The sequence below is a fragment of the Podarcis gaigeae genome (assembly GCF_964106915.1).
Source record: "Podarcis gaigeae genome assembly, chromosome: 2".
NCBI lineage: Eukaryota > Metazoa > Chordata > Lepidosauria > Squamata > Lacertidae > Podarcis > Podarcis gaigeae.
Window position 1 is genome coordinate 96,950,716 of NC_139679.1, and position 144,179 is coordinate 97,094,894.

The following is a 144,179-nucleotide window of genomic DNA, read 5'->3' on the forward strand; positions in this document are numbered from 1 at the left end:
GAGCCAATGTAGGTCTTTCAAGACCGGTGTTATGTGGTCTCGGCGGCTGCCCCCAGTCACCAGTCTGGCTGCCGCATTCTGGATTAGTTGTAGTTTCCGAGTCACCTTCAAAGGTAGCCCCACGTAGAGCGCATTGCAGTAGTCCAAGCGGGAGATAACTAGAGCATGCACCACTCTGGCGAGACAGTCCGCGGGCAGGTAGGGTCTCAGCCTGCGTACCAGGTGGAGTTGGTAGACAGCTGCCCTGGATACAGAATTGACCTGCGCCTCCATGGACAGCTGTGAGTCCAAAATGACTCCCAGGCTGCGCACCTGGTCCTTCAGGGGCACAGTTACCCTATTCAGGACCAGGGAGTCCTCCACACCAGCCCGCCCCCTGTCCCCCAAAAACAGTACTTCTGTCTTGTCAGGATTCAACCTCAATCCATTAGCCGCCATCCATCCTCCAACCGCCTCCAGGCACTCACACAGGACCTTCACCGCCTTCACTGGTTCTGATTTGAAAGAGAGGTAGAGCTGGGTATCATCTGCATATTGATGGACACCCAGTCCAAACCCCCTGATGATCTCTCCCAGCGGCTTCATATAGATGTTAAAAAGCATGGGGGAGAGGACGGAACCCTGAGGCACCCCACAAGTGAGGGCCCAGGGGTCTGAACACTCATCCCCCACCACCACTTTCTGAACACGGTCCAGGAGGAAGGAGCGAAACCACTGTATAACAGTGTCCCCAGCTCCCAGCCCCTCTAGACGCTGACTAGCTCCATCCCTTTTTTCATCAATAAGAGGAGACTGCTAGCTTCCAGCCAGAAAAGATTACGGGGAAGAGAGTGTTATAAGGATAGGTTTCTGACCACTTGGATTTACAACCAGGTATTAGCACTCCATTGTATAGGTAACAGACTTTGTGTCATTCTCTTTTGTGTGTGCATGTACAGACATACACACAAGAACAATAAATGCATAATGATTTAATAAAGATGGTGGGACCTTTGCCACAGGACTTTCTAAACCTCCAAGCTTTATTTATGTGAATCCATTTATAGATTCGGATATGGTTCCAGGCAGTCATCCCAATAGCTTCCTTAATTTTGATTTGCCCACAGTTCAAACTCATTTGAACTCTCCTCGGAGGCCTGTCGTGGCTTGCCAGACACCAACCAGATGACAAACACAATGTTGTCATAGCACCAAATCTCTGCGCTTGTGTCCGTTGTTGAGGAAGCAACGCGATTCAGAAAAGGCTACTGGCTTTGGAGAACCAAGAGCAGAATATTTGCACAATGAATGTGATACACAATTCTGGATGATTTATGGCACCAGTGGGAACTCTCACTGGTATGCAGCTGAGTTCTGCATGCTGGCTGTCTTGACAAGGCATCAACATCTCTCTCAAGCCAGGAACCAATCCTTTTGCAAGTGGCTATTTATAAGGATGTGTAAATGTTTTATGAAGGGTACTTTTCAGAGCTGCTGGTTTTTTGTTTTGTTTTTAATCTCATTCTTAAGAGTTGCCCATCCACATTAAATCACTCCTCCAGAACACTCATTGGTGGCTGCAGGTAAAATTAAAGGTGCGGCTTCTTATTTTCATGCCTCTAATTTGAAGCTTTTTTCCTTTGACTTTTCAGCTGTCTTTGTAAGCTCATCTATTTGTATGTGGAAGAGGGATGGATCAAGTAATGCACGCAGGTTTTCCTGAAGCAATGGGCAAAATAACTTACAGCAGGTGCAGCTTTTGCGTTGAATTTGACGTAGCACTTAGAAGCTCTGTCCATCAGCGCATTTTTTTCTTGCCTGATGGAGCAATCTGCCCTCTTCTCCCCCCCGATGCATTATTCTGGGGTTCTTCCAAACCCCACCCCCTCAAGAATAGGTGATGCAAAGGGTCTTCCTCTGCTGGTACAACTTGAGTTGTGTCTTCAAAGGGAAAAAAAACCTTCTTTAGATGATCATATATCCTTGGAACATCAGATGATTGACAGGTGGCCAGCCCCATCTACCTGTCAATACCTCCCACAGGCACACTGGCTGGATCCTGTTCCCTGGTCACTGAAGCTTTCCCTGGCTCTTAATTTCTAGATCACACTGCTTGATGTTTTGCTTTAATGTTTTGTTCCAATACCTTATTGGATTTTTATTGCGTTTTGATATTGCATGTTCATCTAGCTTTCCGCTCCCAATTGTAATTTGTGTGAACCGCATGGAGCTTTCTACACTAAGTGGTGTTTAAGTTACAGATGGTACTGCACCAAATTTTATGCCAACTAGACCCACTGAAATTAATGGACATGACTAAGTTAGGTCTACTGATTCCAGTGAGTCTACTCTGAGTAAAGTTGACTACTACCCTCCAGCTAAAAAATGAAATCTGTAAGTAGCATCTAGCAGAGAAGCAGAAACTGCATGGTATCCATGTGGAACCAGGATTGTTCAAGTAGAATTTCCCACCCTCCGCCTTGTTCATTCATGGGGTCGTGCCAGGAGGCAGCTCCCACTGTGAGAGCTTTTGAGGCAAGAGAATAGGACTGGGTAGCTGGAACTTCTCTTCAGCCTGTGTCAGCCTTTGCTGGCAGTTGGCACCTGCACAGATCAGTTGTACATTGTGTGTTAATCAATCTGTATGTTTGCTATAAACCTGCTATGGTGAATTTTATCATATGATGCAACCTTGTACTTGTGTAAAAGTTGTTTACAGCACACTATTGCTTTGAAATCAGCCTTGAGTTTTCTATTCCTATTTTCCCCCCACCCCCACCTCATCCTTCTCAAAACAAAGAACACGAGAAAAGTTACATCACCCTATCTTTATTGAATTATCTGAAATTCAGGCAAAGACACTAAGACCATTTATCCAAATCATTAAACGCACCGGGCCATAATAAAATGCTTTGCTTTGGCTTAAAATATACTGTGCAACGTTCTTCTATTTCACATGCATCAGCCTCATCACCTGTGCTAAGATAGCTCTCAGAATTCATCACACTGGTTTACATGTCCAAGAAATTCATCAGAGGCTGATGTGAGCTGAGAGCCAAGAACCCCTGATGATATCAAGTGCTCTTGAATAATTGATCCAGCTCTTTTTCATTTTGGAGTAATGTGAACAAACGGAGAGTTCTTCTTTCAGGCTGTATGTACAATATACATATAAAGTACATTCCCAGACAAAAAGAACACACATAGAGAGCTAAAATTCCCAGCAACCGTGATAAACTACAGTTCCCAGGATTCTTTTTTGGGGTGTTTGTGCTTTGAATGTGCTATACATGTATGGTGTGTATTTAGCCTCTGATGGACGGAAGTCTGGGTCTTTCCCAACCTTCTCACAACTAAAGCACTTTTTTCTGAAATAAAATGGAAAGTACACTTCATTTACACCTGAAAAGGTAAGACGTAGAGGAGAGGTAAGACTTCTCAGAGGAGAAACATCCTAGGTTTTTCCACATGGTATATATGTGATTAAAGGGACGCAGGTGGCGCTGTGGGTTAAACCACAGAGCCTAGGACTTGCCGATCAGAAGGTTGGCGGTTTGAATCCCCGCAATGACGGGGTGAGCTCCCGTTGCTCAGTCCCTGCTCCTGCCAACCTAGCAGTTCGAAAGCATGTCACAAAGTGCAAGTAGATAAATAGGTACCACTCTGGTGGGAAGGTAAATGGCGTTTCCGTGTGCTGCTGGTTTGCCAGAAGCAGCTTAGTCCTGCTGGCCACGTGACCCGGAAGCTGTACGCCAGTTCCCTCGGCCAATAAAGCGAGATGAGCACCGCAACCCCAGAGTCGGCCACGACTGGACCTAATGGTCAGGGGTCCCTTTACCTTTACTTATATATGTGATTTGGTCCAATAAGATAAGTCTGTTTGGCAAGGTCAAGCAACAAGCTACTTTGATGGAAGTACCAAGCCTGAAGCAAGTTACAAAGAGACAACCAGGCCCTTGTTGGTTCCTCAAGTCATCTGCCCTGGTTGAGCTGCCGAGCTGCAGCACTTTCTCTGGCTGTTGCTTGCATGGAGCTGCAGTAAAGCCAAGATCAGCCCAAGAGATGCTCTGGTGGTGGCACAGAGGGTAAGGTGCTAGAGTCCTGGTGCCGGAGGGCCCAGCTCAATTCCTCTGGTGCCTCATATGACATAAGGCAAAAGCAGTGAAACATATAAAGCCATAGAGTTAAACCACAGAGCCTAGGACTTGCCGATCAGAAGGTCAGCGGTTCGAATCCCCACGACGGGGTGAGCTTCCATTGCTCGGTCCCTGCTCCTGCCAACCTAGCAGTTCAAAAGCACGTCAAAGTGCAAGTAGATAAATAGGTACCGCTCCGGCGAGAAGGTAAACGGCGTTTCCGTACGCTGCTCTGGTTCGCCAAAAGCGGCTTAGTCATGCTGGCCACATGACCCAGAAGCTGTACGCTGGCTCCCTCGGCCAGTAAAGCGAAATGAGCACTGCAACCCCAGAGTCGGCCACGACTGGACCTAATGGTCAGGGGTCCCTTTACCTTTACCTTTAAGCAGCCACCTCCATGAGCAGGTTCCTTGAATCCGTGTATTATGTTTGATGCAACGGCAGTTCTTGCACGGCACTTTGGCACATCTTGCCTCACGTCTTGGGAATTACTGGCCTAGGGTCCTGTGAGGGACCCAAGGTAGATATCCTCACCTGAGCATTCATGCGAGGATCAATCATTTCAAGCCTTTACCTCTGCTACCCCAAAGTGTCAGACACTGGGGATTCGCTGGATCGGTTAAGCAAGAGAGATGCAATGCGTGGGCAGGTACTTCAGATGTTGAACACAGAGATGACTTTTAAAAAATTATTTGTATACACACTCGACACCCTTTGTCATTAGGGTAACCCTTTTTGACATTGGAACAACATCATTAAAAATGAACTTGCCTTTTGCCACGTTCGGTTAAACGACCAATTTCCCTCATATTAACCTCAAATGAGCCCATTAGAGGATTTCTTTCCCCCACCCCCAAAAGTGCCGCTCATTACACTATAATTTTAAGTAATTAAATCAGAATAAATGGCTGTATGAAGATATTTTAATGTAATGTCTAATTATATCTGACCTAGACGCTGAACTATAATCATTAACTACATGAACTGTGTAATGATCCGAAGACTCTTTAATAATTTATATGCCATGGATTTTGCTGCAAGCCAGAGTTTCTGGATAGGATGCACCTGCTATCGCTCCGATATCAAACAACATGGGCTACCTGTCACATTGCTTTGCAACACGCCGGCTCTGATTTCTTAATGTAGTACTTGAGACTGTCTTCTCTTTCTTTCAGCACTGATTTCTTTTTAATTAGGAGCCACTGTTATTTGCTAATATCCAAACAGAAACTCCAATAGACAAATAAAAGCTCTGAACCAAAGGAAAGGCCTGGGGACTGCAATGACACGGCAGCTGAAACTAACATAATATGTATTTTTATCATTACGAGTCTAATATAGAAGACAATTGCCTCTACCGTCTTCATCAAACAATGACGGTTCCCCAGACACTTGGTTCATTATTTTTTTCCAAATTGTTGCACATGGGGCTGGAAACTGTCAGGCTTATTAGTATGAAAAATAAAACAACTCCTTTCTGCAAAAAGGTGTCTTGCTTTACTTGTCCCTTGATGACATGGATTCGACTGCAAGGTTTCCCACAATGAGAATTCCCCCAAATTCACTGTACCAGTGATATTGCACTACCGTAGTTATGATCGCAAGTCTGGTCTCCCTCATGAATCTAATCAGGTCCTTAAACACTACATTCCCCCTTCTAAGTCCAATGGTGGAAGACCATTCATTCTGTCTCTCTTCATTTAGCAGTAAATTGTGTGGTCTTTTTCAGTCTTTGACCAGTTTTAGGTTCTTTGGCAGGGCCTCCACCTGAATCTGGAACCATTTGCTACATGGCCAGCTTCAGCATGATGAACTTTGTTTACCTCTGCTCTCTTTTAAAGGTACATGATTGAATAGGCTAGGTTGAATAGGTTACCCTGCCAGGGGTAGAAGAGGAGAAGAGGAAATCACATGACCATACAGGTTTTCCTACATGGCCTGTAGGAAAGCAGGACTGGAGAACCTGTGGCTCTCCAGCTATTGCTAAACTGAACTCCCATCATCCCTCACCATTGGCCATTCTGGTCGGGGCTGATGGGAGTTGTAGTCCAGGGACATCTAAGAGATCATAGCTTCCCCAACTTTGTGGTAACACACTGTATCCTTACATCATCGCATTCTTAGCTTACAACTCAACCCATGTTTTTACCATGACACCCCAAAGCTGGTTTAGCATTGCTGTGGTAGATATGGATGGAGTTGCAAACTGGGCACAGTGGAACATCCAGGAGTGAAAATGCACAGAATAGTAGCCTGACTCAGGTAACAATGTTGAATGAAGATTGTGCTAATATATGCACCCCAGTCATTTAATGCACCACAGTCTAGCATACTCAACATTTTAAAGCAAAACATCATTATAAGCTTCTGAGTTATTGTTTACTCATTTATATACTAATGTGTTGAAAGTAAAGTATGTAGTCCTTAAGCATTTTAGTTTATAGAGAGAAGCTGGGGGTACGTTTATATAAATCCATCTTTAAAAAACAATAATCTTCTGCTGGTTTTGGGCAATGGATGGAAACGATACAAATGCACGACCTAAGAGCAAAATGTGAAAATTGCTAGTGCCACCTATTGGTGCAAAACTGTAGACTATGGAGTGATTAATAAATTATATGCATAATTGTTCCCCAATTGATAACAAGAGTTGGTAGACCAGAATTTATTATTCATTTTAATTGTTTTAAGTTACATTCCGATCAGTATTTGGGGTTTTTTTTAAAAAAATGTCTGTTTGGTTTTCCTCCCCCTTTTAATATTCTGGGCTTGGTTAGCAAGCATGGGCCTGCAGCCAAATGATCATATACCACTTGGATTTGTGCCTTTGTAAGCGATATCAGCATGCAGGTCTAGATCAATGTGAAGCAGAGTGTGTCTACGCAGAAGCAAGGAATATGTAACAATCAGATTGCTTTTAATAACTCCCTATATCATAAAAACACCCCCCAAAGTGTAAATCTGTACAGAGAGAGAGTGCCAGAACTTCAATAGTTGGTTGTTGCTCTTATTGGCTAGTGGCCAACATCCAAAGATAGGAAGGAGATAAATAGGTAAGAAAGAATCACACTGGAACCTTACTTTGTTTCCTCATCACATTATTTTCTGCTGTGAAAGAGACAAGCTGTTTTAAAACTTAAAAGCATATTGTCTCTTGAGCAGTGGAAACTCTGCTGAAAAGAAAGAAAGCTCTACCTGCACACAATTCCCTCTCAGGCGTACATACACCTTCTTTGGATTCTGGCCCTAGTTTTTAACTAAGGCCATGCCAGTTGACCAACACTTGCAAAGGCTAGAATTTGGGAACTTTTGCCTTCTTCTGTTCACTTCCCTTTGCAGTAGTCTCTCCAGTGTGTACAGAATAGAGTGAATCTGTATAAAAGGAGGGAATGCTATAGCCCACCGTGATAAGGAAGAAGTTCAGGGGTGTCTGCTTGCAGCAGAGTACAATTTAGGAGAAAACGTTCTTCCAGTGCACAGTATGTGCAAGCAGTGTGGAATGGGATTTATTCCCCAACTTTATTAAAAATATTTTTGGGGGAGGGTGGACGGACTGATTTTCTTTGCAGCAAGTACCGTAGATTGATTTACATCGGTCTGCAACCCTGTCACATGATGGCGTCAGTTAAGTGGCAAGTTAGCAAAGGGACATGACGTTTAGAATGCTGTACCTCTGGTACTCAAACCAGGGGTGGATTTGACCCTGCACCCTTCAGAGGCCACAATGAAGGGCACTTGATCTGGGCAATGTGCCCGGCCATGTGATTGTGTCTGGCCAGCCACTTGGGGCTTATAAGGCAGCTCCATACCATGAACAACCTTTTTCCAGGAAGTGCAGAGACCCATTCACTAATAATAATAATAGTAATAATTTATTTATACCCCACCCATCTGGCTGAGTTTCCCTAGCCACTCTGGGTGGCTCCCAATCGAGTGTTAAAAACAATACAGCATTAAATATTAAAAACAGGGCTGCCTTCAGATGTCTTTTAAAGATAGGATAGCTGCTTATTTCCTTCACGTCTGAAGGGAGGGTGTTTCACAGGGTGGGCGCCACCACTGAGAAGTCCCTCTGTCTGGTTCCCTGTAACCTCACTTCTTGCAATGAGGGAACTGCCAGAAGGCCCTTGGCGCTGGATCTCAGTGTCTGGGCTGAACGATGGGGGTGGAGACACTCCTTCAGGTATACTGGGCCGAGGCCGTTTAGGGCTTTAACTTATCCCTTTGTTAATGCTATGGGATAAGCCGGTTGCTCTTTGGAGGACTGAATAAGAATCTGTTTACAGTGGTACCTCAGGTTAAGAACTTAATTCGTTCTGGAGGTCTGTTCTCAACCTGAAACTGTTCTTAACCTGAAACACCACTTTAGCTAATGGGGCCTCCCGCTGCTGCCACGCCACCGGTGCATGATTTCTGTTCTCATCCTGAAGCAAAGTTCTTAACCCAAGGTACTATTTCTGGGTTAGCGGAGTCTGTAACCTGAAGCGTCTGTAACCTGAAGCATCTGTAACCCGAGGTACCACTGTACTTATTGGTGTTTCTCTGATTGGCCATGGAGGATGTCTTTCTTTCACCCAATCTGTCGTACGTTTGGGTTCAATAGGCAACCATGATAGAATCCATACTGCAGAATCAGTTCTGGTGTGGGAGGGAGTTTTGAGATTTGGCTAATTGGCATCTGGTCACAGCGGCAGGAAAAGCAGGCATGGGATGTGTAAATTAAGACCCTGGTCCTGCAGCACCTTCTTGATGAAGTGACAGCTTCCCAACCTACTTCTCATTGCTGGCCTGCTCAAAGGGATTGGGAGGGAGCTGCCTTGGGGCTCTCTTGAAACCAAACATTGGCCAGTAGTGGAGCTAACAGGTGTCCCCTCTGCATGCATTTAGCATGTGGTGATAGCCACAGACCAGTGAGTTCATGGATCCAGCGCCAGAGTGGATTTGCCCTACAAAGAGGAAGCATTCCCCATTGCGGTGGATTTCTTCAATAAACACACCACACGGTGATGTTTGAAGCAGCTTCACTTGGTGAGAACAGTAGCCTATAAATTACACAGGCTTATACGGAGGCATTCCCTCGCCTTAGCTTTATACGGTAGTACCTCAGGTTACATATGCTTCAGGTTACATATGCTTCAGGTTACATACTCCGCTAACCCAGAAATAGTGCTTCAGGCTAAGAACTTTGCTTCAAGATGAGAACAGAAATCAGGCTCCGGCGGCGTGGCAGCAGCAAGAGGCCCCATTAGCTAAAGTGGTGCTTCAGGTTAAGAACAGTTTCAGGTTAAGTACGTACCTCCGGAACAAATTAAGTACTTAACCCGAGGTACCACTGTTTATGCGTAGAAACTAAGTCACGTTCTCTGAGGGAAGGCATGCCTGCATTATCAGATGCCTGATTCAGCTAGAAGTACAGAGTGCCTACTCTCTATCAAACTGGCTCAAGGCTGAGGTTTGCCTGTGAAAACATTCTTGACACATTCTTAGTACATTTCGAGTATGCATATTCTCCAAACAATATCCTTTCACACACTGTTTTTTTTTTTAAAAAAATAGAAAAATCTTTTCACGTGTAGGCTATCTATGAAGGAATATACTGTATTTCCTACTGCCACATCCATCTTTATTCTGATTGCTGGCACTCTGTATAATCCCAAAAATTCAATAAAGACACCACTTTCCCATTTCTTCTTCATGCCACAAGTCCGCTTGCCCTGTGTCTTGTCTGAATTGTGCACTGCGCAGCAGTTGGCCCAACGACTAAACATTTCTGAATTCACAACACACACACAAACACACACACACACACACACACACACACAAATATCATTTCTGCTAGAGATGGAAGTAACTTGTGAGTGAGAGCTGGGCTGGGAAAGCTTGTCCACAGGCGCCCGACAAGCCTGTGGCAGAATCCAAAACTGAGCTCTAGTCCAGTGTTTCCCAACCTTGTGCCTCCAGATGTTTTTGGCCTACAACTCCCATCATCCCTAGCTAGCAAGACCAGTGGTCAGGGATGATGGGAGTTGTAGGCCAAAAACATCTGGAGGCACAAGGTTGGGAAACACTGCTCTAGTCAACTGTTCTTCATTACAGTCACTTGGCTACATAGCCCCACTATAATAATTTCAGCTACAATCCATCAGAAAGCAGCACAGGACTCATGCTGGCATCGTGCCTGATGCTCTGAAAGAGTTTTATAGCCTGTATCATGGAGCAGGCCTATTATTAGCATTAGGTGTAATTCTCCCAAGAATCGTGCAGATGCCTGTTTTGACGCTATAGACGAAAAGCCTTGGGAGGTTTGTTCGCCTGGGGCTGCAATCCCATACCCAGTTTCCAGGGAGTAAGATCCATTGAACAGAGTGGGACTTACTTTTGAGTAGGCATGTCTATACACTCTGTTGTACACCGCATTTGTTGCAGAGACATGGGGAAGCAAACAAGCCAATAAAGGAAAGGCTCTAGCTCAGTTGACTTGCATGCAGGAGTTCCTTCGTTCAAACCCCGATGTCCTGGTAGGGCTAAGAATGATATCTGCCTGGAATCCTGGAGAGGCACTGCTGCTGCCTGTCAGTGTAGACAATACTAAACTAGATGGACCCTCAGTATGAGGCAGTTCCCTGCATTCCTAACAAAACATAATCCAGAACATAGAATTTACCGTATTTTTCACTCTATAAGACGCACCAGACCACAAGACCACAAGTTTTTGGAGGAGGAAAACAAGAAAAAATATATTCTGCATCTCAGAAGCCAGAACAGGAAGAGGGATCGCTGCGCAGTGAAAGCAGCAATCCCTCTTGCTGTTCTGGCTTCTGGAATAGTTGCACAGCCTGCATTCACTCCATAAGACGCACACACATTTCCCCTTACTTTTTAGGAGGGAAAAAGTGAGTCTTATAGAGCAAAAAATATGGTATTTTCTGTTTTGTGCCTGTTCCTCAAAAATTCCTTATACCAGAGCATCTTTAAAACTGATTGAGATTTTATTTGTAATAAATAAATTCCAGAACATAGAATTTATTTTCTGTTTTGTGTTGTTGTTGTTGCTGCTGTTGTTGTTTCTCAACAATTCCTTCCAGCTGAGCATCTTTCAAGCTGAAATGGGGATGACAGGGCTCTCCAACCATCACTCTTGCACAAGAGAGAGCCTGCCTGCCTGCCTTTGAACCTGCTCCTTTTCTTGGCTTTCTGGTAGTGGGGACATAGGAGCCAACTGTGAGGAGCTGAGATCCCTTCTGTACCCCAATAAAGTATTTGAGGGAGACACATACAGAATCCAAGTTGATGGGCATTGCCATTGAAATTGTATATGTGCACGGCAACATGTGATCAATTATGTGGGGTGGAGTTTACCTGGGCCACCCCATATTTTACTCAAGTTGGCACAGCAGTGAGAAGCACAGCAGAAGAAAGAGTAAGTAAAGTTCCAGCTGTGCATCTGTGCTGTCTCCTGTCTGCACATATCACTTCTTCGTATTGAATATCCAAGGAGTCCTATCCCAGGACTGGCGTCTTTAATGAAACCAGAGATTGCAGCCTTGCGGCTTAGCGGGATTTAGTTTGCAGTTAGGAAACCTGTAGTATTTACAACACTTCTGTTTGGCAAGAAAGAAATGAACATGTTCTAAAAGACACCTTGAAAGGAAAAAAGAGATGAAGAAAGCTTGGTTTATAGCTGACAAGCGGAATGGCAAATATAAAGTACTTGTTATATTTTTAAACATCTTACTAAACTTCAGTGCTGGCACTGATACTCAATGCACATAGATCCCCTCCCAGGCCCTTCTGAATTCAGCACTGTGACACTTTAAAACAAACTCCAAAGTCAAACCTGTATACAGAAGCGCTCAGTTTGAGTGACACAGAAATTACTGAGCAATCGCAGGCTCTGCTGAGACAAATGCACAGTGCTTGATTTTCAATCAACAGCATAAGAGGAATAACCTCACTCTTACATAAGCAAATATTTTTGAGACATTAGAGATTTGGCTTTGTGGCTCCATTAGGCTACTGGCAGTTCAATTCTATACATGTCAACTAAGCCTCACTGAATTTAACTGGACTTTCTCCCAGGTAAGTGTGCATGGCATATCCTCCAACATTCCTCAGATGAAAATAGGGACATTTCACACTCCCCGCAACTGACCCTCCTTGACCCCCATTTTTTGTCATCACCTCACCCCCCACAAAACATTTCCTACCAGAAGAAGGATAAATGCCCCCACCACTAGGACTCCACTGTCCTGAGAAAATCCCTTACTCCCTATTTTATTTTATTTTATTTTATTTTATTTTATTTTATTCTTTAGTAGATTTACAAAAAGAAAAGCACACACCAATAAATAACTTTGTGCACATGTTCAAGCATATTCTATTTATTTTGTGCCCATGTGCACAGATTTTGTACATGTGTGTGCCATGTAAATTCGGAAAGTCATATGTGTCTAAACATTCCTGGCCGGTCCAGGTTCCTTTCATCAATAGGTAATGCAGAAGTCCTTGAAGAGTGACAGATGGCAGGTAAACAGGCTGATAGTATTAGTGTCAGGAATTTCTGATTTCACAAGAATTCCTTTTCAGTGGGTTACACGCCCTGCCATGCTCTTAATTTATGGCTCCCAATGGCAAGCCTTTCAAACCCTGGCAAGTAAATGATGCCTGAATACCTCCAGCACATGTCACATCACTATAGTCTTTGCTTATTATTTGCAGATTATTTCCTTCCAACCATCTGGCAGAAAATTGTACGGCTGCACTGTATGCTTGAGATTTTGCTGGTTGTTCCCAGATAAGGATATGAAATTCAGGCCCCTAGCACCTAATTTAGTGGGCCTGATTACTGCCATAAGCTAAATCAGAGGGACACACGTGAGGAAGCTGAACTCTGTTCAGGCTGCTGCTGCCAGCTCCAAAAATATGTTCATATTTCAGTTCTTATCAATATGCTTTCATAAAGGATGTCCCCATGTTCTGATTCCTATGTTACTGTACCCCTGGAAGTGCAGAAAGATGTATTTGAGGAGGAAAAGTAGACTTGCAGTGGCGTTTCCCATGCAGCTCCCATGTCTGGGATGCCTCTGCTGTGCAAATGGGAAGTGGGAGAGGCTGTGCTTTGATCCTGTGTGACTAGTGCACATCACACGGATAAAGAAACACATGCAATCCCTATGCAGAGCATTGCACCCCTGAAAACAACTTGGTCAGTGGACGTTCCAAGCTACCAAGGTGGTTAACAACTTAAGAAGAGCCCTGAGGATTAGGTCAATGATCCACCTAGGTCGGCATCCTATTTCCCAACAGTTACCAATTAGATGCTCCTGAAAAGCTGAAATCCAGGGCAGGTGGACGATAGCCTTCTCCCACTGTTCTTTCTCAGCAGCTGATTTACAGAAGTGTGGTGCCTCTGGATTTGGAAGTGCTACCTAGCTATGATAGCAAATTTCCTTTGATAGACCTTACATCCATCCATTCTTCTGGTCTTCTTAAAGCCTCCAGAGCTGGTGGATGCCCAGCTTGCCATTCTAAATGCTGTAAGCTGAAAACGAGTAGAAGAAAAATCCCTTTCTGCATGCCACCTCTGTGCAGTTAAGGATTTGATCATGCATCTTCTTATTTGTCTTTTCTCCAAAACAACACATAGACGCAAGTACACAAAAGAGGTCTCCGCCCTTTTCTCTCCAAAGAAGACCAGAGATCTGCAGAAACACATGGAATGATAGGCCAAGAAAATCAAGCCACCTTTCCAGTTTAGTTGTTCCCTTTTGATTGGTCGTTGTCCCGCTCGGTAACAGTTTAGCACAGAGTAGCTAAGAAACTTGTTCTGGGACTCTGGAACCAGGTGTATCAGACAAACTAGCAGCTCTGTGCTGAATTTTCATGAGGTTTGTTTTTCATCAAGAAGGCTGCCATTTAGGGAACATGAAAATATTTGTAGGCGGGGGCTATCTTTCACTCTTTTGCTGTTTTTCTTGCCTGTTCACAGCCATTGTTCTTTTGCTTGTTCAGGGGGACGGGAGGAACATGCTTGTTGCCTGGGTGACTGTGGCCCAGGCAGTTCTTCCTGTTCTGCTGCAGTGGCAGCAATTCCATTGTTTGCCAGCCCTGCACCACAACATGCCCATGTTCATCCTGATTCAGTTCTCGTTGTGCATAGTTGCACATGGCTCCATGTTACAGGATGTGGGTGTGCATATTCGGTGCATTATGGATTGGTGGCACAGCACCCATATATGCCCCTAGGGATGGATGAATCTGTCAGCTTTGGTTTCTCTCTCTTTCTCATTTTTCCAGTCTTTAGTTCAGTTTGCCACCTTTGCCACCTTTCCACATCAGCTTACAATTTTGCAAAAAGAGAAGATCCTTCAAAAAAAAAAATTCTACATTTTTGTGCACTTTCCTTCAATTAAACACATTTTTGCATGCAATTTTCTTTTTTGTGTATTTTTTTTTGTATGGCATTTTCACTAATATTTGCATCTTTATGTACCCTTTCTCCAGCTCTAACATATGTATTCTTGTTATATATGTAATATATGTATTCTTGAAACTGTGTTCTGGCTGGAGAACAGCATTGCAAAATTCAGAGAAGCATGCATTTTGAGAGATAGCTGTGTGCTTTGGTACATGGATTGCTCTGAGAAGTGCAAATTCAGTCTGTCCCCCCATCCCTACATGCCCCAGAATATTATTGTCACCCATCTGTACTTCCAATGTGATGTACGTTTGAATGCACATTTTCATTCACATTCTGCTCCAGTCAATCAAACTGGCACAGCTACATTACAGGAAGGGAGGATCAGCTCACTTGGTTTGGTAAGAGGACCATGTTTCATTTTTCTTTGCAAACAACTTTGCATCCTTTTGAAAAGGAGTATTATAAAAGGTAAAGGAACCCTGGACAGTTAAGTCCAGTCAAAGGTGACTATGGGGTTGCGGCGCTCATCTCGCTTTCAGGCTGAGGGAGCTGGCGTTTGTCCACAGGCAGTTTTCCAAGACATGTGGCCAGCCTGACTAAACTGCTTCTGGTGCAATGGAACACCACAGTGGAAACCAGAATGCAGAGAAATGCCGTTTACCTTCCCGCCACATTTATCTACTTGCACTGGTGTGCTTTTGGACAGCTAGGTTGGCAGGAGCTGGGACAGAGCAACAGGAGCTCACTCCGTCACAGGGATTCAGACCACCGACCTTCTGATCGGCAAGCCCAAGAGGCTCAGTGGTTTAGGCCACAGCATGTTTCATCAGAGGCTGGATATAGCCGTGAAGATTTCCATGTTCTAACTCTAGAAGTCTATGATCCTATGTCCCCAATTTAGCTGAAAAGCCATTGTGGTCACAGCTGAATGTTAGAAGATTTGGAACAGACAGAAGAAAGCACTTTTTCACTCAGTGCACAGCTCAACTAGGGAATTGGTTCCCACAAGAGGCACAGGTGGTCACCAACTTGGTAAGAGTAGACAAACTCACAGATGGCAAGGCTATCAATGGCTACTAACCCGGATGGCTATGCTCTACCTCCAACTGTTGGAGGCATGATGTTTCTGAAGACTGGTTGCTGGAACTGTAGCAGGGGAGAGTGCTGGTGTGCTCAGGTCCTGCTTGCTGTCCTCCTGCAGGCATCTGGTTGGCCACTGTGAGAACAAGATGGTGGACTAGACAGGCCATTGGCCTGATCCAGTAAGCTCTTCTTACGTTCTTACTTGCGCATGACACCAAAGGTTTAGGAGACAGACTGTCCTTGCCATTGGGTGAAGTGAGTTGACTGGGCAGCAAACTGGTGTGTGTTTTATTACTGTTGCATTTTGTTGCTGGGAAGAGGGAGACGTCCTGTTTTGGATCAAAAGCCAAAAATAACTTGGCTAGCCTTGATTACTAGGGACTTTGACTTGGGGGGGGGGTGTAAGAGAGAGAGAGATTTGCCACTCGACCTGTGGCAGCAAATGGGCCAGGCCTCTGGAGGAAGTCCCCAGATAACCCAAATACTGTATAGCCAAATTTATATGTACAAATGTGGACCTACTGTACATATTCCAGCCATTTTCAAAAGGTTCCAAAGAATGTGAATTTTGGCAAAGGTTTCTACAAGTATCTCCAGACCTCTCCTGTCATCCAGTCACTGGCATTATAGAGGGTTCAGTTCATTTATTCTGCAGCCTGAGTATTCTTGGGAGAGCAATTCTTCGAAATGTGCTTTCTATTTGTATTTAAAGGGTGTAAATGCTTTAGGAATGGGTGATGACCCAGCAATGAATTCAAATGATCTCAAATGCCAAGATTATTATTATTTTCTTTAAAAAAAAAACCCTCTCCAGCCACTAAGAAGCCATTTAGTGCAGAAAATGAAGGTTTTAGGATCCATAAATAAGTGGTTCTCCTCCTCCTCCTAATAACGGCACTAAGGATAACTGGGAGAAATACCGAACTGGTCATTCAGTCATAAACAAACATCCTTCATCTTAAAATCTCCAGCTTATGCAGTTTAGTTGATTCATTGCCTCTTACAATATACCACTTATCCCTGACCACAGAAGATTTCATAGAGCAGGTACAACCGTGTGTCAATGTCTTGTTAACATTTCAGGGAGTGGGGAGGGCAGCTTATAGCTCTCTGACCTTTTGAGAGTCTTGGGTTGTTGTCGGGTGCTTTTCTGAAGTGTTGTATAATGCCACCCTCAGTAAGCAGCACAGCAAATAACTCCTTTCTGTGATATTTATAAAACACACATATTCACATGGCTGCAGGGGAAGGCAACGCACTGGTGCTGGCTATTCATCAGCTTATTGTGAAAGCTTTTTACCTAGAATGATCCCCCACTTCACCTGGCAACCTCGAAATGTAATTCAGAATGGAGAAGCAGCAGCATTGTCAGCCTTGTCTGCTGGAATTAAGACAGAGGGCACGTCTGCATCATAGACCACTGGTTTAATAGAAAGCAAAGGAAGCCATAGTTCCAAAATCCATGGTTGGGCAATACTTTTACAATGCCTGTTACAAATGCCCTGTTTAACTTCTGTCCTCCACTTGAAAAGAACCAGTGTGCATTTCACTTCCAACTAGAGACCGGGAAACTGCTGGATTTTTTTCAAAAACGGTGGATCAGACAGTGTGTGTGGACATGTGTGTGTGGACATGTGTGCTTTGTCCCAGCAATCTCAGGTGCAACCTGAAACTTGTAGCTGATCTAGTTGATCCTCACTTAATCCTCATGTTTTCAACAACCCAATGAGGTAGATCAGGCTGCGAGGCAGTGAACTTCACAGGCATTGAGAATTTGAACCCTGGTCTCCCAGGCCCTAGTCCAACACTCTAACCACCACATCACACTGTCTCTCACCAGTATTGGAGTATAGATCTTTCAGGCGGCAATCCTATATATACACACTTACCCTGGCAGTGTGTCCCACTGAAATGAGTGTAAGGCTTGCTTCTGAGTAGACACATGCAGGATTGCACCATAAAAGAAACTTCTCAGAACCCTCACCAAACAGCAAGTTTCAGGATTCTTTGGTAGTAACCTCAAGAAGCTGGTATAATATTGATAAATCTGTGTACTGCAGATCAGCCCTATTCCTTTTTGGGGAGTGCAGAGAAGTTGAAATTGCATTCCCAGCCAGGTTTCTTCCAAATGCTGCTTACTGAGGGTAAGAAGTTTGCATGTCACTTTCTCTATCGTGGAAGTCAGTCCGGGATTACTGGGAAACTTGTCTTCTTCTGAATAATTCCATGCTTTAAACCTCATGCTCTGTGGATTTAAATCCTGGCTATATCAGCAATCTCATCTACCTTTGTTGCCCTCCACATTCCATTCCTGCTTTCAGCCCCCTTTCTTTCCTTCTTAAACGTGCAACTTCCATTCATGTAATTCATGGCTTCACCAGGATTTAAGGAGGAGAGATATTGCTGGGTGTCATCAGATTATTGGTGACATCAATATTTTATTTCATACCACTTGTCATTTGTCCAGCTACCTTTATTTCTTCCTTTTAATCCTTCTCAAAAATCCTGGACAGTGATAGCTTCACCTTTTCTGCATCATCTTCTACCGGCTCATCTCCTCATCTACCTGAGCTAAAAAACTAAACCTACACTCCCTTCAAAAGTCAGCCCCATTGTGTTCACGGGAATTTAATCCTTAGAGCAGCGTCCCCCAGCCTGGTGTCCTCTGTTATGTACTGAGTTGAATAGGATCCAAAATGCAGCAGTCTGATTGGTCCTAGAACAATAGGATCCAAAATGCAGCAGTCTGATTGGTCCTAGAACAATGGGATTCAGAATGCAGCAGTCTAATTGGTCCTAGAACATTTGGATTCAGAATGCAGCAGTCTGACTGGTCCTAGAACAATGCAGCAGTATGATTGGTCCACAGGAGCCACCCAATCCAGCTCCAGATGGAAGTGAATCCACAACCTGATTGGCCTACAGGAAAATTCCAGAATTAGCCAATCACGTGTGGCCCATTGTGTAAATAATGTATATTAAAGCAGATATTTTGGGGGAACATTCATTCCTCACTACTATGAGCTGAATAAAGAGCATGAAATCCACACTGAACTCTGAGTATATTTCATCCTCCAAATGTTTTGGACTACAACTCCCATCAGCCCCAGACAGCACATTCCCTAAACTGGGAAAGGGTGGGTGTAGCCTGGCTCTGAAAATTCTCTCTGGCCCAGATTGAGACAGCTCAGCATTTTGTGCAACACCTAGTACATAGCTGGCACTAAATCAATCACCATCTCGCTTTGCATTGGCACACAGACATTTTGAGAGAGAGAGAGAGAGAGAGAGAGAGAGAGAGAGAGAGAGAGAGAGGTGGACATTGGAGGCAAGGTTCCCTGTGGAACCTGCTACCCGAGGCAACTGCTTTACAGCATGATGAGTCAAGTGTTTACACAATCACAGAGCAAGTTTCTGGAACTTTGGCGCTGGCTGCATCGGAGGCAAGTTTCACAAAGTGTGAAACCGTCAAAGAAGAAAAGAAACAGAAGCACCTAGATTTGGACAGAGCAATGCAAAGGTATGTGTGTGTGCTAACCAGAAGAGATACGATGCTGTAAACTTAACAGGACCACACGTGGCAGCCACAGAGTGCTGGCAGGGGGTCCCATGCTGATGCTGGTTTTGAGCCATACTTTTATTTTTCCTTATTCCTAACCCCGCACGTCCAAGCAATTTCAGGCAACTTGATCTGCCCAGCTGTTGAATTTCCCACAGTGCCCCTGTCTGTCACTCTGGGGCAGGGATGGAAAACCCAGGTGTGGTCCTCCAAGCCCCCACCCCCCAGGAGACTCCACAGCTACACTGTCTCACCCCAGGCCACAATTTTCTCCGATCTTGCTTCATTCTCTCACTGAGTGCTTTGCCTGTGTCCTTGAACCCTGATAATGCCTCTTGCTTGCTGGACACAGGATGGAGGGAGAAGGTGGGTGGGTGCAGAAACTATTCTACTAGGTCCGGCTCCGAGGGCCTTCTGGCGGTTTCCTCCCTACAAGAAGTGAAGTTACAGAGAACCAGGCAGAGGGCCTTCTCGGTAGAGGCACCTGCCCTGTGAAATGCCCTCAAGGAAATAAACAGCTATCTGACTTTTAGAAGGCATCTGAAGGCAACCCTGTTTAGGGGAGTTTTTAATGTTTGATGTTTTATTGTGTTTTTAATACTCTGTTGGGAGACACCCAGAGTGGCTGGGGAAACCCAGCCAGATGGGCAGGATATAAATAAATAAATTGTTGTTATTATTATTATTATTACTGTACAAAGGTAAGCTTCACAGTTGTTGCTCCACCCACTTTCCTATCCTTGCCATGTGACACTCGGAAGACTGCCCAGAAGGGAATGCCACGCTTGGGCTGAAAAAGGTTCCTCAAGCCAGCTCTGGGGCATGATGGGAAATTCAAAGGGTGCGACCAAGGCAGCCAGTTTCTGCTTGGAGCAATAGCCACCACAGCCAGGGATGCTGACCACTAGCATCCACTATTGTGATAGCATGATTTGGAGAGACATACACAAGCGCCTTAATGGTACTCTGCCTGCTGATAAGTACTTCTTTTGAAGCAGGTTACGTCTGAGATACACCAAAGTTAAGTAGCCTCAGAAAAGGCTCTCTTGGTTTCTTGTCCACCAGATGAAGCAATAAAAGTCAACAAAAACAATGGAACTATCCTAAGCATCTGAGGACCATCCACCAATATAAATATTTGTTTGGCTGCCATAAAAATGAAGAAGCCCGCACTATAAAAGGTTAGGAAGTAAAGGGGTGGGTCATTTGCCATTCCTGTCCATGAATGGAAACAAAGCACAGGTAGCTTACAGGTTATCTGGAACATAGTGAGCTCTGTTTCTGGAAGGAAACTGAGCTCAATCACATGAAAAACTGCAGGTGGCTTGCTTGGCAGTCTCTTCTCTCTCTCTCTCTCTCTCTCTCTCTCTCTCTCTCTCTCTCTCCCTCTCTGCCAGTCCTTGCTTTCCTTGGCTTCACAGTACATAAATATTAGCTAACACACTGAGCAGTTTCTTTCAAATGTACTTTCAGGCATTGCAAAAACTGTCCCAGGCCAGCTATCACTTTTGTCAAACTTCGAGCTGTTCTGAGCAGATTTCATGACTCGGTTTTTCCAGTGGGAGTGGAGTTGCTGAGAGACCACAGGGGTGAAACAGAGTGTATTGTTCATTTAGATTCATGGTCCATCACCTTCCTGGCTCAGAATATGGGACTGGCAATGTGGGTATTGTGACATGGGAAGCTGCCTTATTCCAGACCAAGTCATTTCTGTTTCATTCCAGTTATATGTGGGGAGGAATAAGCCACTTGCCTCTTGAAAACCTAAAAACATCAGAAGAGCCAAACATTTAGGGAACAAGCACTCACCTAACCCTTTATCCTCTTCACTCAGCAGCCAACTACAGGTGCTTATGGGGAAGCTGGAAGCAGAACCTGAGTGCCAGCTTGCTATGGCAAAGTCTGATAACTTTGTGTAGGTTTTAAGGTTAAGGTTCAAACGGCTAAGTTGCTCAGCCCTTCATTGAACTGCTACCACCTGTGGAAGGATTAGGAAGCCATGCTGCAAGATCTGGACTCCATCCAAACACAGGTGTAAAGATGCTACTAAATCATATTTCTTAAAGCCATGACAGCCTCCGCTGCATCTTCAATTCTTCACCAGTGTGGTGTAATGGTTAAGAGCGGTAGACTCGTAATCTGGTGAACCGGGTTCGATTCCCCACTCCTCCACATGCAGCTGCTGGGTGACCTTGGGCTAGTCACGCTTCTCTGAAGTCTCTCAGCCCTACTCACCTCACAGAGCGTTTGTTGTGGGGGAGGAAGGCAAAGGAGATTGCTAGCGGGATATCAAATCCCAACTCTTCTTCTTCAAAAGAACACAGACCTTGGGAGAGTGTCTGGAACCCCCCTGGAATATTGCTACTGCTCAGCAAAGAGTGAGGGGTGGCACCCAACTTTTGTAACAATATGATGATACCCTAACTAGGATTCTGTGAACCTAATGGTCCCTTTCCTTCACAGTTTTCAATCCAACAGAGCTTTCCTCCAGCAGAAGGGGAGGAGCCCATTTTTGCTGGTAACCCTTCCCAGTGTACCTCCTGAGTCACCCAACATGCCCCCAAACTTCTGGAGAAGATTTCGGGAGGGGCAAGGGAGGAGGGCTGCGGTGAGAAGGGCAAACTGGCAAGAATAATCTCCACCACTGGTAGGAGCAGCCCATGAAGGAAACACAGCGTTCCAGCCATAGTCACCGCCTGATCTCTCAATGTGCCCTAATCGATGTAAACTTGCAATATGTTTTAATCCAGCAAGATGGCCACCGGCATGACACAGCTTGTCCACAAGGGCTGGGAATTTGAAATGCAAATAGGAGATTGGGCAGAGGAAGATTACTGGTGCCCTGGCTTCTGAAGTCACCAGGGTTCCTGAGTGGTGGGAGACAAGGACAATATTCTTCCCATTGCTGTTGTTCTTGGGGGGATGAGGCGTTTGTCAGGGTTTCAATTTCCCGAAGGACAGCAGATTACCTTTCCCTCCCAGAGGGGACTGGGCAAATGCTTTCACAGACATCTGGATCATTACTGTAATGTAGGGACCGCTGTCAAACTATGGTGCTCTCTCAATTTATTTCACATTGTGTTCCTGTTCATTCCAGTATGCACCACATAGCATTTGTGCCTCTGTTGCTACTTAACAATGCCTTTCTTCCTGCTTGCTCAATATTCTTCCCAGTACATTCTTTCCTTGCAAGTTAACTTTTCAGCATTAGAGTCAGCCTTTATCACATGGCACCTCGTGTGTTTTTTCCTTTTCCTTTTCATTTAATCCATGCCTTATGAATCTGTTTTTGATCATTCTCTGTTCCAGCCTCCCTCTGCATCACAGAACTGAGCTATTTAAATTCATGCACTCTGTTCCTCACCTTCAGACTGTTTGTGTCCTCATCAGGAGCCTTATATTTAGGTTGCAGCATCTTCCGTCCATTTTATCCTCTACAATTTCTAAAGTCCTTCAGCCCCAACCCCTTTTATAACCTAGCACACCATTCAAATTTTATGGCTATAAATAACACATTCTTCCTTTGGATACTTGCAGTTATAATAAGATTTAGCATTAACATTTTATACTATTTCCGTAATCCTTAAAACGATTTTGTTAGCCAGTGTTTTTATCCCCATATTACAGATGAGCAGCTGAGGGCAAAAGAACAGTAGCTTGCCTAAGGTGAATTCATATCAGGGATGAGATCTGAGCCAGGGATTTCCTGATTCACAGCTCAGGGAGCAATTCTAAATATGAGAAGCCAATGGAATTTATGCTGGTTTAAGTTAAGACGGCATAAAGTATGCCAGATCTAATCTCCATTCAGGAACGGGGCTCCTGCTAGTTGAGCTGCCACGTCTGGCAGAAGGAGAGCAAGCCTTTAGAGTTTGACCCTTTTTGGCAACGTAAATTTTGCCAGGTCACCAGGTCACGTGACCAAGCTGTGTTAGTATCCAGCATAGATCCTTCACTCTCAGCTCATCCAGTTTAGCCTCAGTTCAGCGGGAAGAGGGAGTTACACTAGCATATCTCTGGCTGAGCAGGGGTGATGACATTATGTTTGCGTAGCCCAGCTGTGCCCTGAATTGGCTGGTTGAACTGGACACCTGCTGAATCCAAACTTGTTTATCCCCACAGATGTTAGCCATTACATGACACTTGCCCTCACATCCCCTGTTGACATGATAGCAATGGCCCATGTTTCTAACGGAAGCCTACTGGTCCTGCCAGGCAGTTCGGATTTCTTGTAGCTCATCAAATCAGCTATTTTGGAACAGCAAAATTCTCAACCTGACTGGAATTTCCACCAGGTAAATGGGCAGGCAGGAGAGAGGGCAACCTGGGATACTATTCCACCCTTGAGACAAATGGTTAAACTACATGGTTCTCCACTTCTCCAAGTTATCCTCACAACAACCCTGTTAGGCTGAGAGTCGGTGGCTGGCTCAAGGTCATGCAGCAAGATTCATAGCTGAGTGAGCCTCCCAGGGCCTGATCAGGCACGCAAACCACTTCTCTGAATAATCTGAATACTGCGATAAACATGGGACATCTATTCAACTGGCCTCAGGAAGTTGCACAGTATTTTCCCCACAGCTCGGATCACAGATTTATCAGTATTATGCCAGCTTCTTGAGGTTACTACCAAAGAATCCTGAAACTTGCTGTTTGGTGAGGGTTCTGAGAAGTTTCTTTTACGGTGCAATCCTACATGTGTCTACTCAGAAGCAAGCCTTACACTCATTTCAGTGGGACACACCACCAGGGTAAGTGTGTATATAGGATTGCCGCCTGAAAGATCTATACCCCAATACTGGTGAGAGATAGTGTGATGTGGTGGTTAGAGTGTGGGACTAGGGCTTGGTAGATCAGGGTTCAAATCCCCACTCACCTATGAAGCTCACTGCCTTTCAGCTCTTGTATAATCAGCCGTCTATTTAGCACAAAGGGACATCTGAAAGTACATGCAATTTGTTGTGCATCAACAAATGAGTGATAGGTTTGTTATAAAGACCTAACATTTCTTTTAAACTGAAATGCGTACACCAGCAAAAACACATAAATGCTGGAGTCCCGAGGTTAACACACTGACCCTAACTGACTCAGAGAAGAAGCAGGAAGGAAAGGAAGAATACTGTAGGCAGCCTTTCGGTCTGTCCCTCCCCTCACTCAGTTCAGGCAACTTTCTGCTTTACTCCCACAGTAGAATGGTGGCCTTTTCAGATTTGCTCCTCCACATCCTCAGTAAATATGTGGAGTTGGAACAAAGAAGTGTCCACATTGGGCCCACCTGCGTTGTCCATGGCCACACTCACACCGTGGATATCAAGCACAATGATACCACTTTGAACAGTCATGGCTTCCCCCAGAGGATTCTGGGAGCTGTCGTTTGTTAAGGGTGCTGAGAGTCATTAGGAGGCCCCTATTCTCCTCACAGAGCTGCAGTTCCAAAGTTCCTAGGGAAGAGGGACTGGCTGCTAAGCCACTCTGGGAATTCTAACTCTCGGAGCGGGAGGGAGTTTATTTAATCCAGTCCCCATCTCATTACAGCACATTCAGAAACTCTGCAAAATCTGAGCACCTGAACAGCTTGAATTCATAGACATTCAAAGTCCACTCACAAGATCACACAGCTTTTAGGTCCAGGTGAGGGGTTTGCCTTGCTTCTCTTCTTGCAGAGAATGCAAGATCCCCATTCAAAAGACTAGGGCCCCACTGAACAATGAAAATGAAATATTTTAAATAATAATGAAATATAGAGTGTGTTTTCTGGCATGCAGGGAGAGGTGCATGCAGTGCAAGTTCTGGGACTTACTCTGCTTTTTAAGCACATATGGGTTTAATCAGGTCTGTCAGCAAGCTTTTCCTCTTTATTAATCTGCATGGAAACTGCATTCTCTAAAACCCAAGTGGTAGAAGAGGATATGTCTCCAAACTGATAATGCTTCACATCACACAATAAATTAGTTTTGGCTTCAGAGGCTGATCAGCCAGCTGGCCCCATGTGCCAAGCTATTTTCAGATACTTCAAAATTGCTTATTGGTGTTCCCATTCTTAAAAAAAGCCTCACCCTCTAAACCTGTCTTCCCCAACCAGGAGCCCTCCTGATAATTTTTAACTACAGTTCCCATCAACCCTAGCCAGCATGGCCAATGGTCAGGCATGTTGGGAGCTGTAGTCCTACAGCATCTGGAGGACACTGGGTTGGGGAGGGCTGCTTCAATAAAAGGGTCTAACACTCATAGGCTGTTATGCTTTGCCCCTTTTTATAGACCCACAGGACCAAATAAATCCAGTAGACTCTATTTACTGATAGAGTATTTGCAGTTTGTTGCCTGCAGTGTTCTGCAAGCCAAACTACACTTTGCAAGGAACACTTTATTGCACATCTGTTATGATATGTCTGAATCAGGTCCTCTAGTTGGAGGATGCCATTGAAACCCAGTTCAATCCATACCATCTTGTTGCTTCGCACGTTTTCACAGGATGTTTGCCCACAGTCTGTTTTGTTCTGCAGCAGGAGAGTACACCTGTGCTGGCATTCATCTGTCTCGGGAGGCAGTGGGGGAGTGTGCCTTGGGCGTGAGGTCAAGCTATTGGAAGGTTGCAGCGTCTGCTGTGGCTGTAGAGACTGACACAGGAGAAACATGTTTTGTTGCAGGTGGGGCAGATGAAGGCGTCCAGTTGTGCTGCTGCAGATGCACCATGGCATTTCTTCTCTCTGCGCTCCTCCCAGCATTCATCTCTCCTCCAGTCACTGCTATGGATGACTTCAGGCACTGCGGATTTCTGCATGAAATACTCTTGGAATTTACAGCAATACAAGCACACCAACAATGACATCATTGATATGTACATAGCGCAGAATCATCTGCAAATACCATCCTTCATCCAAAGATCATAGGGTGGCTTACAGAATAACAACACAAAGATACACAACACAATAACAAATAAAATAATACCTGCCCCACAGCTTAAAAGGTCATAGGTTAAAGAGGAATATTTTCACTGGACACCTAAAGATATGTAATGAAAGCACCAGGCAAGCCTCCCTGGGGAGAGCATTTCACTGTATAGCCTAGCAGCCATGCCAGGCTCCAATTTTGGAACCCAAGATGGCCAGCCTAGAAGCCAATGGATTGCAGAAATCAATCCAGTGGTTCAGCAGAATTTGCTTACTGGTGTTCCTACCAAAAAAATATTCCAACCAATCGCTTCTCCTCATGTTTCTTGTCTCCCACCCAGCACCAGAACTATAGGGTAGGCCTTCCTGTCCTCTCCTACCTACTTAAATTTTCTGGTGCTAGCTGACTACAAGCACGCTCAGAGTAACTACCGTCAAGTGTTGATTTGAACAGGTTACGTGGAATCAGCCTGTCTCTGCAGTGGTGAACAATGATGGCAAAGTTGATAATGAGGAGAAGTGGTGTGCTAAAAATACTGAATGCCATACAAAAATAAAATGAAGAGAGGTTCCCTTCTTGCAAGCTCACAACTTCAGCACAGTGGGTTGCATCCAAAGAAGTTATTGCATCCAGTGAAGGATCTTCACTGGCTCCCAGTACGTTTCCGAGCACAATTCAAAGTCTTTGTGCTGACTTTTAAAGCCCTAAATGGCCTTGGCCCAGGATACCTGAAGGAGCGTCTCCACACCCATCACTCAGCCTCCTCCGAGGGTCTTCTGCTGGTTCCCTCACTGCAACAAGCGAAGTTACATTGAACCAGGCAGAGGGACTTCTCGGTAATGGCCCCTACCCTGTGGAATGCCCTCCCTTCAGATGTCAATGAGATAAAGAATTACACAACTTTTAGAAGATATCTGAAGGCTGTCCTGTATCAGAAGGTTTTTAACGCTTGGTGCTTTTGGATAAGCTGTAAAATGCCCAGATGGGCGCAGTATAACAACAACAACAACAATCCTGCTCCAACAAAGCCTTTCACTTGCACAATGGAAATTCCCCTCCCTGTCCTACCCCATTCACAACCTCCAAATCTATTCTATGGTTTCCTTCAACCCTCTGGAGCAGATCTGGGGGGCACAGGGGGAGAAGAGAGGGAGGGGAAATTATGCTGCAGAAGCGTAAGTCCTCACACAAGGGGGATGACTTTGTCAGATACAGCCCAGTGCATTGTGTAGAGCATTCTGTACTTGTGAGAATGTTTCATCCCAGCCTTAAACAAAAAGCAAAAAACAAAGACTGCAACTGGTTATTTATAACCTCTGAAATGAGATTATTTTAATTCGGAGAAGGCCATCAGTTGTGGAGAAGACTGTCAGCTTTTAACAACTACAAGATGTAGAGCTCAGAAACTGGTCACTCTCCTTGTTCAGGGGCTCAGAATCAATTCCTGAGGTGAATTCCCCACCCCATCACTCAAGGGCACTGGTGCCTAGGCCATGTATAATGGTTATTAACTTACAAGTCTTTTTCTGAGTGAGAGCTTACTTACACAATGAGCTGGTTTACTGTATAAGCTCACTGAAGTTGACCTAACCAACCTTCAGCATTAACACTGAAAACATTTGAAAATCGTTGTAGGCCTCTATTGAAGTTGTGCTTGAATGGCTTGTGCTGGACATTTTTGAAAAGGAACAAATGTTCTTCCTAGAAAACGTAAGACAATGAAATCTGTAAATGCATAACTTCCAAGTGTCCCAATTTTCCAGGGACAGTCCCGGAATTCCGAAACCACCCCAGCTTCAGATTTGATCATGGAATGTCCCTATTTCCACAGCCGGTGCTGTTGCCTCTGAGCTCAGGGAGGAGAGTGAGCCTGCACTTGTCCCAAGCAGCAGTGATGAGGGATTATCCCATTGCCTTTTCCGTGGTCTCTTCATGGCCACTGCTGCTGGCCTCCTCCCTGGGGCAGCTTATAGCAGCTGCAGGAAGGCGAGTGAGGAGAAACAGAGGCTGCCACTGCCGAGGCCCAGCCCTGTGTGACACACTGGATCTGAGGGGACATGAGGAACAAAGGAGGGGATAAAGTTCTACATTGAGGTCGGCTGCCCCTGCGGATCCTGCCACCTGAGGCGGTCACCTCACCTTGCCTTATGCATGGGCCAGCTTTGACCAGTGGCCTGAATAACTGCAAATAATAGCTCAAAAACATTCACAAAGGACCCAGCTGTGAATATAATGTTTTGAGTACATTTTAAGTGCAGTATACAAATGTAACGGTGGGACGCAGGTGGCGCTGTGGGTTAAAGCCTCAGCGCCTAGGACTTGCCGATTGAAAGGTCGGCGGTTTGAATCCCTGCGGCGGGGTGCGCTCCCGCTACTCGGTTCCAGCGCCTGCCAACCTAGCAGTTCGAAAGCACCTCCGGGTGCAAGTAGATAAATAGGGACCGCTTACCAGCGGGAAGGTAAACGGTGTTTCCGTGTGCGGCTCTGGCTCGCCAGATGCAGCTTTGTCACGCTGGCCACGTGACCCGGAAGTGTCTCCGGACAGCGCTGGCCCCTGGCCTCTTAAGTGAGATGGGCGCACAACCCCAGAATCTGTCAAGACTGGCCCGTACGGGCAGGGGTACCTTTACCTTTACCTTTATACAAATGTAACACTAGATGGTGCTGATGAGCTAATGGCAAATTCCATATATATTTTACAACGTGGTGTTTTTTGTTTTTAAAAAAGCATTTTCTCAGCATTTTTTTATACCTGTGTAGATTCAGCCAAAAGAGTGTAGCTAGCTTGCCCCTTCTTCTAGAAAAACACAGACAAACAAAACAAAAGCCTATGGTTACTTCTTTAAGTCAGAATAGTCTGTCGCTGTACAAAACTTTGCTTATTTCTAGGGCAAATTAGATATGACAGAAGGTGGCATCTCTGTTAAAACTGGGCCGTCACCAACATTCTATAAAGAAGGGGCAGCCAGCATGGTGCATTCCAAATGTGGAATGTGGACTGCATTTCCCATCATTCCTGACCATTGGCTATGGTAGCTGGAGCTCATGAGTGTTGGAGCATGTAATGTCCGCAGAACACCAGCCCTGCTATAAAGCTGACGACAGGGGCAACCCAGTCAGAAGGGCAGGGTACAAACAAAAAAGTTGTTGTTGTTGCAGTTTAAATAATAGCATGGGCAGTGTGTGTGTGTGTGTGTGTGTGTGTGTGTGTGTGTGTGTGTGACCCCCTCTCCCTTACCCACGCTGAAACTCCTTCTCCTAAGTCATTTCCCCCCTGAAGTTTAAATTGCCCTCCACAAACACAGATACAGTGGTACCTCGGGTTAAGAACTAAATTCGTTCCAGAGGTCCGTTCTTAACCTGAAACTGTTCTTAACCTGAGGTATCACTTTAGCTAATGGGGCCCCTCGCTGCCGCCCTGCCACCGGAGCACGATTTCTGTTCTCATCCTGAAGCAAAGTTCTTAACCCAAGGTACTAGTTCTGGGTTAGCGGAGTCTGTAACTTAAAGTGTCTGTAACCTGAAGCGTCTGTAACCCAAGGTACCACTGTACTAGAGGAACCTAGCAAGACCCACATTCTGATACATGATCTCATCCCCTGTTAGCATCTGTTAGGAAACTACAAAGAGGTACAGACAAAAATCAGGCATAAAGGCAGCGAAAACCCTGTGAGGCAGCCAAGGGCTGAAGACGCAGCGTAGAAAGCCACAGAGAAAGCCCACCACGCAGCAGATACAACTTCCCGATCGAAAACTAAGTAGGGAAAACAAGACACCCTGTTGCAACAATGAGGCCCCAGCTCGTAAGCAGGCCTAGAATGAATGCGTTCACTATGTAGGAAATCGTCTTGAATGAGACCATGCTAAGATCTGGTTCCCAGCCAAGATTTCGGTCTGGTAACTTTATGTGGGTGTTTCAGACAAGAGCTCACTCTCTCTTCCTTTCAAAGCGAGGTTTTTATACAAGCATTGCAGGAAGGAAATGTGCTTGGAGGGTTCGATCAGATCCATATGAAGGCATTCAAGGCAAGCGCTTCGCTACCCCCAGAAATGTTGCTATTCATCATGATCTGAGTTCCAGTTAGATTTTTAAAAAGAAAAAAGAAAACAAGAGCAATATGTGAAATGAACAGAAGAGGAGGAGAAGGAAGAGAAATGTGAATTTTGCCACTAATGAACACAAGATTTCAGCTTTTGGAAGGTATTCTCCTGAGCTCGAAATCTGTCAAAATAACAGGATTGAGATAAATGTGAGAAATCAGCTAGTTATGCATTACTTACAAGCCTTTGTGAAAGGAGGAGGAGAAAGTCATAGGGAGTACAATTGCAACTATTCAGCAGAAAGGGGAGCAGAAGGGAATGAACTGGGTAACACTAATTTTCAATCCTAATCGTCACCACATGGAGAAAATAGGCTGATGCGTCACTGAAATGTTTAGGATTGTATTGCAGTGCAATTCATTGTGTGGGCAATTGTCATTCAGAGCTGATGGAAACTACTACCTTCCTAAAAAAGCCAGGTCAACTGTTTACCAGGGTGATTTGCTTCTCCCTCTGTTGGAAGAACACACAAGTGGAAACCAGAAGTCTCTTGTTACAGTTGTTTACAGATTTGCTCTGAAAGGTTCCCCCCCCCCCCCCACAGCAGCTCAACTTTTACAACATGGTGCCAAGCCTCTGCTAAGGGCTCTTTGGTCTGCGGCAGGCCACCATAGTCATAACACCATGGACCCTCAACTTTCATTTTTCTTGGTCATACTTGTTTGCTCTGGATAAATGTAACAGCACTGTGTTGGGAGTGCAATTTATCCACCAGTCATAATTGGGCATTCAGTAGGTTCATAATAAACTGTGTTAATTAAATGTGTCCAGATCTGTCTCTGGAATTTGTATGGATATCTATCTATCATCTATCTATCTATCTATCCATCCATTTATCTATCTATTAATTCCTTCTATGAATTCTGGCCTGTTCTCTTGGTTAAACATTTTAAAACTTGGGCAGAATTTGTGCATTGCCAGACATATACCGCCTACTCTGTTGAAGGGGGGAAATAAGGATAGGCATTTGAAATATCATAAGAAAAAACAAACTAAGTTGCAAAGTAGCCCATTTGTGACTACTGGTAAACAGATGGAGATGTACACACAGCGGCGGAGGAAGACAATTGGGTGCCTCAGGCTCCGCCACAGGGCGGGGCCAGCTGGGGCAGGATGCTCCATGGGGCCTCCAAGGAGTCTGCCTGCCTCCTCCCACTCAGCCGCTCTACAGCTGGGGGGGAGGCAACGGGTGGACCGTTTGGGGGCAGCACAGAGCCTGTGGGTGCTCAAGCCACTGTGTCACTCCCAGGAGAGACATGTGGCTCGGGCGTACTGCAGGCCCCACAGTTAGTGCTGTCCAGCATTTTGTCACCCCCCTCAGTGGTGACACCCAGGGCAGCCTGCCCCCACCACACACCCCTTCCTCCGCCCCTGTGCACACAGTGGAATTAAGAAAACCTTTTTAAAACTATGATAAATTCTAATAAAGATGTAGAAAGGACTAGATGTATGAATGAAAGGAATGTGAAACTTGTTGTCATAAAGGGCCAAGTTGTTTTTTGACTGAAAAACTCAGATAGAAAGCACAGGGTGCGACAAGAGACAGTGATCTCAGATCTGCACACTACCACCCTTCCCTGCCATTCACTGGTTATGGCTGGGAGGAGAAGATCTGAAGCTTTCACTTCTGCTTCTGACTAACCACAGTTTAGCAATATGTCTGAACCCTAAACCGTGGTTAATCTGATCTATCATTTGTTGAAACAAGCCAGCTTCAAAACCCAAAGGCTGAAGTTGCCTTGTTCCAAACAAACCATAGTTAAAAAATTAACCACATTTTGTTCGCAGTTCATCCAGATGAAATGACAAGCTGCTGTTAATCAAAAGTGAAAGCAAGCACTTCCTGTTTCCTCCTTGCATGCAGCCACACCAGCAGATGAGAGGGAAGAAGAAGCATGTGACCCCAGGCCCTCTGAAGCTCTTCCTCCTATTGAAACCGGTGGTTTATCATCACATCTGAATGCAGCTGGCATTAGGAGCAAGCTGCACAAGCCAGGAGCTATACATTCTGGAACAAATTCTGATGTGAAAACAGCCTCTGAAGAAATTTATTATCATTATCATTATTTTGCTAAGCCAACTAGTTGATCTGTACTAGTCTCACGGTCTCACCCTGGTAGCTGCATTGCTTTCAAAGATGTTCTTTTCCTGTACTGCTGTGGTGCTTATGAGCTGTTCTTGAGTCTTAAATGGATATTAATGGAGCAGAAAGCAAACTGAATTACCCAGTGGATAAAAAAAAAGAGGGAGAGAGAGAGAGAGAGAGAGAGAGAGAGAGAGAGAGATCTCATTATCCAACTTGGGAAGCCCATAGGATGTTCAAACGCCATTTCTTCTGCTTAAAATAGCAGAACCTAATCTGCAATCCTCCTGTTTGCCAAAATATAATCTCATCCCCTCCACCCCCAGCCTCAGAACGCCTTGATAAGAAAAGCCGGAACAGACAATTGCCAGGATTCTTCAAGGCTGGCTGATTCGGCTAATATGCTTAAAGCCAGAGTAAACAAGTGTGTTGATCTGCCTGCCGGTCACAATTAAAAGGAGAACACCCAGCAGGCTTTGAAGTCTGCTGTTCAAGGGGCACCTGCTGAGACAGCCTTTGCATCCTAAAAGCCTCCACCATTAGCCCGTGTAGTTTTCATCTTTTGCCCCCATCCCAGCCCATGAGTAAATGGGATGGAATTCTACCACAGCCAGTGACACCATTTCTCTCGCTAACTCAAAAGAGAGAGAACTGCACTAGCTGGCTATTAATATGCCTCATGCGCTGTTCATTATTTTAACAGAGAGTACCTTTTAGCACACTTGTCAAGCTGTCACAGATCTCCTTATTAACATGTCCTCCGTATGGTAGGTGTAACAGTGTTCACCTACTTAAATCTCTCACAGGTTGTTGTGGGTTGTTGTTTTTTTTTAAAGAATATATAGATGATGAATAGAATGCTGTCAGCGCTCCATCTGTAGCCGCTACCTTTTCCCCTCTGATTTTTTTTTAATTTCAAAATTTGCTTATATGGCCTACACCTGTGGTTTGCTGGCCACACAGTTTTATTCTCTCTGTTCTCCTTTTTTTGAGAGTTGCTTCTAAGTAGGGTTGATTGAAGGAGAGGGACAGGGGAATGTGGCATCTGGTTTGGTTTTCTAAACAGTTCCTGAGGATGGGGAGCTTCTGCCCTCCAGATGTTGTTGGACCCTGTAAGCTGCTGTAAACAAAATCTGCCCTTTTCCCCTTATGGGGTACCCAAGAGCCCGTATAGAGTCCTTATGTGGGTTCCCTATTGGTAGGAGAAAATAACAGAAGCCAACCAGAGAATATTGAGAAGCAAAGCAGCTAGTAAGCCTGATCTTTATTAAAGCTGTTGCAACAGGGTGCTCCCCCTCACATGCAGGAGGACAGAGGAGGACCCAAAACAAAGGTGTGCCTTCCCTTACATAGACATTTTTAATTCCCTGCCCTGGAGCTCAAGACCACCCCTCCATACATCATACATACATCACAGAAGGGGTGTAACCCAAGAGCACCCCCCACAAACATCATACCTACATCACAGAAAAGGTGGTCTACAACAGAAATTTGAATGTTGTTGTTTTTCCTGTCTGCCAGGTTATCTGATAATGCCTTATCTGATTGCCTTTCCTGGTGGTCTGCCCATTCCTTTGAAATGGTGATTACCCAATTCCTGAGACAATGGGAAGGTTCCCTCACCCCCTCCCTCTTTGCAGAGAAAACATTTGGTCAGTTTGGGAGTCAAAATGGTTTCAGGACAGTCTTCCTGTGCTGCTCCAGAAATGTGGTCCACATATCTATGTTTGTGCTTGGTTGGTACATGTATGAACATTTATTATATATCTATAAGACCTTCAATTTTTTATTACAAAGCCCCAGCCAGCATTATCAATGGTGGGGGATGATCACAGTAACATCTGGGGGGGTCACTGGCTCCCTAATATTGTCTATGGAAAACTATGCACTACGGTGGTACCGCTGGTTACAAACTTAATTCGTTCCAGAGGTCCGTTCTTAACCTGAAACCATTCTTAACCTGAGGTACCACTTCAGCTAATGGGGCCTCCCGCTGCCACCGCACGATTTCTGTTCTCATCCTGGGCAAAGTTCTTAACCCGAGGTACTACTTCCGAGTTAGCGGAGTCTGTAACCCAAAGTGTTTGTAACCTGAAGTGTTTGTAACCCGAGGTACCACTGTATTGTTTTTACTTCCAATTGAATAAATGAATACCTGGAAATACAGACAATTTAGCTCAGTGAGATACCATCACAGTAGTTCATCAGTTAATGAGTATGAAGGATTCATATTAAAACATGGCGATTCAAAAAGATGAAATTCCGGGCAGCCATTTGGACACCTATAGTTCTTCATATAAAAAGCTCATCTGTATCAGAATGAACATGGGCATTTGCAAAGCGCATTTAAACACGTACACTAACAGAAATATAATCAGGGAGGAGGTGTGGGGAGGGGAGAGGGGTGGTAATTATACCCAGCAAAATCCATATTTCTTTATCTACGACCAACATCCAAGCAGTGAACTCTAGAAGAGGCTGGAACTTGGCCATCATCCGTCCACGTCTGATCTCTTTGGTAAATATTACAGCTGCCAAGAATGAAGCAAGCGAAAAGCACTTACAGATTAGAGAGGAACACATGGCATTCACTGACCTGTTCAAATCATAAAATACATCATGGAGCAAGAACAGAAAGGAAGCCAATCATTCTCCCAGGGACAGCCCATCTGCTCTCATAAAGCCTCAGTCATTACTGCAAATAAATACATTCGGGCCAGTAACGTCTGGGATTAATTTTTGTGGCTCCTTTTCTTTCTTTCTTTCTTTCTTTCTTTCTTTCTTTCTTTCTTTCTTTCTTTCGATCATTTCTGGAACTCTTTGGAAGCTTTCCTATATAAACATGATATCAACAACCTAAAATAGATAACTTATCAGTCTCACATGCTCAAATAGCGTACTAAGGGGAGCAATTTTTTATAGTCTCTTTCAGCAAGGTTTTTTAAAGAGCAGAATGACCCTACTTCTGCAACTTGGGGAACTAAGTGCAGTATGTAAACCCTGCAATTTGAAGGAAATGGTTATTAAATAGTAGGTGTGCTATAAAGAACAGTTTTTTAAAAAATGCATCTGAAAGAAATCCTTAAAGCCTGGAGTTTGCATCCCATCTCAGGCAGATAACTTGGCTGGATTTGAGGGTATCCTTTTGTCATCTCTTTTATTTATTTGTTAAATGTATACCACAGTTTCCCATGTAAAATACCCATGGTGGGAACTTCAGATTTCCAGGCTACATTTCCCAATAGCCTGTGTCATGTGAACTTGACCTAGGGAGAAAAGATGTCTTCCTGGGGAAAAGCAGGAAGAAAAAAGACTGAGAAAGCACTACAGCAGGAAGGGGGACCTGTTGTTTTCCAGACATTACTGGACTCCAGCTCCCATCAACCCCAACCAACTTGGCTGATGGTCAAGGATGATGGGAGTTGTAATTCAATGACACAGGGCTTTTCTTTATTTGTAGCGGTATAGCTGCTGGTTTATTCCTGGATTTTTTTGGCATTCTATTACCATTTAGCTAGTATTCTCAAATAATGTATTAATATAATACTTTTCCCTTCTAATGGAAGAGATCTGACTATTGCGAAAGAGCCAGAATGGATCCTCAGTGATTTAATTTGTGCTGCTTGTGTACTGGCATCATCTCAGTACCCAAGTGGAGAGTTTTGTAGGTGTGTTTTGGGAGGCATCTGTCTCGTGCCAGTTCCCTCTGACCGGTTGCAAGTTGTCAGTTTGCAAGCTCAGTTCCAAGGAGAGATATGGCAGATAGAGACAGCAGTACTGCCAATGACAGTAGTCATTAGCTGCTGACAGAATTTCGTCACAATGACCAGGTTCACCATAGATCAGGCAGCAGACATGCAGTTCCTTTTCCAATCTCTTGTACTCCAACAAGATTAGAACTCATTAAACAAAGAGAGACGCAGAAGCCATGAAAGCGATATCGCTGTACATATGCTCATAACTCTTGGGTTGGGGCAATCCTTCTTCTGAGGACCTCAAAAGTGGTATACAGTGGTACCTCTGGTTAAGAACTTAATTCGTTCTGGAGGTCCATTCTTAAGCTGAAACTGTTCTTAACCTGAGGTACCACTTTAGCTAATGGGGTCTCCCGCTGCTGCCGCGCCGCTGGAGCACAATTTCTGTTCTCATCCTGAGGTAAAGTTCTTAACCCAAGGTACTACTTCCAGGTTAGTCTGTAACCTATAAGTGTTTGTAACCCGAGGTACCACTGTACATGTTTCCCTCTGTGCGCACCTCCTTCTCCCTCCTTGAGAAATAGTGACTGGACCAAGGGCACCTAGTGAGCTTCATTTCTTGGTGAGGATTTGAACTCGGGTCTCCACAGCCTTAGTCCGCAACTCTGACCACTACCCTATGCTGCCTCTCTTATTTTTAAAAGGAGAGGTTTTCTTTAAGGGCCAGGTCTTTGGATGCAAAGTTGTTGACCATGTTTATGAACCCTTTTCTCCTGTCTGTTTCTCATTTTGACAGTTGTTGTCCCCGATTTTAAAACTCCAGGCCTGAGAGTTACAACCAAAGGAGGAAGCCACTTTCTTTGTCTTCTGGCACCCCTCACACTCAAGTTAATACTTCATATATCAATAAGCATATTGACTGCTTAGTGTGCTTGGTAAGAAAGCGGGACAGAATAAAAGAGAGGGAGGGAGAAAGAGATCCTCCTAAGCATTTATTAGTGTTTATTATTTTCCCAGGATTTATGAGCTTTCTAGGTAGCTTATGATTGCTTTCAGGGGTAGTTTGTGTGTGTTTCTTCCACAGATCCCACTTGAAGTTTCATAATAAATCTATTTTTCCCTCTCCAAAATAAATCAATCATTCCCTCACCTCTCTTCTTTTTCATTCTGAAAAGACTGGCAAAGTTAACGCTTAGATTTCTCCATGCTCAGCAGAATGTCTTAGTAATACTTGTTCCTTTTTTAAAAAACACACCCTAAAAGCTTGCATTTTTATCGGACATTCTGGTCATTAGTAGCCTCAGCCATCATCTTCTTAAGAAAATTTTATTCATTTTCAATCCAGTTAAACAACCTTTCCTGTTACAGTAAGCATGAGCAGTACAGGCTGAGCAAATGCAATGGATTTTACTACTTTCCTGCTATTTATTTGTGAGTAGCGGCATCTACAGAGACCTGCTCTCAAGTCACAAAGGCTGCATACAGATGTCGGGGGCCGGGGGGGACAGGGGCGACACATCCTGGTTTGCCACTTGAGGTGAAAGATGAACAAGCTGCCTGAAATATACTCAGATTTGCATAAGTGATTTCTTGCTCTTTATTGCAGCTCACAAAACAGTGAATGAATTTCCCCCCAAACCTCAGGCTTTATATGCATTCTTCTTCTTCTTTGGCGATCACTCATAGCCGAGTAAGATTGTCTTCCATAAACATGATTTAAACAATGAGTCCGTAAGTGACTGTGGAGGCCAATTCTGGATCCACACGTCCTTCCACAGTGGAGTCATTGGTTTCCGGGTGGGAGTTGATCATGGTGAGGATTTGCCAAGTGTGCCTTCCTCTTTGCACGTTTCTCCTTTGCACAATGAGTCCTGTCTGATTGGTTGATTATGTTTCCCTCTTGGAGCCTGATTGGGCTGCTGCTGCAGGCCAATCATATTGTTGCATTCTAGGATCCTACCTGCCTATTGTTCTAGGATCCAAGCTTAGTACATAACACTGCCTCTCTCTCTCTCTCTCTCTCTCTCTCTCTTTCTCTCTCTCTCTCTCTCTCTCTCTCTCTCTCTCTCACACACACACACACACACGGCTGCCACCTCTTGTGGCTGCCCCACTACCACACCCCTCTTACCTGCATTGTGTGGTGGTGACCACAAAGTGCCAGCAGCAGTGCTGGCTTCTGATGAAATCTTGCGGGATCTTGATGGCTTTGGCTTTCTCACCCTCCTTCTGTTCTGTACTGGCATAAGTACCACCCTCCCAATCAAAAGTTGTCAGTCACTTTCCCTTTGGGTCTGATTGAGATTAAGCCATCCAGAGTTAATGTTGGAAACAGAAAAGCTGGCTGTGCAGATAGAGCAGCATACGCTGGCATCCTTCTGTCTCGGGAGGCAGCGGAGGAGTGGGCTTTGGGGGTGAAGTCAAACTGTCAGGAGGGTACAGCACTCTCTGATACGGGAAGACATGTTTTGTTTAAGCTGAGGCAGATGAAGGCATCTGGTTGTGCTGCTGCAGATGCACCGTGGGGTTTCTTCTCTCTGAGCTCCTCCTAGCATTCATTTCTCCACCGGTCACTGCTATGGATGCACGACCTGACTGACTGTCTCCAGGAACTGTGGTCATCTGCCACACTTGCAGGCATCTTTGTAACACAGAGTCACTTTGCCATCAGGCCTGGTCCCTGAAGCCAGCTCCCCATAGAACATGTCTTTGGAGATCCTGCCACCATGAAGGGTTGAGAGATTGCGAGTTCTTGGAATGAACTAGTTTGGTTTAATGAAGTTCCCTGAATTAGTTCAAATAACTCTGAACTGCACCTGAAAGTAGCTCCCATAACTGCTGAGTAAACCGGACATGGATTTTGTTCATTCTGAGTACATCGTTTCCAGTGTGATTAAGTTGGTTTCTGGTTTCCTGCCTTGAGGAGTGGGGTTGTCCCTTTCCCCACAATCTATCAGCTGGTGCTGATAAAGGTTTGGGGGGATGTGTTTAATCACTCAGAACTGCAACAGAACATCTCATGTTCAATCCCCAGCATCTCCAGGGGGAAAAATCCCGCCTGACAGCCTGGAGAGATGCTGCCAGTCAGTGTAGACAATACCAGCTAGATGGACAAATGGTATGAGGCATCTTCCTATGTTATTATGCTCCAATGTTGATTTCAGTGAAATCCTGTCCTAAATTATACTTGCCAAACTGCACTGAGCTGTGAAAATATGAGGGGAAACAGGTGTGAGCTACAGAATAATTCTACCTGCCTTATTTTAAAGAGGAAATTGCAGAAGGGTGTCTGAATGTAGGTTGCACCGATAGCAGGGTAGATATTTCCGGTGTGCCTTACAGAAAGTTCACGATTAACAGCCAGAGCTCTCCGAACATACTTCGAAGAATATTAAAAGGCAGGTTACAGACTTACAGCATAGAGTCTGCAGAGCTCGAAAAGGCTTAGCGCCATACTCTTGACCCTGGAAGGCAATTAAGTTGTTTTGAGGCTAGTGGGTGGTTCTTCTGTCTTCCAGGATGAATGAATGTTCAGTCACACAGTATGAAGGCTGGAAACGTGATTAGCTGGGTACTGTGATGGACAATGTGCTGTTCACCAGCTGGACAGCCCCACAATCTCTGGAATGCTGTGCTCAACCAATCAGACTCTCAAGCTGAGTAATAGAACTAAAGTATGCAAATGAGGCATGGTTACATGCTCCATGCAGCTGCATCATTTGGTTTTGGAGGGATGGGCAAAACAGAAAGCAGGAGGAAGAAGCCTGCAAGGGTGAGGAAATGGATCTCTCATGGCTTGACTGGGCACAGTTTAACTGCCTCTTCTGTCTCAATCACAGTTCATGCTGCCTTCGGTGCAAATTTGTTTCATCAACACTGTCAAAAATATCTACATCGTATTAAAAAAATTAATCTGGATGGGGTTTTAAAATATGTATATCTTAGGTCTGCCTACCTTCATTCAGAGATTGCAAATAACAAGTCTGTCTACATCTATGCGGATGCGGGTGGCGATGTAGGTTAAAGCACAGAGCCTAGGACTTGCCGATCAGAAGGTTGGTGGTTCAAACCCCCGCAACGGCGTGAGATCCCGTTGCTCGGTCCCTGCTCCTGCCAACCTAGCAGTTCAAAAGCATGTCAAAGTGCAAGTAGATAAATAGGTACCGCTCCGGCAGGAAGGTAAACAGCGTTCCCGTGTGCTTCTCTGGTTCACCAGAAGTGGCTTAGTCATGCTGGCCACATGACCCGGAAGCTGTACGCCGGCTCCCTCAGCCAATAAAGCGAGATGAGCGCCGCAACCCCAGAGTCGTTCACAACTGGACCTACCGGTCAGGGGTCCCTTTACCTTATTACATCTGTGCAGAACCTATCATCTGCTATATCTATGTGGTGAAGCATGCAAGGATCTGAAAGTTGACTTAATTCCTAGCAACTGGAGAGAGCTGCTACCCTTTCCCCTGTCAGCACGAATGCTTCCAATTCACGTAACTGACAATAAACCCTAACAAACATTTCAAGTGGCCTTCTTTACAGCCACCTAATTTTTTGGGAGGAGGGAGGAGGGTAATAAGTCCCTGCCCAGGATTTCTCTGTTGGGGGACAAATTTGTACTCAGCCCAAAGCCCAATCCAAACCGAGTTAACGGCTTTCCCCAGCGACAGCCCTACCAGTCTAATTATCACTGGAGAAGATAGCTGACGTTGTACATCTCACACGGCTGTTATAAAGTTGGATGGTGTCAGGGTCCGTTTGCAATTTATGGGCTATTAAAAGTACTTACTCCCATAAAATAGGCAGAAACAAAGTACCGAGAGCATGTTAAAGGGAGAGCGTGTTAAAAGGAACAGGTCCCTCAGTCATAATTAGCGGCTGCTAAAGGCAAGGCAGCAGCTGTGGAAATGTAAAGCTCATTTTACAAGTTATTCCCTCGAAGAAGCCAAATGGAGCGCAGAAAAGCTGCTGTAGGTCTATGGCGCTGAGTGAAAGGGGTATGGGAGTCAGATTGCCAACAGCTTCCCAACACCTTCCCTCTCCCTCTCTCTCACACACAGAGTTATTGGAAAGCCAGGCCGGGCTGCCCGAACCCTCGGCTCCATGCTCCTGGCTGTGGAGGAATGCAGCCTCCTCTACTGACCTTTATTTTCAAGTGGCTCAAATTAGTTCCAAATATTATAGGCATTCGATGACATAAAAGGCCAGTTGTGCTTTTCTACTTAATGGCAGGAAAGTATAACCAAACTAGTCAATCAGAACGACAGCTGGAGACAGAAACAATGGGTCTATTCCTAAGATATACCATTAGGCCCTAGCTGTGTAATAGGGGTTTAAAGGGGTTATAAACTGCTTGGCATTTTCTTTAAAACATCTGGTTTAAAAAGGCATTCTCTCCCACCCCCACCTGCACCCTGCCTTATACGGTGGAAAGGAACCTTGAGGTAACAGTTAAGACCATGAAGACTCAAGTTCAAATGTTGAGGGAGAATCCAGGGAGCTACGTTTGGGTGGCATTCAATCATATACCAGCAAATTCAAGTCATGCAATGGTAGCTGGTTGGGAGGTCCAGCAGAACAAACCCACTTTCCCAGATGATCGGTCTTTTTGCAATAAGGGAAGCAATGAGGAAACACACTTGGGAAAAGTGTGGGATGATACTTGCTTTGTCACAATGTCATCCAAACTCTCCTAAAACAATTCAGAATGAATGCCCAGTGCAGTTGGAGTCTCTAGCCAGTGTGGTGTGGTGTAGTGGTTAAGAGCGGTAGTCTCGTAATCTGGAGAACCGGGTTCGAGTCTCCGCTCCTCCACATGCAGCTGCTGGGTGACCTTGGGCTAGTCACACTTCTCTGAAGTCTCTCAGCCCCACTCACCTCACAGAGTGTTTGTTGTGGGGAGGAAGGGAAAGGAGACTGTTAGCCACTTTGAGACTCCTGAAGGGGAGTGATAAAGCGGGATATCAAATCCAGACTACTACTACTACTACTACTACTACTACTACTCTTCTTCTTCTTCTTCTTCTTCTTCTTCTTCTTCTTCTTCTTCTTCTTCTTCCAGGCCTGTAGTTCCCAAAGTGGGTGGTACTGCCCTCATGGGTGGGTGGGATTACCTAGGGTGGGATTACCCAAAGTGGGCAGCAGGGGGGCAGTGGAGGTGTAAAAGAGTATCATACTTTGAACAGCTAGTATCACTGGATCAAGTTCATCAGTTTTTTGAATTAATTGAAATAGTTTTAATTGCATTTTGAAAGTGTGCACAATTGTTGCTGTTTTGATTTTTATTGTTTTATTATTTTCCTAAGTCAGCTATACAAACTGCCTTTTATAGGGTAGGGGACACTGGGGATGAGCTATGAATCAAAATGTGCAACCTGACCGGAGATAATATTGGGGGAGATTTGCAGTAAAACATAACTGTGCATGATTTTTCTAGTTCGTTTATGAAGGGGTTAATGACCACAGAGTTTTAAATTGTTAGAGTAGGCTCAGTTAGGTCATGCCCCCTCACTCCCTGGGCGAGGGAGGAAGTAATGCATTTCTTAGCTTCCTTTCCTCATCCTCTTTCTTCAGGATGTAGCTATGGAAGGAGAACATGCCTCTCAATAGCTCCTAGCTTCAGACACATGTCTGAAGCAATCTTGTTGTATCTCTGCTACTAATATTTTACCTGCATTTCTTATTGTTACATAAGACTATGTATTATTGTGACCTCAAGTAAGTAAAGTATCTTTAAACTTACTTCACAGTGTGATCTATTTCATTGCATGAGGGAAAAAAGGGGGTCAGCTGCTTCACACAGCTGAATGGAATAAATAAGATTTAGTAGCCTATTACTATGCTTCACTAATCTGCCTAAGGCTGAGAATTGAATTCTGCTAAGGGGCTTTATCCCACCACAGAGTCTTCTAAAGCCTCACATTTTAAAATGCAGACTTGCTGCCATTTTCACTTTGTTGCTAACCCACACATGTGGGTTTCTAGAGAACTGATTACTTATTTCATACATTTCTTTTGGGAGGAAGCCCCTATTTTGGAAACGGCACCAGGGCCCCCAGCCACCTTAATCCAGCCTTGAACATGGGCCCATATTACATAATCCAAAATTGAAAGGTAGAATCTGAGTGCCAGATCTTGCATTTTTCTGAATATCTATGTACTGTTTTAATTACTATGTGCTGTTTTTAATCTCTGCTTAGATAGCATATTTCCACACCAACTGAGTGGTCTCAGAAAATACAAGGTGCCGTTTTATAGCCCGCTGGACTCCAGCTTTAGGTCAGGTCATGCAGCCAAGCCCTGATAGAGCTGATCAATTCCTAGGCTGCCAGAATCGCGTGTACAGTTGATCTGCCCAGCCGGGTTCATTAGGAGGCTTGCAGGCCAGTTGCCAGAGTCAGGCTAACAGAGGCACCAAACTACCCTTCTGTGGGGAAAAACACCTAACTTCTTGGCAACTCCAGCTAACTGAATTTCCAGATTTTAATCTCGTTTAACCCCTTCATTATCTGTAACCCAAATGGTAATTGCATACTTACCTTGCCTTACAAGTAAACAGGATTATTCTTCCTCCACAAATTCCCTTTATATCTATCTATATATCTGCTCATTATTGTGCCGCCAGCTGCTGTGAGTGGAGTGCCTATGCCAGAATGCAGATTGTGCCATTCATTTGCATAGAGAATTCTGTCAGAATGTGGTTTCCTTGCCAGCCTCTTTCTCCCTGGCAGAAGCAGTCTTAAGTGCTAAACCTGAGCACATTCAGAGAGGTAGCTGTATTAACTCTGCAGCAACAAGCAAGGGGGGGGGGGACTTATGCAACCTTCCCCTCTGCTTTTATATGCATATGAACATGTCTGCCCTGTTTCAACATGATGTATCCATGTGTGGGGGCTGATAAAGATATGCATTATGATTTCCTTTTATTTAAAATAAAATATATTTTTTGTTTTTTAGTAACATCAAACAACATAACATAGTTTTCCCTGCCGTCCCTCAAAACGTCCACTTAGCCCATTGATACATAAAAGAAAAGATGGAGGTCTCTTTTAAATGGCATGGAAAATAACATCATTCCACAGATTCCCATGAGTTTTCGGTAAGCATGTTCCCTTTTTGTTTTTTTTAAGCATATGAAATAAAATGGAACCAGGTATTGTGAAAAACAATATTATGGTTTTCATCTGCTCTCCAGTGAACTTTATGGATCTGTTGAATGCACATCGCAAGCCAGAGCCACTATCTGCATTCACATGGCTGTGTGCTGTTTAGAGCAGTGCATTGCAGATTATTTTGTGATCTAGTATGGCCGCAGAATATAAATCAACTTGTTTATATAAGCATCTTGTTTATATAAATCATCTTGATCACGCAAAGTCATGAATCGGGTCCATTCGCAGCTGTGACCGAGGCTATGCATCAAAAGGCATCATTTCCCCGATTCTGTATTTCGGAACAGCAGGCAAATGAGCTGTGCCGGACCTCTGCATGCCTCAGCTGCAGCCAAGAGAAATGCATTTTGCATCTGAGAGCAAAGCAGAAAGCTCCTGCGTAACTGAAGCGATGGATATGCCAGCTTCGGAATTGAGAGGCAATAGCATGGCAGGGAAGCAAAGTGTTAGGTTTTGATATCTGGGAGAAAGCAAAAAATGTGCAACCTGTTATTTTAGTGGATACAGCTTGATAACATGACTGCATGATTACAGCAGGGGCAATGCCATGGTGGTGGTGACATTAAACAACCCTGGAATTGTAAAAGGATGATGATTTACCAGGGCAGAAGTGACCCTGGATTGAAACAGCAATATTACTTAAAAAGAAGTTCATTCAATTTATTGGTGACCAGCTGTTTCCTCCAGCAGGAAGCCCAAAGCAACTAACAGCAGCATTAAAAACAACATACAAATGTAATATTGGGTGAGCTACAGTTTTGCCGTAAATATCTACACATATACTCACTCCACTAGTCAGTATACTAGACCAAGGGTGGGCAGAAGGTCGCCTTGGCTTGCAGAAGGCCCCAGATTCAATCCCCAACATCTCCAGGTGGGGCTGGGAAAAGGGTCCCTGCCTGGAACCCTGGAGAGTTGCTGCCAGTCTGTGTAGACAATACTGACCTAGAAGTCAGCAAATGTGTCCTCTTTTTTGCTCTTAAAACATGGCAACCCTTAGCAGTACGTAAATTTGACTTCTGCAAAGTCACATGTGCAATCCTATTGTTATAAGAATTTTAAGGTCTCAAATATAGAATAAATATTCATAAATGCACATATATCTAAATATATAAACCATGTGTCTGAAATAGTACGGAAGAGCAATCCTGAAGCCATTTTGACTCTACCAATGACCTCAGATATTTCTCTGCAGAGAAGGGGACGACAGAGGACGAGATGGTTGGATAGTGTTCTCGAAGCTACCAGCATGAGTCTGACCAAACTGCGGGAGGCAGTGGAAGACAGGAGTGCCTGGCGTGCTCTGGTCCATGGGGTCACGAAGAGTCGGACACGACTAAACGACTAAACAACAACAAAAACAACAACAAGGGAGGCAAATGGGGAAAGCCTTCCCATTGTCTTTTTGCTTACAAATCCTGTCTTAAGGGCGTATTTGTGTATGAATAGTGTGAGCCTGTGAGCTCGATTCAGGAACTAACATATTAGCCATCACAAAAGAATGGCCAAGCTGCCCAGGTAATGCAATCAGTGACTATTATCATGTATCCTAGCAGACAGGATTTCTGCTGTAGACCACCTCCTATGGTGTATGTATGATTATTTTGGGGTGGTCTTTGGCTAAGAGGGTTGGGCAATGTCAAAAGTCTTTAAAGGTTCCTGCACACTTTTGTTCGGGGTCTCTCCCTTCTGGGAAGGTGGGGAGGGAACTCTGTTGAAACAGAAAAATAAGTACCTGCTTTGCTTTCCACTGGATCCTGCCTCCATCCATTCTTCTCTGATAGATCATGGACTTAAGGGACTCAGGGTCCCATGGGGAGTTAGGCAACAATTTTTACATCACTATGCACAAGTATCTGGGAGTAAGCCCACTGGACACAATAGGCCTTACTTCCGTGACAGCATGCATAGGAATAGGTAGTCAACATCTCAGCAGATGGACATTTCCCTGTCTGCGTCTTCTGCATGAAAGGCTTATCTGGAAACAGAAGTGCAGTGGTGAAAGGCAGTCTGTAGACAGCAAGTGAGAAACAAAAGCACATTTTGCTGCACAATGACCTAATTGTGTGGAAAGACCTAGAATGTTTTCTGTCTAATTTTCACCCAAATGTAAAGTGATTGCAGAATGCAGTCATGTGGTAGAGGCTTGTGTTTTGTATTGTTGAAGCAATTTTCAGCAAATTAAAATCGTTTGAAGGCTGAAGCAGTTGCGTGCGGTTTTTGTACTTGCTACAGCCTGTTGGGCTGCTATCCAAATCACCCTAGAAAGTTTCTTCAAGCACCTCATTCACTTCTCTTTACCGCCCCCCCCCCTCAAAATCCACCCTTAAACATAGCAACCAGTTGCTATTAATGTGGAACTCGGGTGAAGTTTTACTTCTGCTAGCTTTCATATGCCTCTCTTTTGTGTAGGCTGAATTAGACTTTTAGGATTTGGGCATATAAATGAGGCAGGAAAAATAACAGAAAATGGATTCAGTTTGATGGACAATTGATCATTCTCCCCGCCCCTAGACCCTTTAAGACTAATCATACAAACTGTTTAAGACAAAAGCTTCGGGTCCCCAGCCATTTTGGCAAAGCCTTATTGACGTCAGCGGAACTGCTCTGGAGTGAGCAGTTTGAGATTTGATGTCCAGATGTTGATGATTTGGGCATGTCATTAACACTCCAAAAGCTCTTCTTTGGCATAGCATCAGTCTTGAAATTTTTATTGTTATATTATCTCATAGCACGTTGTTACTACAGCAGGACTATCTCATAATAAAACATGCAGCTGACTAAAAATATACATTTCCCCTTATCTGATAATAAAAAGAACTTCGGTTGCAGGAGGGGGAGTTGTACATTGCTTCCTTAAAATAGTCAGGCTCAAATCTTCCTGAGGGAGAGAGTTACGTGATCTGCAAACCACTGCTGAAAATTAGGGCCACATGGATGTAATCAGTGAGGGAAATTTTTAATAAAGGGGAATGCTCACTTTAAAAAAAGACTATTTAGATTTTAACTTGCTCAGAAATGATCTAGAGTTAGTGGTGAGCAGTGAGGTTGCCAAGTTGGCTGATGATACAAAGTGGTTCAGGGTGATTAAAACTAACAGGGACTGGGAAAAGCTCCAAAAGGCCTTCTCCAAACTGAGTGAGCGGGTAGGAAACTGATAGGTGCAATTCAATGTATAGAAGTATAAAGTGCTGCACATTGGGACAAAGGAACTAAATTTCACCACTCATGAGGTCTGAATTGGCAGTGATGGACTGGGAACAAGACCTTGGAGTCATGGTGGATAGCACAGTGAAGATGTTGAGTTCACAGTGGCTGCTGTGAAAAAGCCAGATTCCATGTTAGGGATCATTAGGAAATGGGTCATCAATAAAACTGCCAATATCATAATATTGGTGTGATCCCACTTGTAAGTACTGAGCCTCAGGAACACGAATATGGAATCTAGGAGATACAGGAGATCCCAAGGAACGGACTGCCTTCCCATCAGGGCCTCCACTCCTCATCATAAGTGTCGGCAGTCAGCCAGGAGGGACATGATAGAAAGAAGATGGGCTGAGAGGCCCCAGGCTAGGAATCTGGACTCTTTTGCTCAGCACTCTCCAAGGATAAGTAGCGTAAAAGACCTCCAAGCTTAGGCTGTGTTCAAATTAGCGGCTTGAAATGCTGCAAGTTCATTTCCTGCCGCTGCATTTTTAAGTTGCTTTCTCCCGCCCCTGGAAGTGGGGGTGTCTAGCCTGATCATTTCTTTCCTAGTGCCAAACTCCAAGTCAGTGACGTTTTCAACTGCACACACACAGAAGCTGAGTCTTCACACCATGGTGGAACTGTGGCTTCCGTTTTCAAATCCAATGGATGCTGGTCTGAGAAAAAGTGCATCAAAGAGCAACATATTTCGAAAAGTGAAAGGATAAGGATGGGTTGTGGCTAATGTCAGCCTAGCAAACCAGTGGTGAGAGTGCAAATGAGCCGCAGTCAACAGCAATGCGAACACACCCCTACATGGTGCAGGTGTCTCACTCGGAGCTCTCCAAGGTCCTACAACTGCAGCCTGCTTTGTTCTAACATGCCCCCATGCGGCTGGAGGGCAGAGCTAGATAGGGCCCTAGTATTGTTCTGTTTCTTTCCAGCAGGGGCCAGCAATACTTCTTGGTTAGATCACTGCCATATTGTGTGAACACTGTCTCTTTAAGGAAGCCATTCTCTCTAATCTAATAACTGCATGATTAATTAATACTAGATCCATGCTGTATACTGTAGGCAACAGTATTCTCCAAAGAAAACATAGATCACAGAATGTTTTCTGCCATCATTTATTATTAAAGTCATGTGGTCATGCCTTTTTGTTGATGTTTTTCTCTACAGTCGCTACAGTATTCCCAATCACAAGTATCTCGTTAGAGCTGCTACTTAATTGGCATCCAAGTACTAGTAGAGGTATTGCTTTAAAACAAAAAACCACCACAGAAATCCTGGGCTCATTTGATTTGCCTAAAAATGTTAAACATATATGTTTTCTTATCGGGAAATCAGAAAACCAAAAGTATGTCAATGGATATTCAGATCCTAGCAGGGATCTGTGATGGGGGTAAAGAATAGGCTCATGGAAGCTGATAAAATAATCTCCATCTTTAGAGTAAGGAAAGCCAGGTAGCTTTTTATTGCATTTATTCTAGCTTTGTGTATATACACCCTTCAATAAATTCCCTGGGTGACCTACAAAAAGTAAAAATTACAATAAAATGAATCAAAACAGAAACACTGAAACATCACACTACAGTATATAAGAGCAACATTAAAGCAGTCAGCAGCAAAAACAAAGCAAAGCAACATTATAACAATTTATTTATTGTATTAATTTATTTATACAATTTATATAGCACTCACAGTAGTCTCTGAGCAGTATACAAGTGTATACAATATAATAGAAATCAGTGTTCAGCTGAAGTGCCTGCCGGAATAATGAAACGTATTGAGTGGGTGCCAGAAGATTCAGAAAACCCTGGGTGCCCAAATGACTTCAACATAAGCACCAGGTGAGTCTCCCTAGGAAGACCATTTGACAGCCAGGGCACCACTTCTGAATAGGCCCTTTAGCTTGTAGACATCTGCTGTGCTTCAGATGGCTAACATTGTCACTCAGGAATACATCTACTGTGGATCAGTTTCTTGAAGACTTGCCTTATGTGCAGTTCCACCCTAGATTTGCCTGGAAATGAGGCCGTGTGCTTCTGAATACCCGTTTCTGAGGATTACAGGTGAGGAGGGTGCTGTTGTGCTCAGATTCTCTTGCAGGCTTCGCATGGGCATCTGCTTGGCTACTATGAGAACTGAATGCTGGACTAGATTAACCTTTAACCTGATTCAGCAAGGTTCTTCTTATGTTCTTAAAAATCAAAAAGCCCTTACCTGATAAAAACTCAGTTTCAGTCTGCCCTAGACCTTGCTGCTGCTGCTGCTGCTGCTGCTGCTGCTTCTTCTTCTTCTTCTTCTTCTTCTTCTTCTTCTTCTTCTTCTTCTTCTTCTTCTTCTCCTTCTCCTTCTCCTTCTTCTTCTTCTATGCAAGCATAGCCTTGTATTCTCTTCCCAGTACAGTGGTACCTCAGGTTACAAACTTAATTCCTTCCAGAGGTCCGTTCTTAACCTGAAACTGCTCTTAACCTGAGGTACCACTTTAGCTAATGGGGCCTCCTGCTGCCACAAGCCGCCACCGCACAATTTCTGTTCTCATCCTGAAGCAAAGTTCTTAACCCGAGGTACTATTTCTGGGTTAGCGGAGTCTGTAACCTGAAGTGTCTGTAACCTGAAGAGTCTGTAACCTGAGGTCCCACTGTAGTGTGAAACTCAGTCACCCTGCCTATTTCTACTCTGTGGTGACACTGTGGTCAAGGAAGTCCTCAAAGAAAGGGATGTTCATAGGGAATAGAGATGGGTGAGAAAGCTGTTTTCGGTTTTGCATTTTAATATAAACGTATCCAATTCACACTTGCTGGAAACCGTATGTGAACCAAGACTCAACCACCTTTTGAAATTTGCCTTTCTCCAAATTTTGTAATGTATTTCTCAGATCGAAAACTGTGGGCAAAGATTCATAAAAATGCATATGATACTGAAAAAAAAACATTCTATCTGACAAAAGTGCACGCAGAAATGTGCATATCAAGAAAAATGCCTAGTAAAATGCTGACAAATTTTCATGAGGACTTTTAAAAACAAAAATCACAACTCCTGCTTTCAAGCACTAAAATACAGAGGGTTGGGGGTTTTGATATCTCACTACCAGAGGACACCAGTAAACTGCCTTCTTGCAATAGACATTGAAGTGTGAGGTGCTCTAGCCTTCCCCAATAATCACTTCAGCATTTATTGTGGTGTATCCTACCCCTTAAACATGCACACACAATTGACATTACCATGTGGTATATTTTGTTATTTACACTTTACATTCATCCCTATCGCACTCCCTAAGGGGGAAAGCGGTTAGGGTTTCCTCTCATTAGACAAATGCAGAATATATGGCTTTACTACAAAGCCAGTCCCCCACCCCATCCCCACTCCACATTGCATCTAGCCTGATTAAGAGTTCTGGGGAGCTCAAAAGCTTTCTTACACTTTTGTCCTTCATTTACTTGGTTGGCTCTCATAATGGAATTTTCCTACTGTGGATTTTGATATTTTTTTTTCTTATGAGCCAACGTAAGCTACCTTTCGTTTTCAAGCACCAAGCTGGTTTCTGTGTTGCCTGGGAATTTAAAGACATACAAACAGGAACAGCCTGTACTTTTTTCATGTTTGTAATGTCACAGTGGCTGTGATGGGGAAAAGTAGAAAGTCCATAATAAAAAATATATCCCCATTGCACAAAGAAAAACCACACAGCTCTCCATCTCTCCGCATTTCTCCATACACCACCTTTTTAATAATTCTGGCATGATTTCCTTTGTGTATATTATCTTTGTGATTCTTTTTTTCCCCTTCCAGAGAACACTATAATATTGTTAACAATGAAGGTTCAGAGAATGGCTTTGTAAGGCATATTTTTCATAAATAAGAAATGGGGTTTAAAAGTACAAAGGAATTTTAATCAAAAGCCTCCAGGAAATCAGCTGCCAGTAATACTTCAGCTTTCCTTGCTGAGAATATGGATCTGCAGTGATTCAGGTAAGTTTGTGGGACACACAGTAAAGTTTAATAAAAAAAGGAACACTGCATAGACCTGCATATTTCCCAAGCACATTTTTCTTTGCGTCCTTTGTAGTAGCCATAAAGGCAAATGAGACTGCTGGTTCACCAAAGTGGACTGACTTCTTCACTCTCCCTGAGGATTTTAGACTATAAAAACTCACAGAACCTTTCTAGATTTTGATTTTGCTTTTTACAGGGTACGTGCATAGGACAAGTTGTTCCTCAGTTGCTTTGGGCAATCCAAGTCATATTTGCTGAATAAATTGTTTCAATTGCGGGACAATTTTATTTCCCCAGCACTTACAATGCCATACTTTTGTTGCAGGGAAAACATGAAGTTCCTCCCAAGCTTCCAAGTTCATTACTATTTGCAGTGCTGTGGCTTCACAGCTGTTACAGGAACCTACTGGTCAGGGCCAGTTCCATCACTGCTAACATTAGTCCACAGTCCCCTACCTCCATACTTGTGCTACTTTTAGCTTTTTCAAGTATTTAAGCCCTTGGCACCTCCAGCATCACCACAGTACAGGAGAACTCAGTCCTGCTAGATGTAAAAAAAGAAAGAAAGAAAGAAAAAGAGTTTTCCATCATCAAAATCGACAGCAGCACTACTGCCCACCCCCTCAGATGCCCTGCAGTTTCATGAATCTGGGTGAAACCATGGACATAGCCCGGGGGGGGAGCTGCCCCACCTAGATCAAGTAAACCAATAGAAATACTTAACTATCTGACCAATCACGTCAGTTCTACACCCCCCAACAAAAGTCCTGCCCCCCCAAAAAAAAATCCAGCCTACCCAGACAAAAATCCTGGCTACGCCCATGGGTGAAATTGATGAAGACAAAGGAAAGCTTTCAGGAGATAAATCTCCCCCTCATGAGGAAAAGTGGATTGGCCCACACCACAAGGAAAAAAACCCAGAAACAGTAGTATTCCATCACATTCCTGAAAAAGAATGTCTATGTGAATCCTGGACAGGTGACAGGCATCTAAGCCATGGGTAGGCAACCTAAGGCCCATGGGCCACAAGTGCCCCATGGGGATCATTTAACTGGCCCACAAGCCGCCCCCGAACCGAGCTGCCCACTAGGTGAGTCTCCATATGCTGCGCAAAACCAGCACAGCACTGTTGGTTTCTGCTTCCTTCACTGAGCAGCGAAGTGCTTGTCACAAGACAATGTTTACATTCCACAGTCAAGTGCTGTTGGGTTTTCTCACGGGAAAGGAGACTGGATGTGACGTACACTGGTTTCCTGTTTTCACTGTTCTTTGCAGTTCAGTGTTGTTCTCTCCGTGCTTTAGAGGAGAGAAGATGCTTTTCTCTGCTCCGGCAGAGGCAAGATGTTTTTCTGTAATCTACCAGCTTTGAAGTGTAAATAAAGCAATATTGAGTATGTGGCACGTACTCCTCATCCTTCCGCTGTGCACGGGACACTGCATATCACTAACATAAATGGTTATGGGCTCCAGAAGTCGAATCGGAGTGCCGGCAAAAGGATCGGAATGCAGAGGGACGGATCGGACGGTATCTGCTCTGCGAGTCAAGATGATTGATGAGGTATGTGCTACTGCTCCGGGCAGCCTGCCAGCTTCTATTTAATGGCTTTATGGCTGGACTTTGAACTTTTAAGGCCGTTTTGCCGGGCTCAGGCAAAGGCTAAAAGGAACAAGTTCCTATGCTGGGGAAATCGAAAGTAACTTTTAAAAGTGCTTTTGGAATAAAGCAGCTGCAGCAGTGACGCAGCATGAATTTAAGGCAGCAGAGAGAAAGCACTTTTGAACTTGCCTTTGGAATGAGGTTTGAAGCAGCTGCAATTAAGCAGAGTGGCACAGGCTCACAGGCAGAGGCTGTTTTGAACTTGCTTTTGGAATGAAGCAGCTGTACACAGACACAGCTTGTATAAAGCAGCCTGATTTAAAGCAGCAGAGATGATGCAGAAGGCTAATGCCAGAGTCATGATGGCTAGCTGCAGAAGGCTGGCTGAAGCAAGTGGGGAATCTGTTACCACTGATCAGCCAAATGCTCAGCTGACCGTGGACTATGTTACTGCCGTGATTCTGAATGAAGCAGATTGCCGGGGTGCTAGCTGCATGGGCAAGGGGGAGACTTCACAGACGTCATCCCATAGTGCAGTGGAACCACCAGATGGCGCCAAAGCTTTGAAGGCAGTGAAATGCTACTCGTGTGGACGTCTAGGCCATATGAAGAGGGAATGCAGATATCCCAGGGCCAAGACAGAGCAGCGCAGCGAAAGCTCATCGCGTGGAAAAGGCCGAGGCAAAGGCAAAGGTCCGGTGTCCAGGACAACGCAGCACAAGGCAATGGTCTCACGCTTCACTCCAAAGGTTGCAGAGGTCCAGAAGACGTCTAGATCTTTCTTCGTTGTTGACTCAGCTGCAACGCATCACATGTGCAACGATAAGCGACTGTTCGTGTCTTTTACACCGCAGGAAGGTGCGATTCACCAGGCGGATGACCACACAATCCCCAGTAAAGGCTACGGAACTGTTGTTCTTCACAGTTTGGACTTATCGATACAGGATGTTCTTTATGTGCCAGATGCCAAACATAATCTGCTCAGCGTTGGACAGCTGAATGAGCGGAAAATTGACGTTTCCTTTAAGAACAAAAGGTGCATCATCACAAAGAAAAATGATTATGTATTCCATGCTGAATATGTTGATCGTTTGTATGTTTTGTATTTTGATGATGTTGTGCAGGATGAAACTTGTTGCATTGCAGGTACTAACAAAAGTTTGCATGCAGAATGTATTCATGATTTTCACCGAAAATGTGGTCATTTGCATTTTGAGGCAGTATCTAAAATGCCTGCCTTGGTTGAAGGTATGACTATTAAACCCTGCAAGTACCACATGAAGTGCAAGGCATGCGCAGCAAACAAGGTGAAAATGGCTGCGAAAGGTAAGGTGTCTAGTAGGCAAGCTACAGAACCATACCAGGTTGTTCATGCTGATTTGGTTGGACCACTAGCGCCCTCTTTGGGTGGAAACAGGTACTTCATGGTTCTCATTGATGCATTTTCCAGGTATATTTGTGTGTACAATCTCAAGCAGAAATCAGAGGCTTTTCCTAGGTTCAAGGAATTCTGTGCTTGGTTGGAAAATGTGCATGGTAAGAAGATAAAAATTCTTTTCACTGATCGCGGGGAAGAATTCACTTCTCAGCAGTTTGAAGCTTTTCTGACTGAGAAAGGAATTCAACACGATTTGTCTAGTCCTCGTTCGCCATGGCAGAATGGACTTTGCGATAGGGCAAATCAGACATTGCTTCAAGGGTTAAAAACCTTGCTGCATGATGCAAATCTTCCAGAGAGTTATTGGGCCGAATCTCTCTCGTGTTTTGTTTACAGTTATAATCGCAGGTTATCTTCAGCGATTGGTTGTACCCCCTATGAGAAGATGTTTGGCAAGAAGCCATACATCAAACACATGAAAATTTTTGGTTCTGACATGTGGGTTCACTCACCACAAAGCTCCAAGTTAGACAAGCGTGGATTGCATGGTATCTTTCTAGGCTATCAGAAAGGGTCTTATAGAATAATGATGACTGACTCTAAGACAATTAAGCTCACAAGAAGTGTTGAGTACAATGCCAAGTGGGGGGAGAATGTGGGAATTTTCCAATGTTATCCTGATGACAGTGATGAGACTGAGGATAGTCAAAAGCAACCACAACAACCCACACCCACTGATGAAGGTTCTGATTCTGAGTCTGAAACTGAATCGGGTGATTCAGAGGATTTCAAGAGTGCGAAAGCCTCTATGCGACCCTCTGAAAGCTCTGATCAAGAGTTGGAGGAACCATTGTTCACAATAGGTCACTTTTCTCCTAAGAAGGAAGAGGAGAGTGTTGAGGACTTAAGGCTAATTCGCAGGTCACAGAGAGCAACAAAAGGCAGACCTCCGAAGAGATTTGCTGATGAGTTTGCTAAGATAGCAGTAACAGCTGTTAAAAGCTCCAAGAAGGTATTTGAACCTTCAAGTTTCCAAGAAATCCAGGATTTGGATTCAAAGGAAGCTGAGCCATGGTTAAATGCCATGAAGGCTGAGCTTGATTCCTTGAAAAGGAACAAAACATGGGACCTAGTTCCAGTAGTTCCAGGAATGAAACTGCTTGGAAGCAAATGGGTCTTCAAAGCGAAGACTGATCAAAATGGCAAGATAGTCAGACACAAAGCCAGGTTGGTAGCCAGAGGTTTTGCACAGGTACCAGGTGAAGACTATCATGAGACCTACTCACCCACCGTGAGGTATGAGAGCATTAGGCTTATGCTCAAGCTAGCTGCAGAGGAGAATCTACACATTAGTCACCATGATGTGAATACAGCTTTTCTGTACGGATCTCTAGATGAATCACTTTATATGCTTCCACCTGATGGCGTACAGGTAAAACAGGGATATGTTTGTGCTCTGAAAAAGTCCCTTTATGGTCTCAAACAAAGTGCACGGTGTTGGCACACAAAACTCACTGAAGTATTGTTTTCTCTAGGTTTTAAGCAAGGGAAAGCTGATCCATGTGTATTTGTCAAAGAAGAGGGGCAAAAGAAACTGTATTTTTTGTTTTATGTTGATGATCTTTTATTCTTTTGGAAGGATGTCACAATGTACAATAACGCCCTAGCTCAACTGAAAGAGCACTTTGACATGAAAGATCTTGGTGAGGTAAACAACTACCTATCTCTGGAAATAGAGAGAGATCAAGATGGTAACATTCTAGTACACCAGTCACGTAAAATTACTGATGTGTTAAGCAAACTAAACCTGATGGATGCTAATCCTGTAGACACACCGATGATAACAGGTTATCAGGTAGATGACACTGAAGAAGCATTTTCTGACACTACACTGTACAGAAGTGTGCTAGGCAAGCTAAACTTCATTGCCAGATGTTCAAGACCAGACATTGCTGTTAGCTGTAATTTGCTAAGCAGACAAGTCAACAATCCTACTGTTAAGGATTGGAAGGCTCTGAAACGCATAGCGCGGTATTTGAAAGGCACTATGCATTACAGACTGAGATTTAACAATCAGAAGTCTGGTGGTCTTGAGATATTTGCAGATGCAAGTTTTGGAAGTGACACTACAGACAGGAAAAGTACGTCTGGAGTTTGCTATAAGTACAATCAGGGTCTATTTGATTGGTCATGCAAGAAGCAAACAACAGTTAGCTTAAGTACTTGTGAAGCTGAACTGAATGCACTGTCTTATTCACTTAAAGATTGTGAATGGTTGTTACAATTGTGCAAAGACATGAAAATTCCTGTCAAATGTCCAATCCAGGTTTACCAGGACAACAAAGCATGTTTGGGTTTGCTGAATTCTGAAGGTTGTAAGCAAAGCACGAAGCACTTGCAATTGAAGTTGCAACATGCTAGGGAACGTATTCAGAAGGGACTCGTAACGGTGTCCTATATGCCAGGTAATGAAATTCCTGCTGATGTATTGTCCAAGATTGTATCAAGGGATCAACACTGTACCTATGTGCAGAAGTTGGGTTTGTACTGATATTGTACGAACACGCTGCCCAGTGATGTTCACAGAAAGGGGGAGGATGTTGGTTTCTGCTTCCTTCACTGAGCAGCGAAGTGCTTGTCACAAGACAATGTTTACATTCCACAGTCAAGTGCTGTTGGGTTTTCTCACGGGAAAGGAGACTGGATGTGACGTACACTGGTTTCCTGTTTTCACTGTTCTTTGCAGTTCAGTGTTGTTCTCTCCGTGCTTTAGAGGAGAGAAGATGCTTTTCTCTGCTCCGGCAGAGGCAAGATGTTTTTCTGTAATCTACCAGCTTTGAAGTGTAAATAAAGCAATATTGAGTATGTGGCACGTACTCCTCATCCTTCCGCTGTGCACGGGACACTGCATATCACCAACAAGCACAACACGAGGACTCGCTTCTGCGGCGCTGAAAATTGCGCCTGCACAGACGCAGATGCCGGAAATTGTGGGTGATCTGGTCCACAGAGGGATCTCCACTAGAGTGAACCAACCCAGGCGAGGTAAACCTTGTTGACCCCTGATCTAAGCCTACCACAAAACCGAAAACAAAACAAACATTGGATGCCCACTTCTACCATTTCTCAATTTTGAGTTCATTAATAGCTGTTTTAATTTTTTAACCCAGAATTAGGGTTTTGTGAGAAGACATGAGTTTCCAATCCTTACTGTTTAGGATTTGCTCGCGAAGGATGAGGGATTGCTCAGTTGGTAGAGCATGAAACTCTTAATCTCAGGGTTGTGGGTTGAAGCATCAAGTTGGACAAAATATTCCTGCATTTCAGGGGGTTAGACAAGATTATCCTTGCGGTCCCTTCCAACTCTACAATTCTATGATTTCTTTAGGACCTAATTAACATTTTTAATTCTACAGTTTTGAATGCATAAGCAACTTTTCTTTTCTTTCTTTCTTTCTTTCTTTCTTTCTTTCTTTCTTTCTTTCTTTCTTTTTGCTTCAGCCCTAGAATAAACTGTGCCTGACTCTCTAAAAATAGCAGATTGGTGAATGACTGATCAACAACATTGTATTGGAACCCCGGAGAAAGCAACGTTTTTACAGCAGGGAGCCTAGATGTCAGCTTTGTATGCTTGACACAATCCACAACCCCGCATGGAATGTAAGCTAAATGCTGGAACTCTAGTTCAGTGGCAATCATGCAAATGAAATCCCGCTAACTTCATATTTTGGAGATCAGTTTCATTCAAAACTGTGCTGATTGTTAATTGAGCTATTCTAGCCTAAAGAGGAATAATGACTTCGAGTTGGGAATCCAACAATGATGCTTCTTTCAGCCAGATGTGCTGCCTCAAATCTGTCTGTGAGGGAGAACTGTTTGGCTGCTATTCTCGCACAGCATAGCTGTGGTTTGGCAGCTGGTATTATATGACCTCATGCTATCTCTGGTGCCAACAGGCAATGTTTAACCCCCTGCTAAAAAAGTAAAATAAGAAAGGTGCTAGTTCAGGAAGGTGTTTGTGTTCTGCTGCATTTAGACACAGTTGTGCATCGCAAACAGTAACAAAACATCACCAGTCTCTTTGGCGTTCATGTTGTTTAACTGTGATTTCCTGGTTACAATATGGATGCACTGCATAGCTCATTTGTTTTCAAGAGCCATATCTGAACAGGGGGTGCTAGTGTAGCACAGCTGCCAACAAACTGAGCTACACGCCAGGAAGTCCCTGGTCTGAATCTTGCTTCTGCCATAAAATCACTGGGTAGTTCTAGGCAAGCATCACTCCCCTTCCCCCGGACCATATGCAATATGACTTGTCTCATGTTGGTTGTTGCAAGGCACCCTTCTCCAAGCTGGCGGTACCCTTAAAATGCTTTGGACTATAATTCCCATCATCCCAGACCAGCATACACAATGGTCAGGGATAATGGAAGTTGTAGTTCAACAACATCCAGGGGGATGAGAAGGCTGTTGTAGGGGCTACAGTGGGCACATAAAGCTCTCTGAACACCCGAAAAGGCTACAAAAATGTTAGTTATTGCCAACAACAATGCCCAGAGCCTTGCTAGGTGTAAACTGCAACACTGGTTGTTATCCTAGACTATCCCAAAAGAGAAGGTGTAATACACAAGATGGTGCATGTTCTCCATCTGCCCCATAGATGCCCACCGCTCAGTTTACATGCACAACAATTGGCAAGCCCTAAGGTTGGCAGTTCAAATCCCCGCAACGGGGTGAGCTCCTGTTGCTCGGTCCCAGCTTCTGCCAACCCAGCAGTTTGAAAGCACGTCAAAGTGCAAGTAGATAAATAGGTACCACTCCGGTGGGAAGGTAAACTGCATTTCCATGCGCTACTCTGGTTTCTCCAGAAGTGGCTTAGTCATACTGGCCACATGACCCGGAAAAACTGTGGACAAACATTGGCTCCCTCAGCCAGTAAAGCAAGATGAGCGCTGCAACCCCAGAGTCGTTCGTGACTGGACTTAACTGTCAGGGGTCTTTTACCATTATCTTACCCATCTTCCGAGAAGTCCCTGCCTCTTCATGTACAACCAGCACATATTTACCTTACCCTTCATTGTTCCTAGGGTTTGGGGGTGGCCTGCCTGGCAAAATGGGAAACTAATGCCCACCAGGTTCATGGGATTCTGCCACCCAAAGCGGCTACCTCAGTCTGCCTCATGGGTGGGCCAGTCCTGCTAGGGTTGGCCAACTACCTTCTGCCTGCCTGATTGCCACAGTGGATTTCATGCAGGGAAGCTAAAAAAATAAATAAATCACAGGAAGCAACCCTAAGGGGAAATGGCCGTGTTAGGGCTGACATCAGTCCCAGAGCTGGCACACATGGGGTGATGATGAGTTGTGCCTTGCACCGCTGTTAGAATTTAATACGGTGTCCTATAAGTGGCACAACAGCCATGGCATTGCTCCATAAATCCAAACCCTTTGGTGCAATTCAATGAGATCCAGACTGAGGAGGAATCTTAATTGAATTGTTAATGTCAGGATATGATTGAGTGGCTGGGTGGGGAAAAGACATAAAATTAATGGTTTTGTCTGCAGGGGTTTGTCAGTGTCTTGCCACTGTGGTTCCTTTACACTCTGAAGTTTAGAGGTCAGAAATCAGACACTGCCAGAATATTGTTACAGAGACAAAGATGAGCCTTTTGACTGTGTTTTACATCAGCACAGCAAGCGTTGTTTTTCCTTTCTTCAGCAGCTCCCTAAAGTGTGACTTGTGCTTTGTGAGATAAATGGGAGTGGGGAGGAGGACAGACCAAAGACATGAAGGACTGGTTGTTTTCTGCTGCTCCAGAGAAGCGGACACGGAGCAATGGATCCAAACTACAAGAAAGAAGATTCCACCTAAACATTAGGAAGGACTTCCTGACAGTAAGAGCTGTTTGACAGTGGAATTTGCTGCCAAGGAGTGTGGTGGAGTCTCCTTCTTTGGAGGTCTTTAAGCAGAGGCTTGACAACCATATGTCAGGAGTGCTCTGATGGTGTTTCCTGCTTGGCAGGGGGTTGGACTCGATGGCCCTTGTGGTCTCTTCCAACTCTATGTTTCTATGATTCTATTCTATGGTGCCCCTTGCAAAAATAATTCATTGTGGACTTCACAATGGCATTCTTTTATGAGCACCACCTTGGCATCCATCTGCAGGAAAAGGTTACAGAAAATCAAATTTTGCATGCATTCTTCTCTGTTCTGAAATATTCTCTTTTTCAGGGGGAAATTGGTACGAATATATTTTGAGGTTTCCTTCCCGCAGCCATTCATTTGAATTATCAGGTGAGATAATGGACTGTGAGTGGGCTTTGAATAAGGCTATCAGAATTAACTAGCCATAATGCCTATGTCCTCCACTGCTAGAAGCAGCATGCCTTTGAATGCTATTTGCTAGGAATCATCAGTGGGGCATGCACTGTTGCATTCGGGTTTTTCTTGTGGGCTTCCTGTAAGGCAGGCACGTCCAACTCTCAAGAGACTGTGATCTACTCCCAGTATAAAAAAACTGGCAGTGATCTACCCATTGTCATTGGAGGACGGAGGAGTGTGCATGTGGTGAGTGGATTGCTCAGAGTTGTCGTGCCCAGAGTTGTTGAGCTTTTTTGGGGTAGGATTGCCCAGAGTTATTCAGCTTTTATTTGTTAATTTTTGATTTTTGTTGTTGTCGTTTAGTCGTTTAGTCGTGTCCGACTCTTCGTGACCCCATGGACCAGAGAGCGCCAGGCACTCCTGTCTTCCACTGCCTCCCGCAATTTGGTCAGACTCATGCTGGTAGCTTCGAGAACACTGTCCAGCCATCTCGTCCTCTGTTGTCCCCTTCTCCTTCTGCCCTCAATCTTTCCCAACATCAGGGTCTTTTCCAGGGAGTCTTCTCTTCTCATGAGGTGGCCAAAGTATTGGAGTCTCAGCTTCAGGATCTGTCCTTCCAATGAGCACCCAGGGCTGATTTCTAACTTTCAGTAAACTTTATTTAATCCCACGATCAATAAGGGTCTCCGATCTACCGAGATCAGCCAGGGATCTACCGGTAGATTGTGATCCACTGGTTGGACATGCCTGCTGTAAGGCATCTGGTTGGCCGCTATGAGGACAGCATGCTGGAGTAGATGGGTGTTTGGCCTGATCCAGGAGTCCAAATGACACTCTGAGTGACTGACTGTAGGCCACTCACAGCCCTGCCTCACAAGGTTGTTGTGAGGCAACAAAGCCCAGGAGCCCTCCCCTCACTTGCCTCTCTTAGGGCTACATTCCACAGGTAAATCTGTGCACTGTGCACTAGACAGCATCTAAGCTTCAGCATTCTCCTTCCTCAGAGAATCTCTTCAGAGCCATGTGCTGTCTGTACGGGACTGGAGTTTCATATGGTACTGTCTTCATGTATGTAAATCCTTGACTGACAAGGCTATATGGACAGCATTTCATAACATTATATCAGTTGTCTGTGAGGCATCAAAGACATTAATATTTCAGCGCTATCTCAAGCTACCCTGCCATTCCTTCTGGCACAGCAAGGCACGCAAATCTTTTGTATGGGAAATTATCCTTCTCTCTAGCTGCCGAAGTCGTTACCATGGAGATGTAAAACAGCATTTCTAACACCCCCCCTCCAATCTACCCAAATGTGGATTGGTATCCCAGAATTTCACATTTCATATTTTTTTTAACAAGAACAACAGCAAAATGCCAAGGAGACAGCATGCCAGGATAAACAAATGAGATTCGGCAGGAACTGACAGGAATTACCCCGACTCTGTTGTGATGGTTAATTTAGCAGTGCTCAGGTATAAACATGGGAAACTTCAGTGTCTAATTACACACACATACACGCACTCCAGATTCCCAAGCCTCTTTTCTCTGCGTAGCCAAAGGCTATGCTTGAATCTGCTCAGCCTTTGCACAAATATTATGTGCAGCAAGTTTCCCTACTCTCCAGTAGTTGATAACAAACGAGAGGATGGTGTGATACTTCCAGCAATGGGCAACAGCTGAGTAACTTAAGGGGAAGAACTCCAGTTTGTGTAACTCAGGTTTTTTTGTAGATCAAAAGGCACTGGACATTCTATGCTCAGCTAAAATTTAGAGCTTCCTTACCTGTACCTCTCTCAGTCAAAAGCGCCTCATGTTTGTGCATAGGCCAGTGCCCAAGTAGCCACAGTTTCACATGATTTGCCTGGACTCTCTGGGGGTCTTGCTTTACTCCGGTGCAACTGTTCTTTGCTTGTGGCAGACCAAGATCTGGATTGGTTGGAGAGGCTGACCTGTTGTGGATATTCTGGGATTACAGTGACAGCAACCTGCCTGCATAAGTTATAGCATCTCCTTCCTTGGAGTTCTTAAAGAAATCCTGACTAGCCATCTAAATGAGATGCTTCAAATCCCACAAACTCTTGCGGAAATGTGGAAAGCTGAATTTAAAATTAGAAAAATGAGAAACTGAGAGAAACCTAAATGGACAGACTCACCCATTCCTAGCTAAGAGAGAAAGTCTAAAAACAAGGATTTGGCTTGTAAGGGTGTTTTTGTTTTTGTTTTAATTTGAAGCACACTTCCCTAACACCTCATTTCTGAATTCTCCCCACTTTGGCCCTATTATAATCCAAGCCACACGTTTCTGGACTGTGTGTCACACGAATCCTAAATGCAAGCTACCCTGTTGTGTCCTTAAGGGACACCTCAGCTGTGGCCCAGACAGTGATAAGTAAATCCCAGATGCTGGGCAATTTTCTAACTACCTTCAGGAAAACACGCAAATCCACTCTGAATTACTTACTGTAGAAGAAATAATGTGACAGCTGACCTTCATATTCAGTCACTATAAGGCTATGGCTTGTATCCAGGACAACGCTGAATAACCATCCGGTCAGTGAAAGGAGTTGCACTACCAGTGTAATGGGGCTTCTCCCCTCTCACCCCAACATCTCCCAAATCTGTTCTGCACCCTCTGGAGTAGATCTGGGGAGGTCATGTGCAAGGAGAGGCGGGGAACTCCCATTGCACAGGTGTAAATCCTTTAGGCGATAGGATGGTTACCTAGCGCTATATTGGATACAAGCCTGGATTTTTGAGACACAATTGTTTCTATGACAGGAATATTGACAGGACTGTTCATTACAACCCTCAGCTCAGCTTCTGTTCATCTCATATAACTCCATATTGGATACTTGAGGGAACGACTTTCCATTGCTTTAAACAAAATGCTCCATGGGGGTAGTGTTTAAAAAGCCATATCAATTAACCAAAGGCTGCAGCTAGAGTTTGATGGTCTGATTGTAAAGTCTTTGATTTAGAAGGGAAATAATAATTATGACTTTCCTGCCTGTGGACGATCATTTGCCTAACAATCCCAAGACCTGCGGGGAGGCTCTGTGTAAGTGTGTGTTTTACTGAATCCATTCTGTTAGTTTCCCACATCAAAACTCAGAAAAGCCACAGTACCTCAGCTTATGATGATTTACTCCCCCTCTGGTTAATCAATACAAACTTGAATACTACAATTTTGATCAGGGGTGATAATGGCTGCTTCCACACTGAGCATTTGCCATGCGACAGCCACATTTTGTTCACTCACTTTTTATGGGGCACCTGCACCACATCATGAACAAAACATTCCCTGTCAGGTTTTCACTGTACAGTTTCCTTCCCACCCTCACCCCCATGCTTGGAGCGCAGAAAATCTGGCTTTATAAAAACCTCAATCTCATATAATTGCATTTCAGATTCTTGAGGGAATGGCTTGCTGGTTTCCATCATTTTAAACAAAATGCTACATTTGTGTTGTTAGGGAAAGATGTGCAATTTCCCCTAGTGTAGACAGCCTGTTGTGCTGATATCATGGCTGATTAAATTGTTCTACACACACACACACACACACACACACACACACACACACACACAGGTCTGTCTGTCTGTCTGTCTGTCTCTCTCTCTCAGTATATATATACTGTGCTCTAGCCATTTTCCTCTCTATGGTCTCGTCTCTAGGAATCGCTGCTACCCAGAAAGCATTGCATTTATATCTGTTTTTCTTCTTCCCGAGTAGCAGGTGGCCTGGTGAGGTAGAGATGCTTGCCTGACCTTTTGGCAGATGCTGTTGCACACCAGGAAGAAGGGAGGGAAGAGGTGGTAGGGAGAGCAGCACAGTGCAAATGCGCTGGCAGGAATGCCAGATTGGCTCGGCCAGTGCATTTGCACCAAGCCAGCCTCATCACTACCTTACCCATCTCCTCCCCAGTAAGCAACAGCAACTCACCTTCCATGAGGTCAGGTAAGGACCTCTACCTCACCAAGCCATCCACTATTGTTATTTCTCCTCTTAACGTACGGGGGGCAACCATTACTGGGAGAACAGTGAGGATGAGAGGAGGTATATAAACCTTTCCCTACAATGTCACAGACTTTAGAAAATGAAAAGAGTTTGTAACATCATCTCAGTATGATCACTGTCTGAACGTCTGAGGCGTCCGTTCACTTAGACTGCATGATCCTGTCTCAGATAGCAAGAACTGCAAGTCACTAGTCTTTCTTGCTCTCAAACATGTATGCAAAAGGCCCATTCCAGACTGCTGCCACCCACTATTCTGCTACACTTCCTGATTGGGAGGAAACATCAAATGAGAATTCCGGGGTCAGCAAACGTTTTCAGCAGGGGGCTAGTCCACTGTCCTTCAGACCATGTGGGGGCCGCACTATATTTTGGAAAAAAATAGTGAACGAATTCCTATGCCCCACAAATAACCCAGAGATGCATTTTAAATAAAAGAACACATTCTACTCATGTAAAAACATGCTGATTCTCGGACCATCCACAGGCTGTATTTAGAAGGTGATTGGGCCGGATCCAGCCCCCAGACCTTAGTTTGCCTACCCATGTAAGAGATGCGCGTAACCTCTTCCCAATCATCCTGAGTGTGTTCCACTTCCCTAGCTGGAGTTATAGGAGCAGGCAAGGAGTCGTGCCAGGAAGAGTAGATGGCAGACATGACACAGAGACAGTGATGGCCACCAACTTGGGTGGCTTAGACAAAGTCATGGAAGGCGAGTCTATCAGTGGCAACTAGTCATGATGGAAGCTATGCTCTGCCTCCTTGGTCAGAGGCTGTGTCATTCTGTATACCAGTTGAGAGAAACCGCAAGAAAAGAGAGTGCTCTTGTGCTCAGGTCCCGCTTGTAGGTTTCTCACAGGCATCTCCTTAGCCACTTTTCTGCTATGTTTCAAACTCCATCTTGTTTAACATGCAGTGGCCAGTCTGGGCATTATGTATCTAAGTAACTACTGAGCAGCTCTCAACAATTCCACCTACGTAGAGTTGTATCTTGCTTTTTTTCAATGACTCTAAATAGCCTGTGTGAGAAGTAAATCACCAGTTTGATTATATGTAATAATAGTTTTGTTGTGGTTTCCATGATCCATAACAAAACGAAAGTGTGAGGTCTAAACACATTCACGAGACATGTGGGCAGACTTAACCACTATTGTATTTCACAAGGAACAGCAATACGCCTGTTTGTTTTTTAACAGAAGGCCAAGAAAAATGGCCAAGAAGGCCAAGAAAAACGGGGCTCATCACTTGAGACCATTCAGGGATGGGGCAGCAACCATCTTGGGCATCATTCACTAGAAAAGTCTCTTTCCCAAGTTGCAGAAGTTTGCTTTCTCTCATCATGACAGCCATGCTGCCTTATTCTTGGGATGGGGGAGAAATTCTGTTTTGTTCGCATTTTAATGCAAAATCTGACCAATTTTCAGTTCCTGAAAAAAATATGTGAACTTAAATACAGCTATCCTTCACATTCCTACTTCTTCAAATTTTGTGATGCAGTTCTCTGACTTAAGGTCCCATCTGCATTATACATTTAAAGCAGTACCGTACCACTTTAAAATCATGGCTTCCCTCAAAGAATCATAAAATTGTAGAATTGGAAGGGATTGCCAAAGGTCATCTAGTCAAACGACACTTCCCAGTATTCTTGGGGGGGGCATGCTTTAAATGTACACAAAATGAAACATATACTAGTCGAGTAAACATACTATACAACTATGTACCAATTAGAGTTCTTAATCTTTGTTTCACTTTTCGGCTGAACAACCTAATGAATAAAATTACATCTTAGATTTTTCTGTTTGTGTATTTTGAAACTTCACTGACAAGATACTTGACAGCTCCTCTTTGATACTGTATGAAATGTGGGTTGTTCTCCGTCTTGGACCCCTCACAAACTTTTAGAAATATATAAATATAAAGTTGTCCATCCAAGAACTGTGATCACAATAATTTATAGGGTTCTTTACAGATGGAACTGGAATTGGATTGGATAGGGCATGGGCACCACGTTGTGGGGAAATCATTTAAAAAGAATCTTCTAGATCTTCAAAACAAGAGTGTGCCTGAGGAGGCTAGTGTTGCAATCCTATACAGTACTTATCCATGACTACTCAGAAGTAAGTCCCCTTATGTTCAGCTGAGCTTCCTCTCAGCACCAGGTAATTGAAGCCTAAAAGAATAATTCAAAGAGTCATGTTGGGCACCGTGTGTTAAGCACTCCAGTAAAAGAGGTCAAAGGTGAATGACACGGTTGGCCTCCCCAAAGCTTTTCCTCCCTTTGATTCTTAAAAGCCACTCAAGCTCTCTTTCTCCTCTCCAGTTAATTACATCTTCTGTTGTCTTAAACATCCATCAGATAGATATGAAGGATTACAATTTTTTCAAAGCGATCACTTAACTTCTATGAAATCTAAATGAAGTGGTATCATCGCGGCTGCTAGAGAGGAATTAATTACCAGCATTTAGCAAATTGTGCAGTTTCTCTAAAACAAAAACAAAACAAAATACGACGCCACAATTATCCGCATCTTAAAATAGCTTTAGCCTAAAGCTAGCTCTCTTCTCTTTAAAATAAAAAATACACCACATCATCTTTATTGACTTGCTATTTACTGAGCTAAGTACCCACTCATTATAATGGTTTATGAACTTTGTCAGCTTTCCGGCACAGCCATAAACATACAGTATTTTCTGATGTAGAGGGGGGAACTGGCAAAATTAATTATTTTGTCACAGGCAGAGAATATCCTCTTAAGAAACTCAGACAGGTTTTATGTTGGCCCTTTGAAGTAGCACGCAGACAGAGTTAGATTTCTTTTTTCTCCATATCATTTATCCTTTCTCTGTAAGAGCACAGCTAGAACTTGGGGCTTTTAATCGGACTTACATGTGTGTTAACTAACCCATGTTACGGCAAGGCCCCTCATGTGCATGAGAGGAAGCAGTAAAATTAGGCAGCATGATCAGAGTAACTAACATAGTAAAGTTAAAGGGACCCCTGACCGTTAGGTCCAGTCGCGGACGACTATGGGGTTGCGGCGCTCATCTCGCTTTAGTGGCCGAGGGAGCCAACGTACGGCTTCCGGGTCATGTGGCGAACATGACTAAGCCACTTCTGGCGAACCAGAGCAGCGCACGGAAATGCCATTTACCTTCCTGCCGGAGTGGTACCTATTTATCTACTTGCACTTTGACGTGCTTTCGAACTGCTGGGTTGGCAGGAGCTGGGACTGAGCAATGGGAGCTCACCCCGTCACGGAGATTCGAACCGCCAACCTTCTGATTGGCAAGTCCTAGGCTCTGTGGTTTAACCCACAGCGCCACCCACGTCCAACTAACATAGTACCAGGCAGGAATTAAAAGGTTTTTTCCCCCACAACATGTACCTATCGCATATTATCATAGGAGCAGTAGTACCAGAGAGGCACTATGGTGGAATACACAAGCTGCCGGATTTTGACCACAGAGGCCTGGTCTCAAACCTCTACTCAGCCATGAAGTTCACTGGGTAGCCCTAGGACAGCTACAGGGAGCCAATCTAACCCATCCCATATCATTTTTGTTCAGTGGGTGAAATCGGACAGCCCTTATGAATGTCGCATTTAGCTCATTGGAGGAAATGCAGGGTTCTAATCTGAATCAGCATCAAAGAACAATGCTCAATGGCCACTGGAATAATACCATGCGACGGGAGAGATCTAGTGTTGTCTAGTGGTTATAGTCTCGCTCTAGGACCAGGGAGACCCAGGTTCAAATCACCTCTCAGCCATGACTGGTTGACCTTGATGCAGTCACTTTCTGTCATCCTTATCAACTTTGCAGGGTTGTTGTGAGGCTAAAATGAGAGGAAGGCAACAACCAGAGAATGCCAACTTGAGCTACTTGGAGGAAATGTAGGGTATAATTGTATCAAACAACACTAATTACTGTATTACCTCTTCTATTTGCAGAGAAAACAATCCCATCTCAGGAAGTAGAAACAAGTCCATTTGTTCACAATAAATCACATTAAAAATACCTTGGCTTACATCCCAGCTTTTCTTTTGTGAACAGAGCAGAGTTCACAGATGAGAATGGTGTTGTCCCTCTCCTGAACTCCTCCCACCTCATCTGCCACTGGGGGTTGGGTACCCTTTGGGAATGGTGTGGAAATCGTGTGGAGAGGGGAATTGGTAGAAATCGCTCCCTCCACATACAGGAACAGAAAAGCTGCTTAGGACCCAACCCACTAAATTTAAGTACGTTAAATGTGGAAAAGAAAATGCCATCTATTGAAACTGGTCACATACATGGAACCTCAACATTTTCTTTTCAGAGTCATCCCGTCTAACTGTCTGCCTCTTCCTTTACTAGTTCTCTACACCATCAACAATTACATTAAATTCCCCAAAAAAACTTTCTGTCTGCCTGATGTTGGTCTACCTCCCCCTTCAGTTCAGTAGGCTTGTCATTTTGTGTCTCTGAGGTTCATAATTGACATACTGTACTATCCCTTACTGAGAACTGTGCTCTATCTTCTACCTAACAACTGCTGTAAGGCTAATTTCGCATCCTTGGAAAGGGAATTAATTACATGCACAATTGCTTTCCTGAACAATGATAGGCTAAGCCTCTTGATTAGTCCCATTAATTTCAAAGGGATTTGAGCTCAAGCATAAATACCCTCATGAGAGCCTGCTTAAGAGAAGACGTCCAAGGGGATGTTTCTCCTCCAGCCCATAGCAGCTTTTATGTAGGGTCCTGCAAAGTTCCATCTCAGCCTCCATACTGTTTACTTTTACTATCCGCTTGAAGCTACCGAGGGAGCTCATTTGCAGATGCAGTATAATAAACAGGGCACATTGAATATATTGTGCCAATACTGCATCGGCTTTACTGGCTCATGGGTTGCCTCCAGCCCAATTCAAAGTGCGGTTCTTGACCTTTAAATCCCCAAATGTCTTGCGGCCATAATTACTACAGGATCACATTTTCCATTATGAACCAGCATGGGCCTTCCTCTGTGTCCTTCATTGCCAGCACTAAGGAGGATGGCTCTGCAAGACTAGTTAATTCATATTCAATGGACCTAGCTTAGGAAAGTGTGGGTTATTAAGCCAGGAATGAGCACCTGGTCAAAATCTGGTAAGAGGATCGACTGTACTTTCAGATCCTGGTTAGGAAATTGACATTAAACCACAGTTCCTTGTGTTGGATAGGATGGGAAACTGTGATGGAAAGAGGGCAGGATTAAATCCTGTTTGTGGGCTTCTCAAAGGTGCCTGGGATGGGCTCAGAAGTGCAACACCTGCCTGGTATGCAGAAAATCCCAGGTTCAGTCACTGGCATCTCCAGGTATGTTTGGGAGAGACTCCCTGTCTAAAATCCAGGAGAGCCACTGCCACTCAGGGTAGACAATACTGAGCTAGATGGATCAATGGTCCAACTTGGTATAAGGCCTATGTTCCTATCTGGCTGTCCACGGCAAGAAGCAGGCTGCTAGACAACATATGTTCCTAAAGCATTGAAGTCTTTTCATGACAAGAAGAGGGCAGATGAGGGGCATGGAGGCCCAGGCCCAATGACTAATTATTTCTACCTTAATAAACTAGGTTTTATCCAGTGTTAGTCATACTCATAGTAGTCCTATTGAAACTAGCACACATGACTCACTTAGGTCCACCAATCTCAATGGGCTTGCTCTGGGTAAAATTTGGTTCGATACAATCCTATGTTATATTAAGTCATTAACATTACATCCTCTGGAACTTCCTTCCTCAATCTGACTGCCCGCCTCATGACTACAAGGGAAGTTAGCCATGGAGATAGCAGGTGGTGCAAGTTCGATGTGTTTCAATGTGGTGGACATGTGATAAAGTTAAAGTATTTTGGGAGAATTTTTAAATTGAATTTTTAAAAAAATGTTTAGATATACCTTTCAAAAAAACAACACCTGTAGCTTTTCTGTTAAGTATGACAGGAGAGGAAATTTCAAGAGGGGATCAAAAATTATTTATGTATACCATGGCAGCAAGAACTTTATTAGCCCAAAGATGGAAACAGCAAGAATTACCGACAGTGGAAGATTGGAAGACAAAGATGATGGACTATGTGGAACTGGCAAAGCTGATGGGGAAAATCCGACACCAGAGCGACCAGACGTTCCAGAGAGACTGGAGTAAATTTACTCAATATATAGTTAGTAACTGTAAACATGTAGAGACACTTGCAGGACTGTGCTGACCTATGCAGCAAATATTGGAAGAAACTTTCTACTCAGGTTTTAAATGTAAACTTTCTAATGATAAATGTAGAAACGAGATGGTATAAATGTGTGGACTTAAGATACTGTATGTGTTATAAAAAACAGGCGATGGAACGGAGGGAAGTCGATAGCTTGCGAGAGCTAAAAATTTATAAAAGGAGATATGATGTGATTATAATATAAAAAATGGAAAATGAATAAAATATTTACACACACACACACACTACATCCTCTGCAACTTCCTTCCTCAATTTGACTGCCCACCTCATGACTATGAGGGACGTAAGCCAGGGAGATAGCAGGTGGTGGAAGATTGATGTGTTTCATAGCTGAGAAGAGATTCAAACTTGGGTCTCCCTAGCATGTATTCAACTGCCTATCCACTCCACACTGCCACATTGACTTGGCTTGTGGGTGCCAACACAAGCAAAACTCCTGCCCTCACATCCTGGGGCAATGCAGAACGAAACACATGTGGCATTGGGCACGGAGTTCTGTGGCAAGGGGGGGGGGGTAACCACTATTCAAGATAGCACAAAGACCCTACAATAAACCAGCACTGTGAGAGCTTAAGCTGTGATAAGCCGCACTGTGGAAAAAAAACATGAAGATAAAATACATCTCCTAAAAGCACACTTGTACTTTTGGGATGAACCTTACCAGTATAAATAAACATCAGAAAAATAAGCTTCTGTCATTGTCTGTGGAGCACCTTGTCAATGCCCTGCTGAGAGTTATTACATCTGCAGCTGCGTCTAATTAAATGGTTCCACCTATTTACATGGAATCAATCAATAAGCCCCCGCACTGAAAAAAAATAAAAATGTCTTCGCCATTGATTAACGCTGCATTGTGACTAAATGGCATCTATTATCAATATCTCTCCTGCAGGGTTAGTTTACACATATGGGGATTAATATAATTATAATAACTGTTGTCGTCCTGCGATCTATCACGGTCTCAGTTACTACCTAGCAGAAAAGTGAATTTGCTTGGTATGTTGCTAGTTGCCACAACTGTTACAGCTTACAAAGCTTCCAGGTTCTTTGTGGCTCTGTAACAGAAAATAACAAAGGCTTTAATCTTGTGCAAGGAGGTTTGCCTAGATCAGCCCTCCACTCTAAGACGCTACAATGGACCAGGGAAGAAAGCTGAGGTAAAAATGTGCAACTAGAGGGTTTACATCAGAGATACTGGGATGGGGTTGAGGCTAAAATAAATAAAAGAAAAAACTATTGAGAACAAAAACAGGTCATGTATAGAAATTGCAGCAACTACACTCTTTCTCTCTGTTTGTCTCCCCCATAGCTCCACCAAGCAAGATGGCGGCCTGCTCACCTTAACCTGTAGTCCTGCTCTCTCCCTCAATTGTTCTGTAGCCCTGGTGTGAACAGCTAATAATAATAATAATAATAATAATAATAATAATAATAATAATAATAATTTTATTTATACCCCGCCCTCCCCAGCCAAGACCAGACTCAGGGCGGCTAACACCAAATATAAAATAAATTGATTCAAATACAACTTAAAAACAAGATTAAAATACAACATTAAAATATTAAAATGCAGCCTCATTTCAGCAGAAACTCAAAAACTTTTGGGGTATGAAAACGTCAAGTCTTCACCAAGGCTAACTATCCAGACTGGTCCTACATGGGCCAGAAAAAAGCCAGGGAAGTCCCCAAGTAGGAGTTCCGTCACAGAAGGAAAAAGGGGAAAAGAGGGGGGGGGGAGGATCAAGTTAATTCCAGGCCAAAAGCCAGGCGGAACAACTCTGTCTTACAGGCCCTGCAGAAAGAAATCAGATCCTGCAGGGCCCTGGTCTCATGAGGCAGAGTGTTCCACCAGGCTGGAGCCAGTGTTGAAAAGGCCCTGGCTCTGGTTGAGGCTAATCTGACCTCCTTAGGGCCCAGGAACTCTAGGGTGTTGCTATTTGTGGACCTTAAGATACTCCATGGGGCATACCGGAAGAGGCAGTTCCAATGCAACTTATTTCACTTTCTGAGGAACAGAAGTTTGTGCACCACTTCTCAGACATAGAAGTCAACTGGGCTGGCAGCTGAATTTCACAGCATCCTCCACTGCACCTTAAGGCAGCAAGGCAAGCGGCGTGGCACACACAGTTTTATTAGAATTATTATTAGAATTGTAGAGTTGGAAGGGACCTGAAAGACCATCTAGTCCGACCCCTTACAATGCAGGAATCATAGCTAAAGAATCCCTGACAGATGGTCACCCATCCTCTGTCTAAAAATCACCAATGAAGGAAAATCTGCCATCTTCCGAGATAGTCTGCTCCATGGTCACCGTTCTACATTTTGCCATCAAAAAGTTCTTCCTAATCTTTCCCATCATCTGCTCCCTGATCCTTTTAACTCAAGGGTGGGAAATGTGAGGCCCTCCATGTGTTATTGTGCTAGAACTCACAGCATCCCAGTCCACTGGTCCTGCTGGCTGGGGATGATAAGAGTTGGAAGTCTTACAACAGGGCCACGGGTCCCCAAGCGCCATTTTAACTGGTCATGCCAGGAATGCAAAGCACACACTATTGCCAAGCACACACCCTATCACTCACAATGAGAAATTAAGCATGGAATGAGTCTGTGTGTAAGGGGTGTGACTTGCTCTACACATGTGACCTTCCAGACCATTAGACTGAAGGGGTTGTTACTAGCCACAACAGCAAAAGAATCAGTGGCAGTCCACCATAATGTAGAAAGCAGTTTCTGGTAGAAGAACTAGAGCAAACAGTAATTCAGCAATCAAGAAAGAACACTTTAAATAGTTTGAATCCAGTGGGGAAGGTATCTTGAGTGCTATGCCCTGCAACATATACTGTCTGAGACAGCTACCTCACTCTGGCTGGATCTAGACACATCAAAAAAAGTGTTTCAGGAAAACGTGTTGCGCACCTCAAAGTGGGAAATCATGTTGGCGAAAGATGGGACTCCACAGCGCCATCTGGTGTCACAGCGTTATAACGCATATTAAATGCCTTTTCTTTACTAATGTAGCTGAGTCCTCTGTCTAATGGTATAATAGTCCACGATTATTCCTATCTCTTGCATTCATGTTTGAGGATAGTTGCTTGTACTTTTCACCGCTTGTGAAGCTAACTTAAAATCAGTGCCAGGAAGGTCCCAGCCACCTCACTCATCGTATGAAACAACAAACAGAGGGGAAAGTATCTGGAGTGCTAAGTGATGCCTGACATGTGCATTTCCTATGATGACCCTGCCACACCCTGACCTGCTATTTTGACTAACAGCCATCTGAATAGGCCTCTGCACTGCATCTTTGCCAATGAGTCTCAAAAGTGCCATACACCGAACCACTGTTGAAACAAATACCATCTGTTCTGAAGCACAGTTGTAGGCTTGTGAGCTTTGCAAAGCCACCTGGTTGGTCAATACAGGCAAAGTAGGCCTCTGGGCTGATCCAGATGGGCTCTTCTCATGCATCTTCTGGATGTGACCTTATCCTCCAATGTTTCCCAAAGTGTGATATATGTACCCCTGTGGGTACGCAAAAGGGTACACGGCAGAATTTTTAAATTTTACTTTGCCATCATTTTCTTAGCTTCAAAAAACAATCAAAAGTATCTCCAAATGATCTTCACCCGAGAAGGGGTATGCTGGTAAGATTAAACAGCCCAAAGGTGTATGCAATTGCACGGGTACCTTGGTTCTCAAATGCCTTGGTACTCCAACAACTTGGAACCCAAACACTGCAAACCCAGAAGTAAGTGTTCCGGTTTGCGAACTTTTTTCAGAAGCTGAACATGCTCCGTTTTGAGTGATACGCTTCTGATTTGAGCGCCACATTTCCATTTCAAGTGTTACATTGAGGTCTGTCTGTTTTTGCTATTTATTTTGCATTTTTGTTTTTACGGCTTTTTTCTGTTTTGTTTTGTGACGGTGTGGAACCCATTTCAGCTACTGATTGATTGTGTGACTGCAGTACATTGTTTATTGCTTTCATTTTATGGATCAATGGTCTCGTTGGATAGTAAAATTCATGTTAATTTACTGTTTTAGGGGTTGTTTTTAAAAGTCTGGAACGGATTATTCCATTTTGCATTACTTTTATGGGAAAGCACGCCTTGGTTTTGGAATGCTTTGGTTTTGGAACGGACTTCCAGAATGGATTAAGTTTGAGAACCAAGGTACCACTGTATTGTAAATTTGGGGGACACCGCTCTACTCTAATCCATAGCTCAGTGGCGGAGCATCTTCTTGGCATGCAGAAAGTCCAAGGTCCAACCCCTGGTATCTCCAGGTAGGGCAAGGAAAGACCTGCCTGGAACCCTGGAGAGGCATTGCCAGTCCATGTAGACCAGGCTTCCACAACCTCAGCCCTCCAGACATTTTAAGACTACAATTCCCATCATCCCTGATCACTGGTCCTGCTAGCTAGGGATCATGGGAGTTGTAGGCCAAAGACATCTGGAGGGCCGAGGTTGAGGAAGCCTGATGTAGACAATACAGAGCAAGGTGGACCAAGAGGCCATCTAGGTTTAATTTGGTGGGTGTTAGTCCTGCCTGTATCTTTGCAAAATACATCAGACATGGGAGCGGGGGTGGGGAGGTAGTTTGCTAAGCACATGTCAATCTAGAGCTGGTGCAAGTCTTCACATTTCACAGCAATAGGAAGGAAATAATATATGACCTAGCACCACTGATGAATATAGCATTGCTTCCTTTTGGAGATTTGCGTACAATACCTGCAGCTGAGGGTGGCCAGACCTGACTTCTTCCATGCAGGTGTGTCCCTGAGGGTTACTGGGCACCCATGAGCCCTGGTTCTCCTGAACTGGCTCTACATTTCAAAGCAACATTCAGAAGTTCCTACGATTCTGGCACAGGGCCCGTTGCAAATGCAAGCATTTTGGACTTTGGCCAAAAAAAATAGTGGCAATTGGCAGACGACGGCTGTGCTGATGACCATTTTTAAAGGGCTCTGGGATAATGGGCATGTTAATAGCTAATTGCAGGGTTTCGTTGTGTCAGCCTAGCAATGAAGTTATCTCCGCAGAGAGTATCAACTCAGTGTATACCTCCCTGATGATTAAAGTCACTCTCCCTTTCAGACCTGAGACTTGCAACATGCCCTGTGCATTCATTAGTGATCCTTTACACCCCTGCGCCTGTCCTATTGTCCAATTCAAATGCTAATGAATACCAATGGACCTTTTAAAGCATAGGTGGCAACAGATAATCTTTTAATTAAAAACCGACTCTGCACAGTGCAAGTAATGCATCCAAGGACCCCTTTTTGAAACGTCCTTCTGTCCATTGGCCCATTAACCTGCGAGGAATTTCATTTTTCCTTGCTTTACAATCACTCTCATAGACTCCCAACTTACTTAACAGGGAAACTCCCTAATTTCTGCTACCCTTCCCTAGCAAATGCTTCAAAAGGTTTTGTGGCACCTTAAAGACTTTCAGATTTATTAATTCATGAGGTTTCATGGACCAAAGTCCACTTCACCTGATACCTGAAGCATGGCGTAGTCAGAAATTTTGCTAGGGGGAGCAGGCCTTTTGTGGGGAGGGGACAGAACCTCAGTTAGCTATGCATTTTTATTGATTGGGGGGGCAGCTGCCCCCTCCCCGACCCCACCTTTCCTGGCCATGACCTGAAGCGTTCTGCTGAATTGCAGGTATGTGCTACCTTGAATTGGTTTCAATGATACAAATCATTGACACGGGTGGCGCTGTGGGTAAAACCTCAGCACCTAGGACTTGCCGATCGCATGGTCGGCGGTTCGAATCCCCGTGGCAGGGTGCGCTCCAGTCGTTCAGTCCCAGCGCCTGCCAACCTAGCAGTTCGAAAGCACCTCCGGGTGCAAGTAGATAAATAGGGACCGCTTACTAGCGGGAAGGTAAATGGTGTTTCCGTGTGCTGCGCTGGCTCACCAGAGCAGCGATGTCACGCTGGCCACGTGACCCGGAAGTGTCTCTGGACAGCGCTGGCCCCTGGCCTCTTCAGTGAGATGGGCGCACAACCCCAGAGTCTGTCAAGACTGGCCCGTACGGGCAGGGGTACCTTTACCTTTAAAGGGTGAATATTTAGCTGTGGGTGTGAGTTTGCAAGTGAAAGGTGCCCTTCTTTATTACTTGAGGGCCTAGTTTTTGCTCTGATGTGCTTCTGTAATATGGAATGAAAAGGGAAATAATACCGAAGATGACTTTTTGTACCCCTTCCTAATGGGCGGTAGATTTTCATGCACCTGTCACTTACTCAAGCAGCAAGAAGTCCAAGAAGTACTTATCCATGTGAGACAGGAATCTCAGCCAAAGCAACTCAGCTGAAGATAGAAGTTTACCAAATTCTGTTATGGCATGGAGGAAGTAGCTAGGAAAAAAGTTTTTCTCCATCTATCCTGTGAAGCTGAATATTGGAAGATTCAGGAGAAGATAAAAGTGCATAGTTAAACTGCACTTCCCACAGGAGGTAGTGATGACCACCAACTTGGATAGCTTTAAAATGGGATTAGACAAATTTGTGGAAGAGAGAGCTATCAACAGCTACTAACAAAGATGGCTAAGTTCCACCTCCACTGTCAGAGGCATTGTACATCTGAGAAATGGGGACGTGGGTGGCGCTGTGGTCTAAACCACTGAGCCTCTTGGGCTTGCCAATCAGAAGGTCAGCAGTTCAGATCCCCGCAATGGAGTGGGCTCTTGTTGCTCTGTCCCAGCTCCTGCCAACCTAGCAGTTCAAAAGCATACCAATGCAAGTAGATAAATAGGTGCAGCTATGGCGGAATGGTGGGGATGCAGGTGGCCCTGTGGTCTAAACCACTGAGCCTTGGGCTTGCTGATCAAAAGGTCGGCGGTTCGAATCCCCGCAATGGGGTGAGCTCCCATTGCTCCTGCCAACTTAGCAGTTCAAAAGCATGTCAAAGTGCAAGTAGATAAATAGGTACCACTCCAGTGGGAAGGTAAATGGCGTTTCCGTGCACTGCTCTAGTTTCACCAGAAGCGGCTTAGTTATGCTGGCTACATGACCCGGAAAAACTCTGCGGACAAAAGTCGGCTCCCTCAACCAGCAAAGCGAGATGAGCACCGCAACCGGACTTAACTGTCAGGGGTCCTTTACCTTTACCTTCTATGGCAGAAAGGTAAATGGCTTTTCCGTACACTCTGGCACTCGTCATGGTGTCCTGTTGTGCGAGAAGCGGTTTAGTCATGCTGGCCACATGACCCGGAAAGCTGTCTGACGGCAAACACCGGCTCCCTCGGCCTGAAAGCGAAATGAGTGCTGCAACCCCATAGTTGCATTTGACTGGACTTAACCATCCAGGAGTCCTTTAACTTTTACCTTATTACCTGCCTCTCAAAACCAGTGGCTGGGAACTGCAAGTGAGCAGGTCCTGTTTGCAGGCTGCCCACAGGCTCCTTTGCAGTTTGCATTGAATTCTTAATGTATCTTTGTACCATTTGCTCTATTTGCAAATATGCATAAGAGTAATGCAGCAAGGCAGAAGATTTTTGCCAGCTAACTGCAGCTAGAATCATTATCTCCCACTACCCACCCCCTCTCACACAGACACCTGTCTCCTCTCCTGGTTGGAGATCTTTCCCAAGCTCTGATGAGCATCTTCTTCAAAAGGAGAGCAATCCCCAACTATCAGCCAAGCATCCTCCTAACCATTGACTCCCATTGATAAAGTGTCAACCAACCATCCTGCGCTAATTAACTGGCAATCTGTCTTAACTCAGGAACAGTCTGCCAGAAGCTGTGACAGTATGTTACCTTAAACCTCCTTCAACATCTCAAAACAGTTCCTGCACTGAAGCTTTGGTCATGTCCAAATTAATTTAAGTTCCATGAATCAATCAATCAATCAATCAATCAATTGGTTCTGAGGCAGAGGATGGATTGATTAAAAACTCCCAGTCGATAGCTCTATAAAATAGCACGTGTGAGGAAAGGTGAGCACCTCCCCCCCCCCTCTTTAGATGGAAGTCTTTCCTAGCCATTTGCAGAAAATCATATCTCACCAGGGCAAGGAGCAGGAGCCAGACTCCGGTAAAAGTTAATTTCCCAGTCACAAGACTATTTCAGGGTCTCCTTGAACTCCTGCAGGTTAAAACGGGCTGTGTTCCACCCTGCTTCCTGGCCCTTGCACAAATTACATTATTAAAATGCATTTGTCAGTGCGTGTTACTGTTCCTTATCTAATTTTGCAACTGAGAGAGAAATGCATCTCCCGAATGAGTAGCGGGGAGAAAGAGAACTAGATTTTTTTTTCTCCTACAGTTGAATAGAACTGGGGAAATAGCTGACATTTCAGTCAGTGCATTCCACAGTGCCCTCTAGTGGCAGGAAAGTGTATCTGCAGAAGATTTTTTTTAAGGATTTGGGAAGCATAGATAGATAACTGCAGTCAAGTTTGTGGCAGGATAGGAAGCGATAGAAATGTCTGTAAGTCACAGTTTCTGAATATGGAATGTGAAAGAGGAACTGAACTGGAACCAGTTTAAATAAACGAAATGGTAAAATTGTTCTGTTTCTTTCTTTCTTTCTTTCTTTCTTTCTTTCTTTCTTAGGGCTGGTGAGCATTTTCTCTGTTATGTGCTGTGCTCTGATGCTCCCAATTCTTTGAGCCATCCATTGGGCTACTAGATCAAATTTTCAGTAATAAGAGTTACTTGGCCATTATTGTGTGGGAAATAAAAGACAGTTGTGGAAATGTAAACTACAAACATAATGTTCGCCCCCTGCTTTTCTTTCAAGGAACCAACGATTAGGCAAAAGAGGCAAGCTGGATGTTGTTCCACCTCCCTGTCATCACCACACCCCACTGATGGAGGACAGAGTCCTGTATGGCACATGGCCAGTGTTGAAGGAGGGTTCAGCTGCCAGTCAAATTAGCTGCTGTATGTGGAGTGGACACTGTCCTGTTTCCCCCCGCTTAGGCTGGCCATGCACTGTACAGAAGGTCTGCGGGGGGAAATGTGCCCACAAGTTGATTTCCCCACCATACCACTCCTATGTGCCCCACACAGGCACCATATGTGCCCCACACAGGCACCCCGCAGACCAGCAGTTCCCCATCCCTGACTTAAAAGCTTTTAATTAAACACCTCACCAAAGACTCTTCAGTAAGATTGGCTGTCATGGCATAAGAGGAGAGGTCCCTTTTTGATCAGTAGCTGATTAAGAATCAGGAACCAGAGAGTAGGAATAAATGGACTGTTCGCACCAAAAGAGATACATAGAATGCCAAGTCGGTATTGAGACCTGTGTCTTTTAACTTGTTTATACATTATCTAGGGTTGGGTGAACATTATGCTGTGAACCACCCTAGATCTACAGATATAGGGTGGTATACACATAATAATAAAACTGTAGACTTTTTAGTTTAGAGAAAAGCCTAGTAAGCTAGGAGTATTATGAGTGTCTTGGCTATTTTAAACTCACTGCTTTTAAGGTTGGAAAAGGCAGAAGAGCAGGAAGAACAATCACTAAAACATCATCAGAGAGAGAGAGAGAGAGAGGTAAGATTAACAGAGAAAACCTGAGGCTTCTTTCCACATTTTCCCCCTTCCTGTAAATGTGTAGACAGTGTCAGTTTGAATTTTTAAAAAAATGGATGATAGGGGAAGACTGCCACTGACATTGCTACCTGTCACACTTGTGTAAAGCTGTCAAACAGCAGGTGGGCAGCTAAGACAGCCTTGGAAAAGATGTCTTTATTATCTCCCCCTCCTTCCCTCCCTCCCTCCCTCCCTCAACTCCAGCAAGCTACATTTTCAGTGATGGGTTAAGCAGGCTGTTGTGGCTACAGCTGAATGTGCAGTCTGCAAGGAAAATGTATTTGACAGTCTCAAGTGTTTTATATCTCCTGACTTAGGTGTGATCATGCTCTGATCTTTCCTGGTTCCTTTGCTTGTCTGTTTGAGACTCAGCAACTGATCTTTCACGTTACCATGGCTGGGGCACTGCTTCCCACCACCCACGTACCCAGAACTTTTGCTGTCTGGTTTTGAAACCCACACTCTGTTAAAAGTTCAAGCCAGCTGCCAGCAAGCCTCTCTATCTTTCTGTGTCTCTCTGCCGTTGTAAAAGCTGGTTATCTGGCACTAACTAGGGTGAAAAGTAAGATATGTGGGCTTCTATACACCACACACAGCAAACATGAGTGCTGCAGGTACACCAGCCTTTCCCTGAATAGAGCATGAATGAAACACACATGTTTTTAAGCACTCGGCTACATAGGTTGGGAAACTTCCATTAAACCAGGGTATCCTGTGTTAATGCAACAACTATGTTTGCCACATACATAGTAGAGCTGATGGAGCTGTGATCTAAACCACTGAGCCTCTTGGGCTTGCTGCTCAGAAGTTCGGCGGTTCAAATCCCTGTGATGGGGTGAGCTCCCATTGCTCGGTCCCAGCTCCTGCCAACCTAGCAGTTCGAAAGCACACCAGTGCAAATAGATAAATAGGTACCGCTGCGGCAGGAAGGTAAACAGTGTTTCTGTGCGCTCTGGCTTCCGTCACGGTGTCCTGTTGCACCAGAAGTGGTTTAGTCATACTGGCCACATGACCCGGAAAGCTGTCTGTGGACAAATGCCGGCTCCTTCAGCCTGAAGTAAGATGAGCACCGCACCCCATAGTCAAGTTTGACTGTCCAGGGGTCCTTTACCATTTACCTGGCCAAGAGATTGCCACCAGTTCAGGTTTTCCAGCGCTGGTGGTAGAAACTATTTGCCTCAACGGATGGAGCTGTTGCCACAATGCCACAGCCAGATGACTCTGTATTTGCATTTTTGCTGATTTGTGGGGAGGGGAGGAGTGTGCATTTCTGCTTCTGGGTTAGCTGGAAAAATAGTCAATCCAATGCAAAGCGGTTTCCTGTGTGCCCATTTATTGCCAGATTGTAGGCAATGTCCTGCTTTCAAATACATGTGTTATCTTCCAATTTTATCGTTCTTTTCTCCATTCACTGAGATGAGTGGGAAGGGGAACCTAAAAACAGCTTCCATACTTGACTGCAAACCTAGGGTGGAAAAAGGGGGTTGTGGAAAGCCAACAGCAGAACACTACTAAATCTTACCAGTGCAGACATGCACACTGAGTTGTGGGTGGCCATTGGAAAATACAATTATGCACAGACAGCTCAGTGGTAACACATAGGAACATGGCAGCCTGGGTAATACCATTGGTCTATCTAGCACAGTATTGTCTACACTGACTGACAGCAGCTCTCCAGGGTTTCCCATCCCTGCCTGGAGATGCTGGGGGTTGAACCCAGGACCTTCTGCTTGCAAAGCAGATGCTCTAATGCTGAGCTATGTTCTTTCACACGCTTGCCCCTGGGAGACTTGCCTGGCACCTTCATTACATGCCTTTAGGCACCAGGCTAATACATTGCCCTTCTCCCAGGCCTTTGGCTCATGAAACAATCTACACCTTTTTAAACTGGGGGAGTGGTAGTTATTGTTTTGCTTGTTATTACCTTATGTATTTTTGTTTTTATACTGTAAACTGCCCTGTGATCCTCGGATGCTAAGCACCCGATATATAAGTTTAATAAATAATAACACAGTGGTACCTCAGGTTAAGTACTTAATTCGTTCCGGAGGTCCGTACTTAACCTGAAACTGTTCTTAACCTGAAGCACCACTTTAGCTAATGGGGCCTCCTGCTGCCGCCACGCCGCTGGAGCACGATTTCTGTTCTCATCCTGAAGCAAAGTTCTTAACCTGAAGCACTATTCCTGGGTTAGCGGAGTCTGTAACCTGAAGCGTATGTAACCTGAAGTGTCTGTAACCTGAGGTATCACTGTAATATGAAGCACCTGCTAATGTGGTTCATGTTACTTTTGTGCCATCATAAAAGAAGGGGGGTAGAAAGACAGAACAGAGCTGCAAGTGAAGCCACACGGAGGCCTTGCCACGTTGAACCTGCTTTTTCGCCCTTGCATTTGCAAGCTGCTTCCATGCCCCAGTGAATTGGCTTTATGCACCTAATGTCTTTGGATTAATGACTAACACCACTGTGTGCCCCCTGGCTACAGCAACTAAGCAAAGAAAGCAGAGGCGAGTGGGTGGGGGCAAGAGGGAAAGGGAAAGCAAGCGGGGAAGATACAGGAATGTCCCTGAACTGATGTCATCTGCCTGCTGAGGAGGCTTCTCTTGGCAGCCGCAGAAATGAGCTCTTTGTTCTGGCTAAATTGGCAGCAACGCCCAAAGAAAACAAACCACCAGCAGGAAACCTGTAACCTGCAGAGCTGCTGAAGTGTTTACAACGCCAAGAACAGCATTGAATGCAAACGGATCATAGCTTGACTGAAAGACAACTTGTTGGGGTCTTTTCTGAAGCTTGGCGCTGGAGAAGCTTGAGGCTGGCTTCTCACAACGAGACAATTTAGAGGGTTTTTTGGCAAGTGGGAGGATTCCCCGCCTGTCACAAAACCACTGTATAAACTCCTTCAAGCTAAGCAAACAAAAACCTGTGTTCTGCCCCCACTATATTTTATCCCTTCAGCCTTAACGTTTTATCCTCAATATCTTCATTTCAATGTTCCCTTCCAAATCTGCCCCACAGGACAGTATAACATGCAATGGATGGTGGTGCTTTCCTAGCCTGGCTTTAGAAACACACTGCACTTTTTATTTAAAAAATGAATATATTCTGGAAGTGTCAGGAGAGTGGAAAGAGGCAACATTGGGGAAAGCAGCCATAGTCTTACAGCTCTTGGCAAATTTTCTCCAGTCACTGTGGTGTAGTGGTTAAGAGCAGTGGACTCGTAATCTGGTGAACCGGGTTTGATTCTCCGCTCCTCCACATGCAGCTGCTGGGTGACCTTGGGCCAGTCACACTTCTCTGAAGTCTCTCAGCCTCACTCACCTCACAGAGTGTTTGTTGTGGGGGAGGAAGGGAAAGGAGATTGTTAGCCGCTTTGAGACTCCTTCGGGTAGTGATAAAGCGGGATATCAAGTCCAAACTCTTCTTCTTCTTCTTCTTCTGTACTTTTTCCAAGAGGCACCATGTTCTAGATCAGCCATACAACTGTATTTTAAAGCACTGGAGTCTTAAAGCAAGGTTGGGGAACCTCATGGTCAGGATCCAGTTATGGCCCTCCAATGGCCCCAGCCCTTGAGGCCTCTCCCCAGCCCATTCCTCCACACTACCCCTCCCTGGCAACAGCCCTTCCTGGACCCACTCCATGTATTGTTGTGAGTTAACTGCTGCTGAGAACGATGACTGTGCTTCTCTTGTATATGGTTTAGCTTTCCATGGAAATGTTGTTTACGATTGTCTATATATTTATCTCCTTCAGCTGAGGGCTTCACTTCATGCACCTGACAAAGTGGGTTGCCGTTCATGAAAGCTCCTGTTGTAGACAGTGGCGTAGCATGTAGGGGACCACAGGAGTGGTTGCCCCGGGCACAAAATTGTTAAGGGCACAAAATTCCAACACCGGGTGCTGCCTCAGTAGAGCTATGCGCTTCTGTCGGCTTTTCCATGCGAACCAGGAAGCGACCTCTCCAGACAACAGAAGGACTCTTCTTTTCTTATCTCTGCAGCTCCAATCTACAGGGTGACACGGACACCAGTAGGCCGTTGAATGCACATGTGTACTCCATCTGTTTCCATCCCTCCCACCCTCCGTGCGTCCCTGGGCACTAGCAACCCACGCTACACCATTGGTTGGAGATTCCTCTTGAAGGTGCCACAAGTTCCATGGCTATTTTTCCTGTCACAAGCTATTGCAGCTGACAGCCCCTGGACATAGTAGCCCCAATGTGGATTCAGCGTATCCTGCCGCTCAGCCCACAGTTTGGCGCACATGTGTCTTTTGTGTGTGTGGACTGAATCAACAATTTGCAATTTATAGGACATAAGAAGAGAAATTGCCTTCAATTGCAGAATCAATAAAAGGGCTGTTCATTGGATTGCTAATCAATGCTCTCAAAGGGCACTTGGAATCCCTGCTAATTTCCTTAAGCACTTGTAAATGCACTCGAGTGCTGTAAATTATCATCTTTGTGGAAGGAAAATTGGCACAAGCAATACATTGACTATCTTAAAAGTGGTTTTCTATGAAGAAATAATCTGTACGCTTCTTGGGATGTTGTAGAATTAGGCACCAGGATCGAAAGGTCTGCATGTGTACTTCATAAATGATGTTTTATTTGTCCTTCCAACGTAAAGTCAGCTCCTTTCTGACTGCGAAAACAAATCTTATCTGAATATAAAACAATAAGCTTCCTTAATATGGGGAGGCAATCTGAGTAACTAAATGAAAAGGGATTTGCAGACCAAGTTTATGCTTAAAAATACAACTCTATCTTTTGCTCTTTCCTCCGACTACGATCTCCTGGGTGATGCAGATGCCATTATGCAGTTGAATGTCCATGCATACTTCATTGTTTCCCACCTTCCTACCCACCCCATTATGCACAGCTCTGGGCACTGGCAACCCCTGCTATGCCACTGACATAAAGCAAACTTTTTTTAATTTTCTGGTCCATGGTCTCTCCTGGCTTCAGAGGCACTGATACAGCTCCTTGCCAAGGGCACAAGAAGGGAATCCAGGTATGCCTCTGCATATTGCAAAAGAGAACACGCACTCTTTCAAAGAAGGGTTGGCCATGATTCCTGCCCTTCTTATCAAATGACCTTTCTTCCAAAGAACCTCAGGTTCCCCAGAACACAGTTTGAAGCCCACTGCTTTACAGCATTAGGAGGAGGAAAGGAAAGCTTTCCCCTTCACCACCCCTCCTAACTTGCAATTTAAAACTTTTGAAGTACAGGCTGAAACCAGAAGAAGGGAGGTGAAATATACTCGGAGTCGCCACCGGCTCGCTCAGTCGTGGTTCTGGTTCCGGTGTCCTTTCGGCGTCCCGGGACCTCTCTGTATTTACTGGTTCTGCCTCTCCTGCTGGCCCCTGCTGCTCTATGGGCCTCACTGCCCCACTGTTCCCCTGGGACTCCTCTGACCTGTCCTCCTCCTCCTGGTTTTCTCCCGGGAATCGTCGCCGTATCTGGTCACAGTGGCGGCGCCAGCATTGCCCCCCATCCGTTAGCACCTCATACGACACGGGGCCAGTGACCCTGGTGACTGTGGCAGGTACCCATGCAGGGCCTGCCCCAAAATTCTTTGCGTACACTGGGTCCTGGGCCTCGAAGGTCCGGGGGTTCCCGCCTTCCCCCACCACTACCTCATCCTGAGCTCTATCGGGGTGAAGGCGGTCCAATCTGATTGCAAGGCGCCGACCCATTAGTAGTTCAGCGGGGCTCCAGCCAGTCGTTGAGCTGGGGGTGCTGTGCTGTGCTAGAAGGAATGTGGCAAGGCGGTACTCCCAATCCCCTTGCGTCATGCGGCGAAGGGTGTCCTTGGTGGTCCGCACCATGCGTTCTGCTTGGCCATTGGTGGCAGGGTGGAATGGTGCCGAACGGATGTGGCGGATGGCGTTCTGCGCTGTGAAGGTTTGGAATTCTCCTGACGTAAATGCAGTCCCGTTGTCTGAGACAAGAGTGTCAGGGAGCCCGTGGGTTGCAAACAGCCTGCGTAGTACCCGGATGGCTGCGGATGTAGAAGTGGACGGTACCAGTGCGACTTCCAGCCATTTGGTGTAGGAGTCCACCACTATGAAGAATGTTTTCCCCTGAAAGGGGCCAGCGAAGTCCACATGCAGGCGTGACCATGGTGCTCGGGCGGACTCCCAGGACTGGACTGGGGCCCTTGGGGGATCTGGGCGGGATTCTTGGCAGGCCTGGCAGTGTTTGACCCAGGCCTCTATCTCTCCGTCAATCCCCGGCCACCACACATAACTCTTGGCAAGGGCCTTCATTCTTACTACCCCTGGGTGTGTCTCGTGTAGGGCTGTGAGGACCCTTTTGCGGAGGGGCTGGGGAACAACGACCCTGCTTCCCCATAACAGGCACCCCTTGTGGGCCGACAGTTCATGTTTGCGGGTTGTGTAGCTGGCGAATTCTGGCCCGGGGCTGCTGCTGGGCCATCCCCTCCACACCCAGTCCAGGACCCGGGAGATGACCCTATCTTTCTTGGAATGGTGTGCAACTTCTTGTGCCTGAATGGGGCGGTCGGGAAGCAGCTCCAGGCTCATAACCTCTTGTGCAGGTGCCGGGTCGGGGCCTGTTTCTGGTAGTGGTAGCCTGCTGAGGGCGTCCGCATGGCCCATCGCCTTCCCCGGGCGGTGAATCAGCGCATACTGGTAGCTGGCAAGTAAAATTGACCACCTGAGGACACGAGGAGACAGCACTTGGGGGGTCTGCTTTTCGGGGGCAAACAAGCCAAGCAACGGTTTGTGGTCAGTCACCACGGTGAAGGGCCGCCCGTACAAGAAATCATGGAATTTTTTTACTCCCTTCACGATTGCCAGGCCCTCCTTGTCGATTTGTGAGTAGTTCCGCTCGGTTGCGTTGAGTGTCTGGGAAAAGTATGCCACCGGTACCTCTCTTCCATCTGGGAGTTGGTGTCCCAGGACAGCGCCAATGCCATAGGGTGTGGCGTCGCATGCTAGCACCACCGGCAGCCTCTCGTCAAAGTGTGCCAAGACCGAGTTTGAGACAAGCAAGTCCTTGACTGCCTGGAATGCGGCCTCCTGGCGCTGGCCCCACACCCAAGGGGCCCGCTTGTCCAGGAGTCTGTGTAGGGGCTCCGCTACCGCCGCCTTGTGGGGAAGGAAGGAATGGTAAAAGTTCAATAGTCCCAAGAAGGCCTGAAGTTCAGTCTTGTTTTTGGGCGCTGGGGCATCACAAATGGCCCGTACCTTGTCCCCAGTCGGGTGGACCCCTTCTGCGTCCACCATGAATCCCAGAAAGTCCACCTGGGGCACTCCTAGTAGACATTTTTCCCGCTTTACCTTGAGACCCGCTGTCTGGAAACGGTGCAGAACGGTGCGGAGGCGGTCCTCAAACTCCTCTGGTGTGGGCCCGGCAATCAACACATCATCGAAGAAGGGGGTGACGCCAGGAATCCCTTTAAGGAGAGAGTCCATTAGATTCTGGAATATGCCTGGTGCCACGCTGACACCGAATTGCAGCCGCTTTACCCTGAATGCTCCTCTGTGCGTCACAATCGTCTGTGCCTCTGCTGTTGCCTCATCTACTGGCAGCTGTTGATATGCTTGGGCCAAGTCCAGCTTGCCAAAAATTTTCGACCCAGCCAGGGTGGCAAGGACATGGCTGACCACTGGCACTGGGTATGCATGGGCCGTGAGGGCCTTGTTTATGGTACATTTGTAGTCTGCGCAGATGCGGACTGAACCATTTGGCTTGACAGGTGTGACGATTGGGGTTTCCCAGGGGGCATTAGGTACCGGTTCCAGCACTCCTTGCTCCACGAGCCGGTCCAATTCCTCGTCTATACGGGGTTTCAGAGCGAACGGGACCCGGCGGGCCTTGAGCCTGACCGGTCGTACTGCGGGGTCAAGCTGTAGAGCAATGGGGGGGCCCGTATACTGTCCCAATTTCCCATCGAAAACCCCCGGAAATTCCTTGCATATGGCGTCCACGTCCACTTGTAAGCTAGTGTGGTTCACCCCGGTGACAGCTAGCCCCAGTGGTCCAAACCATGCCAATCCCAGTAAGCTAATGTAGGGGCCCTTGACCACAAGCAAGTCTAGTTGCCGCGTCCGCCCTCGGTATTGCACCCTGAAGGTCCCCACCCCCATTGTGGGGACCTTACGTTTCTGGAAGTCCCGGAGGGTGAATGGGGCCGGCCTGAGTTTGGGACCCCCAGTAGGACACAGTTTCCTTAAGGTCCTTGCCGAGATTATGGATAGAGTTGAACCCGTGTCAAGCTCCATGCGGCATGGGGCCCCCTCTATCTGTACCTCTACATAAATTTTCTCTATGTTGGGGTGGGGCAACTGGTATACCTGGAAGTCCGTGAGCTCCGTCGAGTTGCCTTGGTGCGTTGGGCCCCGGGACCTGGGGCTCTTGGATTGGTCGTCTGATGCCTGGCGTCGGGTGGGCCGAGCCCGACACACCCGGGCGATGTGTCCCGATTTTCTGCACTGTCTGCACTCTGCATTGCGGAAACGGCAGGTCCTCCTCTCATGACTTTCTCCACAGCTTGCGCAGTTCCCTCCTTCTCGTCGAGGCAGCTGTGGTATGTGGGCTGCTTGAGTGCGCTGCTGTACTCGGTGCACCTCCTCCCTGTCAGATCCTGAGTCGTCGGTGAGGTCTTCATGGTGGACCCTCGGTTGGGACGGCTGGCTCGGCCGTGCCTCTTGTGTCGACCTCTCGGCAGCTTCCGTTGCCAGGGCCTCCTCCAGAGCGACCTGGAACGTTAGGTTCTTCTTAGCGTAGAGGCGTCGTTGCAGCCTCTCATCCCTCAGGCCACCGACGAGGCGGTCACGAAGCATGTTCTCCAGCTCTGAGAAGTTGCAGAACCGGGCGGCTTGGCGGAGAGAGGTCACAAACCCAGTTATGGTTTCCCCAGGGGCTTGCCGCTTTGCGTAGAAGGCATTTCGACGAGCCACCACTGAGGGCTGTGGCGAAAAGTGCCCCTTCAGCTGTTCCATTATTGTTTTGTATGGAACAGTAGCCACGTCTTCAGGCGCAAGGAGAGCCCGGGCGATTTCAAATGTCTCCTCTCCGCAGACGCTGAAGAATATTGCCCTCTTCTTGGCGTCTTCATCATCGGTGACCCCTTTGGCTTCTAGGAGGAAGGTGAAACGGGAGGCGTACGCTTCCCAGTCTCCAGATGCTGGGTTGAACGGCGAGAAGCTGCTGTCAGTTGCCATTCTGAGTTCCTTGTGTCCCGGAGCTGAAGCCTGGATACACGGTGCGAGGCAGCAGTGCGGCAGGTGGCGGTGCTGCGGTGCTGTGTGTGGCAGTCAGCTCAGCGGGATCCCACCTTCGTCGCCAGTGAAATATACTCGGAGTCGCAAAGTGATTTCATGCTCTTTATTCAGCTCATAGTGGTGAGGAGGAATGAATGAAAGTCCCCTCAAAGTATCTGCCTTATATACATTATTTACACAATGGGCTGCACATGATTGGCTAATTCCGGAATTGTACTGTAAACCAATCAGGTTGTGGATTCACTTCAATCTGGAGCATGATTGGGTGGTTCCTGCCAACCAATCATACTGCTGCATTGTTCTAGGACCAATCAGACTGCTGCATTCTGAATCCTATTGTTCTAGGACCAATCAGACTGCTGCAGTTTGGATCCTATTCGACTCAGTACATAACAGGAGGGATGGGAAAGGCAAAGCAAAGCAAAGCAAAGAAATGGTGTGTGTGTGTGAAGAAGCAGTGTGATTCCGTGCACACTTGAGAGTCCCATGGACTGCAAGAAGATCAAACCTCTCCATTCTGAAGGAAATCAGCCCTGAGTGCTCACTGGAAGGACAGATCGTGAAGCTGAGGCTCCAGTACTTTGGCCACCTCATGAGAAGAGAAGACTCCCTGGAAAAGACCCTGATGTTGGGAAAGGTTGAGGGCACAAGGAGAAGGGGACGACAGAGGACGAGATGGTTGGATAGTGTTCTCGAAGCTACCAGCATGAGTTTGACCAAACTGCAGGAGGCAGTGGAAGACAGGAGGGCCTGGCGTGCTCTGGTCCATGGGGTCACGAAGAGTCGGACACGACTAAATGACTAAACAACAACAACCCTCCACTGAACAGCCAGTCCAGAGTGTGGACCAAAGTGTGGATGAAGGAGCAGAACTGTATCTGCAAAGCCACAGTGCAGGCAACTGAGTTTAGCAATAATTCAGAGGGAAGCACCCAAGAGAGAGTCTCAGAGCTGTGGGTTGGGGCTGCTCTTATTGCTCTGAAGGTAAAACCAAGGCCTTGTTGCTTGAGCATTTGTAGCAAATCAGGGTCCAGTTCAGAAAGATGGTATTTGAATTTTTAGTACCAGCCGCTCAGCTGCTAGTAAATGGACAAAATTCCGAGCAGCACCCATAGCCAAAACAGTACTAAAAGGTAAAGGTACCCCTGCCCGTATGGGCCAGTCGTGTCCGACTCTAGGGTTGTGCGCCCATCTCACTTAAGTGGCCGGGGGCCAGCACTGTCCGAAGACACTTCCGGGTCATGTGGCCAGCATGACAAGCCGCATCTGGCAAGCCAGCACCAGCGCAGCACACGGAACGCCGTTTACCTTCCCGCTAGTAAGCGGTACCTATTTATCTACTTGCACCCGGGGGTGCTTTCGAACTGCTAGGTGGGCAGGCGCTGGGACTGAGCAACGGGAGCACACCTCGCCGTGGGGATTCGAACCGCCGACCTGACGATCGGCAAGTCCTAGGTGCTGAGGTTTTACCCACAGCACCACGCGCGTCCCAAAAACAGTACTAAAATATTTAGTATTTCTTGCAAACCTTTAATGGGTTAAAGAAAGAAAGAAAGAAAGAAAGAAAGAAAGAAAGAAAGAAAGAAAGAAATCCCCTAGGATCATTTTAAAGCTTTTTTTTTTTCAATTAAAGAAACTGATTTAAATCAAAATAATTAGCATTTTTTATTTCTTTATTCTTATACATAGTTATTAATGTAAAATATGCCTAATCCCATAGCAGGACTTATTTGTTTTATACTCCTCTGCATTTACCACCAGAGAGCAACCTTGTATACTTTTTAGATGGCAGCAGTGCTGAGTTAAAGAAACAATACAGATGAGATTTCACTGATCCCTATGACTGAATCAACAACCATTGTAACTTATTTATTGGTCACATTAGCAGACAAAGCATCATTATGACTTTATCTTTTTCTCTCCAAAGTGCTTGTCAAGTGCTTAGGAATATGAAGAAGCCTCAAATCAATTTTTTTACGAGGGCGCTATGAAAATGTGTTCTTCGTAAAAGAACAGTTTCCAGGCTCGTTTTAGCACTATGTTAGAACAGCAGGGTACTGCAACAAAATGTTGTGGTGTGGGGTGCTTTTGTTCAGTTAGTTTGTCATACTCTGTACTTCTTGATACTCCGTTCCATTCCCTCTCCCCCACCCCAGATTTGCAAACCTGCAGACAGAGTGGTGTGGTATTGGCTACATAGGTAAAGGTAAAGGGACCCCTGACCATTAGGTCCAGTCGTGGCCGACTCTGGGGTTGCGGTGCTCATCTTGCTTTATTGGCCGAGGGAGCTGGCGTTTGTGACCAGCATGTGGTCAGCATGACTAAGCCGCTTCTGGCGAACCAGAGCAGCGCACAGAAACGCCGTTTACCTTCCCGCCAGAGCGGTACCTATTTATCTACTTGCACTTTGACGTGCTTTCGAACTGCTAGGTTGGCAGAAGCAGGGACCAAGCAACGGGAGCTCACCCCATCACGGGGATTCGAACCGCCAACCTTCTGATCGGCAAGTCCTAGGCTCTGTGGTTTAACCACAGCGCCACCCACGTCCCGAATGGCTACATAAGGATTCACAATTACCTGTGAACTTTGGAGATTGGAGGAATAATGTAGCTGAAGACACTAACGGCCAAGTCCAACTAGATGAGATGCCATTCATGCAATAGTAATTGTAAAAAAAAGAAGGGGGTAAGCTTTTTTAAAAAAGCAGCTATGGTGACAGGCCCAGTCTAGATTGGTGACACTGCAGCTGCTATTTGCTTTGGAAGAAAAGGTGCCTTTGGCACAAATTGGAATTTGCCGTGAAAATAGTTGTGTGAGGCCCAATCCCAACTGGAACAGCAGAGTATTGGGGAAGGGTTACAGCCCACATTCCTCCACCACACCAAAGTACCATTCTGGATAAGTCCTGCCCTGCACACACTTCTAATTTGCTTTTGCAAAAGCCATTCACACAATTGCCAATCCCTCAACTTTGAGAATTGTCCATTTATTCCTAGTCTCTGCTTCCTGGCTTTTAACCACTTACCAATCCATAAGAGGAACATGTCCTCTTACCATGTGACTGCTAAGCTTTTTGAAGAGTTCTTGGCAGGGGACATGATCAAAAGCTTTTTGAAAGTCTGTGTGAAGGGTAATCAAATTTAAATTTAAATATACATGCTTCAGATTCGCACACACAGATTCACGCACACACACGCACACACAAAATGTATTTGTGTGTTTGGAAAGTACGCACAATTCAAAAGATGAAACGAACATGATACAAACCAGCCCAGAAGAAGTGCTTTTAAAAAAATTCACTCCAAGCTTCACAGAAATCCTCTTCTACAAAGGAGTTGATATTCAGCTTATAGTTAGTTGAGAATCAGCTGAATATTCAACACACAGATTCTTCCGTGTTGATATTTGCAATCCAGTATCTGCTCTTTTCAATATTTGATTTCTGAAATTCAATATTTAACAACCACCGAACAAAATTTAGGCTTTGCACAGGTGCACAGGGCTTTTTTTCAGCTGGAAAATGATGGGCACCATTGCCATTATAACAAGGGAGGCGTTCATGATGAGTTCTGACACCTCTTTTTCTAGATGATAGGCCAGATACAAACCATACTGCCATGAGGGTGGGCGACATGTGAGTGGAAGTTTATCAAGACGAGCCGCTCTTCCAGATATTCCAAAATATTTTGAGATCAAAACTCACCATGCTTGGTCTCAACGGCCTTTTAAGAACTTTTCTCTGGCTTGGGGATATTCATTCAATATCGCAGAACATTTGTGGTTTCATGGTTTTTCCCTCAGAGCCCTGGGAGTCCCAGCTTTCATGCTGCATTAAAAGAAATGGGGAGAAAACGAACTGTGCAACCTTCAAAATATCAAGACTTTGCTGGGATAAATACATTTTTGTATTTAAATGGCAAGGCTTTCCAGCATTGTCTTCAGGGCCAAACAACTTGTCTGCTCTGTTCTAGGGCAGCCAATTCCTAAGGCAATGCATTGATGGAAGCAGTTGCCAGATTTGTTAGCAAGTGCAAGACACTGGAATACCAAATCCTTTAGAATTTCACATAGTTTGGAACTCTGGCTGCAGGCTCTCTTGCTGCAGCAATGGGGGCTTCTATTTCCTTTTCCATTGCTTTCTTTAGCATAGAGATTGTTTTACAAAGCAGGTCACAGGCTGTACCCAAGGCTTTTGTGAGCAGTCCATGCTTGGTTCTGATAATCCCTGTGTTTCAACCCCTTGCAAGGAGCGGGTTCATGGAAACAACCTGTGTTTGTTAAAACAAAACAAAAGGCATTTCTTGGTTTTGTAACTCACAATTCAGAAAAGCTTTCCATATAGTGCTTGAGAATGTGACATTGAAAACATGACTCCAAAAGCTATCAATTGTTAGCCCACATTCCAGGAGTGTGTGATGATTACACAGGATCCATAGCTTCCCACCCGGGTTCATATTATGATTCATCCCCCTGAAATGCTGGAAGTGAAGTCTTTTTCATTCCGAATAAAGCTTAGAAGACATGTCACATTCTCATCAACATTGACTTTTTCTGTTTGCATTGTTGACCAAGTTGAAGTATTGGTACATGCCACCCACATCTGGGGGGGGGGGAGAATCCAGGGGATCCAGGCATGTACCCAGAGTTCAGTTTCCATGGAATGTTGTTCAGCAGAGACTCGGTTGTCTTTAGGATATGAGTGTAGGAAGGGGCTCACAGCATTAACACCCCAACAGATCTTGCTTCTCCATTGCTCACAGCTTTGGATCCAGCACAGAGCAAGCATGTCATTATATCTCCAGCTTCCAGCCTGTTTTTCCAGTTCAGCTCACACATACTCTGGCTACTGTTCTCCTACATAGTAGCTAAGTGAGGGTCTGGAGGAAAGGCCCACCCATTAGCCTGGAGGGCACATCCCTTAGTTGTAGCACTTTCAACCTAGCTCATTCTTTTGGGATGTTGATGAGTACACTTAAATGGCCAGCTAAGGCCATTGTCTTACGAAGAAACTTGCTTCAGCAACCTCCTCTGTTAGATTCTAACCCTCACAAGGCACGGGATCCCAAGAACTGGAAGGGACCCTTTAAAATAAAGAGTTGTCTTATACACGGATAGTGCATAGTGCATTTTCTTAATTTTGAGTCTCAAAAAATAGGGGGCGTCTTTTACTCGTGGGCACGTTATACCCGGAAAAATATGGTACATCAGGAACAAGTGGGGAAGGAAATATCTACATTGGGATCTGCTCCCCCTTTGGATTCTGCCTCCTGAGACAGTCGCCTCACCTTGCCTCATGGGTGGGCTGGCCCTGTCATAATAGCTTTGGCCTCTGGTACCCGCTGGGCACACTTTCTGTGTATTACAAAGGGAAAGTGGGAAAGCTCTGCAATATGCAGTTAGTGGTGTGTCTGAGGAAATGGACTTTGGCATTGTGGAAGCAAACAGTTGTCTCCACACGTCTCTTAGCACCAAGCTCTCCTGCTTCTCAAATCACCACAAAATAAGGCAATTATGCATGACCTCCCCCTCCCTCACTCAACACGTATGTGAGGGATAGTTTATTAAATTCTAAAGTTCCATCTGTTCCTAATAAGACCTCTTCTGCAGCTAAATTTGAGCAATTTAGTGATTAGTGACAGGAGAAAATTGTCTCTCTGTTAGCATTCTGCTGCCACTTCTCCAGCTGTTGAAGTGTAGGCAGGCTTTTCACTTTGGTGTAAATTGCCTTGATGGTTTTCATTAAGTTTCTCTTAATTGTACGTTGGTTAAGTTATTTCAGCCAGTCATTCTTTACCAGCTGGTCTTTGGATTTCTGGCTCCACATCCCTTCCATACCAGTTCCTTTGTTCAGATAATGGCTTTTGCTGGCTAGTTAAGTAGTGTAATTTAACATATCCAAAGAATTTGCTCTGCACCTTAGAGACAAATGGTTGGTCTTTTCCAACCTCACAAGGCTGGTTGCTGCATCCTCCTAGGATGAAGACCAACAGGCCGGAGACTGTAGGAGAGAGCGAGTGAGAGTTTTGGCTGATGCTGGAAACTGGAGACACATGCCTTGTGCTGGACTTGGGGCTTCCCAAGAAACCTAAAGGGGAAGCAAGATCTGTTATGGTGTTAATGCTGTGAATTCTTCTATCATATTCTCAAGTTGTATATGTGTAAATAAAACCATCTATCCCAAATACATCATATATCCGAAAGTCTCTGCTGATCTTCATTCCCAGGTAAAGCAAACACGGGAATCCCTGGAGTCTCTTGCCGCTTGGAGATTGTGGTTGTGCATTACAATATATTAAGAGAAATATTCACAAAATGTGTAAACTGTTCATTCATTCATTCATTCATTGAATTTATATACCGCCCTATATCCGGAGGTCTCATAGGTTTCATGCATACTTTTTTAAAAATAAAAAAGCAAGTTGATGCAGAAATGGATGTGAACTGAATTTAAGGTTGGCAAAATGAGAAACTGAGACAAACCAAAAAGGACAGATTCATTTATCCCTACATGTTATGCCACGGTAACTTAAACCAGCTCTCCAGCCAACTCCAAAAACTACTTCCCCTTTCAACTTTTTTTTGCACATTCGCTCTACTACACAAATGTGTTTTTGTTCTTCCTCTACCATGTAGGCAGATCTGCCTCAAAGTGCATTCCAATGAAACTTGAAACAAAAAGAACCCACATTTCCCATTGTGCAAGCCCCTGTGGCTCTCCAGCAACTATACTGGAGGCAGGATCTTTTCTTCACCTAGAAAAAACAGAACAGCAAGACTGTAGCAGTATTTATGGAGGAGTTTTGCTTGCTCTTCCACAGGATGGCAGGCCCCAGGAAAAAGTGCACCCATGAAGGCACATGCTTCGCACTGTCCTGAGTTACAACATGCACATGTGTGGAAGTGGCTGGAAGCTGAACATCAGAAAGGCAGGAAGGCAGCATCTAATAGATACTTTCCATTTATCCTTGCACAGTGGCAGCTGCAGAGTGCCTGCACTTTCTAAGCATACTTAAAACTGACACCTCCCAATTTAGAGCAATGCTGCAGACAGGTAGTAGAAAACCTTATTTCGTCAGTCAGGAAAATGTCAAGTTTCTGAGCAGATGGGTGTTGGAATAACATAGCAAATTATCCCCACTGCTCTCTGCCTTACGCAAGGCGACTGACACATGTGTGCACTAGGTGGATTCAAGCCAGCGAGTGCTGAAAGCCCATCAGCACATTGCCCTGACATTTCTACTCGTTTCAGTCTACACTCCGAGCCACAGCCTGGATTGATGACTTGACACATGGCTAAGCAGTATTGGTACAAATTGGCCCTAACTCCAATTAGAGTGAGCAAATTTGGCCTTTGATTCACTAAGAACTTGTTCTATACTAGCAAGGGCTCTATGCGTGTGTGTGTGTTTTGCATAACATATGCCTATCCATTATTCATCTGCTGTGCAATGTTCACAAGTCTTCACTCAAGACTACACAGGAAAAAGAGCTTCTTTTCCAAGCACTCAAAGTACCATTTTTTAATACCTGGAATCTCACCCCTCTCCCAACAAAAAGACTGCATCGAATGCTATTGTATTTGATAGTTAGAATGTAGTGGCTGCAACATCATGGAATAACAGGGACTCTCTCCATACCTGTACTGTGTTCCCAATGTAGTTTTTTATGCAGGGCCAGCCCACCTGGGAGGCAAGGTGAGGTGACTGCCTCAGGCGGCAGAATTCACCAGGGCAGCAGATCCTAGTTCAATCTTCCTTCCCCACCTTGTTCCTGATGTAGGTCTCCCCTCACCTCTTATTCACTGGTGGGGAGAGGGAGAATGCTATTTTGGGGCCCACCTCAGATGTCAAAATGTCTAGGGCTGTCCCCTTCTGTGCAAGCCCAGCACTAAATACTCACCCAGGAATATTTTTTAAGGCAGTATAGAACTGTTAGGCTGTCCTTCCATTCTTTCTGCCTCTAGAGTGGCTTCCAGCGGGAAATTCTTCAAGGACTGTAACCTTTGGCCTGCATAGTTATAGTGACAATTTGAAAAGCATATCAAGGATGTGATCAGAAGTCAATAGAACTATAACATTGTAGAGTTAGATGGTATCCTGAGGGTCATCTGCATATTTTGTGGCTTTAAATATTTGCTGGGGTACCAAAGAGTAGTTGCTCCAAACTTGGACCTTGGCATCCAGGAATTCTCCTTTCTATTGTTTTTCCCTAAATAAACACCTTATTCTCCCCAATTTGTATTATAAATTACGAATTCCACTTTTTTCTCTTACTTACTATGTATTGCCACAAACATTCTGTTTGAAGGTTGTCAAACTCCCCCAAGAAGTTATGAAACCCAAAAACAATCACATACGTATAGCAAGAAGTATCATTAGCAGATTACAGTGGTACCTCGCAAGACGAATGCCTCGCAAGATGAAAAACGCGCAAGACGAAAGGGTTTTTCGTTTTTTGAGTTGCTTCGCAAGACGATTTTCCCTATGGGTTTGCTTCGCAAGATGAAACGTCTTGCGAGTTTGTTTCCGTTTTCTTAAAACCGTTAACACCAGGGTGCATCCGTGCTTCGCAAGACGAAAAATCCGCAAGACGAAGAAACTCGCAGAACGAATTAATTTCGTCTTGTGAGGCACCACTGTATCACACATTGCTCTCATTCTAGTTTTTCAAAGCACGGATGAGGATGCTTCTCTTAAATCATTAAATGCACGATATGCCAAATGTGCATGGAATTCATGATGATCTGTTAGAGGTTTTCATGCATTTGCAAGTCGCCTGTTTCTTAAAGGAACGATGAAACCAGACCATACAATTTACTGAACTGTCACTCTAATGTGCCCTTAATTAGCAACTTATAGAGCGTGAGGCTTCCGCAAGCTGAGAGAGTTACTTTATTATATGATCTCTGGTTTAAAGCATTTCAAATTATTAATGTATGTAATCCAACTACTACCAACAGACCTAAAGCATATAGTTCTCACTAATTGCTGCCAGGAGAACAAACTTGTAAAGTGATTCAGGAAATCGTCCCCCGCCCTCCCCATATTTTAATATTTATGAAACGCAGCCAAGAGTCCCCAAGAGTTTTTCTGCTCATGATTAATACTGCATCATATTTCGTGGAAGTGTTAGGTTGTTTATGCGTTGCAGGAGGCGGATGTTTTGATTGCATGGCTCACACTGCTGCCTTTCACTTTTCGCATGGGACTAGGTGGGCAGCACCTACCATGCACAACATGGCTTGCTTGGAGATTTTTGCATGAGGAACACCTGCCACTCTTACATGGGTCAGGGGCATTCAGACGTTCTCTGGAAGACATACCGTATTTTTCGCTCCATAAGATGCACTTCCCCCCTTAAAATCTAAGGGGAAATGTCTGTGCGTCTTAAGGAGCGAATGTGTGGTCCCTGGGGTTGGGCGGGGGGTAACCCGGGCTTCCCCCGCCAGCCCCAAAGGTCCAGGAGAAGCGGTGAAGCTGCACGCAGCCTCGCCGCTTCCCCCCGACCTGTTTTGGGGGCTGGGGGCAGGGGAAGCTCAGCTCCCCCCTCCCCCAGCCCCACAAGCTCTGGGATCCGACCTGTTTTTGGGGCTGGGGGTGGGGTGGGGGAACCCAAGCATCCCCCACCCCCAGCCCCCAAAAAAGGTATTTTGGGGGGTATTATTTTATAATTACCCCCAAAAAAAGTAGGTGCGCCTTATGGTCAGGTGCACCTTATGGAGCAAAAAATACGGTAATGTCTGTCAAATTGGGGTCACAAGTTAATGCTAAACAAAACACCCAACCTTCTTCGGTTGACTCCAAGCCAATGCCAAAAATCCAACATTGTCCGATTGCACAAAATGGCACAAAACTAGCACAAAACTTTAGCATCAGTTTTGAGAGGATCCAAAATTTTGAGGTCATGTGTTAATGGAGTGCCTGAAGCTCCCCACCCTGTTAAAAAGAAAGGAGGAGAAGGTCATCCTGGTCCTTCAGCAGCCCAATGAACAAGGAGCACTGGGAGGGTTGCACCCACATAACTCTTTCAGGAAGGACACCAAAACAGAAGATCAGCCTGGCTTCCACCATAGACAGAGAAGAAGCTGAGCGGACCTTCTAGCAAAAATGCCTTACAAACTGGCTCTAGGGTTAGACCATTGAATGCTACACTGTGTAGTGGAAATGCGGAAGACAATTGTATTTCGAGGAGTTAGGTGGCGTGTTCCTTTCCCTTTAACATCCCCAGTTTGATTCTTGTGTTTCACACACCTGTCGGGAGTTTCTTAGGTTATTCTGTGTTGCAAGTGCTGGCTGGATGCCCGGCTGCAGGTAGTGGGAGACTCTCAGCCGCTCTGTATTAGTTCCATCTCAGGGTCCTGGGCTAATCATGAGTAATGCCAGGTGCATTTGATTACACCAAGGCAGGCTATAAAAGCCATAGATAGGAGGGGTGAACTTCTGCCCAGATCAAAGGACCTAATGCTGGGAGACTGATGGTTGGGGTCTTTCTCCTGCTGCTCTACCTGGGGCTCCAGGCAGCTGAAGGGGAGATTGGGTAGCCCCTGTCAGGTATGTTTTATGTTATGCTTTGTATGCCTGCTGTTTATTTTTTAATAAAACTGTTTTGGTTCCCCTTCCACCTCCTCATTCCTTTTGTCCTGATATCCTTGGAAAGAACTGCTGTATTTGGCAGCACACACTGCAACAGCCATACATTGAGGGATTTCATTTAGCCTGATCAATGAAGCCAAAGTACTGCATTTTTTGCTCTATAAGACGCACCTAGTTTTAGAGGAGGAGAACAAGAAAAAAAATATTCTCTCCCTCTCTGTGCAGCGCCCCTTCAGCGAAGCGGGAGGAGAAATGGAAGGGCTCCGTTTCTCCTGCTGCTTTGCTGAAGGGGCGCTGCAGAGAAATGGAAGGGATAGCCGCCCAAAGCCTCCTGAGCGCAGTGAGAGCCTCCCGCTGTCCTCAGGAGGCTTCGCGTTGCTTTCGCTGAAGCCAGGAGAGCAAGAGGGATTGGTGAGCACCAGTCCCTCTTCCTCTCCTGGCTTCAGCGAAAGCTGTGCAGCCTGCATTCGCTCCATAAGACGCACACACATTTCCCCTTACTTTTTAGGAGGGGGAAAGTGTGTCTTGTAGAGCGAAAAATACGGTAGTTAAAGGGACTTAGACCAAGGTTCCAAGCATGCTTACCTGGAAGAAAGTTCCATTGGTGTAGTAGGGTTTACATTTGAGTTGATGTTTTTGAGGATCAGGCTGTGAAACATTTTGCATTCAAGTCATTATCTCCCCAGGCTGATTGTTCTGTCTTAACGTAAATTTCACTGGAATTCTTTTGTGTATTTTCGCTGTTCCAGTTTGCTGAGACGCTCACACCTAGTGCCGGTGGGAACCTTGCCCCAGAATGAGAAAATGAGACCCTTACAAATATTTGCTTCCATCTGTTACTGCAAGAATGTATCCTTGCATTGACTGGGATCCAATTTGCAATTAAAAGGAGTGGGATAGGGGCAAAGTGAGCAGAAGGATATTTGCATTGTTCTAAACTGCCTAGATGTATGAGCTGCGAAGTCCCCAGACTATCTGGAGATAATTCAGCACCTTTCAACTGTCACATAAAATTTCATGGAGGATGATGCCCAGCATTGTTTATCAGACACTAGCTTCACCTTTTCATCCTACTGGGGGGCATCAAATGCAAAGTTGGATTAAATCTGGCAGATTGCATTATATATGGGAAGGTGAGAAGCACAGCTGTAGCACAATTGATTTTCCCAGAGGCATGAGCCAACCCCTAACAGTTTGATACTGACATGATAAATATATTTTCCCAATGGTAAACATACCTATTTCAGAGAGCTGCTGAGTACTGTTATGTACGGAGATGAGACTTATTTAAATCATATTTATAATATTGCTTGTAATCAAGCTGATCCAAACAGAGCAGAAAGATGCTGATCTGAGTTCACAATGAAGGGTCAGGAAATCAAAGCAGAAGAGTGTCTTGTAGGATTTCAGTCAACCCGTATCATTTAAATCAGGAACGGGCAGAAAGAAGAGCAGAACCTGTTGTTAGATGATAAACTTTATTTATTTATTTATTTATTTATTTATTTAGACAGACAGACAGACAGACAGACAGACAGACAGACAGCACCCATCTGGCTGGGTTTCCCCAGCCACTCTGAGCGGCTCCCAACAAAATATTAAAAACACGATAAAACACCAAACACTAAAAACTTCCCTAAACAGGGCTGATCTCCAAGGTTCTCTGATTCTCAATTCTGTAACAATAAGCAGAGAAGGCCCATCCCGTTTCACCACCTGAGGCAAAAGAGAAAAGCTGCCCCCTCCCCGAAGCCTTGCTTACCAGGGTCACATGTCAGCTTCCAGCGAGAACTCAGAGTTCTAATGAGATCTCATGCGAGGGTCACAAGATCTCGCTGGAAGCCACCACTACAGCCACGTAACCCTGGTGGTGGCAGGGGCGGGGTGCCCAAAGGGGCACCTCCCTGTGGGATTTCAGCACCCAAGGTGGCTACTTGATTCTGCCTCCTGGGCTGGCCAATAACATCAACAATAACATCAACAAAATGATAATGACATCAACAAAATGACCCCCTACCAGAGGTATTTGTTAGGGGGTGGCCCAAGAGGCCAAAGCCCTAGATCTTTTCCACTGGGCACTAGATCTCCTGCCCCTTATCTTCTTTTAAAAAATCTTTTTTTAACTCCTAGAGGAGCCGGGCATTTCACAAAGTACAGTTTTGGTGAGACATTAACAGCTTCCCATCTTACTTTGCCCAGAGGCAGCTGTACATTATCATATGCAAATTTCATGCAAATATGTGCCATGACCTGTGCCTGAGTTGTTTTAGGTGCTAAGCAACACCCCTGCCTCACATCCTAAATTATTGTGTTGAAATGAATAAAAGCTTGATCAACAAAGAAAACGAAATCCGTAACTAATTTTAAAAAATATTTATTGGCTGCCTGTAAAGTAGAAGAATAGCAACTCGGGGAAGAACGGAGTCAGAATGCACTGTTTAACCTAAACAATGGGAAATGGATTTATGATCCATATGGACTCTTTCTCTAGATTTGTAATTGAGATTGATCCAGCAAAAATTGATATTTGGAGCAGACTGCACAATGTTTTTCAAGATGGTGTTGTCTAATTCAGTTAGATACTGAAGGTGTAAGGCTGGAAGTGTAATTCTGGAAGTGTCTCCTCAAGGCATATGATGCAGACTTATCAAGTCTTATCTCCTCAATTTTGCAGCCTCTGTTTGCCCAGATTAGGGCTAAATCCTCCATCTGTTGTGTGAAGCAAGTTGTGAGATTATATACATCATTCTCTCCAGCTTCTGTCGGGTAACAAGTCCCTCACTCCTATAAAGGTTCCCATTGGCATGAGCAAGGATTTGTTCCCCAAATGGATCCTGCTGGATGCTCAACTCCTCGCTCCTATAGGATGATCATGAGCTTTGCCCTAAACTACTCAGAGGTCAGATTGTCAAGCCAGTTTGTTGACCCTGCATGAGGGCTGGGGGGGGAACATGTTTTTCTGGAACACAATCTGACAGGATTCAGATGCATTTTGTCTCCTCGTCCCTACAGAGCCTTTATCAGGCACAGTTACTAAGTGTAGCCATCAACCTTGGCTTCTGAGATCACTTGATAGAAATGTATGGGGTGCTTTCTTCCTCTTAGGCATAGCTGGATTGTCAAATCCATTTTGATAGAGGGCTGTAAGAGTAGATAGCAATATGACAGGGACTTGTTGCAAAAGCAATTCAAATGCAGTTGACAAGCGCTAAACCTTTGTTTTCTAAAAGTTGTTGATTCCGGAGTGGGAGGGAGGAATTCCACTTGAGGATACTTGGCCTCTAGAAATATCGAGTTCACTCCATTTAATTCAAGTGAAAAGCAGAAAACCAAAAAGGCAGGTCGGGATCAATGGGCCACCAACCTCTTGCAGATAAACCTATACAACCCAATGTCCTTAGAACTATGTTTGGGGTATTCAGGCCAAATGCTTGCTCCTAGATGCAGTGGTTGTTGTATTCGATGAGATGGGCATGAACCTTCAGCTGGCAGAAGCTGTATTTTCAAGTGGCACGTGAATCAGTGCTCAGTGGTACTGCTCCCATTGCTTATTATATATTTATTTATACAGTGGTACCTCAGGTTAGGGACGTGGGTGGTGCTGTGGGTTAAACCACAGAGCCTAGGACTTGCCGATCAAAAGGTCGGCGGTTCGAATCCCTGCGACGGGGTGAGCTCCTGTTGCTCGGTCCCAGCTCCTGCCCACCTAGCAGTTCGAAAGCACGTCAAAGTGCAAGTAGATAAATAGGGACCGCTCCAGTGGGAAGGTAAACGGCGTTTCCGTGTGCTGCTCTGGTTCGCCAGAAGCGGCTTAGTCATGCTGGCCACATAACCCAGAAGCTGTCTGTGGACAAACGCCGGCTCCCTCAGCCAATAAAGCGAGATGAGCGCCGCAACACCAGAGTCGGTCACGACTGGACCTAATGGTCAGGGGACCCTTTACCTTACCTTGGGTTACATACACTTCAGGTTACATACGCTTCAAGTTACAGACTCTGCTAACCCAGAAATAGTACCTTAGGTTAAGAACTTTGCTTCAGGATGAGAACAGAAATCGTGCTCCGGCGGCACGGCGGCAGCAGGAGGCCCCATTAGCAGACCTCCGGAACGAATTAAGTACTTAACCCGAGGTACCACTGTAAAGCTTTTTCGCTATATCTGTATCATAAAATATCAGAGCAGTTTCCAATGCTAAAACAGAAGACGCAGTTTTAAAAAATTACAATGTAAATGCACATGAAGGCAACTCACTAATCAAAATAAAAAAATTAAACAGCTGCAAAGTCCTCTTGGCATAAAAAATGGAGCTAGGGCATTTTGAATGATTTGGACATCTAAGAAAGTGCAGAGGTTCTGTGGGGCTTGCTGTGGGTAGGTATAGGATTGCACAGTTTTTGGATTTTTTAAGGATAAAAAGGTAAAGGTAAAGGACCCCTGACAGTTAAATCCATTTGCAAATGACTCTGGGGTTGTGGAGCTCATCTCGCTTTACTGGCCAAGGGAGCCGGCGTTTGTCTGCAGACAGTTTTTCCAGGTCACATGGCCAGCATGACTTTGCCACTTCTGGCAAAACCAGAGCAGCACACGGAAATGCCGTTTACCTTCCCGCTGGAGCAGTACCTATTTATCTACTTGCACTGGTGTGCTGTCGAACTGCTAGGTGGGCAGGAGCTGGGACCGAACAACGGGAGCTCACCCCATTGCAGGGATTCAAACCGCCGAACTTCTGATCAGCAAGCCCTAGGCTCAGTGGTTTATACCACAGCGCCACCTGCATTCCCATTTTTAAGGATAACTCCAGCTAATTGCATCTTTCTGTTGTGAATGTGTAAAATATTCACAACAGATATTCTAGTTAATCAATAGTTGGATAAATGAATTGCTTTATGAATGCCACTACAATAAAATGATGATAATAATAATAAGTATGTCTGAGTCCTCACAGAGAGCAAAGCAAAACTGACAGGAACATGATTAGCACGGCCCATAAGGAGTTACCAGTAGCTAGACGGGCACAGAACCCAACTACAAAAAAGTGGAAAATCCTAGTCAACACTATGATTTACGAATTAAAATATTTCTAAAGAAAGTGGAGCTGACTGAATGTACCATCATTTTTAAAATGCAGTCCCCAGAACTTCATGATGCAAATGTGCAGTTAATCTAGCATAATGTTGCAGCTAATTTGATAACTAAAGCATCATGTTCTTTTGCTATATACAGTGGTACCTCAGGTTACATACACTTCAGGTTACATACGCTTCAGGTTACAGACTCTGCTAACCCAGAAATAGTGCTTCAGGTTAAGAACTTTGCTTCAGGATGAGAACAGAAATCTTGCAGTGCAGCAGCAGCAGGAGGCCCCATTAACTAAAGTGGTGCTTCAGGTTAAGAACAGTTTCAGGTTAAGAACAGAGCTCCGGAACAAATTAAGTACTTAACCCGAGGTACCACCATATGAGGAAAGGAAAACTTTGGAATTCAGAGTAGCCTGGTGAAGATGTAACTTGAATACAGTGTTGGTGGTGTTCTTCCCACTCCAGATTTTTGTTTGGCTAACAGTTCTCAATACCAGTGGTACCTCGGGTTAAGTACTTAATTCGTTCCGGAGGTCCGTTCTATTTCTGGGTTAGCGGAGTCTGTAACCTGAAGCGTATGTAACCTGAAGTATACGCACCCCGAGGTACCACTGTAATAGTGTTTTCGTTCTCTCCCTGTGTAAAGCAATCTCCAATATTTCTTACCGTTATGTATACCTGTTGATCTAAATCACATCTCTTCCTGCTGCCACCTGGTGGGCATTAGTGGGAACACTTTCTGAACCTCCCTCAATGCCCCCTTTCATTTAGTAGCTCATGTGGAGCTGCTGCACAAACCAATTTGCTCTGCGGTCAGCATTTGCTGACTAAGAGGACCCTGTCAGTCATAACAAGTGTGAACAAATGTTTCTTTTGGTGCATGGGCTGCAAAGGTGTGCTTAATGACCCAGCTGGGTTTCGTCTCTGTATTCCCGAGGTTGTGCTGTGGATTACAGTAATGTGCAGTAATTGAATTTAGCAATGCCATTATAAACTGACTGACTGTGGAAAGAAAGAAAGAAAGAAAGAAAGAAAGAAAGAAAGAAAGAAAGAAAGAAAGAAAGAAAGAAAGAAAGAAATGCCCACCATGGGATTACTGCTGAACTCAGCTTCCCAGTAGAGAATCCACCCTTTTGTGTTGTGGTGTGGTGTCTAGATGGAGCACTCACAAAACTGTCAGTGTCGTTGCACAGTGAGTTGCCCCTTGCTGCTGGCAGGCAGAAAACCAATAGCAACTCAGAGCATTCAGATGCTGTGCGCCATGCAGAACAGGTGACTCTAAGTATCACAAAGGACCAAAGTCGCAAACAGGCCCCTAGTAGCCTCAGGGCAATTTCAGGCCCTCTCCTGAATTTCAGTTCTAATTACCATATCACAGAAAAGTAACCCACTAGTCTTTATTTGGAAATGGGTACAAAGCAGTGTTCTGCCCAATTAATAGGTAAGAAGGTAACCTTTCTCTGCTGTGGCCATTTTAGGGCAGTGGCACTGGGATAACAAACAATCAATAAACTTCACAGTTAATAGCAATGAATGAGGCTCCCATATTTCGGTTCTTCCATAGGGAAATAGGAAGCTGCCTTATATGGATCTGGGCCATTGGTCCATCTACAGTAGCTTACCATTGTCTACACCAACTGGCAGCAGTTCACCAGGATTTCAGGCAGGAGTCTCTCTGGAGAGGCCTGGGTTTGGGCCTGGGAGCTTCTCCTTGCAAGGCAGGTGCTCTACCACTGAGCTATGGCCCTGCTTATTCTGCACCACCAGCACCACTACCCCGGACATCTGTAGGCCCCTTATCGCCAGGGCCAGGGCCTTCTCAGTGATGGCTCCGACCTGGTGGAATGCTCTGTCCCATGAGACCAGGGCCTGTAAGACAGAGCTATTCTGCCCGGCTTTCAATTTGAACTTAGCCTGATCTTTCATTCCCTTTCTTCCCTCCCCTTCCCCTTTTTATGAAGATTACCCGCTCTGGATCTCACAGCTAATTCTCCCCTAGTCTCCTCACTGGCCCAAATAGGACTACCAGTAATTTAGCCAGCTAGCCCTGGTGATCACCTAATGTTTATTGCATGGATTTCCCCCCCTAAATTGATTTTTGAATTCTGAATTTATTGTTATTCACATTTTATAATGTATTTTATGCTGTTTTTTTGTTGCATCAATTAAGTTTTTTAAATTTGTTGTTAGCCACCCTGAGCCCAGTTTTCTGAACCGGGAAGGGCAGGGTATAAATAAACAAAGTGTATTATTTATATGTATTTATCACACCTTTTTCTTCTTCTTAAGGCCTAATATTCATTTCATTCGACTTATTCCATATATTGCAGCTGGGAAGAGGGGAACCAGGAGCCCTTGTCATGGTAACAGCACGCTCATGGCAGGATCATCACTGCCATGGGTATAACTTGCCATCTAGCTTGAGCCTGTCAAAGCTTTGAGGAGGTGAGAAATGATGGGAATTGGTAAGAGGATATATTAATCATATTTAATCCTCTAAAGACCCATGTGTGGGGGTTAACAACAAAGGAAAACAGCTGGTGCCCAGTTTAAAAAACATAGGGCTGGCACACAGAGAGCCCCAGTAGCAGAGCATTGAGTCCCATTATTAGGCAGATTAAGGGACGCTATTAAATCTTATTTATTCCTTTTACCCCTTTTTCAATCAATCAGACCACAGACTGCAGAGTAAGTTTAAATGCTTTACTTACAGTTTCTAGGTCTCAGGCATGAGCTTTCCTTTATGCAGCAGCAATAAAATAAGGCAGGTAAAATATTCTTAGTAGAAATTCAGCAAAGTTAGCTTCAGACATGTGTCTGAGATGTGACAGGCACATCTGCCTCTATTGCTTGCAGCATAACCTCCTCCTCCCAGATTCAAACAAAGTTCGCTTTTTATAACCTATGTTGAAGTGCCTAGTTTAATTCACTTAATGAGTCATTATAATACACATTTCCTTTCAGCTACCCTGAGTTATTTTTAATAATAAATGTGAACCACAATCTTGCACTGTTAAATGTGCCACTTTAGTTAATACAAATCCTCCCTTGCAATTCCTTCTAAACTGTGAGGAGGGGTTCTCCCCACCACACACACTTTTCCTCCCTTGCTTCTTTAAAGGAACAAAAGTGATGAAAGAGTGTATATGAAAACATGCGTGCATGGATGTGTTTGTGAATGGGGCCTGGATGCATAGATAGACAGATATGTGTGGAAAGGGTGTGGACATGTGGATGTGACTTTGTCCCCCCATCCCGCTCTGGTTTATGGCTTCCAGAAGATTGCCCATGAGGGAATGTGGCTTTCAGGCCAAAAAAGTTCCCTGCCTGCCTTAGTGGGATGCACGCCCTTGTTGTAAAACAAACCAGTGCCATATCAATTTTTAAATCCCATTTAGCCGCACAGACTCTGTTTGCTAGTGTAGTGTGACTAGTTTTGTCCAAGGCTTGTCACTGTAAGTCTGATGCTGCCAACCTCATGGGGCTTTGAGCTCCATGGGGCAAAAGCTCCTGATATTGAAAATGAAGAAAGGGAGCAGATGTGATGCTCTGAATAATACTAATAATAATCAGCTAAAGCTTTTTGTGTATATTTATACATTGCTAAACTTCTCCGCTGCTGGTAAGAAAAAGAGGCCATGCTAGGACATCCATTTTTCAGCAGAATTTCCCATTGATTTTATGAAACACTCAAATATTCATGACACCATATGGCTTTGAAATGTACTTGGGCTTTATTATAAGCACAATGGTAGAATGAATGGCGCATTTCAAGAGGGACCCAGTTGGTGCGTAACACCAATACTCAGGAAGGTAACCTGAAGCTGGATTTCCAAACCGGGGACTCTTTGCATCTACTGTAAAATGCAACCATAGAACTGTAGAGTTGGAAGGGACCCCGAGGGTCATCTAGTCCAAGTCCCTGCAGAGATCTCAGCTGAAGCATCCACGACAGATGGCCATCCAACCTCTGCTTCAAAACCTCCAAGGAAGGTTTCACAATTTCGGTCTGCAGAATAAGCAACCTTTTGCTGTTTGGGGGTGTGAAAGACCGTTGTGTGTTGAGCCAGTCCCCCTCCCCACTTTAGTTTCCGGAGCCCTTCTTTCGTAGCTCAAGAAATACGCTTCTCGTCGTGATTTATTTTTATTAAATATGTATAACATTTGCCGCTTGCTTTCCTTCTCTTCTGTCCTGAAGAACAATTCCGCAAGGCAGGTCAGGAACACAAGCAGACCCCTGGCAGATCAAACTAAAGTGCCATCTAGTTCAGCATCCTGTTTTCCATAGCAGCAGCAGCAGTGACCAACAGGGTGGGACAGGGGGGCTGGACCCTCATGATAACCAGCAGCCACTCCAATGTTGAGAGGCAGCTTTGCCCTGCCCCACCCAAAGATACCACACAGTGGCCAACCAGATGCCTTCAGCAAGTCCATTAATTAATTAATTAATTAATTAATTATTACCCGCCCATCTGGCTGGGCTTCCCCAGCCACTCTGGGCGGCTTCCAACAAAATATAAAAATACAGTAATGCATCAAACATTAAACGCTTCCCTAAACAGGGCTGCCTTCAGATGTTTTCTAAAAGTCCGGTAGTTGTTGTTCTCTTTGACAACTGGTGGGAGGGTGTTTCACAGGGAGGGCGCCACTACCGAGAAGGCCCTCTGCCTGGTTCCCTGTAACTTGGGGAACTGCCAGAAGGCCCTTGGCGCTGGATCTCAGTGTCCGGGTAGAATGATGGGGGTGGAGACACTCCTTCAGATATACTGGACCAAGGCCGATCTTGAAAGCAGATCTTGAAATCAATAGCCTCTCTCTTCATAGCTTTCCAGAAACCAGCATTCAGTGACCAGTTATTACCTCTGAACCTGCATATTGTATATAGCCTCATAACTCAGAAGCACTGATAGATCTCTCCCTCAGGATTTTTTTAAAAATCTAGATACCCCTTTTCTAAAGCCATCTAAAGCTAGTGGCCACAATTTAGACACCAACCCCAGAAAAGGAGTACTTTTATTACAAGGCAGTAACTGGCAAAATTGCAGTCAGGTTGCTGAAAGCTATCCCAGAGGGGATATGGGAGAAGAAGCAAAGCCACAATGAGCCTAAGGCTGTGTAGCAGCAGCAGCAGCAGCAGCAGCAGCATCCAGGCAGAAAAAGAGAAAAAAGAGGCAGAGCGTGGATGAAGAGGCAGGGAGAGAATGTGGGAAGGAGGAAGGAAAGGGGTTTTACCTGTCATTGCGTCTGCTGAGATGCATGGAGAAATGGAAGGTAGACTGATCCCCAACAGCAGTGTAAATCCAAAGGGAGGCATAGCCAGCACTTCCAGGTCATGATAGAGCCTTTCTCAGGCAGTATCACAGGAGGCAGAGGGGCAAGAGCAGTAACAGCTCAGGTACTTTTGGGTGCAAATCTTGGAGAATATGGATACTGACAAGACCACTCTCCAAAGAGCACATTTTCTTCAGGGGTTCAGAAGCATCTGATATTACAAAACGAAAAACACAGGTATCTTCTGAAGGGTGTTTTCCAGGGGAACAAAAATGGTGGAGGTGCCCAAGCTATTTCCTGAAAAGATGGCCTTTGGCAGACTTGGACATCGGTGGAAAGCCACACAAACGAACGCAAGGCTTTTCGTATAGGCACTTAATGGGTGACAGGGTGTTCTCTTTGCTTTAGGACACAGGGAATTTTGACTTTTGTGCATATAAGAATTCCAAGGCAATTAGGGTTCGGATATGTCTTTCATCGTGGCAACAGAGGGTGGCAACCAATTCTAGCACAGTTGGGCAGCAGCAGAGAAGATGGAGACTGAGACAAAATGGAGGTATGGGTACATAATGGAGGCAGTCTGGAAGCATTGGAGCAAATGGAGGACTGGACCATATATTGTTTCTGGGGGTTTTTTGTGCCTTGAGACTTCCCCTCCCATCTTACTTCACATGGTTTCCAGAAAACCCCTATAATGCTGGATGATTCAGCACACTAATACGGTGACTGTGGCCGTTTTTGTGCTGGTTCTGGATGTTTTGGTGGTTTAAGTTTAATTTTTATTTGGTAACTTTAAACCTTTTCATGTTATTCCCCCCACACCTGAATATCATTATTAAAGGTGGGATTAAATTTTTGTAAATAGATGAATAAGTAATCTTGCTATAAACCGATAGATATTACAGTTTACAGTCTCATTTCCCAGGTGGGGAACCAAGGATGGGAATTTGTGTTTTCCCCATCCTCACCTAATGACAGCAAGCATGGCAGCTAAGGCTTCACTGCAGTTCTCATAAACTGAACTCTACCTTGCCATTCTGGGAAATATCGGGTGGCAGAATTCATGTTGAATCTTATTGTGTGTCTTTGGTTCAATAACTCACAAACGTAACAGCAGATTTCTCATAAAAACAGATGCTTTTAAATAACGTGCTTCAGCTTTTCAAGATCTGTTGTCCACAGTGAGAACATGGACCATATTTTCACACACGCACGAACACATACACCCCAAAAGTGTGCTATGGGTGGGGCAGGATTCAGCAGCGCTAAACAGAGAAGCCCTTGTTTCCTATCTTAACTTGCTTTCTTTGTTTCAGATTTAAAGCCCTCATCTAGCAAATTGCACCCAAAGTTTTCTGGAGAGGCAGTATTCATATCTTTTGAAAAGAAAAATAATGTTCACCCTCTTGGCTGTGATGAGACTGTTTTTCTGTTTGCTGTTCACGTTCCGCTTACAAGTGATGAGAAGGCAGGAGGGCATTTGGCTCCCTTTATAATACTCAGCAGTACTATGTTATGCGTCCCTTGAGATAAGAGGCAAATGATTTTCCTCTGGACTCTTTTACAGTTCTTTGCATTGGGAGAAGAAATGGGATTGGCTAATGCTGGTAGTAACACAGGGGGGTGAAGATATGTATTCCTTACGTTTCCAGCTGAGTTGCCCAGAGCACTGTACAGTAACAGAACAGAGACTTAAAATAACATCCACCAAACAAAAATATAACTCGCAGTTCACAGCCCATACCCAAACAAAGAAAACAGTTTTGCGTTTAAAATCTTGAATAATGCAATCCATTTGCTGTTGGTGGCAAGGAAAAAAAATGGGCTATAAATGGAGAATTCCCTGGATGCCAGAATCCAGGTTTCTTTTTTTTTTAAATAATATTTATTAAAGTTTTCCAATTAATTACAAATTAATAAAACATCCAATTTCAAATCTTTTTCCAATTACATCCTTTCAGGACTTCCCCTTCCCTCCCCCCCTTGTATTCCAAATCTCTCAAATAAACAGATAATCTCAACAAGTTCTTCTCCTCACTTCAAACTTGTTATCCTTAACCCAAAATTTTTTTTTTTTTTTATAAAAAAAATTATTTTCCATTCCCCTAAAATCGGCTTAGTCCCTCCACGAGTTCCCCACTTTAGAATACCATGTAGATGTATATAGCCTAAATAAAACATAGTTTACGCCCTTTGGGTTCCACATTTCCCACCCCCCCTTTTCCCGGTTGCGTTCCCAATATTCCTCAATGTCCGATATTTCCACGTCTCTCTAAGTCATAGTCCTTTGCCAGTCCTCTTTAGTTTCGCATGTCCAATCATGAAAGGATTCTGTCTCAAAGAAAGGCCCATTTTTTCCATCCAGATTTTTATATCCAGGAGTGAAAAACTCCAAATTATAATCCTTAAGCTTGTCAAATCTGGATGTCCCAAATGTCCCCACTTTCGACTTAGTCCAATTCTTGTTGTTTTGTTGTTCTTATTGGCCACACTCCTCTTTCTATTTCTTTCTGTCCCTGTTTTCCTGCACAAATGTCCTAATTCCAAAAGTTAGTTCCTTTGCAGAGGCTTGTTGCTCAGAAACAAAACATTACGTCAAGTTCCTTTCATTCCACAACGGATGATTCCATTGTCTTCTTCGGTATACTGGCCTCTGTAGTCATAATAATGTTCCATTTCTGCAGTTTCCCAGGAGATAAAAAATTCTGTTCAAATTTCCAACTAAAACCACTTGTGATATCCCTCGGCTCCTCTAGGTGGATTGCAAAAACTGAGTTCTCTTCCAGATCACATCCATTAGCCCTAGTAACTTTGTAATCCTTATTTAAAGCAATTTGTGTCCAATTTATAACAAATATAACCTGCAAAGTCCTTGTGACATAGTCTCTATCTTGTTTTTCTGCTTTGACAGCTCTTTGACAGCTGTCAAAACTTGCCTTTCTCCTCTCCAAACACCGTCATCGATCGCTCCCGGGGTTCCAGGGGGGGGGGTGTTTTTAAGTCCAAATTCTACTTTCCTCCTCCAGCTCAATCTCATATTCTTCACTCGTGAGGTTCCAAACTTGCCAAAATGATGTTATTCCGATCTTAGTTATCAAATCCTTTGTTTTGACCCTTCTACAATGGAGGGGGTGGCTGACTTCCTTTTTTGCGCCTCCCCCGCTCGCTCCGAAATTTTTAAAATTTTGTCCCTCTTTTTAGTCCAGATTCCAATTACTTACGGGTTGTTCTTTTAGGTCCAAATTTTCAAAGGAAAAAGCCAGCGCTCTCCGCCGGATGGCATGCGGCTTCGCACGGCAGGGATGGCAGAGGACTCAAAACACCACGCTTCTCCCCGGCACCCGATCCTTAGCCTTTAAAAAGGCTCCTTCACGAGTCGGGAGGGCGCTAACGGTGCCAGCCGAGTCTCCATGTCCACGGCCCCCGTGGCCGTGGTTTTTAAGGGTCCCCGCATCGCCGGTGCGGTAGGACCCAGCCCCTGCCGTGCAGGCTCCCTCCGGAGCTCGGAGGGAGTCCGCCATTCGGCGATGGCGCCGACCCGGAAGTCGCCAGAATCCAGGTTTCAGGCAAGCACTGTTTGGTGACAGAACCCCAGCAGAGATGAAGAATAAAAAAAAATGCAGCAAATTAAAAAGGTAAAGGACCCTGGACAGTAAAGTCCAATCAAAGGAGACTAGGAGGTACATCTTGCTTTCAGGCCAAGGGAGCCGGTGTTTGTCCACAGACAGCTTTCCAGGTCATGTGGCCAGCATGACTAAACTGCTTCTGGTGCAACAGGACACCATGATGAGTGCCAGAGTGCACGGAAACGCCATTTACCTTCCCACTGCAGCGGTATCTATTTATCTACTTGCACTGGTATGCTTTCAAACTGCTAGGTTGGCAGGAGCTGGGACAGAGCAACGGGAGCTCACCCCGTCGCATGGATTCAAACCGCCAACCTTCCGATCAGCAACCCCAAGAGGCTCAGTGGTTCAGACCACAGCTCCACTTGGGTCCCTGCAGCAAAGTAAAGCATGGAAAAGAAGGGTTAAATCTCCCCTCTCCACTTCCTGTGGTTCCAGTAAAAATTGGGAACCGTATACATATAGGGTAGGGTGTCTCTCTTGACATGGCTGAAAAGCCACACAATTACCGGTAATGTGTAATTAAGCCCTAAATTAGCAGAACTGACGGTTTCAGATAACATAAGCATGAAGGAAGGAGGGAGGGAGATTTATCAGTCTGTTATATGTAGAAAAGCAATGACAAACCTAGACAGCATCTTAAAAAGCAGAGACATCACCTTGCCAACAAAGGTCCATATAGTTAAAGCTATGGTTTTCCCAGTATGTATGGAAGTATGGATGTATGGAAGTGAGAGCTGGACCATAAAGAAGGCTGATCGCTGAAGAATTGATGCTTTTGAATTATGGTGCTGGAGGAGACTCTTGAGAATCCCATGGACTGCAAGAAGATCAAACCTATCCATTCTTAAGGAAATCAACCCTGAGTGCTCACTGGAAGGACAGATCCTGAAGCTGAGGCTCCAATATTTTGGCCACCTCATGAGAAGAGAAAACTCCCTGGAAAAGACCCTGATGTTGGGAAAGATGGAGGGCACAAGGAGAAGGGGACGACAGAGGACGAGATGGTTGGACAGTGTTCTCGAAGCTACCAGCATGAGTTTGACCAAACTGCAGGAGGCAGTGGAAGACAGGAGTGCCTGGTGTGCTCTGGTCCATGGGGTCACGAAGAGTCGGACATGACTAAACAACAAATATCTAGGAAGCAAGGAAGCAAACTCCCTTTCATAAACACTAGCATCCAGTGGCGGAGCTTCATGCTCCAGCACTGGGGGTGGAGAGCAGGCGAGGCAGGGCGTGCCACTTGCGGGGTGGGGGGCAGCCGCGATGGCACCCTGGGGATCACACTGCCAGGGGGGGTGCGCTTCCCCCACACTCCTCTTCCTCCACCAGTGCCTGCATCATCATCCAAAACGTAGCACTGCATTCCTTAACCAGATATTCCCCAGATATTTTGGATAATGACTCCCATCATCCCTGATCACTGGTCATTCTGACTGTGGCTGAAGGGAGGAGTTGTCCAAAACATCTGAAGGGCACCAGGCTGGGGAAACCTAAGCTAGTATGTGTGACAGTTTCTGTAGGAACCCAAGAAGATGCCTTGGGCTAAGCCAGACTAGCTCAGTATTGTCTCCCCTGGTAGCCAGTGGTTGCCCAAGGCTTTTTCAGAGAGGGCTCTTTCTTAGTCCTACCTGGAAGTCTAGAACCGAACCTGTGATCTTCTGCATGCAGAGCAGGTGCCTGGCCACTGAGCTACAGTCCTTCCACTTAGTAGGCAATTCCTAGGCTTCTCTCCCAGTATGGTTTGTATGATGGTTTAGAAACGAGTCAGCAATTCAGATGTCCGATACTAATGTCATCCAGATGGAGACAAACACAATGAGCATAAATTATAGGTCAAACGAAAATTCAATATCATTGAAAGGTTTGCCATCTTATATACATGGGCCCATAGCAATTATGTTGTCTGCATGGTAAAAATACCCTAATGGTTGCAAAATGTTCTTTGGATTAATTGGCCTTGGCAGCTTATACACTCACATGATTTTTTATATTTTTGCCCATCCTGACAATCATTTCGTGCTCCAGGCAGTCCTTGCCTGAGCTGTCTGTCTCTATAAGCATCACATTATTCTGGCTTTTTGAACATCAGAGAGCAGCACTTTGCCTCTCAGCATCCAGTAAGGTTTAATCTTGTCTTTATTTATGTGCCATTGTAGAGTGAAGCAGCTCCATTCTTGGGGAGGAAGGATTAAGTGTTAAAAAGCGCCATTGTGGAGGAGGTAGCAAGGGATCCATTTGCATGGTACGCACGTAAGGCTGCCATGCTATCCACACACACTGACACTACATTTAGGACAGCAGCAACACAATGCCAGGGAGGGCATCTAAGTACAGTGATCTCTGTAGAATTTGGTCGCGAGAGGAGGGAGTTCAAAGGAAAAGGAGGTTAAGCACAGATGTGAATGTGAAGATGCAGAGGAGCATAATGAGCGTAAGAGAACTGCAACCTGACAATTGTTTTCCGCCAGGCTCTTTCAGGTTAGGGAAGTAAACACACTTCACAAATGTTTACGGGGCTTAATCCAATTCCAAGTGAAGCAAATGGTGAAACTGCCAGTCACTTTTGGCCTGCCCTAGATACGAAAAGCATTTTCAGATAAGATCCATGGCTAAAGCAGACGGTCAGAGGCACTGGACAAACACGCCAGGGACCGAAAGAAATCTCACAGTCTCCAAAACGTTGTGCTTCAAGTTCAAATTGAACATGCCTTGTCAACAGTGATCATTTGGAGATACTCTGTGTTCCCAACACACCTGCTCCAGGAGCTATTTGGGGGTTTCAACTACAATGATAAACCTCTTTAAAATGGCTATTCAAGGTCTCTCCTTGCAGAAGGAATGAAAACCCTAATGCAGGAGGGAAAAGGTACACACATAGATCACATTTTTCTGAGCTGTTTTAGCAGGATGTTAGATCACTTGTCTGGTTTTTGTACATTTTGGTGCTGGTTATTCATTTGTTTGGCATTTTTACACACACACACACACGTGCACACACACACACACACACACACACACTTTCCCACACACTGTCAAAAAGCAAGTGCAAAAATATTTATAAAAGCACAGTATGCCAAAGAAAACTGCTAGAAAAACTAATACTACTTTTTTAAATAAAAAAGACACAATTGTGCTGATAATATAAAAAAAACCTAATACTAACTAAAGCACAGATTTTTAAAAGCCAGAAGCATTGTCATGCTAGCATTCCTTTTACAGTGCTCCTCAAAGATACAGGTTTGGAGTGAGAGCAGGGGGAGAGAGAGAATATATTTGTTTGCAGACACAGGTGCCAACTTGAATAAAATATTGGGGGGCCCAGGTAAGCCCCACCCCACATAATCACATGATGCAGTGCGCACACACCATTTGAACAGCAATGCCCATCAACTTGGGGAGGGACTGGCCCCTCAAATATTTTATGGGGGGGGGCAATGGGACCTCAGCCCCTAGGAGTTGGCTCCTATGTTTACAGAGCAGCTTCTAAGAAGAACCTCTTCCATGGGGACTAAGTTGCAATAACGTCAGCACTGCACTGGAACATAGAAAGCTAACTTCTATATGGTAAAAATCACTGGTCAGCTCTGACTGGCAATGGCTCTCCAGGGCCTCCAACACCTGCTATCTGAGACTCTTGTAATTGGAGGTGTCAGGTGCTGAAGTTGGCTTCTCCTGCATGCTGAGCTATGGGCCTTCCACAATCCAAGGTGCAGAGTTTGACCTGTAAATCCGACTTGGCTCCAGCATTTCTTTAAAGGTGCAGCCCGCAAAGAGCTTTCCCATTGGTCACTCTCTGCTGGAAAGGCCTTGCTTAGGGCAGCTCTGGACATTACAGCCTCCAGCAAAAAAGCGAGCACGGTACAAATTATTCATGTTCCTGCTTTTTGAAGCTTGCTGCATCACTTAGAAAGGAGCTGTCTTCACTATGCCCACAGGCAGATTATACAGGCTTGGGATACATGTTAAGAAAAGGCTCATCCAGCCTTGTGTTTGGCCCATGCCTAGAAAGCAGAGAGCCAAGCAGTTTTGCCCTTGCCCCCAATGCTTCCCTGGAAACCCACTCTTTAGCAATAAATTGGAACGTCAATTCTAGAAAATCCAGGTGGTGTTTCTACAGTTCAGCAGTAAAGATCAGGTTTCCTTGGGAGGGGATAGGGGCAAGTCTAGATGAGCCCCAGAAGGTGAGTTTCCATTGTCTTTGTCAAGGTGGGAGATGGGAGCAAGTTAGTAATAACTTACAAGATGTCAGTGAAGTTGACAGTTTATTCAAAGAAACAAAACAGCTCAGGCCTAGTGATCACAGCAACGTTTCCCAGTGGGTCTTGCCCCAGTTGCGAGGACTATGAGCCTTCCACCACTCTCTAAGGCTCCTCCCCACCCTGGGTCCTTCCCTAGCAACTTGAAGCTCTTTCGTCTTGTCTCTCTTTGCTCCGTCCTCTTCGGGTTCTGGAAGACCAGGAAGGAGGGGAGCTGGTCACAGCAGGAGGGGGAGACTCCCTGGCTCCTTTTTGAAATATGGCAACCCTACCCTGCTCTTCACCAGCCTCCACTTCTGCCTCTGATCCTGGACTACTCTCTGCCACAGCCTCTTCCTGCTCACTAAACCCTGTTGCCTCTTCAGCTTCCAACACCTCCTCCTCCTGGTCTGCTCTCTCTTCTGCCTCTGACTCATTGTCACTCATTGTCCCACCACCAATCCCCTGGCTCTGAGCCTTCTTCCCTTGGGGGTTCCCCAGCTGGTGCCTCCTACCACTCTTCTGCATCCAGCCAGTCCGTGACAGTCCTTGCCTAGAAAAGATAAGTTTTGGAAACAGGATGAACAGTCCTCAAATAGCAATAACTTGCTATATGCAAGCAGCAAGCTTTGCCTGCCCATCTGCAGCCTGTTGAGAGCTTTCTGAGTGTCGACACTCCCTTTCTCCTCTCTCCAAGATCACCTAGACAACCTGCGTCTCTGCCTGGGATTCGACACTCACTTTCACTACCCATAGAAGGCCAGTAATCTGAGCGGTGCATTTATAGGCACATGAAACTATGTCATTAAATTGTTCCAGCAGAGTTGTAGAAACAGATTATGAATTAATCGCAAAACCATTAGTGGCACTGAGATATCTGTTTAATTGTGCTGATTAGCTCTTCATACCTCCCGAGTCCCAGCTTTGCAATGTACACTGTGCTTGCAGAGTGCTTTGTTCTTTCCCTTCAGCAACATCGGTGTCTGCTTACTCCGATCCGCTGCGGCAACCTTTTCCTGCTGTGCTCTTGGACAAACTCCTTATTAATTAGCTCCGTGCCTAAAGAGTCACTTACATTATCTTTCGATTCGTCATCAGGCAGATGGTGGCCAAGTGCTTGCCTTAATCGTTTTCTGAATGACTTGTCGGGAAGCGATAAAAGAGCCATGCAGTTCAGGAGTTTAAGATACCTTGACTTCAGCCCTTTAAAGCTACGGGTTGTCTAAGTGGACCTCTGGCAGAAACCCACAGGGTCTCCCCACTCCTGCCCCGCTCTGAAATTAGGCTTGGAAGACACCCAGCTGTAACCCTTTGAAAATGTCCCTCCTTGCTGCAGTTAGACTTGGAAAAGCATTCTGTTGCCTCCAATAGAATATTCCTTTCAAATCTAATTGTTATAGGTGATCCTAGTAATCCTGGAGATGCAGCTGGGAGCGGGGGCGGGGGAAAGATGAATGCTTGATCCCTAGCTGCACTCTCCAGGAAGATCAACCCACAAAGAGACACACAATTGGGGGGGGTGCATATTTCTCAGTAGGCAAGGCTAGGATTGCACTGCAAATCGATGTTCTCTTAAATGTTCTTAAGTGAAATAAGGGACAGGGGGATGTGATGACCATAACTGACTTCAGAACTCTGTGCAGGACGGACTATGGCAGAGTAAATGATGACAGCATGCAAGTGAAGGAAAGTTGGGGTCGGGGGATATAAAAAGTGTTTTGGGTGTTATAAAGGCACAATTGCAATGCAATGCACAATTCTGAGCTTTCCCCATGCATAGCTGCTCATCTATAACTTCCGTTAGCACTATATGTGAGATTGCAGCCGTGATGGTTACTATATTTTATCTATATTAAACATTTTATTCAATTTTCATTTCCTCTCTTTCCTGTTAATCATAAATCTCTCTCCATCTCTTACTTACACACACACACACACACACACACACACACACAATTGTATTGCCTCCAGTAATTATAAAACAAGCCACTGGGTAACCTGGAGAACATTTCCAGTTGTGATACAAGCAGAGAATCTTTTAGGGGTTTTAACGACCTTGAATATCAAAGCTGAGGGAGTGAAACAAATTTATGGGGTTATTCGGCAGCTCCTGCCATTAAAATATAAAACAGAGCCAATAAATCAGCCAAATCATTGTAGGGAAATTGAATATTGTGAACAGAGATTAACAGAACTATGCCAGAATCGAGGGGCTTCAGTTTATTGCTTAGAATGATAATGAGAATATGGGATGTGAAGAGGCTTTAAACTGCCCTTGAAATAGCATTATCACTTATTTGAAAATACATTTTTGGTTTGTATGATTCTGTCAGCTGTATACATTTCCATTACTGGCTAAAGAAGACTTAGACTTGATCCTGAATGGTGCCCAGGATCTGGTGTGAGCAGCGGTGGAGCAAGCCGATCAGACGTCTGGGGCGGCGCGCGTGCCCTGTGCCCAGGGGTGGGGCCAGCCGCCCACGGGGCCTCCGAGGAGTCTGCCTGCCTCCTCCCACTCAGCCGTCCCACAGCTGGGAGGAGGCAACAGGTGGACTGTTTGGGGCAGCAGGGAGCCTGCGGGTGCCCAAGCCACCATGTCACTCCCAGGAGAGACGCGTGGCTCAGGCGCGCTGCAGGCCCCGGGGTGAGTGTCGCCCTGCATTTTGTCAACCCCCCCCCCAGTGGTGACACCCAGGGCGGCCCGCCCCTACTGCACCCCCCTTCCTCCGCCCCTGGGTGCAAGACCTGTCGTTGGACTGATTGGGAACCTTGGTTTTGCAAGTCAGGCATGCTCTATGCTCCATTCAAAAAGGGACCAGAGTTTCTATGCTGTGGTTGAATGAGGATGAAGAGGTCACTCTATTTCTGGTCTGTGTCAATATCACATGTGTTTATTCATAAATCTGTACCATCCTGTTTCCACCTGACTCTGCAGGTCTGTATGAAAATTAGTATTTATATATTTACCGTTATGTATTTTATCACTAAATACTGTCTATATACATATTTTATCCTAACACACTTACTTATAAACATACTTACCCTAATATTATTACATTTTCTAAGCTGAAAACTGTAGTACAAAATTCAGAGAATCTGGTTTGTTTAAAGCAGAGTTCTCCACAGCATCTAATTATGTCAATTTACTAACCAGTATATACCTGGCTAGTGATGCGGGTGGCGCTGTGGGTTAAACCACAGACTTGCTGATCAGAAGGTCGTGGTTCGAATCCCTGCAACGGGGTGAGCTCCCGTTGCTCAGTCCCTGCTCCTGCCAACCTAGGAGTTCAAAAGCACATCAAGTGCAAGTAGATAAATAGGTACCGCTCCGGCGGGAAGGTAAACGGCGTTTCTGTGCGCTGCTCTGGTTCGCCAGAAGTGGCTTAGTCATGCTGGCCACATGACCCGGAAGCTGTACGCCGGCTCCCTCAGCCAATAAAGCAAGATGAGCACCGTAACCCCAGAGTCAGCCAGGACTGGACTTAATGGGCAGGGGTCCCTTTACCTTTATAGCCCTGGCTTAATTTCCTGGTTAGTAAGCTGATACTAAACCAAAAGTCCCTGTTTCAGGCATAACAAGGCCCACTGGTTTAAACAAACAAAGATCTCTGAGATGAAACTATCATGTGAAGAGGCAAGGAAGGAATGTGTAGGGTCAACACTTGTTCCCAGCTTCTTAAGTAACAATTCATTTCATACGCTATGTAATTTAAAACTTGTGTTGCTATTGCTCACATGTTTCAGCTTATAAGAACAGAGAGCCTAATGCTATGCACATCCTTGACATTAACACATACATTTTTATTAAATACAAATGAATAATGAGGCATTAATTCATGTTCAGATTTACTGTGTGAAGGATACTAATTTCCATCCAAGACAGAGAGAAGACATTCAGTATGTCCCCAGTGGCTCATGTATTCAGCTATTGCAAAGACAGTCAAGAATGGAGGATGCCCAAAAGAGCCTAAGAATAATTAAAAAGCACAGCCAATCATATGATCAAGGGTAAGTCATTGAAAACCCGAAAGAGACCAATGTATGTTCATTATTGGGGGTTTTTAACATTGCAATGTGGATAAATTTACTTTTTAAAGACTTGGTACACTATCTTTTCCAGTGGGTTTTTCTTGTTGAGGTTTGCAGCTCTGTGATCGTTCTGCTCAGCATTATTCCTTAGGTAGTCACAAACATCTTCTTTGTTGATCACTCATAGCTGAGTAAGACTGTCTTCCATAAACACGGTTTTAACAATGAGTCCGTAAGTGAATGTGGAGGCCAATTCTGGATTCACAGGTCCTTCCACAGTGGGGACATTGGTTTCCGGGTGGGAGTTGATCACAGCGTGGATTTGCCAAGTGTGCCTTCCTCTTAGCACGTTTCTCCCTTGCGTCCTGAGTTTGAGTGTCTTCAAAGCCCATGACACCTTTGGTAAAGGCTGTTCTCCAACTGGCAAGTGTTTCCCCATTGTTGGTGTTTATACTACATTTTTAAAAATTTGCCTTAAGACAAACATCTATAACTACCCTCCACCAACTTCTGTAATTGACCAGTTACTAGAGGGCCCAAAGATTGCAGTGTGCAGAAAATGTGATTTTTCCTAGAACAAGCTCACTATCTTGGAAAAAGTTGTCTGGATCCCCACAATGGCAGAGCATTTATTTTACAAGATTCCCTGCGAAGGCCCTTAGCCGCTGTACACAATCGTAGCTCAGATATCTGCTGTGTTTTCCTCTTGATAAATGATTGACCATGCCTAAGCAGCGGCTAGCTGATTAGAATTACATGAGGATTTTCCAGGAGGTAATAACAGCTTGCCCTTAGTGCTATGAGGACTGGTGCCAACTTCCCCAGGGGAATTTAATACCATGGAGCAAAAGACATCGAAATGCATGGGAAAACTATCCGAGGGAATAGCTTGGGCATTTTCAAATTACTGAGTTTGCAACGGGCAACATATGCTTAAACATTCAAATCAGGTGTCACAGTAAGTATTGGAGATATGTAATATTTGACAGCTTTTGGTAATGAAATAATAATAGCGTTGTATATCTGCGATGAAAACAGATTCAAGGCTTTCGAGCTCTTAATTGCGCGCCACACTACATTAGAGCCAAATGCTTCGACTTTCTTCGCGTTTCAGAGATATGAAATTCAAAGTATTATGCCAGGCGCCCTAGAAATCAGCTGGTGTAATGAACCAGTAAATTAGACCCTTCTATCTCTTTATTTAACATGTTGTCCAATGAATTTATTAGAGTTCGTTACAAAGGTGCAAACTATCTTGCAACCCTGCAAAATTCATTTGCGATTGGAGCTAATGATTTTGGGAATGGGTTTTTGTATTTTGGTCAGATAAAAGCCCATTATTTGTTATTAGATTTATGCCTCCTCGATGCTAATGAAACAGTGTCTTGCTCCCGTCTCTGCTCTTGATCAGGCAGCCTTCTAAAGGGAAGACACATTAAGCCATTATACACATCCTGCCCATAGCCTCCGTTTTGTATCTCTCTAACTGCGTATGAGAAGCATGACATGATAAATTCCTTCTGAATCTGCTTTCTTCCAATAGTTCCTGCCACGTAAAAATTCTGAGTAAATGCAGAGCTTATGGTTATTTTTATCTTTTCCAGTCAAAACGACACTGTTGAAAAACTGCAAAACAGAAACCAATATGTGAAAAACCCAATTTTATGCTCCTACTTACACTCTTAAGGAGCTCATTCCTGTTTGGTGGAGTGTTGGTTCGCCACATCTTACTGTGTGCCAGGAACGCCAGCTTGTCTCTGCAATTGAGGAGACAGGCGCATGCGCACGGGATGTGCTCACATCTCATGCGCATGCTGTGCAATGTGTGCATGCTGAGCAATGTGCTGAAGTGTGATGCACATGCTGCATGACATGCTGGTGTGGTGCGTGCACGACACGTGGCTTGTTCGCATGACATAAGCATGTGTGGGATGTGCAATTGACATGAGCACGTCGTGCAGCATGCACGCATAGCGTGCACACATCACCGTGCAATACTGAGGGGGCCTGGCCCCCTCCTTGAAAATTGGGGGAGCCCTCAGCCCCTTGGTCCCCCCAGATGGTGCCCCTGCTGTGTGCTCAGACCATTGGTTCTGGGCATCTGTTGTTGTAAACCACCTTGAGCATTTTACAGAATGACAGAAAATGTATGAATGTATGAATGAATGCTTGGCTTCTGGTGAGTAGGTGGGAGGGGTAACATGGATGTTGTCATGGATAGATCACTCCTTGATGAGATTTTGATTGTTGGCAGCAGATTCCCTCCCTGCAGGGACAAGAGGCTAATGGTGGAAGTCAGCCCCTGGAGATTTATCTGAGGAATTCTTGAATGTTCTGACAGGATATTCCTGCTGGCGCTTTTTTTAAGGCCCTAGACTTGCTATGGAATGGCAAGATGGAGAGGACTATTGACAGAATCACTCCTAAGTGCGGTCTATGGCACTATAGAACCTGAAGTGCTCATTGGCTCTTTAAAGAGCTCCGGGCAAGGAAACAAGTCAGATGATGACTGGCGTGCAAATTTCACAGCTAATATGACTGAGCACAGGTCAGAGTGTGTAAGTGTGTCTCTCCCATGTGGTGGCAATGGCAGCAAAGAATTCTAACTTTGTCACCACCATTGTGTCTTTCAGAAGCACTTTGTAGGGTAGTGAATGATCTGGTTGAAGGACCAGGACTGTTCCTATAAGAGCCTGTGACAAATGTGCAAACCACTATAAGGGCAAAGTCACTCACATTTCCTCTGACCTTGATGTCACAACTCAGGTCAAGTAGAAGTGTCCAGAGCACTCTAATCTTAGTCTTTGGGATCCGTTTCTGTTTTGAAGCCTGGGGATGCAGACAGGTTGCATGCAGGGAGACCAACTTTCAACATGCTCACTCTGAGGCGGATTTAGAGAAGCATGAATGATTCAATCGCACAGGGTAAGGAGCCTTGGGAGTGCCACAACTATTACAGTGCTACCTCGGGTTACATACGCTTCAGGTTAAAGATTCCGCTAACCCAGAAATATCCTCGGGTTAAGAACTTTGCTTCAGGATGAGAACAGAAATCGTGCTCCGGCGGCACGGCAGCAGCAGGAGGCCCCATTAGCTAAAGTGGTACCTCAGGTAAAGAACAGTTTCAGGTTAAGAACGGACCTCCAGAACGAATTAAGTACTTAACCCGAGGTACCACTGTATTTAGAATGGACTGTGAGAGGCAGGGCCCCCTGAATTTAGGTATCACACAGGGCACTGCTAAAACATAAGACCCCAAGGTCCATCAGTCCTTTGTGCTCCTTTGACCCTTGTGTGTCACAGCTAATAAAAACTAGTTGAAGGAGTGCTGATTAATGCCTTACTGAGAGAGTGGCTGATGCCTGCTTCGTTGAATAGGTTGATGATAAGGCCCCTTAAGAGGCCCTTCTTGGACCCTGATATAGTAGACAACTCTCAGTCACAAATGGCCCTTTTCCGGGCAAGATGACTGAGAGTGTGGTGACCAGTCAGCTTCAGGTGCACCTGAATGAAACTGATGATCTAAACCCACTTCAACCTTGCTTCAGGTGGGCTTCAGCACTGAACTGGCCTTGATTGGCCTGATTAATGATGTTTCTTGGTGTCCGTGTATGTGTGTTTCATGTCCCTCCTTACAGTGTTACCTCGGGTTACATACGCTTCAGGTTACAGACTCTGCTAACCCAGAAATAGTGCTTCAGGTTAAGAACTTTTCTTCAGGATGAGAACAGAAATTGTGCTCTGGCGGCACGGCAGCAGCAGGAGGCCCCATTAGCTAAAGTGGTGCTTCAGGTTAAGAACAGTTTCAGGTTAAGAACGGACCTCTGGAACGAATTAAGTACTTAACCCGAGGTACCACTGTACTTCCCTTCATTCTGTGGAATTCAAATTGTAATACAATAAAAATGACTATATAAAAATATAAAAGAAGAAATAAAAATACAATTAAAAATCATACAGCATCTGTCATAGTGCATTACACTCGCTACAAAAGGCAGGGGGGATTAAGGGGTCCACCCAGACCCTCAATGCTTTATTAACTTGGAAGAGTTTGGAGAGCAATTGGAGAGTTCAATGGGGTTGGCTTTAGAGGAGGAACCACTAAAAAAATCCAGATGGGTATGCACACACCCTGGATTTCATCCTCCATCTACCATGCGGTGCCCTCCTGATTTTGTTGGACTCTAACTCCATGATGGCTGGGGCTGATGAAAATGATAATCCAATCCAACAACATTTGGTGGGCACCATGTGAACTACCCCGATCTAGAGACTCATTAGGTTTTGTGAAAGTTCTGCTGAACCCCTGAGAAAGATTATTTGATTTTCACCCAAGAGAGCTTTGTTTAGCTTACACCAGTCTTGGTTCTCAAATACGGTAGGATAAGCATGAGATGACACTAACATGCTCTTCTTCTCTTTCCCTGTTTTATCAGTGTAGACTTATCATCACTGACTAGATACTGGAAAAGAAGTTTATACTGCAGAACGATTGGTACCAAATGATAATCTACCAAATGCAAGGAATGCAGTGTGTGTGAGTCTCATGAAACAGATTCATTGTGAAATAAAGAGTGCACAAAGTGTATGTTTACTGTTAACAGACTGAGCAGAGCTGACAAGGAAGTCAGAATAGGGTACATAGACTTTATGCATTCCCAGTCTGCCATATCACCCTTCCCCAATTATATGTAATCATCAAATGTGTAAAGAATGAAAAGAAATTCCTTAAGCTGCATATAAGGTACTGTTACATGCTCCCCACTTCCAAGAGGTGGGATATTTCGTAGCTCATGCTTTATGGATTTACTTTCCTTTGGATAAGAGAGCACTGAAGACTCACACTGTTTTTGGAATAATCACTATGTTTACAAATATACAAGCAGAACTTGTAGGAAGCAGTCAGACTCACAAAAAGAGATTTCAAATTTTCAGAGACAAGAACTGCACTCCCACTGCCAGCCAATTCCAGTAAGAGGTTGTTGGCTGCAAATCTATCTGCCTCTCCACCACAGTCTCCTTCTTTAAGGAAATCAAACCTGAGGTATGCAATGGCACTCCTGAAATTTCTCACCACTTAAAGTGCACATAACACTGGTGTGAACAGTGGGATTGTGCTTCCTGGAAGATGAACTGTGTGCAAGGTGTTTCTGAACTTGATTGGAGGGTTGGAATAAGGATTGTTAGATGTTTTAATATTGCTTTGATGCCTTCATTTGTTAGCCAACCTTGAGTTTATCTTGAAATTTAAGCAGAATATAAATATGGATATTAATATAAATAAATAAATGCAAAGGTATTTATTAATGTTTTCATCGGAATGTGGCACCCTATGTATCTTAATCCTGGGTACATTTAGCATATCACATTGTCATAACCCATTTAATGGATCCTGCTTTAAATCCCTGCACATAATCTTTAATTCTTCTACATACAAAGAGAAGGGAAGATAAAATAAAAGGAGACTGATTTGCCTAGGTGAAGTATATCTGTTGTATGTACTCCTAAGGTCGCTGCTTGTTTAAACAAGCGATCTGGAAAGCTGCCTGAAACATTGCTGGAACCCTGCAAGGAATGACGCAGTGAGATGTTAAGTGAAGTAGTCAAGGACAAACCACGGCAAGTCAGCTATAGGGCTAGGACTGTTCCTGCCCTTGGAATAGCATACGCACTCACCTAGATCACAACAAGCTCAGTTAACTAGAACTCATCGTGATGAGCAGAACAACTGCTTTGAAAACATGCATTTCAGCTTTAATTCACTGATTTTGATTAAAAGCCAACATGAGATTTCTTTTTAAAAAAGGATTATCTAAATCCTTAAAAATAAAAATAAATACAAGTTCCCTACTATAAGTGGGTCTTCCTCCAATGGACCCCTTTATTCAGCCTTAGCAGCCTTATATTCAGAGAAGGGAACTTTTAGATGTAATTCAATAGTTCTATAATTTGTTGCAACTAAAATATTTAAAAAACACAAGCTGATGTTGGTAGCACGGAAAAATACAAGGAGAATTCCCTGGATACTAAGATCCAGGTTTGGGGCAAGTACTCTTTGGTGAGAAAACCCCAGCAGAGATTCAAAATCACAAAATATGAGCAAAGTGTCAAAATATAGGCTATTAGATCTTAAAAATAGGCCTTTCTATGTTCCCTTCCAAAGTTTCCCACTTCTCCTAGCGATGAGAAAGACCATACGCTAAAAATGGTTTGCTTACAAACTCTTCTCAGGTTCATGTGCTTTTTCTTACAGCATTCAGAAAACACAGGCAGTAAAACTTGAATATTCCTAAATTTTTGATATGGGAGCACAATAAAGGCTTGTTAGTCAGTCAACCAGCTACAAATTCGCCTGACAGTTACTTCATCCAGCCCACATTTTGCCAACTTCTCCACAATGATATCATGGGCAGCCTTGTCAAAAGTCTTGCTGAAATTCCCCTGATCCATCAAGCTTGTAACTCCATTACAAAAAGAAATGAAATTCATCTGGCATGCTTTGTTTTTGAGAAACCCATGCAGGGTCTTAGTAATCACAGAAGCTTTTTCTATAGACCGACTGTTTAATTATCTGTTTAAAGGCCTTTCCTAGTATTAATGTCAAGCTGACTGGATCTTCTTTTTCCCCAATTTGAAGATGGGAAGATTTGTCCACCTCCAGTCTGCAGGCACCTCACCTTTTCTCCAAAACCTATAGACAGTGGCTCTGAGATTACATCTACAAGCTCCTTGAATACCCTTGGGTGCAGCTCACCAGGCCCTGGAGTTCTGAATTCTTTTAAAGTGTGGGAAAATCAGCTTCATATAACCAACATGCTTAACTCTAATGAATGCATGAAGGGGTTAAGACCACAGAGTAAGCTATCCTGCTAGGCTTAGCTAAGCTATACTTCCTCACATTGGGAGGAAAGGAAGTCTTTGTTCTCCCTTTCTTCCACCATGTGAACCTGACCAGTAAGGATGCCTAAGTTAGATGCTCCAAGTTTAGACCCCATGGCTTTAGCAAGCCATCTTTAGCGAGCCATTATACAAATAATTTAGAAGCATTTTACCATTTTGAAACTAAGTTACACTTCCTGTCTTTTCTTGCTGCTGTATGGAAAAGCACATGAATCTGACCTTTGAAGGGTTTGTAAGTAAGTCATATTTAACCTACCAAATGTATGCTTTCTTTGTACACTAAGGGAAGTGGGGAGCTTGGGAAGCAACTTAGAAGGGAATAGTTTAAAGCTCTGAAAGCATTAATTGCTATAGGACTGGAAATCCTTCTATATGTCCTGCTTAAAATTAGCTTGACTTTGGTTCAAACAGGAATTCTGCTGCGTGACCCTTTAGATGGTGTGCTAGCTTGAGTTGAGTTTTTAATTTTTAAAAAAACAAAACCCCTGGGCCTTGGTTACTGCTTCAGTGATGTTTGTTGTTGTTGCTACCTCTTCTAAAAGCAGATGAGATAGGAGCAAGCGCAAGCTAGATTTAAATGCACGCTTTTACTACCATTTCATTTTGCAAAATCAGACTGAAAATAACCTGCTTTTATGAATGAGCATTACACTCACTTCAAAACAACTCCAAGCCAACTTGACTTACATCTTCAAAGCATTCACATTGTACAATCTGTGAAACTGAAGTTGCCTGCTTCAGTGCTAGTACATGAGATTTCTTAGAATTCAAGGACATTCAGTGCCTTCCTATATGTTTGATCACAGCTGTCACTCAGAAAGAACATGGCACACTCGCTGGATAGATTCCTTTCCTCCAGAGGGATTAAACCCTACGGCAAACCACCAGCAACAGAGGGGACACTGTAGATCCAGTTATTATTAGCAGAAGGCTGCAGACTTCATTGATTATCCAGGCCAAGTTCATGGCTTAGAAACAATGAGAGCCCTAGACTAAAGCAAAGAATAATAGCTATAGGCTTTGCTTCGCACCGTCCCCTTCAAATTCTTAACATTACTCCTCGCTGGGCTGCCACCTTGCTTTTGTGCAAATATTTTTTAAATGGCACAAATACAAGCTTCAGGTGGGGGTTCACTGAATAAATAAATATTAGAAAAAGATCAAAACTGTTAAGTTGTGGGTGACAATATCAGACAACACAGCGATTCTTTAAACAGCTCTTGTTTATTCACAGGCCAGAACAGAACTGAACTGAAGGGTTCAGCCAACCTGCATATATAGAGCTCCAGTACAACGCAACTGTAACAACTTTCTGTAAATATCCAATCACTAAACCGTTAGGAAATCTCTTAGCCTAGTCAGAGGAATGTGCCACTCTCCAGGCACCCGGCGTGATTTCCTTGTTGACCTCCCCGTCTGCGACTCCCGGCAGGATACAGGCGAGGTCTCTATTGGCGATCCTCCTCAACGTGAGAAGAACACACCACTCCTCCCTCCTCCCTGCCTTTCCCAGGGAGGGGAAAGAGACAGACAGAAATGTATTTACATGCCTTTATTTCTGTCTTTGCAGCAGTACAGAGAAAACATGTCTGCACTCTCTAAACACCAACAGCAGAGAGAGAGACTCCACCCCTGTACTTCCAGTACAGGTCAGATGACACTCTGAGCTAACATCCGGTGCTCAGTACAGTGAATAGACTGTGCCTTTATTCCCACGGTACAGTCCCAAACATCAACATCCTGTTTAGCTTTCCAGCCAGCTGCAGCTCGCTGCTGCATTGCTCCTTTTTCGTAACATAAACGTCACTTTCAATCCCTTATTTGCATATGTGGACCTGAGTGAAAACTATCTACAGTATCCCCCTGCTGGCCCAGGGTGAGAACTTCAGTACATAACAAAAACCTCTCTCACCTTGCACTATGGCCAGTTCAGATGCAGCAGAGGCACTGAGATGACTCTGCAGCTGCCATCTAAAGAGAGGGGAATAAAGAGATGGAGATAGATTCAGCTGTTGTTAACCAAAGCAGAGGCGGTTTTAGGGTAGCATGACTGGTTTGGCAGCATTGGGTGCCACACTGGTGGGGGCGCCACAGCAATGCTGTAGAACAGAGTGAGAGAGGCAGGAGGCACCAAACTTTAGCATCGCACAGGGCACCACTGAAATCCAAAAGCCCAATGTCCACCATTGACCAAATTGAGTAATCACTATTCTGCCCTTCATTTACATGCCTTGCCACTGAAATAACAGGAAAAGCTTTAGCTCGTTTTTGGTTTTATAGAAATTGTTAATTATAACACGGAACTCCAAGGAGCTATGAACAGTTCCCACTCACAGAGAAGACTGAATCATATTTTACAACTTCTACCCACCCAGAGGATCTCTTCAGTGGGGATTCCCAAGCTGAAATATCCATGAAAAGTCATGAATGAGCATTACGCCCAACTTGATTCCCTACAAATTCTGAATCTGCAGTGTAAGCAACAGAGGTCTTAAACATTTTGTCAAAAGCGGTCAATGTGCTGTCTTTAATTCTTTAACTCTGTTTTTCCACATGCCTTTTTCTTTTATCCTTTTGAATCACACTGATACAATGTCACTGCATATTTTTTAATAATTCGCCATGAATCTAAATCACAGTTCATCATCTTCTGTACATATTACATAAGCTTTTTTTGGCAGCAAATAGACAAACTATTCCACAGGAAAATTGCAAAATCTGAATGCATGCATCTGCCTATCATTTTCCACATGTACAAAATTATTTGTTGGGTCTCCTGTACATGTCATTCTGAACATTAATCAGCCAGAGAAGAATAAAGGGGCAGTTTCAGCTAATCAACATCAATTCATGTCTGTGAAGCGCTGGGAGGAGGACAACCCCAGGCGGACAGTTTAGATGGTGAATCTCATCCCTATATCCATGTCTGGGTAATTATCTTAATTATATAGACAAGCTCTTTATCAGAACACTGATTAGATGGACATGCTAAGCTCCATTAGCTTTCAGAGGTAATAGTCACTTGACATTAGGTTAGCAAAACGCCAAGCACATATTGTTGCCAGCAAGTGGGTGAAATTTTTGGACTGGAAATTTAACTACTGCTGAGCTGGCAAAGTAGGAATAATCTGTGTACTTTTGATGCCAAACTAATTGAAACAGTATCTGAACATAAGCAGAAAAGAATTTGGTCAACATGTTTATTGGAGTTCAATCCATCAGGTATGACTTCCCAATTTCCAAACCAACTTTCAATCATTTCAGTGGAGATTATTTTTCATAGAGGTTTCACATCAGTAGTAGCTGTTAAATTACACTCAAGGTTTTCAAATGATGTGCTCACAACAATGGAAAAGTCCAGTTCTCTTTATCCTGCACATGCAGGGATTACAAAAGAGCACAAAGAGACTTCCAGAGAAAAATTCATTGAAATAACATAAAATGTAAGGGATAAATAAAGATCAACAACGTAAGGTACAGGAATGGTAACTAGACCAGAAAGTGCCATGTAGTTTTATTTAATTTCAAGTTCCTGCAAAGAAGGAACATTAGTTTAAGGCAGGCATCCCCAAACTCAGCCCTCCAGCTGTTTTGGGACTACAGCTCCCATCATCCTAGCTAACAGGACCAGTGGTCAGGGATGATGGGAAGTGTAGTCCCAAAACAGCTGGAGGGCCAAGTTTGGGGATGCCTGGTTTAAGGAATGGTTGTTGGCAATTGGCTTCTTGAAATTCTCCATCCTATTTGTGACCAGAAAAATGGCAGCTGGGGTGGAGAGGGGACCATTTCACTTATTTTCTCCACGTGGCAGAGAAATTCTCCAACCGCTACTTTGAGCAGGGTTTACCATTAACAGTGACAGTAGTGCATATCCTTTCTTTTTTTCCTAAGACTTTTATGCTGGGAGCAGGAAGGTTTTGTGTGTGTGTGTGTGTGTGTGTGTGTGTGTGTGTGTGTGTGTGTTGGTAGCTTGGTCATAATTTAACATCCTACACAAATCTCCAGATTGGCATCATTCTAGGACATTGTGGGCAGAGGCAGATTTTGGTCTTTCATATTTCAGCAGCACCCTGTGTGAAGAAGAAGAGAAGAGTTTGGATTTGATATTCCACTTTATTACTACCCTGAGGAGTCTCAAAACGGGTAACATTCTCCTTTCCCTTCCTCCCCCACAACAAACACTCTGTGAGGTGAGTGAGGCTGAGAGACTTCAGAGAAGTGTGACTGGCCCAGGGTCACCCAGTAGCTGCATGTGGAGGAGTGGAGACGCAAACCCAGTTCCCCAGATTATGAATCTATTGCTCTTAGCTACTACACCACACTGGCTCTCCTATTTCTCCAAAATTCGGCTGCCCCCTCCCTGCCTCTTACCTTCTATTCTGCTCAATTCACCATATTGCCAAAAATACAAAATTTCCCACATGGCTTGCCATACATCGCGCTTTCCAGGACATTTTCACAATTTTCTGAAATTTTACCCAGACGCTATTTTCAACGGACAAAAACCTGGATGTATGGCAGCTCTATGCTGCATCATAGTTGTGACGCCCTGTAGTGCCCCCTAGACTCAGCACCCAGTATGGTCAAACTGGTCACACTGCCCTAAATTCGCATCAATAGTGGAACAGCAAGGAATGGGGGAATGGTGCCCATGACAAGAAAAAAAGGAGAATATTCAAGGAAAATTCTGAAAAGTGGCCCTCCTTTTCCAGGGGGCGGGGAGTATTATGATTAGTCTGGTTTGATGAATTCTGCACATGAACAGAGATTATGACCTACTGGATCCAGGAATCTGAGGGAGTCTGGCACCCAGAAACTCATAACAATATCTTTGAATCTGAAAAAAAATAAATCAACATGCATTCTGCTTCTATTACACGCTTAAGCACAAAAGCCAGCAAACAGTTACAACAAGCTAAACTAAAAATATTGGTTTTGTTCACCACTGTAACAAATGTATACTTTTGATCCCCACCTGTTTTATGAACATAAGATACATTTTGTGTTATTGATAAATGTCATTCAGATGGACTCAAGGACACAGTTTTGTGCACTGTGAGTAAATGTAAATGATATTCATGATGTGTATAGCTGTTACCCTCTAGGGCATTGCTTCGCAATTTAACCTATTAATCTCTGCTATATTTCTTTCTGGAATGTTTGTATTTTTTCTACTCTAGCCTTGATCAACTGGTGCATACAAAGAAAAGGTGAGGATATGTTCCAATTGGTTTTCGTTGAGGAGAGAGAAAAGGCATTATTGTAGTTCTTTGATTGTGGCTTTGTTTTAAAATGAACACAAGTTGATGGGAAAGCTCATGGTCATTTACGGCTGCAAAGGAAAATTACAATAAAATGAAACCACTTAAAACCTAACTATAGACAACACTAGAACGCAATGATTGGATTCCCCAACATTTTTCTTTCTTTTTTTAAGAGTTCCATAGATGGCACCGGTGCAAGACATTAGCAGCTGCAGAGGGACAATTAATATGTGAAAATTGGGGGGAAGGGGGTGAACACACACACCCCAGAACCATCATCCCAGTTAATATCAAGCTCTGTCCCCATAGCTACTTCAAAGGCAAAGAAAAAATTAAGAAATTCTAATGACAGTCCTTCTGCAAAACTTTTTCCTATTCTCATTTTCATGAAGCTTTGAGGTTTTTCTTCTTTAATACCTTTATCTGAATTAGAGAATGGCTTGCAATATTTTGTTCATCGCTAATTATCATTGCAGGCATCAAGTCACAACAAGGTCTTTCTTAAACTACAGCAGAGATTACGAACAGAGATTACTTTTCTTCATAGTAAAGGTAAAGGTAAAGGGACCCCTGACCATTAGGTCCAGTCGTGGCCAATTCTGGGGTTGTGGCGCTCTTCTCGCTTTATTGGCTGAGGGAGCCGGAGTACAGCTTCCGGGTCATGTGGCCAGCATAACTAAGCCGCTTCTGGCGAACCAGAGCAGCGCACGGAAACGCCGTTTACCTTCCCGCCGGAGTGGTACCTATTTATCTACTTGCACTTTGACATGCTTTCGAACTGCTAGGTTGGGAGGAGCAGGGACGGAGCAACGGGAGCTCACCCTGTCGCGGGGATTCAAACCGCCAACCTTCTGATCAGCGAGTCCTAGGCTCTGTGGTTTAACCCACAGCGCCACCTGCTGTGATGGCCTGGGAATCCGATTCAGAGGCTGAACCAGAGGAATCCCAATGTTATGGCCTGGGATTCCGATTCAGAGGCTGAACCAGAGGAATCCCACCCTGCACAGGAGTCCCCGCCTCCAGGGCCGGCTGAACTGGGGCAAGGCCTAGATTCTGAGGAGCCTGCACCTGTGTCAGATCCTCAGGAGCAGGCACCAGGTGAAACCATTCTGGCCCCAGAGGTGCTTGAGGACTCAGTGCCTACAGGTGAGCCTCCCCCGGGGCCCAGTAACCCTTCAGCCTCTCCTGAACTGCAGAGGCTTAGGGCAGAGAGGCGAAGGGAACTGGTTTCTCCCAGGAGGAGTGCTCGCCTTAAGGCCAGGAGAGGCGGGGCTCCTGGGGGCCGGGGCTGCCCCTGGCCTTAGAGAAGATAAAGGTCAGTCAGCCAGGTCCCAGGTTGCGGGAGCAACGTCGTCATTGAAGAGCTGTTTCGGCCAGCATCCGGTCCTTTTCCTCCGGTGTTCCTGTTCCTCGCCCGGCTTCCTGCTTCCGACCTTCCAGCGTTCCTGTTCTTGCCCGGCTCCCAGCTTTGGACCTTCCAGTGTTCCTGTTCCCTGCCCGGCCTCCTGCTTCTGACCTTCCAGTGTTCTTGTTCCCCGCCCGGCTTCCTGCTTCTGATCTCTGTGAGTTCCTGTCCCCGCCCGGCTACCTGTTTCGGACCTCGCCTCACATCTTGTGAACTCTGACTACGGTAGCAGTACCTTCCCCCCGGGACCAGCACACCCAGCCTGCACAGGAGTCCCCGCCTCCAGGGCCATCTGAGCGGGGGCAGGACCTTGATTCTGAAGCGCCTGCACCTGTGCCGGATCCTCAGGAGCAGGCACCAGGTGAATCCACTCTGGCTCCGGAAGCGATTGAGGATGCATTGCCTACAGGTGCGCCTCTTCCAGCCCTGTCTGGGGAAAGTGAGTCTCCCCCTGGGTCCAGTAACCAACCGGCCTCACCTGAGCTGCAGAGGCTCAGGGCAGAGAGGCGGAGGGAACTGGTTTCTCCCAGGAGGAGTGCTCGCCTTAAGGCCAGGAAAGGCGGGTCACCTGAGGACCAGGACCGCCCCTGGCCTCAGAGAAGATAAAGGCCAGTCAGCCCGGTCCCAGGTTGCGGGAGCAACGTCGTTGAAGAGCTGTTTCAGCCAGCATCCAGTCCTGTTCCCCCAGAGCTCCTGTCTTTGCCCGGCTCGTCGCTGTGGACCCCGCTTCGCCCATGGAGGACTGTCTGCCGACCCTCGACTCAGGTCCTGGACCTTGCCCCACGGTAACCTCCCCCCTGGACCAGCACACCTGCGTCCCTTGCTTCTTCATAGTAACTGTTATTATTTCTATGAGAAGAAGATTGTGATATATATACAGAGAGTTCTGTTACTTGCAAAACTGCAAAAGGTTTGACGCAAGAGACAAGTAATGATTCAGTCAGCTATCTCCACCCCATTAGGGCCCCTTCACAAGTTATACTGTTGGCTAGCATAGTTGCTATTGAGAAGTATAACTAAATGGGAAGCCATCTGCGTGTGAAATGGTTTTCCTTTGGTTCAAACTAATTCTAACAATGCCCAGAAAAAGTTTTAATGGTGTCATCAAAATCAATCAACCCATATGGGAGTTGTTACACATAAATGGCTTCCTACACAAAAAGGACACCAGTGTGTCCATGTCATCAACGTAAAAGTCTGAGGCAGGTCTCAGTGAATATTGAAGATGCTATACACTGGAAACGCTAGTGTCGTGTTTCTTATATTTCCTGTAATCAACATGCTAACAGAAGTGAAAAGTCTGATCTGAAACCTCAGCTGCTTTGTGGTATATCTCTTTTTAAACCAATTTTTATACAAATACAAAAGCAAAGACAAGAACCATTAAACACTTATCCAGCAGTACATCTAATGGTGTTTGTTCTTTTCATTGACTTTAGACATAAACTTGCACATTCAATGTTCAAACATATTACTTAATGTAACCTTTCGACTGAGAATTTTGAGTGGTTGGTATAACAAGGTCTTGATTTGGGTCATTAGCATAGTTCAAGAAAGGGGTTCATGTTTCTTGGAAGGTGTCTCTATTCATTATGCCTTTAATTGCCTTCCTATATCTGGTGAGATGCTCAGTCGTTGAATCCCATATATTATTTTCTCATAGGTTCAGAGGTATTTTAGTCTGGTTCTTCCATTGTTGAGCTATCGCTAATCATGCAGTGGTCAGTAAGAAGCCTGCTAGTTCTCTGTGGTACAGGGCAAAGCCCAAGTCTATGTCCAAACCAAGGACTCATGTTGCTCAGCCACTAATGTTCTATTTTAGGGAGCTGGTTTAGGAAAGTATTATTCCCACTGATTGCAGCCTGGTATAGATCAACCAAATTTAAGCCTTTCCTTTTTAATGACCTAGAAAACAAATTAAATCTTCACTTAATAAGCAAGATTTTTGAAGAATAAAAAAGCTTCATAAATATAGTTAGCAAATGCATTTAGTCATTTCTTTTGTAAGAAAACTATCCTTTTAGTGAGCTGATGTACTCATATAACTGTTCTTCAATAATCTATAACCATTGTTGTGCATTACCACTTGAATAGGCCAATTATTTTTTAACTGCCTACTCACACACAATTAACTTTCAATAAAATTGAAAGTTAGGGTGGATTTTAATGTATATTGAGCAACCAACTGTACAGAAAAGCTAAAAATAGTCACATTCATATCAAAGAAGCTGAGGGTTTAAAAGCTATCCATATCTTTTTTGTTTTACATGTAAAAGCACTATTATTTAGGATAGTACTTCAGCTTCTAATATTTATTTTTCCCAGGGAGAAAATAATCTACCCCACATGAATTTCTGGCTTTTACCAACAGGGTGGGAAAACCTTAGAAGGTTACAGAAGGATTCTAGCCAAATATATTTATGAGGCATATTTTAAAACCTCAAGTACATCAATACGCTGAATGCTAGAAATCATCTTGAAGACACCATTCCAGTTTAATGTAACTTCATGCAGTGTAGCCCCCTATGGGATACATGGAACCATGGGCAGCTGCCCCACTCCTAGATCAAGTAAAACAATAGAAATACTTAACTAACTGACCAATTGGTTCTGTCCCCCCTAAAAAAAAGTCCTGCCCCCCCCAAAAAAATCCTGATTACGCCCAGGCATAGAACACAATCCCCTTTTGAGCTACTGTAGGGGACTGAGAACAAGCTGGTCATCACAAACACGCTTTTACAACAACACAAGAGACGACTCTACACATGGACATCACCAGATGGGCAGCATCGAAATCAGATTGATTATATTCTCTGCAGCCAAAGATGGAGAAGCTCTATACAGTCAGCAAAAACAAGACCTGGAGCTGACTGTGGCTCAGATCATCAGCTTCTTATAGCAAAATTCAAGCTTAAAATGAAGAAAGTAGGAAAAACCACTGGGCCGGTAAGATACAATCTAAGTCAAATCCCTTATGAATACACAGTGGAAGTGAGGAACAGGTTTAAGGATTTAGATTTGGTGGACAGAATGCCTGAAGAACTATGGATGGAGGCTCGTAACATTATACAGGAGGCAGCAACGAAAACCATCCCAATGAAAAGGAAATGCAAGAAAGCAAAGTGGCTGTCCAATGAGGCCTTACAAATAGCGGGGGAGAGAAGGCAAGCAAAATGCGAGGGAGATGGTGAAAGATACAGGAAATTGAATGCAGATTTCCAAAGAATAGCAAGGAGAGACAAGAAGACCTTCTTAAACGAGCAATGCAAAGAAATAGAGGAAAGCAATAGAATGGGAAGAACCAGAGATCTGTTCAAGAAAATTGGAGATATGAAAGGAACATTTCGTACAAAGATTTCCATAATAAAGGACAAAAGTGGAAAGGACCTAACAGAAGCAGAAGACATCAAGAAGAGGTGGCAAGAATACACAGAGGAATTATACCAGAAAGATATGGATGTCTCGTATACCCCAGGTAGTGTGGTTGCTGACCTTGAGCCAGACATCCTGGAGAGTGAAGTCAAATGGGCCTTAGAAAGCACTGCAAATAACAAGGCCAGTGGAAGTGATGGTATTCCAGCTGAACTATTTATAATTTTAAAAGATGATGCTGTTAAGGTGCTACACTCAATATGCCAGCAAGTTTGGAAAACTCAGCAGTGGCCAGAAGATTGGAGAAGATCAGTCTACATCCCAATCCCAAAGAAGGGCAGTGCCAAAGAATGCTCCAACTACCGCACAATTGCACTCATTTCACACGCCAGTAAGGTTATGCTTAAAATTCTACAAGGAAGGCTCAAGCAGTATGTGGACCGAGAACTCCCAGAAGTGCAAGCTGGATTTAGAAGAGGCAGAGGAACCAGAGACCAAATTGCAAACATGCGCTGGATTATGGAGAAAGCTAGAGAGTTCCAGAAAGACATCTACTTCTGCTTCATTGACTATGCAAAAGCCTTTGACCGTGTCGACCACGGCAAACTATGGCAAGTTCTTAAAGAAATGGGAGTGCCAGATCACCTCATCTGTCTCCTGAGAAATCTCTATGTGGGACAAGAAGCTACAGTTAGAACTGGATATGGAACAACTGATTGGTTCAAAATTGTGAAAGGAGTACGACAAGGCTGTATTTTGTCTCCCTGCTTATTTAACTTATATGCAGAATTCATCATGCAAAAGGCTGGGCTGGATGAATCCCTAGCCGGAATTAAGATTGCCGGAAGAAATATCAACAACCTCAGATATGCAGATGACACAACCTTGATGGCAGAAAGTGAGGAGGAATTAAAGAACCTTTTAATGAGGGTGAAAGAGGAGAGCGCAAAATATGGTCTGAAGCTCAACATCAAAAAAATGAAGATCATGGCCACTGGTCCCATCACCTCCTGGCAAATAGAAGGGAAAGAAATGGAGGTAGTGAGAGATTTTACTTTCTTGGGCTCAATGATCACTGCAGATGGTGACAGCAGCCACGAAATTAAAAGACGCCTGCTTCTTGGGAGAAGGGCAATGACAGGCCTAGACAGCATCTTGAGAAGTAGAGACATCACCTTGCCAACAAAGGTTCATATAGCTAAAGCTCTCGTTTTCCCAGTAGTGATGTATGGAAGTGAGAGCTGGACCATAAAGAAGGCTGATCGCCGAAGAATTGATGTTTTTGAATTATGGTGCTGGAGGAGACTCTTGAGAGTCCCATGGACTGCAAGAAGATCAAACCTCTCCATACTGAAGGAAATCAACCCTGAGTGCTCACTGGAAGGACAGATTGTGAAGCTGAGGCTCCAGTACTTTGGCCACCTCATGAGAAGAGAAGACTCCCTGGAGAAGACCCTGATGTTGGGAAAGATGGAGGGCACAAGGAGAAGGGGACGGCAGAGGACGAGATGGTTGGATAGTGTTTTCGAGGTTACCAGCATGAGTTTGACCAAACTGCGGGAGGCAGTGGAGGACAGAGGTGCCTGGCGTTCTCTGGTCCATGGGGTCACGAAGAGTCGGACACGACTAAACGACTAAACAACAACAACAGGGGACTGAGGGGGTTGGTCTGAGGAGATTAGGAGATACAGTCATACCTCGGAAGTCGAATGGAATCCATTCCGGAAGTCCATTCAATTTCCAAAATGTTCAGGAACCAAGGTCCGGCTTCTTATTGGCTGCAGTAAGCTCCTGCAGCCAATCAAAAGCTGCTGAGGCCATGACGGAAGATCAGGTTCCAAAGAATGTTCGCAAACCAGAACAATCACTTTGGGGTTTGCGGCGTTCGGGAGCCAAAATGTTCCTCTCGCAAGGAGTTTGACTTCCCAGGTACGACTGTAGTTCTGAAGGGGAGTAGTTTGAAGAGATTCAGATATGATACAGAGGAGATTGCAGAGAAGGGGTGGGGCAGTAGAAACAGTGATATACAGTGGTACCTCACATTAAGAACTTAATTCATTCTGGGAGTCCGTTCTTAACCTGAAACTGTTCTTAACCTGAAGCACCACTTTAGCTAATGGGGCCTCCTGCTGCTGCTGCGTCACTGGAGCACGATTTCTGTTTTCATCCTGAAGCAAAGTTCTTAACCCGAGGTACTATTTCTGGGTTAGTGGAGTCTGTAACCTGAAGCGTCTGTAACCCAAGGTACCACCAGTGGCGTAGCGTGGGTTGTCAGCACCCGGGGCAAGGCAAGTAATTTGCGCCCCCTAACCCGTGGATTTGTGCCCCCTAACCCTAACCCCCAGATGTTGCACCGGGTGCAGCCAGCCCCCCTGCACCCCCCACGCTACGCCACTGGGTACCACTGTACATGGTACTGGTCCAGGAGCAGGAGAACAGCCATGGGAACCTAAGGCCTACTACTGCATCTCGGCACAGGAATGGGTGGCCAGAAATGGGTCTAAGAAATTAATCATCCACTTGTGGATCACTAAATTATGATGTCCCACTTTGTGGTTTAGAGAATCGCCTTAAACTGCATGTCCCAGAGTCATCAACCCACGTCCTTGTCACACAGCTCTCCCTGAGCCAAGCCTGCTTTGTGAGGTTGGGATCCACTTAGGGCAACATGAGAAGGGCACAACAGCCATGCGCCCTTTGATCTGAGGGGCTGGGATCAAAGGGCGCGTGGCTGTTGTGTCCTCCTCATGTTGATCCCAGCCCCTCGGGGGAGAGGCTGGACTCATGGGGTGCATGGTGCCCCAGCAGTCCCCCATACGCACACTACACTATGCCCCTGCCTCAGAAGGTGGTGAGCTGTCCCTCATTAAGGTTTTACAGTTAAGGTTTTTAAGTAGAGGCTTAACCTTTGAGAAATGCTATACTATTTCCTGGATCAGCAGTGGGTTGAACTAGATTGTGTTTGAAGTCCTTTCCAAAGTCTGGGAGTTTTCAATTATTTTAATGGATGGAAGTGTGCACCAGAAACAAGATGTGGCCGTTTACAAGGGAAATATTCTGAACCACTAAGACAGTTTCAAATTTTCTAGTTCACAGTTACTTTTGCAGCAAAAGCAGTCAGGATCTTCTGTCACCCGAAAGACGAACACATTTATTATTCATATGCTTTTGTGGACTCAAGGAAGGTCATTTCATCAGATGCCATTTCAAAGGGCTTTCTCACCTCTCCCTGTTTTTATCTTTATATATATATATATATTATTGATATTGTTGGGACTGCTTCACACATTATTGTTAACCTAAGTGGAGAATGTGTGCATTTGAATCCTCCTCATAAAAGCCAACACTTGGTGCCAAGGTCTCCTCACTCCCCTCAATCAAATATTTGAGAGGGCAGGACTCCACAAAGTTGCTGGGCATTGCCATTTAAATGGTGTGCATGCACCGTGTCCTGTGATCGATTATGCAGGGTAGAGCTTACTCCACCCCTCCCCAATATTTTATTCAAGTTGGCACCCCAGTCCTGCTCAATCTAATCTAGAATCCCAAAGGAGGGAATAAGCTCACTTTCACCAGTGACCACGCAAGCAGGTAGGACTGAAGAAGCTTGTAGGTCTGGCCCCACGCTCAATGAAAGAGGAGGAATTACTGAAACTAAAAGCTCACTGGGAGGACAGATCCTGAAGCTGAGCCTCCAATACTTTGGCCACATCATGAGAAGAGAAGACTCCCTGGAAAAGACCCTGATGCTGGAAAAGATTGAGAGCACAAGGAGAAAGGGATGACAGAGGACAATATGGCTGGACAGTGTTCTCAAAGCTACCAACATGAGTTTGACCAAACTGCGGGAGGCAGTATCTGAAGAAGTGTGCATGCACACGAAAGCTCATACCAAGAACTAACTTAGTTGGTCTTTAAGGTGCTACTGGAAGGAAAAAAAAATTTGTTTTGACTATGGCAGACCAACACGGCTACCTATCTGTAGCTGTGGAAGGCATGGAAGACAGGAGTGCCTGGCGTGCTCTGGTCCATGGGGTCACAAAGAGTCAGACACAACTAAACTACTAAACAACAACAACCACAAAATCAATAAAGTTTAATTTAAATTTTATTTTCAAACTATGTTTTGTTCAAGAACAAATGCAGCTTTGGTATGCACTTATTTTTTATTTTATTTTTTAAAAACAAATTGATATTTATACTTTCAAGCAAGTCTGCCACAGGGGATTTTACAATGGGCAATCAAGCCCATGGCACCAGTTTAGATCTATCTCAAGATGGCAGGGATGAATGTCAGAGTCATGCAATTGTCCTTTTGCTCCAGTTTCCCCCAGGAATTCATCTTTATTTCAGAGATGTCGTGCTTTGCCATTCATAACCATTCTCAACTTGAAGGCCAAAAAAGTGATTTGCATAGACTGCCCTGCTACTTCTAGATCTTGACCAAAGAAATTTACAGTGAAATGCAAAAATACTTGCAGGAAAATTCCATGCTTGTTTCACTATATAATATTCTGCTTTAGGCTTGACAGTCTTGAATAGCTTATGTTTATAAATTGAAATTTAATTGTAAAAATATTTTTTTAAAAAAATAGAAAGTTTGAGTGATATTATATGGGACAATTGTATCTTTGAGTTTAGTTTCATTTCTGTTGTTCTGTTAAAAGCCAGCAATGGACAATATGTTTTGGTTTCAAAAAAAAATTGATCCTAAAGAGATATTTTCCCTTTCAGATTTAATTTCTGTGGGAGAGACA